Raw genomic sequence first — 144179 nt, 5'->3', positions numbered from 1 at the left:
TAATTTATTGATTTTATTGGTCAAACTGTTCCAGCTTTGGCCATTGGGAATTCTTTCAGCTTGGCTCTTGTTGCCCATAAACACACCCCATCCTTTCGTTCCATTGAGAACTTCCTTTCTTTCTCTCAATACAAAATGCTGTCAGCTCAGCCTATCTGTTTCCTGTCCCAGGCCCAGAATCATCTATTTCTCTAAGGAGCCTTGGTTTCTTTTATTAAGGAATGATATTTGAAAAAAACCAAATCTGGGCACTGAATGAATGTGCCTCATTGCTATGGGGTTATCACTACTTCTAGGCCCTCCCAGGAGAATGAACTAGCAAATACATGTATGTATATTAACCAGTGTATACACACAGGTGTAATTATTTCTCTATTCATTTGTGTGTATGTGTGTGTGTATATATATGTATATATACACACACATATACCTGTATATTATACATACATTATGTACATTATGTATACATAATATACATGTATATCTACTTATATCTACTTTATATGTATATATAGTATATATATAATTGTATATATAATTATTTCTCTATTTGTGTATATATATACATATTATATATACATGTATACCTGTATATTATACATACATTATGTATATTATGTATATATAATATACATGTATATTATGTCTACATATATCTACATATGTATATGTGTAGTATATATATAATTGTATATATATAATTATTTCTCTATCCATTTATATATATAGATACTATATACATATATGCATAATATACATGTAGATTATATCTACATATGTTATATCTACATTATGTGCATGTGTGTGTGTGTGTATATATATGTTGTGTGTATATATATATATATATATATATATATATATTTATATAGCTAAATGTGGATCCATACTCATACTTGAACTCTACTACAGTACTATAGGCTTCCTTCTAGTCTTTCCCTAGCTTATTTTTAACTTTTTTCTCTGGTGAGCAAAGTGACTCCATTGTCTATCATTTATTGACTTCTCTAATTCAGTCATAGTATATACATACAATTTCATTCTTAACCCATATTGCTTGATAAACAAATATACCTGCAAGAGCACACTGCATACATACAGTCTTTTTGTCTTTAGCCTTACATGTTTTCCAGTTGAAACACTATTTTCCAACATTACTCAGCTCTTCTTTTCCCCCGCACTCTTCACTGAGATTGTGTAATTTATGTTACAGGTAGAATAATTTGTCATAATCTGAATTCCATCTGGACATCTGTTGGCATCCTGGTTGATTTTTTTCATTTGCATACTTTAAAATTCAGTCTTCGTGACATGATTAAGGTCTTTTTTTTTTTTTTTAAAGATTTTATTTTTATTTATTTGACAGAGATAGAGACAGCCAGCAAGAGAGGGAACACAGGTAAGGGGAGTGGGAGAGGAAGCAGGCTCATAGCGGAGGAGCCTGATGTGGGGCTCGATCCCATAACGCCGGGACCACGCCCTGAGCCGAAGGTAGACACCTAAACCGCTGTGCCACCCAGGCGCCCCTGATTAAGGTCTTGACACATACACAGAGTCACATATCCCTCGGCTTAGTACCATACAGAATGGTTTGATCACACTAAAAATTGTCGAGCACCTCCTTTGTAGTCAACTATTCCCCCTTTTCTAAATATTTGTGACTGTTGCCCTGTTTTTCTTCCTTTAAAAAAATATTTATTTATTTTGGAGAGAGAGCACGAGTGGGGGGAATGTCAGAGGGAGAGGGAAACAAGCAGAGTCCCCACTGAGCATGGAGCCCAATGTGGGGGCTTGATTTCAAGACCCTGAGATCATGACCTGAGCCAAACCCAAGAGTCGGAACACTTAACCAACTGAGCCACCTGGACGCCCCAATCTGTTTTTCATTTATATAGTTTTACCTTCTCCAGAATGTCCTATAAATGTCATTATATAGTATGTATTCTTTTGGGTCTGGCTTCTTTCTCGATGTCTCATCCATGTCGTTGTGTTAATCAGGCATTCCTTCCTTTTCATCAGTGATTAGTATTCCATTGTATGGATGTACTGCAGATTGCTTATCCATTGTCCTGTGGAAGAACATCTGGTAGCTTGCAGTATTTAGAGATTATGAAAAGTGCTAAAACAATTACAGGTAGGTTTTTGTGTGAACGTCAATTCATTTGGCAGTATCTAGGAGTGCAGTTGAGAGATCATATTGCAAGTGATACTCTGTCTTCCAAAGTGACCGTACTATTTGATTTCCCATCAGCAATGAATAAGAGGGCTTGTTGCTTTCCATTCTTGCCAGCATTTTTATTGTCAGGTTTTTATAGCCATTCTAATAGTTGTATAGGAATGTCATTATTGTAATGGTCATTTCTTTAATAACAAATGACAAATAATGCTTACTTGTCATACTTAAATTTTCTTTGATGAAGTATCTGTTCAAATCTTTGTTTTCATTTAACTGGGTGGTTTGTTTTCTTATGGTTTAATTTTAAGAATTCTTTTTATGTTCTGGATATGTCCTTTATCAGATATGTGAATTCCAAGTATTTTCTCCCAGTCTGTATCTTGCTTAATTTTCTAATTCTCTTGATGGTGTCTTTCAAAAAGTAAAATTTTAATTCAAGTTTCATTTATTAATTTTTTTCTTTCATAGATAATGGTTTTTGGTCTTGCATCTAAGAATTTATTGCCAAACCCAAGGTCACACAGATTTTCTCCTATGTTTTCTTCTAGAAATTTCAGTTTTACATTTTACATTTAGTTCTGTGGTCCAAGATCACACAGATTTTCTCCTGTTTTCTCTTCTAGAAATTTCATAGTTTTACATTTAGTTCTGTGGTCCATTTTGAGTCAAATTTGATCTATAGTATGAGGTATGTGTTTTGGTTTATATTTTTGGATACGGCCATCCAGTTGTTTTAGCAACAGTTTTTGAAAAGTCTGCATTTTCTCAATTGAATTGCCTTTGAAACTTTGTCTAATATACATTGACTGTATTTGTGTGGGCTTATTTCTCGGCTGTTCCATTGATCTCTATGTTTATCGTTTTTTGCCAGTGCCACACTTTGATGATTACTGTAGCTTTATAGTAAGTATATAAATGTTTGAACCATCTTTTTGGTGTCTAAAAATGCTTTCTGTATTTTGATGAAGATTGTGTTGGATTGGTAGTTCAAATTAGGGAGAATTGATATCTTTACAATATTGAGTCTTTCAACTCATGATCTGTGTATTTCTCCACTTACTTAGATTTTCTTTGATTCCTCTCAATTTTTTCTTAGTTTTCAACATACAGATCCTATAGAACATATTTTGCTAGGTTTAAACCTGTATTAGTCGGTGCTTAACCATGAAACAGGATTAGTAGGAGGGATCTATATCTATCTATCTATCTATCTATCTATCTATCTATCTATCTATCTATCTTATCTATCTATCTATCTAGATTTGTTACAGTGAAATGGATCTTCTGGATTTGAGGGCTGTTCCAGAAGAGAAGATCACCTGCGGTATGAAATTCCACATACATGAGTGGAAACTGTTGTTCACAAGTAAAATTTCTTTCTCCTCCTCCTTCCTCTTCCTCTGTATCTCTCAGAAGCCTTAGCCTAGCTCATAAGGCTTTTCTTACTAACTAAACCAGTGTGATGTAGATTATCCCAGATAATCTCCTTTAACTAAAAATCAACTGATTATGGACTTTAAACCTTTAGAAGGGTTTGATAGCAACAACTAGATGGAATCTCTGGGAACTATAGCTTAGGCACGTTGACACATCAGAAAAGGTATTACAATCCTTAAGCATTTCATTTTTTAATATTACAAGTGGTGTGTAATTTTAATTCCAACATTTTATTGCTGTTTTAAAGATACAACTTATTCTTGTATATGGAAACTGGATCCTGCAACCTTGCTCAATTCACTGAGTTAAAGGAGGGTTTATCTTGCAGATTCTTTAGGATTTTCTGTATCGTCAATTGTGCTGTCTGAAATAAAGGCAATTTTAGTTCTTCCTTTCCAATCTGTATGCCTTTTGTTTCCCTTTTTTGTCTTTTTGCAGCAACTGGGACTTCTAGTATTCTGTTGAATAGGAGTAGTGAGAGAGAACTTGCTTGCCTTGTTTCTGATTTTAAGGGTATTGCATTCAGTCTCTGTATAAAGTACGGTGTTAGGTGTCTTTTGTTTTTGTAGATTCACTGTTAGATTAAGGACGTTCCCTTATTTCCCTAATTTTCTACAGTTTTCTAGAGTAGTATTTTGAATTTTCTAGAGTAGTATTATGAATCGATGTTGTATTTTACTGAATGCTTTTTCTACGTGTATTTATATAATCAGAGGTCTTTTCTTTTCTTTTTTTCTTTTTTCCTTTTTTTTTTAATGGAAAATCACTTTTTTTTTTAAAGATTTTATTTATTTATTCGACAGAGATAGAGACAGCCAGCGAGAGAGGGAACACAAGCAGGGGGAGTGGGAGAGGAAGAAGCAGGCTCATAGTGGAGGAGCCTGATGTGGGGCTCGATCCCATAATGCCGGGATCACGCCCTGAGCCGAAGGCAGACGCTTAACCTCTGTGCCACCCAGGCGCCCCCAGGTGTCTTTTCTTATTTATCCTGTTAATGTGGTGAATTACACTGAGTTTCAAATATTGAACCAGCCTTGCATTCCTGTATGAACCACAATTGGTTATGATATATTATCCATTTTATATATTGTTGGGTTTGATTTGGTATTATTATTTTTTTAAAATTTTTATTTTTAAAGTAATCTCTACACCCAGTGTGGGAGTTGAACTCATGACCTTGAGATCAAGAGTTACATGGTCCACCGACTGAGCCAGCCAGAATCACCAATTTGGTATTTTTTTGATGAATATTTTTTCATTCATCATTCATGAGAGACATTGATGTATAGTTTCCCTTTCCTGTAATGTCTTTGTCTGGCTTGGGTATTAGAGTAATGCTGGCCTGTTTTAGATATCGTCTTAATTCAGAAAAAGTTTAAGTGCCAACTGAAAGTGCTTGAGGACGCACTTGTAAAAAATTACTTTGGTGGGCGTATGAAGAAAAACAATTTGAAGGTGATTAGTTTATAGTTTCATCTGTAATCTAACTTGGATTTTTTAAAGATTTTATTTATTTATTAGAATGAGAGAGAGAGTGAGCGAGTGCCCTAGCTGGGGCAGAGGGAGAGGGAGAGGCAGACTCCCCGCTGAGCAGGGAGCCCAATGCGAGGCTCGATCCCAGGACCCTGGGATCATGACCTGAGCCGAAAGCAGACTCTTAACTGACTGAGCCACCCAGGTCTTGGATTATTTTATCAACACCGGAGACAGCAGGTACCAACAGTATCAGCCTTTATCTTCTTTGGGACCTCATATCATATCTTGGCACTCTTCCAGCTTTGGTGTCTAAAATCTTGTGCCCTTAACTCTGCTTCGAGGGCTGCTCTCTCAGGCTAGTAGAGCTGCTTGTCCTGCAGAAGCAGCTAGACGATTCTGAGATTTTACACGCCCTGGTTTCGTCCTCAGTCAGTGGACTGGTATGTACAGAAGTGTGGAAGTCTGTTTTCTTTGCCTTTGTATCAGACAACTCCGAGGAATGACCCATTTTCTAGAACTCTCCTGCAGAGCCTGGCTGAAGCCTTCCTGTGTGGCACCTTGCCTGAACTCAAGCTGCTGTTTGCCTTATTCGCTTTCTCTGCCTTGATCCCACTTCTGCCTTGCTGCCTTTTCCTGGAAGCATGTACTTAATAAATTTCTCGAGCACCAATTCTCCTCTGAGGATTTACTTTCAGGAAACTCAACCTAGGATACCCATCCGTCCTCCTCTCCACGTTGCTCCCACACTTCCCTTTATTTTGTCATCACTCATGTTCTCATGCCAACGTAATTTGACACACTGTGCCGTGTCAACCTTGAATCCTCTCCTCCTTTCAGCATGGTGACAACAAAATTCAATGCCATTTCAATGTTCAAATCTTCTGAAATATCCTCCTAGACATTTCTTACAGCTATTCAGCCTGTCCTTTGGACCCGTAGAGCACTGCATTTTTGTTTGTTTGCTCACACATCTATTTCTTTTGCTAGACTTGAAATTTCCTCTCTCTCCCTTTTTTAAAGATTTTATTTATTTATTTGACAGAGAGAGTGACACAGAGAGAGAGAGAGCACAAACAGGGAGGGGCAGGCACAGGGAGAAGGAAAAGCAGACTCCTTGTTGAGTAGGGCGCCCGATGTGGGGCTGGATCCCAGGACCTTGAGATCATGACCTGAGCCGAAGGCAGAAGCTTAACTGACTGAGCCACTCAGGTGCCCCAAAAATTCTCAATTGTGGGAGAGAAATTTTCTTCATTTTGGTTTCCCTAGCACTCTTGGTATGAAACAAGTGCTTAATAAATATTTGCAGAATAAATTAAATAACTAATTAAATTGACTCCTTTAACACATCTAATCTGTATCTAATCTAATCTACATATCTATGTATGTAATTTGCATATTACTTTGTTTTATTCTCAAACTACTTGATGAACATGCCACCTGAAATCATTAACTCTTTACCTATTGAGGAAATGTGCTCAGGGGGGCCAACATGATCCATCCAAGATCCCTCAGTACTTAAGTGGTGAGATCCCAACTGAAAAGCAGATTTTCAAACTTTACATTGGATATCATCTAAAGTTGAACTTGTAAACAATCTTAATCATACTTTATAGCCTATAACTCATGGTGCTCACAAAAGTGCTGGCAACACAATGCTAACTGGTCTCTGTCCATCAGTGAGCAAACATAGGCTTGACCTTTAGTGATTTCCAACATGGAGAATGCTAAAGAAAATTGATAGAAAATTCGTATCTCAAACATTTCAGGATCCTCTTGTCATCTGTTACCTCCCGTTCCTTTTTGTAGCTATATTTTGAAGCTCAGATTCCTGGTACCAGTTGAATGTATCACAGAGACAGAAAATGTAGCATTGGGGAGACCTGTATCCTGGCTGAGCGGTTCCTTCTTTGTGTATGTAAACTTTATGGGGTATCTTTGCTCTTTTGTGTCCTCTTTGAAAAACCTATTATAGCTTCTACTGTTCTAGTGAGAGCAGGTGAAATTGAGACATTGGATTCCGACAAATTCTTAATAGAAAGCATTCTACGTGGTGTAGACAGAAGGAATTGTAGAGAGGACATTTAATTTCCAGCACACAGGCAGGAGCTGAAGGGGGAAGCCTGTGACTTTCATTACAGAGCCCCCACGCCCACTTATGTGAGCTCATTGAATGTTGACCACAATCTTCTTTGGGTGGGCAGTATTTATTATCTGCATCATGTAGATCTGGGAAACGAAGATTCGGGAGCATTAAATTTTCCACCTGTGTTTTGCAGCTCTGTCAGTCCAACTGGGTACAAGATCAGGGACCACTGTATTAAGAGTGAAGAATGGCTTTATAGGTCCTCCTTCGCTTCTCCCCCACCCCCAGTTGTCCGTCTTTGGTCAGTGATGCCCAGGTTACCTGGTCAAAATGGTCGCATGGGACCGTGTGACTGAGAAGCAGGCTCCAGAGTAAAATTGTGGTGAGAAGCTCTGCTTTGTCTTCCAGAAGTACACATTTTGCTGATCCTTGCTCCAGGAGAAAGCCATTAAAACAATTGATTAAAAAGGGGGGGCAGTCTGAGGGTCTGAAAATGTTAATCTAAGTTATGGTCCAGGAGTATGACCGACATCGTGCTTTGAATCCCCAGATGTTTTCAAAGATGAATGGGGAAAGTGTGACCAAAGTAAAACAGGATCCATAGAAAAGTGTCCCGTGTGAATGACTACAAAACTGAGTAGATTCTGTCAATGAGCAAGGCAATATTTGAGACAACTAGTAGTTAGAGAACATCCGGTGACTTGACCAATGTTACTTTGACATGGAGCATCCATAAGACTACTGATGTCCTTTTCTCTTAGGCCATTGTCTACATCTGTGCCATTTTGCTTTGCACGATGGTGGCTCCCTAAAAGGCTCTAGGATAGAGAAAAGGTGTGTCCACCTAGGAGGGCACCGTTTTCCAGTTTGTTGGGAGGCTCAATTTCCATTTTCTTTTGGTAGTAGTCCCACCTTACTTTTCCTTGGGAAACTGCTCTCTCCCCACCCATGAATCATGGGGCTGGTGGGATTTTATGTGGTGCTGGCTCAAGTGTCCCCACCCAAGGGAAACACTCATGGGCCAAGCTGAGCAAATCAGGCTGTCCTGGGATTTGCCAACTTGAGATCAATGACACAAGGGTGGGAGGTGTGCAGAGCTGAGTTATTATGAAGCTGGAGTTGGGATTACGTTCTTGCTGCTGAGATCCTCAGAGCTCCCTGGCTCTGGTGTTTCCCGAATTCTAAAACTTTACCAATTCCTTTCACCCTTTCAATCAGGAGGATGGTCCTAGAAGGAATCTACAGCTCAAGGCATGATTCCTGTTGATTAACCAATAGAAAGGAGACCAGGATCAGAGCTCTTTGAGGGTTGATGCATCAGAAGTAAAACTAAGCTAGCCATTCATTCAACAATGCCAAATTTTTTTTTAATTTCAACGCACAGTAGGTATTGTTTAACCTTTAAAGTTTGTAAGTCATTTTGTATTGTAAAACCAATGTGTACCTGTAAGGGAATGTTTCTTATTTTTTCTGATGTATCATTAAATGTTTAATATATCTGATGATAAGTAGTATCCGAGGGACCCATTTGGAGGGCCCCCAGTAGCAGGTGCCTTAAATATGGAAACTGAAGATGTTCCTTATGTATTCCCATCACGACAGGCACCTAAGGAGATCTGGTTTAAGGTCAAGCCTCAGCAAGAATCTCTCCCAGCTTATCGGTACTTTTATATTTTACCAACTTCCCTGTCTTCAAGCCAAGAATCCACTTGCATTGTTCTCTGTCATTCTGTTACTCTAGAGATATGGTCAGATCTACTCAGAATTTTTTATTCTCGATCTCTAACAGTGAATGCTAGGAGGTCGGATAGCTCAGGCTCCAAAGTTACATTTTTACTGGGTCCTGGGTTACAAGCCCTGTTATCAGCTACCCTCAGTTCTCGGTCAGAGTTTGTAAAGGCTGCCTCGAGGGCGTTTCTAACTGTGGGTTAGATGTCGTATTTGGCAGATCATGAGCTTTGATCAATAAGCCAGAGGTTTGCTCTCTAGAAAGTCTGACCCCCCCACTTTGAACAATTTCTAAAATCAAGATGCTTCATAGAGAATGTCTCAGAATTGTTAACTACCTTCTAAATACACTCCATTCTTTTACTTGAAAGCTCATTTTACTCTGTACTTAACAAAATTGTTCTTTCTATTTGAGAATGAGGTTTTTTTTTTTTTTAATGAGAGAGAAATTCATGCCATAGTCCCGTTACATGCACTATACCACCGCTGCGTTAAAAACCAGGAGAGTCAGAAAGTTGAAAACGGGGTAGATGTAAAATAAGAGCTCATGGTTTCCTGCGTTGCTTGACTGCTCTGGACCTTGTAGAAAGCCAGGGATAGTGATTGCCCTATCTGCCCCTTGCTGTCATGGAAAGCATTAAAGGAGATGCTTTGGAAACTTCTCTGCTTCACAAATGCAAGCCGTTATTATTACACCTGGTTGTTCAGGCTGAAAGGAATTTGATCTCCGAATAAAAAAATTCCAAGCAGTCAGGCCGACAACACAAAGTAGCACTCCTGCAGCCATTGCTGAAACTGACAGCAAACAGAATACAGAAGCAGGGCCTGCCATGAAAATATCGAGCCCAATCCATTATTAATTGGCGGATATGGATGAAATGTTTGCTTTTGAATTACTGATGGTAGAGCTCAAGGATGTCAGGGCATAAGGCCACCTTACCTCTCCAGGATGGGAAGGTGAGTGGTTGGCCCAAAAAAAACAAAAACAAAAACAAAAAACAAAAAAAGGATGTATGCCCAGGAGCAAAGAACTCAGTAAGACCCCAAGGAAATCAGGCAGAGGTGTTAAACTACATTCTAATGTAGATTCCACCATTCCGCAGTCACAGGTTACCTGCCGAGTTTGTAAAAATGAATGAGGTAAAAATACTTGCCCAGGAAGGACATGTTCATGATCTACTGATTGATCCTCAGAGAAGTAAACACTAGACCACATATGCGGTTTCTTACCACCGTGGGCTTAAACTGCATTTTGAAAGTGACGGTTTATGAGAAAAAGTAGATTCGAGGCCTACCACTCAAAACTTACGGCAATCCTTAACCACAGAACTATCAGAAAAGAAGCATGAGAGTTTAGTAACATACTGGCACAGAGAAATCTGCACTGATGGGCAGACCCAGCACTAGGGCCTTGTCAGTCTTTTGCTCCCCGCAACATTGGCCTTTCTGTTTCCTCCTCCGAGTTAGGTCTCAGAGAATTGTTTCATCGAACGTTCTAGTTTTTCAAAATTAAACCCTTCATCCAGGATGCAGCTTTCTTTCTTTCTGTTTTTTTTTTCAAAGATTTTATTTATTTATTTGACAGAGAGAGAGACAGCCAGGGAGAGAGGGAACATAGGCAGGGGGAGTGGGAGAGGAAGAAGCAGGCTCCCAGCGGAGGAGCCAGATGTGGGGCTCGATCCCAGGACTCTGGGATCATGCCCTGAGCCAATGGTAGACGCTTAACGACTGAGCCACCCAGGCGCCCCTAGGATGCAGCTTTCATCATCGTTTCCTATCAACATCAAGGGAAATAAGTGTCTTTGCAGCATCTGTGCCTGCCTTTGGAACTATTTTGGGTAGTTTCCACTCTTGGACATTCAGAGCAATTCCTGAAGTCCCTAAGCTACCTGCAGTAGTGGAATTTTGTTCTAGAGGATTTTCAGGTTTTTTTCTTAAGGTCTTCACGTGTTGCTAGGTCTTCCCTCTTGTGTGTGAAAACACTTGTTTCCAGTTGCCTCACACCATTAGGTGTGGACAAAAGCGTATATCATCCGTGACTTCCACGTGGGACAGCTACCTGTTTTGTGGATTCTGAAGTTCATACAATTTGGGGGGCTTCCCTTCAAGAAGAATGTCAAATTATACATGAAATCAGGTAACAGGTTGTTTGTGAGGGAAAATGTAAGTGACTCTGGCAGGGAGTCGAGTCTGTAAGACAAAAGGCAGAAGGAACTGTAAATAAATGCTGCTCTGCTTGATGACATGGTTTCCTATGTCAGAAATCATTCCAAAATCATGGTACCTGTATGACCACTGTCAAGAGGCAAAATTCTGTTGGAATGGGAAGTTACAGGTAATCAAGGGGAGGAGGCTAACGATCCATATGGTAAGGGATTTGAGTTGGAGACATCCGTTTGAACTCCTACTTACTTTAATATAGATACAGAGGGCTACATATAGAAATATTATATAAGTATAGCCACATGTGTTTTCTTACTCTGTGTGAAGATTATAGATATAACGACACTCCCACATCAACAAGTACACTTAGAACAGAGATCTTGGGTTTTAAGACCGTTCTCAATAAAAGGAGTCAAGACTCCTCAGGGAAATTGTTCTGGAAATGGAGTAGGATATATATAAGATGAGCCTAGAGCATCTTGTAGTGACAGAGAGGAAGAAAGTGCTCAGAAACAGACACACACACACACACACACATGCACACAGTTATGGGTTTATTGTCAATGGGACTCAGGAACAAGTGAAAGTACTCTCAGTGAACAAAGTTAGAATACTTGGAACCACCAAGTAAGTAAAATAGAATTATGGCTGAGAGCATAAAAGAAATATCCCTGAGTCCATACTGATACAAATACATGATTGTATAAACAAATAAATGGGGGAGAATTGATAAATCTATGCCGAAAAATTCAAATAATGTATTTGGTTACCGTGCCCTCAATGATGTGGATGTAACTCCCCACTCCTTAGGCGTGGGGTGTGCGTAGTCACTTCCTTCCAAAGAATACGGTATGAAAACAGGCAAAATGAGGTAACTTGATAGTGGAGAAACCTGACACACACGACCTCAGCCAGGAGATGAAGGTTACCATCATCAGTGATGCGTCATGTCAATAGTATGGAATCTTGATATGATGTAACGAGAATGGCACTTCATCTCTGTGGTCTTTCTCTCAAAACTTCATAATCCTTGTCTACGCTTGATCTTAGCCAAAAGGCCGAGAAGCTGTCATAACCTCTGGGTAATCATTAGAAAAACATCAGATGCATCTCAATGGAGAGACATTCTATTTGACCAGTACTCCCCCAAACTGTCAAGGTCATCGAAATCAGACTCTGAAGAACTTCATAGTCAAGAGGAGATTAAGGAAACATGTTGAGTTCATGTAATGCAGCTAAGTAAAATTCTCAAAATGAGAAAGTTAGAGAGTTGGAAAACAATCTGGTAGCTGCCAGGGGTTAGGGATGGTGGGGGCAATCTAAGGAGACCCCCACCAGGGAGGTGTTTGAGGTGTTGGGATCCTTCTGTATCTTGATCACGGTCATGGTTGTATGAATCTACACGTGTGCTAAGATGACCTGGAACTATATGTGCCTTTATTTCACTACCCCTTTACTGTATTACCCAGGGTAAGTGGGTACAGTGTGCAGTAGGAATATGCCTGCTAGCCCCTATGCTGTACTGAACGTTCTCCTGGGACTATGGGCATCAACTTGATCAGATTACGCACTGCACCCACATTGTCCACTCTCTGTAAGCTACATAGAGCTCCAGCTCAGTTTCCCCTTGGCTAGGTACCAGAATGGCTGCATCCATTTCAGTGCCTCATGGACTGATGGGCATGTTTTCATCTCTCCTTGCCAGTTCTACAAATAGTCCCATGTGAGCACACTGTTAGGGTTCTTCCTGGGGACTTTGGAAAGGGGCCCATCAACTTCACGGTTAATCTGCTTCTGCTTTCCATGTATGCTGGTATCATTCCCCTATTAACCAATCATGCATGAACTGCCTCCCAATGGGGGGGTGTCACAGTCCAGCAGATAGTACTACTGTAGACAAGAGATGCTGTAGCATTGAAGGAAGAGTGCTAAGGGGTCAGGGGTGTGAAATTCAGACAGAAAAAGCTAGAGTTCAAAACCCTCGCTGATCCCAGGGCTTTGACTTCAGAGAGCCAAAGCAGAATGGGATTGTTCCAAGTCAAGGGGGTCTTTGCTAGTTCTATCACAGCTTTCGTAAAGAGATTTGTGAATCATCCACACAAGGAAATGCGGGGATGGAGCCACATGGCTTCTCCACGTGCGAAATGGGTACTTGCTCACAGAGACTCCCTTATCCTTTGGAAGCTCTGGCTGCCTGGCAACCTGGAGAGCAGCTTGTCTGAAGTTCGGAAAAGGCCAACTCCGTGTTGTTCTTGAGGGAGTCATGGCAGGTACCTCTGCTCCGTTTTACCTCCCTAGTTAAAGAGACGGAACACCCGTCCATCATGAGGCACTCTTATTCAGTGGTGCTCTCCTGGGAGCTGCATGTGAAAAGTTGGACTGGGTAATAATTTAGTTCAATTAAATCAGAGGTTTTACAATTTAGCATTCATTGGAATCACCTAAAATGCTTGTTTAAAAGGAATCGTCTGGGCAACCCCAGGGATTCTAAGGCAGGGGTCCGTGGATTTCATTTTGAAAAACTCTGAGCTGCCGTCCTTCGAGTGGGATTGGCACCGGGGACTGTTTGATTCCTTTTGGTAATAGTTGCCTTCTATCTAGATTGCTGGGGGGAAAAGACTAATGAAAAGCATGGCCCCTACTTGTCTTGCTGCTATAATTGCTCCACAAATGCACAGATAATTTAATGGTCCGATCCCTGGGTGTTTCTGCCTCCCTTTTCCACGGTTACCTGTGACTGAATGCTCCGTGGTCCTGAGACAAGATCTGCAATTTTCTCCTGGGGGGGCAAATATACAGCATCCAGGGCCTGGTACCACAGCTCTCCTCTTTCCTTAACGGTCTCCCCTCCTGCACCTGAACCCCACACGCCAATTAGGAACAGATGCAAACAGCATATGCCCCGAGTGTATAGGCCTTCTGTTCTAAAAAGCACAGTCATCTCTGGTTTCCTAGTGCTTGAACTAGCAGAAATGTTAATTTTAGGTAATTTCTCCTAAAAGTATATGTGCTATCTCGCAAGCTGGGTAGGGTTTGCAGACTCGGCTTCGGGATTCACGGAGCATTCCCACCTAGCAAAGCCTTCTCCTCCAACTGCACAGGGCAATCAGTAAAGCCAATTTCCTGGCTCCGAAGGAAAACTCTACTGCCCTCTAATACTTCCAGGTGACTGTGTGAGCCCTGTCACGGGGTCCCCTCATAGAGGAGTCTGGTTTGCACACAGGGCTGGGCGTTAGTTTGCCAAGCAGCGACGCGATCCCCAGGATTTCAGAACAGACAGGGACAGGGCAGCTGGAATCCGCACTTGGGCATTCTCTGTGGACTCCGAAAGTCACGTTCTCCCACTCAGCTCCTGTCCTGCCTCCTGAGGGACAGCCAAATGAGGATTAAGCTCGGTGTTACTGAGTGCGTCTTGCACACCCGGCCAGCCTCTCCTAGGTGCATTATCTAGTTTAACCTTCCTCACTACTCTGGAAGGCAATGGTAGTTTTATTATGTGGGTTTCCCTTGGAAACAGAGCTTTGGGCGAGGATTAAGTGTTAACTTTCTCATGGAGGGGCCTTCTCAGAGCAGGGAGAGTGAGGGAAAAGGGACGTGGGTAGAACAGGCTAGGAAGCAAAGCCAAGAGATTGATAACTGTACTGGCCACCCATGCACCACAAGCCTTGAAGAGCCACAGCTGACTGGCTCAGGAGGCCCACCCAGGCCCGTGCGTGGGGCGTCTTTGAACAGGCTGGGGAGAGACACCGTGTTTTGGACCATTCCATCGGAGGGAGGACAGGAGAGGAAATTTAGTTGCCTGAATTTTTCCATCCTCCATCTCTCATTGGTTCAGGTTTGCTCTGGGGAGTATTAACTGCCTCATACCTGAACAGCCCTTGTAGTAGCTGTTCCAGAAGCCAGATTCTCCTCCCCAGTGTGGTGTTGCACTGGAGTACAGAATTGGTCGAAGGAGTCAAGAGACCGCAAGCCTGCAGCTTCTCATCTTCAGGCAGCAGAACCACACGAACTTACGTAGAGTTGATCAGCGTATCAGTGGGGTCCTCTGGGAAGCAGAGGCTGCGATGGAAGTAGGCGTGAAGGGGTACATGCCAGCGAAAGATGAGGGAGGAAGAAGCGCTATCAAGCATTGGGAGGCCTCAAGCCTGCTGTCGACCTGACCAGCCCCCCAAGGAGCCAGGGGCTAGCCTGCCATGCTCAGTCATTGGTTGGGGGCTGCCTCAGCTCAAAAGCTGGCATGCTAGTGGACGGCTTCAGCGAACTGTGCTCCTTGTGGCTGATGGCCAAGATCTTTTGTTCTTGTTTGTTTTTAAAGATTTTATTTATGTATTTGGGAGAGAGAACGAGTGAGCACGAGCGGAATGAGAGGCCGAGGGACAAGCAGACTCTCCACTGAGCTCGGAGCCCGATGCGGGCCTCCATCCCAGGACCCTGAGATCACGACCAGAGCCAAAGTCAGACGCTTAACCGACTGAGCCACGCAGGCGCGCCAAGGGCAAGATGTTTTTCGAAGGGAGGGAAGAGCAGTGAACTTTCTTGGCTGCCACAATTGGCCACAAAGGTGGTGGGAATGAAGTCAGTAGTTGAGATGAAGAGAGTAGTGAACAGGAGAAAAGTTGAGGAAGTACAAAAGATACGTCTGATAGGGGATTGCACCTATTGGATGGATAGAAGAGAGACTTGATAGGTTTTATAAGTTATTTAAGTTCATGGTGCTAGTAAGTATAGTTGTCAAGATTTGAGCTCGGTGTTAGCTGAGCTGAAGGCATTTGGTTCTTCAGGCAGCTCTGGTGTCAGACGATGTTGTGGCAGGCAAGGATGCTAGCAAAGTTTCTGCCACGGGCATCCCGTGACGTGATTAGGTTTGTCTCCCAGTTATTACTATTTCTTATTTGTAGCATGAACACCAGTTCCCTGATCTTTCTGGAGATTTTGAACCTTCTCAAGCCTTCATAATATATCTTTTGTCTACCTCAAACAGCTAGAGCCTCTCCAGCTACAGTGCAGGGCCCTTACCAGTGCTGCCCTTTTTAGTAAAGACTTTATGATAAATTTCCAGAACTCCTTGGGAAAAGTTTGTTAAATGAAGATGATGACATGGTTGGCAGGAAAATGAACATGATCCCAACCCACTGTGTCTTTTTCCTTCTGATTTTTAATTTCTTATTATTGTAGAGAACCCTAAATTTCCAGGCATCCCAAAGATCCAATATGGTGCCGTTCAGTTCTCATGGCATTGTTGAGAAGGAGCTAAGGCCTGTGAGAGGAGGTAACCAAGTCACCAGTGTGTCATGGTCCCAGTGTTGTGTCGTTCTCTATTTTGGCTTATGAGAGCTGATTTTTAAATTTTCTGGAATTTTGCAAATGTTGGTAGCTTGGAACAGGTTAGGTAGAGTATTTACACCATGAAAATTGGCAAAACCTACATGTTAGTCCTCCGCTCCCACCCCATTGCCTGCTGGAGAGCCCATTTCTCAGTGTCAGCTAGAACTCACCACTATTGCCTTTGAAAGACATTTTTCCCAGCGTTTTTCTGTGCAGTCTTTAAAATCCACTGTTTTATGGGGTCAGATTTGATGTTGTTAGTATGATATGAGAGGCATAGAGATGTGCTTCCTGCTGTCTCAATTTTCCATCTCCGGATGTTGCTCTTATTTCTGTGTAACAGACCACCCCCAACTGAGCGGTGTGAATAAAATGTGTTATGCTGAGAGGTTCTTTGTGTCAGGTGTTCATACGGGGCATATGGGGATGGTTTGTTTCTGCCGTATCATGCCTGAGGCCTCTGTTGTAATAAAAATGATGAGGAGTGAATTTAATGGCTGAGGCTGGAATCATCTGGAAGCTTCTTTGCTCACATGCCTAGCACTGAGGCTAGCATTACGCAGAGGCTTGGGTCATCTGCAGCTATCAGCTGGCATGGTACACGTGACCTCCCCATGTGGCTGAGCTTCCTCCAGCGTGGTGGCTGGCTCCAAATCCAGTTTCCTAAGAGGGCTGTCCAGAAATGGGGCATTAAAATAGAACCCTCTGGACGCTTCATGGCTCTTTATGAGCCAGGCTTAGAAGTCACATGGCATCACTGCAGCCATATTTTACTGGTTGAGGCATTCATAAGTGTATCCAGATTCCAGGGGAGGACCTCAGCTGGCAATGGGAGAGTTGATAAAGAATTAAAGGTAGTGTTTTTAAACCACTACCATCTCCACCCTATATCCCTAGTACCGATCTTGTCAAACATTTTGAAATATGCTCTTTAGGATTCATTCCTTTGAGCCAAACATTGTTAATGGTCAGAAGACAAGTTGTTTTGGAAATCAGTATTTTATCAGTATGTCATAGATTCTCCATGATGTTTTTCTATGTGATAGCAAGTCTAGAACAGGTCACAGTGGGTTGTAGGTTGCATATAACATTCAGGACCTGGTCCCTGGGACAGGAAGGGGTTATGGGAGGCATGTAGGGATTGACAAATTACTTCTCAAGTCTACCTATGATAGCCCAGCTTGTTGGCTTCATAGGGAAGAGTCCAGAGTGTGGAAAACCTCTCCTTGCCTCAGAAAACCTCAGAGAAAGGAGGGACTCCACCCCCGCCCTCCAACCGCCAGTTCCTTGATTGTTTCCGTCTGTTTCTGTGCCAGACTCTGAGCTGGGTTCTGGGATACACTGAAAATGAGAGAGGACACACTCCCTACTCTCCAGGAGCTTTTTTCTCTAGTAAGGAAACCTGGAGAAGTAAGTGGGCATGCGCAATGTATTAAACATGAGGATAAAAATAAGACCAGAATGCTCCTGGGACCACAGAGGAGAGGCAGCCAACCTAAACTGGGAAATGAGAAATGAGGTGAGGGAGCTGTGTAGATGAGGTGGGGTCTCCCAAGTAAAGGGTTGTCGGGAAGGGCATCTGGACAAAAGAAAGTGTGCTGCCCAGTCACAGGGAAGTGCGTGAGGCTCTTGCTTCTTGCAAAATGGCTAAGCCTTCAGTATAACAAGGAATGGTGGAGAGGACTTGAAGATTGAAAACTGAGTAGGGGTAGAATCCTGAAATGGGTTGAGCTGTTTAAACTCTATCCCGTGGGTTATGGAGAGTCACTTACGCATTGTATGCTGCTGTGTGATACATAAGGATTTACATTTCACAAAGATCACTCTGGCTGAAGTTTGGCATGTGGTTTAGAGTGGGACAGGAATGAAGGTAGAGAGACTAGTTATGAGATTGTTCAGCCTAATGGAGATTATGCATAGTCCTATTACTACAGTAATACAGGTAATGGTGGTGAGTGTGTAGACATGAGGATGGATTAGGTATCTATCCAAGAGGGGCAATTATCTGGTCTTTTTTGTTTTTAAGATTTCATTTATTTATTTGAGAGAGAAAGAGAGAGAGAGCTGCAGAAGGAGCATAGGTTGAGGGACAAGCAAACTCTGCACTGAGCACAGAGGGGGTCGATCCCAGGACCCTGAGATCATGACCTGAGCCGCTTACCTACAGTCACCCGGGAGCCCCAGCAATCATCTGGTCTTAGTGACTGATTAGATTGGAGAACTAAATAAAGGGGGGAAATGTAGGATGGCTGGGGACAGGGGTGATATTGCCTTTCACAGAAACAGGCAATCCGGGGGGTGGAGGGAGGGAGGGAGAGGAGGTAAGGATAGTGAGGAATGAATGCAGGTCTAGACCTTACACTTGAGTCTCCTGTGAGGCAATGAGATGCACAACATGGGGAGAGGTCTGCAGTAACAGATTTCAGAATGATTAGTATATAATCCTGTGGTGAATCAATTCACAGAAATTGATGAATTTGCTAGGAATGGGGAAATTGAATGGAAAGAGCAGTGGTTCAAAGGCAGAACCCCAGAGGGCAGTAATTTTAAGAGATAGACAAAGGAGGAATGGCTGCAGAGACTGAGAGAGAGAGAGAGAGACTGAGAAGGAGCAACCAGAGGACAGGCGAAAAGTCAAGAATAGTCCCAGGAAATTTCCCTTTGGGAAGACCAAAGAGTTGAGAGTAACCCAGGAAATGGTTCACTTCCACTTGAGAAGAAAAGGTGGATCTGTGAAAAACTCTTTAAGAAAGAAGCTGCCCTTGAGGAATTAGCAACTGATGCATTTGTAGAACACTGTAATTGTTGAATATACTATATTTTCAGAGGCAGCGCATGTTATAAACTTACAGATTCAGGGGCACCTGGGAGGCTCAGTCTATTAAGCATCTGCCTTCAGCTCACGTCACGATCCCGGAGTCCTGGGATCAAGTCCTGTATCAGGCTCCCTGTTCAGTGGGTAGTATGCTTCTCCCTCTCCCTCTGCCACTCCCCCTGCTCATGTTCTCTCTCTTTCACTCTTGCTTCCGTACGCTCAAATAAATAAATGAAATCTTAAACAAAAACAAAACAGAAATCTTACAGATTTAAGATTATTATATGGTTCAATTTTCCATTTAATGTTTTTTTCTGTTCTAACTCATGCACCATATGCGAGGCACCATATTGGTGATAATAGTAATAATAATAATAGTAGTAGTAGTTATAAAGGAAATCATCCATAATCTCTTATTTCACAAACTATTTTCAAGTTTTATTTGCATCCATGATTCTGTAAGTAATTTTTTAGTTATAATTTTAACATATATACACTGAATAATGTGCTTGTTTACAAACGTTTAAGCATATTTCCCCGTAGATACGTAGATGTTAGGACTGTACTTTTATTTATTTTGCAAAGATATTATTTATTCATTTATTTTAGAGAGAGAGTGAGTGCAAGTGTATGTGACTGGGGGGAGCAGAGGGGTTAAGGAATCTCAGGCAAACTCCTCACTGTCCGCAAGCCTGATACAGGGCTCCATCTGCTGACCCTGAGGTCATGACCAAAGCCAAAACCAAGAGCTGGGCGCCCAACCCACTGAGCCACCCAGGGGCCCCAGGACCCTGTGCTTTTAAATGTCTACGATAATATTCAATTATATGGTAATACTATAATTTACCATCCATTCTTTTGTTGGTTAATAGTAATATTTAGACTTTTCCTAAGTTTGCTAAATTGAATGTTTATATGCACACTGAGTCTCTCCAGTTACTCCTAGAGCTAAGGAAATTCATGACAAATTTGTATAATTTTGAAATTTCAGTTTGACATTATAGTACAGTGATTTAAAACCTAGCTCAAGATTTAGCTCATTTATGTCTTTGATTGTCATAGTTGCAGTTCTCTGTTATGAGGGCTATGACATAAAATAGACACTTTTGAAGAGGCTTATTGTTAATGACACTAGATGTAAATCCATACTTCAAATAGTCTCATTGTTAATTCTGCAAGTTTGATGTCAACTTCTTGTCAGGTCACATTAACTCATCATTGTTTTTTAATCTCGTTTTTTGTGGAATAAAGAGTTCATACTGGAGTAGCAATTTTAGCTTTGCTTTTTGTTTTTTGTTTTTTTTTTTTTTTTTAAAGATTTTATTTATTTATTTGACAGAGATAGAGACAGCCAGCGAGAGTGGGAACACAAGCAGGGGGAGTGGGAGAGGAAGAAGCAGGCTCATAGTGGAGGAGCCTGATGTGGGGCTCGATCCCACAACGCCGGGATCACGCCCTGAGCCGAAGGCAGACGCTTAACCGCTGTGCCACCCAGGCGCCCCTGCTTTTTGTTTTTTGTTTGCTTGAACTTTTTAGTGCTTTCAGTCATGCATGCTCACACGCATGCGCTCTCTCTCACGCATGCTCTCTCTCTCGCACCTGCTCTCTCTCTCTTCCAACCCCCCTCTGGCTAGAAATCATTTCTAGCTCCTTAAACACATTACGAGGATTCATTTAGTTAAAATCAGATGGCATGACCCATTTGTCTGTGTGGGTGTAAACAGCAATCCACTGCAGTGTGCTGCATTACGTAACCCATTGTGCGAGCCACTGTCTCCATGAGTGCTCCATGACTTTAGAGGTAAGGGTGCCTCATAGTCAATAGTGGTAAAGCTGCTTTTCCTCCTTTGTTATTCATACATAGATATAACTAGAAATTCTAATATTTTTTTCCCTTCCCCTTTTCTAAAGTCCTAGTTCCTATTTCAGGATCCAATCCCACATCCCACATCAGATCATCTCACATCCACCATGAGTGTGAGTACCCCACTTTGGAGACCACTGCTACAAAAGACATGTCTGGTCTTGCACTCTTAGGAATTTTCTTCTGTTGTCCAACAGTTCTGTGGGACTAGTGGGGTAGAGCTAGTTCTTTCCACAGAGCAAACAGAACTTTTGAATAAAAAGAAAGCATTACTATTAAATATAGTTTTTTCCTTGTTCAGAAATTTAAAATAATAGTAATAGGAATCTAATCATTACTGTGCACAAATGCATAAGATTTCTTACAATGCATTGTATCGTGTGGCCTGTTAGGAGTCACTGATATAATTAAGCACCAATATTTTTAAGTTCATGTAGCCCTGTGAACATAGTTGGAGTAGTTACTAGACCTCACCTGAGACCTAGACCATTTTTCTTTGCCTTCCAGTTTTTTTCCTGTGCTTATTCATTGATTCATCCATTCATTCAACAAGATTTTAAAGAGTGCCTTCAATAATAATAAATAAAAGCTAATATTTATTGATCTACATGGTTTGTTCCAGTCCCTGTTCTAAGCATGTTAAATATATGATCTTGTTAACTCTCACAATCATCCTTAGGGAGATTTTCAAAGGCTCCTTTCACGATCCCTAGTTGCCAAAGAAATTTTCAAATAACCTTTATCATGCTGGCTTATAAAAGCCTTGGTAAGAGGGAAGCTACAAACCAACAGCCTGGACCTGCTGCCAAGCCTTTTCTTGCACTCCACATTGGCAGCCTTATGGGTTGGCTGGCAGATGGGTCTGAACAGCATGTCCCAATGTGATAGTTGGTTGCTAAGGTTGAGTAACAAGTTGTCCATGGTCCTACAGCTAGAAGATTGCTTCAGTAAGCTAAGGATCATGCTAAGTCATAGAAAGAGAGAAAAACACATCCTGCTCTAAAGGAGCTCCCAGGGGGCGCCTCGGTGGCTCAGGTGGTTCAGTGTCTGCCTTTGGCTCAGGCCATGATCCCAGAGTCCTGGGATCGAGTCCCGCATCAGGCTCCCTGCTCAGTGGGGAGTCTGCTTCTCCCGCTGCCTCTCACTCTGCCCTTCTCCCCCTGCTCGTGGTCTCTCTCTCTCTCTCTGTCTCTCTGTTTCAAAAAAATAAATAAAATCTTAAAATCAATAAAGGAGCTCTCAGATATGTGCGATAGACAGAGATTATTGCTCTGCAGTGGGGCATGTCTGATGTAAATATGGACAGCCTTGAAATCACATTGGAGACTGACCTTTTTAGATTTCGGAGACAACCAACACCACGTGTCAGCGTGCACAGTCTTGAGGTATCTTTTCTAAAATATTTATTAATTACAAATAGTACTAATAATCTCACAGGAAAAACACTGCAGACATACAACTAAGTGATCAAAGCGACCAGCACCAATAATAACACATGTTGACAACATGTATTCCCTGATCAGATGGACTAAGAAAAGGCACGTCAGTTCTGTGTTTCATGCCCCCAGGCGCAGTACCTCAAGGAAATCATGAGGATACATCGCAGGAACCCATACTGAGGGACAGTCTATACTTTGTACCTTTAGTAGTGTCATCGCTATTCTTTAGGATTCTTCAAAAGTGTCTAGGTCATGAAAGTCAGGGGAAGAAAGACCTGAGGGACTCGCTCAGATTGGAGGAATTGAAAAGGTCATGGAAACTAAATCCAATATGGGATCCTGGAACAGAAATAAGACTTGAGTGAAAAAGTTGGTAAAATTTATTTATTTTTTATATTTTTAAAAGATTTTATTTATTTGAGAGAGAGAGAGCATGAGTGAGGGGAGGGGCAGAGAGAGAGGGAGAAGCACACTCCCTGCTGAGCAGGGAGCCCAACAGCGGGCTGGATCCCAGGACCCTGGGATCGTGACCTGAGCCGAAGGCAGACGCTTAACGGACTGAGCCACCTAGGCACCCAATAAAAGTTGGTAAAATTCAAATGAGCTCTGTAGTTGTGTTAATAGTGTTGTGTCAGTATTAGTTTTCTGGTTTTCATAATTGGACTATGGTTATTTAAGATGGCAACGTTACAGGGAGCTGAGTAAAAGGCACAGAGAGTCTAACAATTTATACCCCCACGAGCAGTGTATGAGAGTGCCTGTTGTTCTCCATCCCTCGCATTCCTTCATATTATCTATTGGTATTTTAAATTTATACTTCCATGATGACTAACGACATCGAGGACATATATATTAATATACTCACACATATTGGCCATTTAGATTTCTTTTTTTAAAAAACTTCCTTTTGAAGTGTTTACCCATATTCTTATTGGGTTGTCAGTCCTTTAAAGGTTTTCAAGCCAGGAGTAGTATGATATGTCTTATATTACAGGAGGGCTATCATTTTTTGTCGTGTTCTTGGTTATGGTATTCTCTTATAATGAATTCCAGGTTTCAAAAACATCCTGAGCCTTCTTTCACTAATATTGATTGAATTACTATTGTTTTCAAACATTTACGTTAAATTTATAATATTTGTTGTATTAATCTTTATAAGGTTCAAGAAGTGAAAAATGGGAACCAAATTCTTGAGTACTTTGTACTGTTAAATATATTATCTAATTTAATATTCAGAAAACCATGCATGATAATTGTTAGTATCCCCAATTTACAATTGTTATAAATGAGGCACAGAAATACTAAGTAAAATTGTTCAAGGCCGCAGATAGAAAATTCTAGATCCCAGCCCCAAAGTCACTGAATGAGTTTATTTTATGAATGCCAGTCCAGAAACTGAAATTTATCTGGTTGTGATCAATGACACAAATTACTTTGATGTATATCATATCTAGATATTTGTTACAAGAATGGGACCATTCCTTCCTCTAGTTCAGATCAATGGTTTCTTAAAATGTTGGGTTTGTGGAACCTTTTGAGGGTCCAGTGTGTATGATGTTAAGGACTTTCACAGGTAGAGACTAAGTCTCCACCCTCCTTGGTTGTTAGATCTTTATTAGAAGGAATGTCAGAACATCAAGCAATGATCCAGATTTCCAGTGTTAGCTGTGACATAGGAAGAGCTTTTAGGTAATCATTCCCATCTTTATTTTTTTAAAGATTTATTTATTTTTTGGAGAGGGAGAGAAGCTGACTTCCTGCTGAGTGTGGAGCCCGACGTGGGGCTCGATCCCAGGACCCTGAGATCATCTCTGAGCTGAAACCAAAAGTTGAATGCTCAACCGACTGATCCACCCAGGTGCCCCTCATCCCCATTTTTAAATTAAGAAAAGAAACTGAGGGGCGCCTGGGTGGCACAGCAGTTAAGCGTCTGCCTTCGGCTCAGGGCGTGATCCCGGCGTTCTGGGATCGAGCCCCACATCAGGCTCCTCTGCTGTGAGCCTGCTTCTTCCTCTCCCACTCCCCCTGCTTGTGTTCCCTCTCTCGCTGGCTGTCTCTGTCAAATAAATAAATAAAATCTTTAAAAAAAAAAAAGAAAAGAAACTGAGCAAAGTGAAAAAAACATCATTGCATTTTCTTGGGCCTGTCCAAGAACTAAGGTGGCAAGACAGATAAATATGGAGAGACAAGTGATTCTAGAGCACAACTGGCAAGATAATCCTTAGAGCAGGAGTTCCTGGAGCCATAAAACAGTAGGGAGACAAATAGGAATTTTGATGAATTACTGGGGAGAGGGAGTATTAGCTGAGAGGGGAAAACACCTGTAGACCACATTTCTTTGGGGGTTCCCACACTTTCCTGGGTTTTATCTCTAGTAACCCGACTAAGTTCTTATGATGAAGAGCAAGAAACATATCCTCTTGGCTCTGCCAAGAGGAGGGGAAAGGAACTGTTGTGGAATTTGCCCAGAGTATTCTTGATAATAAAGGGCTCCTCTCCAGGAGAGAAGATTACCAGCATCTTATCCCACCTGGGGGAAGGTAGTGCTCCTACTCTGGCCCCCTCTAGTTGTCCTGTCTCCCCAAAGAAGGGTAAAAAAGCTATGAAACACTTGTGAAGGTCACAGCCCAGGGATCCTGGCCCACTAAAATACTGAGATTTAAGAATAACAATGTAAAATTCTCCTAAATCTCCACAGTTTACCACCATACCAACAGGGCTCCGGCATAATCACAGGATTTTAGCTGAAAGACTGTCAAAACACAGACTTATTGTAAAGAGGCATATTTAGGGAAGCCCAAACACAACACAGGGGACAAAAACATAAAATGCTCAATTAAAGCTAGGGAAGGCAGAAAAAGAAGGGAGAAAAAACCACAAAGAACAAGAACAATAAGAGAAACAGTTACAAATGTGATGATAACCAACCATATCAATGATGATTGAAATGAAAATGATCTGTATATGCCAATCAAAAGAAATTGTCAGAGTAGCTAAAAAATAAGACCCAACTATATATTGTCCACAAAAACTCCACTTTAAGTATAAAGAATAAGACAGTAGTAAAGGATTGGAGAAAAATATATTATGGTAGCACTAATCAAAACCAGAAAGACAGAATAAGGGTGGGAGGGAAAGAAAGAAAAGGTTTATAGATTTGGAAGGAAGAAATAAAACTATGTATAAATGACTTGATTGTCCAAAGAAAATTAAAAACAATACAAAAAAAAGACTTGTCTATGTAGAATAACCCCTCAACACACTCCCCCCCCCCAATAATCCTGTAACTAAGAAGAGAATATAGTAAGGTCATAGGACATAAAGCTAATATGTTAAAGTCAATTGCTCTTCTGTATACCAGCAAGGAACAATTGGAAATAGGAATTAATGGAATTAATATAATGCCAGTTTTAATAGCACCAAAAAATTAAATATATACATATGTATATATATAATATGTACACACACTCATATACATGCTGATACAATAAATGATTGAATATATAAATAGGAAAATAGACAAATTGGTGCAGGTGAATTCCAGAATTTATGTAATGCTCTGCCCTAAAGTTCATCTTCTTTCAGAGCACAGTGCTGAACGTGAGGAATAAAACAGTAAACTTCTAGTGGAGAAGTTTGACAAACACTTGTGATCAGGGTCCATACCAACAGTGAGAAGTCATGTTGTTAATGTGTCCCTTTGATAAGGTGTGATGAGAATGGCCCTTCCTATTTGTGGCCTTTCTTAAAATACTACAACCCTAGAGTAATCATGAAAAATCTCCAGCAAATGCCAACTGATAGACATTCTATAAAACCCCTCCGGACTGTGAAGGTCATCACAAACAGGGAAAAATCTGAAAAAATGTAACAGCCAAGAGGAACCCAAAGAGACATGATGATGGGCTGAAATGTGGTGTCCCTGGATGGCATAATGGAAAAAAAAAAGGCACACTAGGTAACAAGTAAGGAAATCTGAATAAAAGACAGTCTTCATTTAATAGTAATGCATTGATATTGATTTGTTAATTATCACAAATAGTGTACGATGTTAACAGTAGGAGAAGTTGGGTGCAGGGAAAATGGGAGCTGTGTGGACTATCTTCACATTTCTTTCCTTTAAATCTAAAAATGAACTTTATTTAGAAAAAAATACACCAAAAAGCAACAAGTCAGGGAGCTCCTTTCAATCCAAGAAGCAAAACTAGAAGGGTTGCCAAAATACTGAATGCAAAATTTTTAAATTCCAGTTTAATTAGTATACCCTGTTATATTTGTTTCAGGTGTACCATGTAGTGATTCCGTACTTCCATACATCACCCAGTGCTCATCAGGACATTTGGACAAGTGCACTCCTTAATCCCCATCACCTATTTCACCCATCCCCCCAACCCCCTCCCTTCTGGTAACCATCAGTCGTTCTTTATAGTTAAGAGTCTGTTTCTTCGTTTGTTTCTCTTTTTTCCTTTTTTTTTTTTGGTTTGTTTGTTAAATTCGCATATGAGTGAAATTGTAAGGTATTTGTCTTTCTTTGGCTTTTTTGGCTTAGGATTGTACTGTCTAGATCCATCCATGTTGTTGCAAATGGCAAGATTTCAGTCTTTTATATGTCTGAATAATATTGCATTATATATACATATACACACACCACATGTTCTTTATCCATTCATCCATCAACACACAGTGGGCTGCTTCCATAATTTGTCTATTGTAAGTAATGCTGCAGAAAACATACGGTCACATGAATCTCTCTGAATGAGCATTTTTGTATTTTGTGGGTAAATACCCAGTAGTTTGATTACAGGATTGTAGCATAGTTCTATTTTTAACTTTTTAATGGACACTCCATACTGTTTTCCACAATGCCTGCACCAATTTGCATTCCCACCAACAGCGCATGAGGGTTCCTTTTTCTCCACATCCTCACCAATGCTCGTTGTTTCTTGTGTTTTTGATTTAGCTGTTCTGAGATCGTATCTCATTGCAGTTTTGATTTGCATTCCCTTGATCAGTGATGTTGAGCATCTTTCCATGTGTCTGTTGGCCATCCATGTGTCTTCTTCAGAGAGATGTCTGTACATGTCTTCTGCCCATTTTTTAATTGGATTAGTTGTTTTGGGTGTTGAGTTTGATAAGTTCTTTAAGTATTTTGGATACTAGCCCTTAATTGGATATGTCATTTGCAAATACCTTCTCCCTTTCCACAGGTTCCCTTTACCTTTTGTGTGTTTTTCTTAAAAGATTTCATTTATTTATTTGCCAGAGAGAGAGAGAGAGAGAGAGCACAGAAGCAGGGGGAGCAGCAGGCAGAGGGAGAGGCAGGCTCCCCACCAAGCAAGGAGCCTGATGTGGGACTCGATCCCAGGACCCTGGGATCATGACCTGAGCTGAAGGCAGCTGCTTAACCAACTGAGCCACCAGGCATCCCTGCCTTTCCGTTTTGTTCATTATTTACTTCACTGTGCAGAAGCTTTTTATTTTGATGTTTATTTTAGCTTTGGTTTCCCTTGCCTCAGGAGACATACCCAGAAAGAAGTTGCTATGGCCAATGTCATAGAAATTACTGTCTGGGTTCTCTTCCAAGATTTTTATCATTTCCGGTCTGACATTTAGGTCTTTAAACAACTTTGAGTTGATTTTTGTGTATGGTGTAAGAAAGTGGTCTAGTTTCATTCTTTTGCACATAGTTGACCGGTTTTCCCAACACCATTTGTTGAAGAGACTGTCTATTTCCCATTGGATGTTCTTGCCTCTGTTTGTTGTTCGTGGCAAAGAAATTTTGTAAATACGTCATCATACTATAAAAAGGTGAAGTTTTCACAAGAGCTTACAAAAGAAGAAAGTTTCATCAGGCGCTGTGTGCCCTGAACACCAGTGGTTTTAGTTTTCATCCAGCTGCATGCTGTTGGGTGGTAGCATAACTGCCAATTATCCCATGACCTACTTCTTAATATAACAATAAATGTCAGTGGTTCTGGAGTCAATGATAGTATTTGATGGAGACACTATTTCTGTATTCTTCCGCTGCTGTATGTATCAGTTTGACCCATCCCAGGGCACAGGACTTCATCAGAGTCATACGGAATTGAGTGTGGCATCTTTCTCTTGAAAAGATACATACTCAACCATTAAGCAGCTCAACGTCATCTTCTCTTGCATGTATTGTAGATCTTCTGTTTGCCCCTTCCAATCTGTTCTCTACCCTTCTTTACCCTGCTCTGTGCCAATGGAATCTGATGTATGGGTTTAATTAGAAGGCTCCTTTGTTCTGTGGCTCTCTGTGGGTTTCGCCAGTAGAGGGCACCAGCAGGACAATAAGGAGGAAGGAGAAAGGGGTTGGGGTATTTATTCTTCACATTTCCTTCCTGCTGGGTGCCTCAGTACTGGCTGGATCCTACAGAAAGGTTAGAGTTCCTTCTACAGTCCCCTACAGCGCCTGTTGCCTTACCCTGTTTGGTGGAGGGGTTGTAAAAAAATCCAACAGATTTTAGCCTGGGTTATTTCTTATCTGTATATCTTTATAAATAGTTCCTTTATTATACTTACTTCAAATTAGCCTAATTCTTGTCTGTTTCCTTCTAGAATCCTGTTACCTCAACCTTAACATGTCCCCAACCCATCCACACCCCCTTCTTTTTTTTTTTTTTTAAAGATTTTTTTTATTTGAGAGAGTCTGAGAGGGGGAGAAGCAGACTCCCCGCTGAGCAGGGAACCCAATGTGGGACTTGATCCTGGGACTCCAGGATCATGACCTGAGCCAAAGGCAGTTACTTAACCAACTGAGTCACCCAGGCGTCCTCACACCCCCTTCTGTCAGCTGTTTTCCCCATGTTGGTAAATGACAACTCCATCCTTGCAGTTGCTCAAGCCAGATAGCTTGGTTTGACTTCGACTCTCAAACCTTATGGAAAATCAGCAAATCCTGTTATGTCTATCTTAAAAATATATCCAATATCTGACCACTTATTCATGTTTGTACTATGATCACCTTGGTGCAAGCCAGTATCACCTGCTGTCTTGATTGTCATAGGTTTCTCCTAACTGGTTTTCCTACTTCCGTCCTTGTCCTGTGCAATCTAGTATTATCTTTCCAGTAGACAGAGTGATCCTTTAAAAAGAAAAAAAAAAAAAGCAAAACACAAGTCAGATGGTACCACTCCCTTGGTCAGTACCATCTACCAGCATGATCAGGCTCGCCCGATCACGAACCCACTCAGCCTCGAGTTGCATGGGCTGCGGAGAAAGTGCCTTCAGCCGATCTGTCACCAGCAGTCAGTCAGATGGAACTCCAGAATACTCTTGAGTCCCCTGCTGTTGTGGACAGGCCACAGCCCGTGGAGATGTGCTCGTAAGCAGGTGCTCCTCCCATGGACCATGCAAATCCACCCTCCTTCCAACGTCCGCTCCAATAATATCTCTTGAACCGACCAAGTACTCTCCCGCTTCAGGGATTTTGCTCTTCTTGTTCACTCTCCTCGATCACTTTTCTTCCAAAAATCCATATGGTTTGCTTACTTTATTTATTTGAGAGAGAGAGAGAGAGAGAGAGAGAGACAGAGAGCTGGGGGGAGGGGTGGAGGAAGGGAGAGAATCTTAAGCAGGCTCCATGCCCAGGGTGGAGCCCGATGGGGGGCTCGATGGGGGGGCTTGATCTCATGACCCTGAGATCATGACCTGAGCAGAACTCAAGAGGCAGATGCTCAGCTGACTGAGCCACCCAGGCGCCCTCCTGCTCAGTGGAGACTTAAAGCCTTTTCTTAAGCATTCTCTGTGGAGGTGCTTGGCCACCATCTCTCATCTCTACCTGTCTCTCTCACCTCTTGTGGTTTTCTTTCTTTCTTTTTTCTTTATTTAAGATTTTATTTGTTCATTTGAGAGAGAGAGAGAATGACTGGGGGTGTGCAGAAGGAGAGGGAGAAGCAGACTCCCTGCTGAGCAGGAAGCCCGATGTGGGTCTCGATCTCAGGCCCCTGAGATCATGACTGGAGCTGGAAGGCAGATGCTTAACCGACTGAGCCACCCAGGCGCCCCTCTTGTGGTTTTCTTTACAGCCTTTATCACTAGACATATATTTGCTTGTTCATCTTTCTTCCTAACCTGAATATAAGGCAGGAGTTTTGACTGTTTTGGTCACTGCTGATCTCCAGTTTCTCGGATAGTTTCTAGCACATAGTAGGCGTTGCACAAATATTTACAAAATGAATGAATGTATATGGTAACTGACATGGTAGTGTGTTTTAAGAGAACGCTTTTGCATTGTGGCATATCAGCTTTTGAGTGAAGGTCAAATAGTGTTAAACTCAGCCTTCTAATTAAGTGTGGGATATTTTCAGGAAGGAGTGAAACCATGTGCTCTAGTAGTTCTTTGGCTTTCTGCATTGGTTGTCAAGAACCTCTGTACCAGATCTCTTTGTGCCATCATACTCAATAATCAAGGTTAAAAGAATAAAGGTTGTCCTATTTTTTCTTATAGAAAATTTGCAACTTTAACTTGACCCATTGTATACAAACACAGATGCAACAATTGTAATGGCAAGGTATGTTTTCCTAAATTCCTACCAAGTAGTCTACTCGATGTATTATGAATAGAGTGGAGAGTATATGTTACCTGACTGGGTAAGGTAGCATTTCTTGCTTTCTTCCTCTTTGGAGAATGAGAATGTTTCCATATATAATTTGACATCAAGTCAGTGCTTTTGCCAAGAAAATCTTTGTACCTCATTCATGAACTTATCATCTCCTCCTACCTTCTCTCTCCAACCCAAGCCATCCACATATGTTGGTCAGTGTGTCTGCTCTGGATTTTCTAAATGTTACTTTAGAGTTAGGCCATAAGATGATCAGAACTGGAGATTTGGGTTCCTTTATTTAGTGCCTAATAACCATTCTGTAAAGGAATTGCTTTTACTGAATGATACTTGGGCACTAAGCCATTGACTGAGCCTCAGTGAATTGGCAGAAACCCAATGAAACTCATAGTCACGTTTGACTATAGAGCATGGTCAGTAACTTCACCCACAGGACCCCCAGCAGAAACTGTTCTTAGATTTATAGATCACAAGTCAGCAAGTAGCCTAGGAAAAACTTAGCCTTATTTTTTTTTTTTTAAGATTTTATTTATTTATTTTGCCGAGATAGAGACAGCCAGCAAGAGAGGGAACACAAGCAGGGGAAGTGGGAGAGGAAGAAGCAGGCTCCCAGCGGAGGATCCTGATGTGGGGCTCTATCCCATAACGCCAGGATCACACCCTGAGCCGAAGGCAGACGCCCAACGACTGCGCCATCCAGGCGCCCCTAGCTTATTTATCTTATGGAATCTATGAGTCACGTTCATTATCATGTTTACTTTGTATTTCCCCACCAGAAAGCAAAGCTAAGTTGTCGTAACTATGTAGGACTCTATGCTCTGCAAATCCAGTATTACCTCTGATTTTTTTCCTATCATATCAATCCCCACAAGTGTTCATTTGTATTCTTTTATACACGTCTGTTTGAAAGCAACCTTAAGTCCTTTGTGGGGCAATCTGGGGTATAAATAAATAATTGGGGTGTGTTTTTTTTGTTGTTGTTTTTCATTTTGTTGGTATCCCACTGTGCTGCATCATTAATTGTGTATGAGTCTGGACGGAGCTGGAGGAAGAAATCTGCACATGTCCTACATTGTATTTTGAAACCTGACAGTTTGCAGAATAGTTTCAAAAATGGATAGGCTCAAATCCATTTCCTCCTGTGGATCACTGATGATCATGTCTCTTCAGAAAATCTAAGGGTTGTTAACATTGTCATGATATTGGCTGCATAACGAAAATTATTTTCAAATTTTTAAATGTATATTTCCTTGTTGTTTTCCTCTTATAGCCAAGTTGAATGTTTATGACAGAAGGTGGCAGAATATTAATATTTGGTGAATCTGGATTAAGTACATATATAACTATTCATTGTATTAATCTTTTGACTCTTTGGTAGGTTTCAAATCTTTATTCTAAAAAGTAAAACATAAGCAGATAAAAATGTAATGCTCGCAAAGAATCGTCTGGCCCTACTCCACCTTGAAATATGTTAGGCTGAATAGAATTCAAAGAATCACCAATGTTATGTGAATCTTGAAACAGTTCTTCTATTATGTTAATGGCTGGACATCTGTGCTTCTCTCCTTGGAGATGAGTGATGATTTGTGCTAAACAAAACCAAAAGTGTCTTTGAACATTATTTCAAGTTAAATACTGTTATCTTGTGCCATTGAGTTATATGAGTGGGTCAGAACTTTTTTCAAGCTGTTGTGTCTGATTTTTACTTTGTAGATATTCTCCAGTAAATATTATTCTCTGGAAATGGTTTCCTCATTTTTTAAGAGTTACGTTTCTTTGAGATTCACATATTTGGAAGTGAAGAGTGTGAGTATCACTTAAGTCTCTCCTGGATCTTTTCGCCCGTCATAAGTTTGCTAGCTTCTTTTAACAGTCCTTATCCAGATGGAAATTCTCTATGCCATGTGGCTGCGATTCTGAGTTGCCCCGTGTACTATGAAATACAGTAACTACTTTATTCTCTCTAATGACACCAGCTTGTCCTCCATCACCTGCCTTATTAGAGCTGTCAAATATAACTGAGTCCTTAAACTCGAGGGAGCTTTCCAGATCCATGCATGATGTTTTTCCAAGGGGAGAGAGTAGAGTCGTGTGTCTTACTATTATGAGCTGTTCAACTTAGTATTTATTGAGCACTTACTAGGTGTTCTGACCATGTCCTGGGTGGGATAAAGAAATTAGTTGGTTAAAGGTTAGCTAAATTTTTATAGACACAGATGGAAGAAAGGTGTGCCACATGGGGTGAAAAATAATTTTCAACACATGGAAAAACAAGGGATTCAGAGCATGCAACAGTTTTAGTTTGGCTGGAAAGTTGGGTGGGTAACGGAATATTTGGAAAGGACTTTGAATACCGTGCAAAACAGCTCATCATTCACCTTTTCACCATTTTATATTGACTGAAAAATTTCTGATTGATCTGGCACTATTGTAATGGCTTATGCACAGAGTTATGCAGGTTTGTACCAGTTTTTTAGAAGTGAAAAAGGGAGTCACGAGAGAGATGAAAAGAAATTCACCTAGCCGATGATCCTTAAGAGTGGGGTTACGGAAGAAAGGAAGGATGAGACATAAAAAGTTATTGAGGTTTCAATCCTGGAAGTACTAAAATGCTAGTGAAGGCATTAAAAGAAATACAAAATATGAGTTTTGCATTGGGAAATGTTAACATGTTTCCTGTAAGAAAAACATTATAATGATATACATATGGTGAAATGGACTGATTTTAAGTAGATGATGACTTTCGTGAAATGAGTACACTTGTGTAACCAAGAAGTAGATCTGCACGTGAAATAAAATGTTACCCAGAAACGTCCATGATGCTCTCAGTTAATATTCTGAAGGATCTCAGTACAGAGCAGTTATACTTGTTTGGGGCTAATACACTGATAGGATGGTCAGTATTTAACAACCAGCTCTCAGGGGTAGATGAGGAAGGTGCCCTGATTTGTAACTTTTGACAATTTCTGTGATGTAACTACTCCCACCCCAGGTGAGTGTAAACTACCAAGCAGCTATCAGTGAAGGTGGAGTTGAGAAGAAATGCACTCAAATCAGTTCTCACCAGCTGGTATAAACAGGCTCCATCACACATATGGAATAACATGATATGTGTTCTTTCGTGTTGCCATCTGTTGCTTACAGATGATGCTTGTAAGTTTCATCCACGTTCTATGGAGTAGTGGGTTCATTCTGTTTTATTCCTAGACCCCAAATTATTTACCCAGTCTACAGTGGAGGGATAATTGGGTTGTTTCCATTTTTAGCAATTGCAAATAATGCTGCTAGGATGCCTCTTGTGCGTGGCTTTTGGCAGACATGTGTTCACATTTCTGTTGGGTATATACTTAGGAGTCGAGTTTCTGGTGTGAAAGTGTACAGCCTTAGTAGAGAACTGTCAAACACCTTTCAAGGTCGTGTGCCAGTTCACACTCCCAGTTGCTCTCTACCCTTGCCAAAATTTGATATTGTCAGTCTATTAATTTAGCTGTTCTAGTGATTATGTAGTAGTACCTCATTGTAGCTTTTGTTTGTATTTCCCTCATGAGCCATGAGATTGGGCATTGGCCATTTGGATAGCATCTTTTGTGAAGTGCCTTCCTAGCCTTTTGCCCATTTGTTTTACAGATTTCCAAATAAGAGTTCTGTGTTGAGTAGATAGGTCTCCTGTGGCTTGATTCTTCTCTGTCTTAATGTGGTGTCTTCTGTTGAACAGAAACTCTTAATTTTAATAAAATCCAATGTAGTAGCCCTGTATATGGTTTGTACTGTTTGGTGTCCTATGAAAAACTATTTTCCTACCAGGGGCGCCTGGGTGGCTCAGTTGGTTTAGTGTCCCACTCTTGGTTTCAGCTCAGGTTGTGATCTCATGGGTCAAGGGAACTAGCTCTGTGTTGGGCTTCCTGCCCAGCAGGGAGTCAGCTTGTAGATTCCCTATCTCTGCCCCTTCCCCCTTCTCTTTCTCTCTCAAATAAAGAAATAAATCTTTCAAAAAAATTTTTCCTACCTTACAGGCATTGGAGGTATTCTCATTTCTTTTCTTCTTCTTCTTCTTCTTTTTTAAGATTTTATTTATTTATTCATTCGACAGAGATAGAGACAGCCAGCGAGAGAGGGAACACAAGCAGGGGGAGTGGGAGAGGAAGAAGCAGGCTCACAGTGGAGGAGCCTGATGTGGGGCTCGATCCCACAACGCCGGGATCACGCCCTGAGCCGAAGGCAGACGCTTAACTGCTGTGCCACCCAGGCGTCCCTCATTTCTTTTCTTCTTCTTCTTCTTCTTTTTTTTTTTTTTTACTTTTCACACTTCAGTGTAACATATATACAAAATTAATTTTTGTCTTTGCTGGGAGGTAGGGGACTGAAGTTGTTGACCATATACTGTCAACTGATTCGAGCCATTCCTTCCCTAGTGCACTACTATGGCAAAATCATGTTGCTTGTGCCTACAGACAATTTTGTTTCTTTTCTGTATGTGTGTTTGTGTGGGGAAGTGGTGTGTGTGTTTTGGATATGTGTAATGTGTGTGTGCAGTGTGTATATGGTGATTGTGTGGTGTATGTGTGTGTTGTATTTGTGTTGTGTGTGTGTTTTTTTCAGTTTTTATTTAAATTCCAATTGCTTTTGATTCTTTTTATATTACCCTATGTTTCTTTTTTCTTTAATTTTCCTTATTGCACTAGGGAGAATCTCTTAATCCATGTTAGAATTAGTCTTGGTGGATAACCATGCCTCATTTCTATGTCAGGGGGAAAGCATTTAATAATTCATCATTAATTATGACATTTGATAAGCACTGTTATTTTGTTTGGTTGGTTTTTTGTGATAACCCTATAACAGATTGAGAAAGTCCTTACCAGTTTCTATGGATATTCAGTTTTATCAAATAATTTTTAAGCATCCATCAAGATAGTCCTATAGATTTTTTTACTTTATTTCCTGTTAATTCAGTGGGTTGCACTGATTGATCTTTGGATGTTAAAGGAACTGTACATTCGTAAAATTATTGTGGCATTTTATCTTTTTGCTATGTTGAATGGATATGATTTGAAAATGTTCATTAAGGGGTTAAAAAAAATCTCTGTTCAAAATGGAATTTTACCTATAATTAAGCTTTTAAATAATGTACCTAATATATTTTGTATCAAAGTTATCCCAAACTCACAAAACTTCGTGGAGTTGTCTCCTTTAGTTTCCAGAAGAGTATTTTTCTGTTCTCTTAAAATTACTGTAATTTTTTCCTTAAATATTGGAGATAATTTACTGGACAAGTCAGCTGGGCTATTAGAAGCTTTCCATATTATCAGTTCACTTTCTTTGCAAGAAATCGGGCTATGCTTTTTCATAAGATTACATATGATTAACGTACCATAAATCACCCCTTTTAAGTGATAAAACTCAGTGGTTTCTAGTCTAGTCCCAAAGTTGTACACCTATCACCACTAATTCCAGAATATTTTCATCACCATCAAAGAAATCCTGAACTCAGCCTTATTCCTCCTTCTCCCCATCTCCTGGAAAAGTGTAGTTTACTTTCTATCTCTACGGATTTACCTATTCCGTACGTTCTGTAACAATGGAATTATACAACATGTAGCTTTTGTTTGACTTCTTTCACTTAGAATAATGTTGTCAGGGTTCATTTATGCTTCAGCGTGTATCAGGACTTCATTTCTTTTTATGGTTGGACAATAATGTTTATAATGTTTATCTGTTCATCAACTAATGGACACTTCTGGCTATTATGAGCAATGCTGCTCTGAATACTCACGTACAAGCTTTTGTATGAACATAGTCTTGAATCTCAAAGCAGCTCTACCATGGTACGTTCTGGGTAGCAGAGTATGAGGGTTCAGTTTCTCCACATCCTCAGTGCGTATTATTGTTTATATCATTTTGATTAGAGCCATCGTAGTATGTGTGAAATGGTATCTTCTTAGTGTTTTGATTTGCATTTCTATAACTAAGAATGTCCAACATCCTTTCAGTACTTATGACGATCTGTATATCTTCTTTGGAGGACGGTCTATTCTAATCTTTTGCCAATTTTTAAATTGGATTATTTATCTTCTTATTTTTCAGTTGGACGCATGCTTTATATATTCTGGATACAAGTCTTTACCAGATATTTGATTGGAAAATATTTTCCCTCATTCTGTTGCTCTCATTTTCAGTTTCTTGTTAGAATTACTTAAAACACCAACATTATTTTAATGAATTACAATTGACTTATTTTTGTTGTTGTTGCTTGTGCTTTTCTTGGCATGTATGAGAAACCATTGCGTAATTCGGAGTCATGGACATTTACGCTTTTGGTTTCCTCTAAGGGTATTATGGTATTAGTTCCTATAATGAAGCCTTTATAAATTTTTAGATTACTTTTCCTTATGGTGTAAAGAAAATTGATTCTTTTGCATGTGGATATCTTATTGTCCCTGCAGCATTAATAGAAAAGACTATGTTTTTCCCCACTGAATTTTCTTGATACCATAGTCAAAGATCAGTTGACCATAATTGTGGGAGTTTATTTCTGAATAATTTGTTCTAGTCTATTGATTAATATGTCTTAATTTTTTTTAAAGGTTTTATTTATTTGTCAGAGAGAGACAGAAAGAGCTCAAGCTGGGGGAGGGGCAGAGGAAGAGGGAGAAGAACATTCCCCGCTGAGCAGGGAGCCCAATGCAGTGCTCAGTCTCAGGACCCTGGGATCATTACCTGAACCCAAGGCAGATGCTTAACCGACTGAACCACCCAGGCATCCCGATCTATATGTCTTTCTTTTTGACAGTACCATCCTATGTTGACGCTATGACTTTGTAGTAAACTTTAAAATCAGGAAGCTGGAGTCCTCCAACTTTGCTCTTCTTTTCAAGATTTTTTTTGGCTGTTTAGAATCCCTTGTATTTCCATACACCTTTAGGACAACTTGTCATTTACTGCAAAAAAAGGTCACTGGTATTTTGATAATGCAGTGACTAAATAGACTAATTTTGGGAATATTGTCATCTTAACAATTAATAATTAAGTATTATCATTTTAACAACTACATCTTCTAATCCATGAGCATAGGGTTATTTTCCTTTTTTTAAGGTTTTAATTTTTTCGGATGACATTTTATAGTGTTCAGTGTACAAGACTTGTAATAGTTTTGTTAAATTTATTCCCAAATATTTTATTCTTTTTAACGCTATTATAAATAGAATTGTTTTTTCAATTGTTCAGTGCTAGTATGTACAAATGGTTGATTTTTATTTGTGGGTATTGTTATCCTGTAACCTTGCTGAACTTATTTATTACCTCTAATAGGTTTTTTTTATGGATTCCTTATGGTTCTCTATATACAAGATCATGTCATCTGTGAGTAGATATGTTAACTTCTCCTTTTCCACTCTGGGTACTTCTTATTTCTTTTTCTTGACTAACTGTCCTGGCTAGAATCCCCAGAGCAAGTTGGAATTAAAATGGTAAGAAGGTATATCCTTGTTTTGTTCATGATCTTAAGGAGAAAGTTGTCACCCCTTCACCATTAAATGTGATGTTTACTGGAGATTTTTAGTCGATGCCCTATACTTATATAAATCAATTAAGTTCAGCTTTTGAATTATACTGTTGAAAATGCCTATGACCTTACTGATTTTCGTTTGCTGGCTCTCTCCACTGAAGCAGATGTGTTGAAGTATCCAACTATTGTTTTTATATTATTTATTATTCCTTGTTGGTCTATCAGTGTGTGCTTTATGTATTTTTGGGCTACATGTTAGGCACATACAAATTTTGATTGTGATATCCTGTTGAGCTGACTTTTCCACATTTGAATATTCCTCTTTGTCTTTAGTAGTATTTCAAGATAAATTTTGTCATCCTTTTCAAAAAATAATTTCAATAAACATGTTTTAAGCATGTTTCTTATAAGCAGCGAAGATTTTTTGTGAGTATAAGTGCTTTTTAAATTTAGTCTTACTGGGGCGCCTGGGTGGCTCAGTGGGTTAAGCGTCTGCCTTTGGCTCAGGTCATGATCCCAGGCTGCTGGAATTGAGCCCTGCGTAGGGGCTCCCTGCTCAGTGGGGAGCCTGCTTCTCCCTCTCCCTCTGCCCCTCCTCCCCGCTTGTTCTCTCCCTCTCTTTCAAATGAATAAATAAAATCTTAAAAAAAAATAAATTTAGTCTTAGTCTTTTGCTTAAATTATTTAGTCTATTTTCACTTAATTTAAGTAGTGATATATTTAAATATACTATTTCCAGAAAAAAATAAATATACTGTTGCCTATTTTCCATCTCTCGTCTTTTGTTCCTTGATTTTAACATTTTTTCTTTTTCCTTTTTTTCTCTTGATTAATCAAGTCGTTTGAATATTCCATTTGCACTGTTAATTTGTCATTGTAATTACTCTTAATTTTTGCCCTAGAGATTATGAACACATTGTTGACTTACTTGATTCTAAGCTAAGCCTGATCTTTTACCATTTTCTAAGCAGTACAGGAATCTTACAACATTTTAAGTCCATCTACCCCCATTCTGCTTTTGGCTTATTGTTTTTATGTATTTTAATCCTCTCTATATTGAAAACTCATAGATTAATGGTAATATTGTTTCAAACAGTGAGTTTTTCTCAATATTTATTCTTTCTAGTGGCTCTTTATGCATCTTTGCGTTACTATGATTCCAGTTCAGATAGTTTTCCTTCCTTCCTTCCTATAGTATCTCTTTAATGAATCCAATCAGGTTGTGTGTGTTTGCTTAAAAATCTATCGATTTTCTCTTTATTCTTGAAGTATATGTTCCCTCAATTCTACGTTGGTAATTTTTTTTTAAGATTTTATTTGTTTATGGACAGAGAGATACACAGCGAGAGAGGGAGCACCTTCAAGGGGAGTGGGAGAGGGAGAAGCAGGATGCAGGACTCAATCCCAGGACCCTGGGATCTTGACCTGAGCCAAAGGCAGACACTTAAGGACTGAGCCACCCAGGCACCCAGAGTTGGTAATTCTTGTATTTTAGCATTTCATATAGATCATTCCAGCCTTTTCTGTGTATTGTATGCATTGAAAATTTGAATGTTGGTTACAGTCCTGCTGTTCCTTAGGACGTAATACGTCATTGTGTATGCTTATTTTTCCTCTTTTTTTTTGGTCATAATTTTAATGATTTTATGCCTATATGTGATTTTGTTTGTAATTACATAGTTGGGATTCATGAAGCTTCTTGATAATGTTGTTTGAGAAAATTATAGGCTTGCATCTTTTCAGAGATTGGTTCTACCCCATCTTTCTTTCTAGTCTTCCCAGAAATATAAATTATACATATGATAGACCTTTTCCCACATCCCAGATGTCTCTTACTTCCTTTTCTCAATTTCTTATATTTTCTATCTGTGTTTCATTGTATTTCCCACGAACTTACTATTCACTACTCCATTCTTTTGTTGTGCTAATGTGCCGTTGATTATATTCAGTGTTAAATTTCATGTTATTATGCTTTTCATCCTGGAATTGCTATCTCACTCTTTTTTTTTTTTTATAGATTCCAGTTCTCTAGGGAGAAATTTCTATTTTTTAAAACCTATTTTCTTTAAATGACTTAGTCCTGTTTGTAAAGTTTTAAAGTCCATGTCTGATAATTTCTGAATCCTCTGTCAGTTCAGTTTCCTTTTTTCTTTATTTCTCTTGATTTTTAGCCATTAGGTTCTGTTTCCTGCCACGCTTTTAATTTTTGAGTGAATGTGAGATAGCGTTTATAACGATCTGTAGAGGCGCAGGATATTATGTTCCTTCCGAGAAGATGTAATTGTCTTCCAGTATAAGATGGAGCTAGGGGAATCACCTTGTTCAAGCTGAAAATGCTCTGTTTTCATACTGCGTTTATTTTTAGGGTATAGCCATTCTGTAGTGTCAACTAAAAATCTGCATTGTTTACTGGGGCTCCTTTTCCATGGTGGGCCTTGACCTCTGGATTTCACCCTCTTAGTACTCGCTTTCTTCTTGGCTCCCCAGAATCATGCTTCATGTGTTTTCCAATTGCCTCAGGGGTCGATGGCCATGTCAGGTGCATCTCAATGTATTTCCTTCTCTCTGGCATCCTGGTCCTTTGACTTCTGACTCTCTAATGCCTTCAGACAATTATTTTCCTATTGCAGTAGCTTTTTTACTTTTCTCTCACTGGGAGACTTAGTCTGTGAACAGCTAATCCTTTATGGCTAGAAACTGGAGGAATATTCAGGAGGCGTTATATGACAGTAGTCGGTAAATTGGATTTTAAGATTTAGAAACAAGTAGTAGGTAGCATTGTAGATTTCACTGTCATCAACATGCATAAGATTTTTGAAAGCTTGGAACACCAAGGGAATGAGATTGTTAGAAAGGCTATACAAAAAAAAGGAATGTAAAGCAGTAAGTGAGAAAAAGAAAAGGTCACTAAAATAGGAAGATAACTGGAGATGTACAATTTCACAGAGAAAGATTCAAGGAGAACATAACCCAATCAATCAAATTTGCAGAATCCAAAGAGAAGGAAGAGTCAGAAAGGATCATTGAATTTCATTTCTAGGAGGACACTTTTGACAATTTAGTGAGTAGTTTTAGAGAAGATGGAAGTACTGCTTAGATTGTGAGAGATTAAAGTATAAGAAGGCATTACAGAAGTGGAAGAATTCGATGTTTTGAAAGGAATTTGGCAATAAGAGAAGAAAGAAGTATCAGAAACTTAGTGGCATAGCAAGTTTCAGGAAAAATTTTTAGAGAAATTTTAAGTATAAGTGAGTATGAAGGTAGAAAGTTCTTAAAAATCAAGCAAAGGAGAGATTAACAATGCAAGTGAGGGCAAAGATATCTATGACAAGGATATCGAAGGTGTGGAGTTGTGAGTCCATGTAAATGGGAAACCTATAAAAGTAAGCTGTGGAGGGGCACCTGGGTGGCTCAGTCCTTAAGCGTCTGCCTTCAGCTCAGGGTGTGATCCCAGAATCCTGGGATCGAGCCCTACATCAGGCTCCTCTGCTGGGAGCCTGCTTCTTCCTCTCCCACTCCCCCTGCTTGTGTTCCCTCTCTCGCTGGCTGTCTCTCTCTCTCTGTCAAATTTATTTATTTATTTATAAAATATTAAAAAAATAAGTAAGCTATGGAATACTTCATCTTCTGAGAGAGAAGGAAAGAAAGAAGTGATTCTATTTAATTCTACCTGAAGAGGAGTTGAGGTCATATGCCAAAGGTAGGGATGAGAGTCAGGACTGGAGAAGAATGGAGTTTGAAATGAACTAACTTCTGAGGACTGTTGGAATTGTAGGGCTCAGGGGACAGTGAAGTTAAGGTGTTAAACATTCATTTGGATAATCTTCTTTGCTGATTTTAGTGATAAACTCGTCAGCACGAGAGACCCACAAACTGTAGATACAGATGGGAGGAAGCTAATACGAAACAAGATGTGTTTCAACGGGGAAGGGATTATCATACAAGAGTGGAAGAATATAGAAAGGAATAAGTGTTTTGTTGATAGCTCTTTGCTGTGAGAGATGAGGCTTATCAGGGAGTTCTGTGCTTGGGGGCTGTGATTTTTAGTTAAGGGGTATTAGACAAAAATAGAAGGATGCAGTGGAATTTTATCCAAGGTGGCACAGGTTAAGGGAATGGTAGAGAGTCCTGCAACAGGTGAGTGGAGCTTCGGATGAACAGATGAAGCCGATGGCATAAAAGCAGAAGTGGAGCTGGAGGGGAGGGTGGTAAGGAGCATGGGGTAACTGGGTGACAGGCATTAAGCAGGGCACGTGATGTAATGAGCTCTGGGTGTTCTCTAAGACTAATGAATCACTGACCTCTACCTCTTAAACTAATAATACATGATATGTTAATTAATTGAATTTAAATACATTAAACAAAAAGTAGAGGAGGTCGTAGTACTGGTGGTTCAAAGATGACAAAATGGGGATCTTGCCATTGGGACAACATGGATAGACCTCGTGGGGGATTATGCTAAGTGAAATAAGTCAGACTGAGAAAAACAAATACCATAGGATTTCACTCATGTGGAATTTGAAAAAAACAAATGAATAAACAAACAAAAAGCAGAATCAGACCCATAAATATAGAGACAAACTGTTGCTTGCCAGAATGGGAAGGGGTAACATGGGTGAAGGGGAGTGGGAGGTCCAGGCTTCCAGTTACAGGATGAATCAGTCACTGGGACCAAAGGCACAGCATACGGAATACAGATAATGGTATTGTAACAGCATTGTATGGTGACAGATGGGAGCTACACTTGTGGGGAGCACAGCAGAAGTATAGACTTGTACACTATGTTGTGCACCTGAAATTAACGTTATGTTGCCTGTAAACTGTACTCAAAAAAAAAAAAAGGAAAGAAATGGGAGGCAGGGCCATAGGCCAGAGGAACATGTTAGGAACCAGCCAGTATTGAGGAAGCTGGAATTTTGTAAGTGGGATTTTTCAATGGATCCACATGGTCATATTCACCTTCCAATGGAAGCTTTTTGAGATTTTTACATGCTCTTTGAATTGAGGTGTTGGGTTCTTGGGGACTGATTGTGTCTTGTGAGGTGGTGGGCTATGGCAGTAGAAACTCTTTTCAGTGAGATAACACTGGTAAACTTTAATTTCAACTTCCTTTAATTGTACCCTTTTCATGTTTCTCATGAATGTAGGGGAGGAAGAAACTTTTCTATTTTCTTCCATTCTATTAATGGTCCCTGACAAGTGAAAGTGACAAAATACCGATTTACAGGAGAAGAAAAGGTTATTACATATGTACCTGGAACTTCACAGAAGGGGAGTGGAAGCCCAAGGAGACGGAGACCCAGGATTCATATAACATTTTAACAGAGTGTAGAGAAAGGGGTTTGGGCTTTTGGGGAGGTGGAGGTGATAGGAAGTTGATTAGGAAACACTTGGTAAATATAGGTGGTTTAGGAAGATTTGTTATGCCCATTCACATCCTCTGAAGTGATAAGAATGGTCTTCAGAGTGGTGAGGAGAGGATTACAAATTACAAATGGAAATTTCCTTTACAAAAGGGAAATCCAGGCCATGTTTTTTTTTTTTTTAATGGGTGTTTATTTGTTTATTTATTTATTGAGAGAGAGAGGTGGGACAGAATGAGAGGGAGAGAGAGCATCTTAAGCAGGGTCTAAGCTGAGGACAGAGCCTGACGTGAGCCTCGATCTCACGACCCTGAGATCATGACCTGAGCTGAAATCAAGAGTTGGACGCTTAACCGACTGAGCCTCCCAGGTGCCCCAGTGCCCTGTTTTTGGAGCTTTTCTTGCATCTGCTGTTCCTGGGTTTCCTTCAGCTCAAAATAATCCTTATACCAACGTGGCATACTTTGGGGTGGCATATTCTGGTTCCCTTCAATACAGTTCAGCAACACTCTCCAGTTACATCTTCTACTATACCCTCGAAGTTGATTGTAACTAACATCAATTAACAACTTCTGGATTTAGGTTCCTTAAGAATTTTAGTTCCTGTAGAGGCCATACTAGTTCAGGATTAGCTCTTTTTTAAGGTTTAAGGAATTATGAATTCTGTGCAAGAAATATTTTCAAAGTCCTGCCAGACTGAACTTGGTTTTTGAGTCCAGTCTACCGTCTCGGGACATCAGTTTTGTTCATCATACAATCTGTAGCTCCTTTATGAGTCCTTTTTTAGGGAATAATTTCCAAAGTATTTGTTTCATGTCTCTGCTTCTCATCTGTTCTATTCCTTTTCAAGTAGCTAGGAGGACTCTGGCTGTTTTGCTAAACATATGGTTCAGTGCCTGGTATTCACTGGCTGGATCTTGGACCCAATTTATTAGTTTAATCCCCAATTCCCTGTTTTGTTTCTCAGCTCTTTTTGGTTCCCTTTCTATAAAGTGCAAATACCACTCATGCTGAGACTCTTCTGATTTAGGCTAAAACCCACAGCACAAACATTTGGAAACCTATGGCTGCTTGGGGGTCCATATGGCAATTTAAGAGAGTCCCATTCCTGCTGCCAAATCCCTGACTGTTAAGAAAACACAACTCCATTGTTTCCAAAGCCCCGGGAGGGGGAGAGCTCATTTTTCCTTCTTCTTTTGCAAAACAGCAGGAACTGTAAATAATAATCCTCTAGATAACACAAGTAGGTAAACATTGCCAGGGTTTGTGATCTAAAGTGCTAAAAAGCCTACCTTCTATTGTGCTGTTCCTCCTACTCCTGGAGGTTCAGGATTTCTGCTGCGGGTCCTGGTAGCCTGCCAGAGAAGAAATTATAGGGAGTAAAAAAAATATTATGTTTATACCTTAAGTGATATGGAGGACATCCATTGCCTTTTATCATATTTCCAATCTGGGAAAACATTTCATTCCGGATAGTTCTTCCATCCTGACAAAAGATTTGAAACGCAGCTCTGGTTTATTACCATTCACGATAGGGCAACCATTTCTCATTCTTCCATTATTTTTAAGTTTTCCAGTGAGTTGGCAGTTCTCAGGTTTATGAAACATTGAGGGCAAATCCTGAGTTCTCGGGTTTATGAAACATTGAGGGCAAATCCTGAGTTCTCCTCTCTTTTAGGTATGAAGATCACTGTACCTAATGGGTTTTTTTTTTATTAGAAAGTAATTTTGTGATATTTACCAATGTGAAACGAGTATGATTTGTGTCACTTGGCTGATTATTGTGAATTCATTGCATATTTGGTTACTTTATTTGCGAAATCTATGGAATATTTTTCTCTAACAAATAACACGTAATTGGGTATTTATGCCACCCTGCATTCTGTTCATGGCTGGGAGCCTGGTTAATCAACAGATTCTCAGAATCGGCCATTTTTGTCCTCTCGGAACTTGCTATATTCCAAAGGTCGGCTTGATGCTTAGAGCCTTTCACAGGAATAAAGTACACTGCCTGCTTTTCCCAAACAAATGCTCCATTTATTGGAGCCTGTGTTACATTTAGTTGCATAAGTACTATAATGGATATGTAAATAAGTACGGAGAAGCACTGATAATTGGTTTTGATTTCAGGAAAATCTGGAAAAAACCATAGAAAAGGTGGTAGGATTTCAACAGAGAAAAAGAGCATCCTTGAGTTGAGAGCAGGGATGGAGTTTCAAACAGAGGAAAAAGAGGTCAGAAGATGTCTAAAGTGTCTAAATTGGTATCTGCTTATATAACTTATGTGGACATTTCAAGCTATGCTCCATTGAGTTGGATGTTAGTATAGGTACTTCTAAAACAGCACAACAATTTTATTTTATATCAGTGTCTTTGGGGAGAGACAACCTTAGTTCAAATGTCATTTCTCAGCCAGGTATCGCATGAGATATGTTTCAGTTGTTTAGTATGACAGTACTCAAACGTGTGCATGCTGACAGGTGCATATACATATACAACTATGCCTTTTTCCCTTCACATGCCCATCTGTGTCTCCGACAATGTAAGTCCACTTTTGTAAGCAGAGAAATTAATGAAGCAATTTCCCATTGTATCTTTGGATATAATACCATGGCTAGTCACTTAAACATCTCTCATTGTGTGTATCACATTTATTTTCAGATCACAGAGATGTTGACAATGTTTTCAATGATAGAGTAACTAACTCTAGACTTTACTGGATGCCAGAGGTTTCTTGTTAGCTAATTTTAACATCCCTTCTCATCTTGATGATGTGAGTTCAGAGAAACAACTTTACTATGTACTCAAGATGAGAAGGCACTGGTTGTAACCAGCCTCCAAGATGGCCACCAATAATGTCGGCTTCCTAGTATTCATTCACACCTCTGGGTAGTCCCCTCCTAATACTATAGGAAGTTTATTTGATGTAACCAGTAGAATACAGCAGAAATTGTGTCGCATTACTTCTGAGACTGAGATTCGGTTATAAAAGACTATGGTTTCCATCTTGGGTTCTTCCTCTCTCTCTCGGGTCACTTACTCTCAAGAAAGCCAGTGGCTGGGTTGTGAGGACAAGCCTTCAGCCTGTGGAGAGGCCCATTTGGCAAGGGACTAAGGTCTCTGGCGAATGGCCAGGGAAGAATTGAGTTCTACCAACAACCACGTAAGTGAGCTTGGAAGCAGATTCTCTAGCCTCGGATGATACAGGTATGGCTCACAGCAGCCTCACAAGGGACTCTGAGCTACAGTTACTAACTTAGGGGCGCCCGGGTGACTCAGTCGGTTAAGCACCCAACTCTTGATTTCTGCTCTGGTCACGATTCCAGGGTCCTGGGATTGAGCCCTGCACTGGGCTCCCTGCTCAGCGGGAGTCTGGTTCTCCCCCCCGCCCCCAGCTTGTGTGTGCGTGCACACGTGTGCTCGCGCTCTCTCTCTCTCTCTATCAAATAAATAAATAAAAAATCTTTACAATTATTATGTTAAACCACTCTTGGATTCTTGATCCACCGGAACTGTGAGATAAAAAATATTTAGTAATTTAAGCTGTTAATATTTTGGGAATAATTTGTTATGTGACAATAGATAACTAATACAAGACCCTTTTGCCTGCAGAAACCACAGAGCTTACTCAGCGTTTGTGTTTGAAATTGCTGGGGATGAGGGACAGGTGATCTCCTGTCACCTTAACAAGGCATAGCCTCGGAGCACCACCCTGGGCCTGGGCTCCAGATGATGGAACTACACAGTAGAAAAGAGAAGCTTCAGATGCATTGTCCATTATGGCTGGGGCCACACTTCTGCCTGGAATGGGCAGCATCTCTGTTTTCATATTTGATTTTTTCACTTGAAATCAATAAATCTGTTATTTATCCAGCCGGCAGTTCAGTTACTAAATTTTGATTTCAACAAAACTAAGAAAGCAAAAAGCAGTTCTCATGGTTAGATGTGAGGACACTAATCCTAGGTTAGGACAATATTGATCCCTTAGCAGCTACGTCGCAGTTGTGAGAGGGTGATCGGGCTTGTGAATGGAGACCCTTTGGTGGGAAGCAAATGGACCCAGAAGGTCACAGAATTACTTGGAAACTTGGTATCTTCTTTTGTAAAATTAGGTAAACAACACCTGACAGATTTTGTGATGATTAAATGTGATACTAGTTGGGAAAGTATTTGCCACTATTAAATATCATTTAAAAATATTTTCTAAGGTGCAGTGCATTGGCCTTAGGAGATGTATGCATTCACCAAAGAGGATTCCCGAATCCATTGAGCAGATATTCTGTGAGCACCGACAGACACTGTGCTAGGATTGGGATTACATTAATGAACAAAAGAAACCTAGGGGCGCCTGGGTGGCTCAGTCAGTTAAGTGTTGGACTCTTGGTTTCAGCTCAGGTCTTGATCTCAGGGTCATGGGATGGAGCCCCCTGTCAGGCTCCGCAATGAGCGCAGAGTCTGCTTGGGACTTCCTCTCCCTCTGCCCCTGCCACTAGAGGCTTTTCTGATTTGCTAGGCCTCACAGGCCTCAATATGTAGTCACACTCAAGACTATGATTAATTTTATTATTTTATTGGAATCATTAAAGATGCAAGCTTTGATTATTGGTTTAAGTTCCTTTTCTAATATAGTCATTTAAAGCTGTAAATTTCTATCTAATTACTGCTTGCCAAAATTATGATATATTCTCTTTTTTATTTCAGTTCAAAATAAATTATAGTATCTTTGTAGTTTTTTTTTTTTTAAAGATTTTATTTATTTATTTGACAGAGATAGAGACAGACAGTGAGAGAGGGAACACAAGCAGGGGGAGTGGGAGAGGAAGAAGCAGGCTCATAGCGGAGGAGCCTGATGTGGGGCTCGATCCCATAATGCCGGGATCACGCCCTGAGCCTAAGGCAGACGCTTAACCGCTGTGCCACCCAGGAGCCCCTGTAGTTTTTTTTTTTAACCCATGGATTATTTCGAAATGTGTTATTTAATTGCCCCATATTTGTGGAGCTACCAAATTCCCTTACATTTTTGATTTCCTACTTAATTGTATTGTGATCGAAGGATATATTTTGTATCATTTCAGTCGTTTTAAATTTATACATACTTGTTTTATGGCCTACTATGTAGTCCTTGTGGAGATTGTTCCATGTGTGCTTGAAAATAATTTGCATTGTGCTATTGGGTCTAGTGTCATGTAGATGTTTTTTGGGTCAATTTGGTTGATAGTATTGCTCATCTTGATTTTCTTTCTAATGATGACATCAGTTATTGAGAGTGCACTATTGAGATCTCCAACTGTAATTGTTGAATTGTCCATTTCTTTCTTCGAATCTGTCGGTTTTTGTTTCATGTATTTTGGGGCAGTGTTAGGTGCATATATAGTTATAATTGCTATATCTTCCCGATGAGTAGATCCTTTCTAAAATAAAAATAAAATCTCCCTTTTCGTCTCTAGTAATATTTCATCTTCTTAAAGTCTACCTTTTAAATATTTAAATATTTATTTATTTATTTACTTTAGAGAGAAAGCTGCGAGTGGGGTGGGGGGAGCAGAGGGAGAAGGAGGAGCCAACTGCGCCCAGTGCAGAGCCTGTTGTGGGACTAGATCCCAGGACCCTGAAGTCATGACCTGAGCCAAAATCAGGAGCCTGACGCTTATCTTGACTGAGCCACCCAAGCGCTCCTCTACTTTGTCTGATTTTAACATCCAACTCTCTTTTAGTTATTATCTGCATTCTCTATCTTTTTCCATCTTGTTCTTTTCAACCTATTTGTCTTTAACTGTGTCTCTTGTAGATAGTACATAGTTGGATTCTCTTTTTATGTAGTCTGATAACCTTTTACTTTTGTATGGGCCATTTAACCCATTTATATTTAATGTGATTATTTATATGGTAGTATTTACAAAATTTGCCATTTTGCTTTTTGTTTACTATGAGTCTTATCCTTTGGCTCCTCTCTATTCCTTCATTATTTCTTTATGTTAAATGGATATTTTCTAGCTCTCATTTAAATTTTTTATTAGCGTTTCTTCTGTATTTTCTGTTATTTTCATAGTTGTTGTCCTGGATGTTATAAATAACATCTGAACTTTGAAAACAATTTGAATTAATACCAACTTAATTTCAATAGTATGCAAAAACTTTGCTCTTGCACAGTTCCCTTCTCTTTTCTTCCTTTGTATTCTTTTTTTTTAAAGATTTTATTTTTAAGTAATCTCTATACCAAACATGGGGCTTGAACTCACAGCCCTGAGATCAAGAGTCGCACACTCTACTGACTGAGCCAGCCTGGTGCCCCTCTTCCTTTGTATTCTTATTTACACACAAATTACATTTTAAAATTTTGCATTAACTTTATAAATACAGTTTTGTTATGATTGTTTTATGCAGTTGTCTTTCAAACTAGTTAGGAGAAGAAAGGAGTAAAAAATATGTTTATACAATTAAAAAATTTATCAATTTGTGGCACCTGGGTGGCTCAGCCACTTAAGAGTTGTACTCTTGGTTTTGGCTTAGGTCATGATCTCAGGGTCCTGAGACTGAGTGTGCTTTGGGCTCTGCTCTCAGCACAGAGTCTGCTTGTCCCTCTCCCTCCCATTCTGCTCCTTCCCCTGCTCTCTCTTTCTCTCTCAAATGAATACAATCTTAAAAAATTTTTCCCCTTTTATTTTCATTTTTTTTCCTTTGTGTGGATCCAAATTATTATTTTTTTTATCCCTTCAGCTGGAATTTCTCTCTTTCATATTTCTTATAGGGCAGGTATACTGGTGACAAATTCTCTGTCTTTGTTTCTCTGGGGATATTTTTATTTATTTTTACTTTTGAAGGATACTTTTGCCGAATATATGTCTTGTTTCATAGTCTTATTTTAGCACTTGGAATATGTCATCCAACTATGTTCTGGCCTTCATGGTTTCTGACTGAATCACCCATTAATCTCATTTAGGATTCCTTTTGTGAAGAGTTTTTCTCTCACTGTTTTTAAAATTTTCTCATTGCTTTTGACTTTTAACATTATGAGTGCAGTGTGTGTACTTGTATATTTTTTCATTTTTCCTGCTTTGGAGTTTGATGGGCTCATGGATATGTAAATTAATGTTCTTCATCAAAATTGGGACGTTTTTATTTTTAATTTTTAAATTTAAATTTATTTTTTCAAATGCTTTTTTCCTCCCTGCCTTTTCTTCTTTATTTTCTTACGCTGGGACCCCCATTATGTATATGTTGGCAAGCTTTGGAGAATCATTCAGCTTTCTGAGATTCTGTTCATTTTTCTTCATTCTGTATTTCTTTCTGTTCCTCAGACTGGATAATTTTCATTGACCTCTTTTCAAGTTTGTTTTGTCTATTGCTCCTGTAGTGAATTTTTAATTTCAATTATTATTACAATTTAAATCCCCAGCGTTTTTTTGGTGGTGGTGGTGGTTCTTCTTTTTTGGTTCTACTTTTATTTTGCTCTGTTGATATTCTCTATTTGGTAAGACATGGTTGGCATACTTTTATTCTTGAATCCTAGTTTCCTTTATTTCTTTGAATATATTTAATGTGGCTTATTTAAAGTTTTGTCTAATTTAAAATCTCAGCCCCCAACAGGCATTTTCTGTTGCTTGCTCTTTTCCTGTGTGGGGTCCATAATTTCCTGGTGTGTTGCACATTTCATAATTCTCTTTAAGCTGGACATTTCAATAACATATTGTGGCAGCTTTGGAGTTCGAGCTCCCCATGACACTTTGGATTTGTTGTTGTCTCTGTGGTTAATTTTTCTGGTTCCTGCTTGTTTGCTCAATTCCTTTCCTGGAGTATTTATATAGATTTCATATTCCCTGCTGTGTGTGGTGACTGAGTCCTCTTCTCACTTAAAATTAAAAAAAATTAAGCCTGGCTTCTTATGGATCACCTCTGGAGCAGTACAGTTTAGTGGTCAGACAATGATCGGTCATAGTGTTCCTTAAATATACTGTGAGAAGTACGCCTCTCATCTTTTGTCAGGTGGATCTCTGGTTATAGGTATCCCTTCAAATATCAGGCAGTTTCAAAGTCAGTCTAAACTTTCACTTTCTGTTTGCACAGGGCCTCAAGTTCAACCAAAAGTGAGTGACTTGGGCTCTCTCCTTTCTTGTTTTTTTCCCCTAAGCGTAAGCACCCTCCCGCATGTGCACACAGCCTTCTAGGGCCCCAGAAATATCTTAAAGCTTTTCAAAGTCTCTTATGGTTGCCTACACCCCCAGGTCTATCTTTGATATTTTTGACCAGGCTCTTGTTTTCCCCAACTTGAGTCACAGTCTTGGACAGCTGTGATGTTAATAATTCCAGCTGATTGCTCTTGTTTTCAGTCACACCCCGGGGAGAGGGTTTGTCTCACATAGCTGAGCTCTGAGTTAGCTCAAGTAGCAACAATTCCCAGGAATTGGAGCTTTTACAGAGAGTTGTGGTCAAAATATTGACCGTGCTCTGAGGATAGGCTTTTAACAGAGCTCCAAAGGAGGTCACGTGTCTCTGTTGGCCATAAGACCATCAGCGTTTTATGGCAACCGTGCCAATGAGTTGGGGGGGGCATGGGAGAAGACTCAAATGGAAGTGACATAGACGCCACGGTTCTTACGAAGATACAGTCATTTTTCTTGAAAAACTCTTCTGTGTGTCCTGTGCCTTTGGTTAATTTTCAGAGTTAATAAACGGTTGCTTTGGATTTCTTAGGCAGTGTTTCCTGTATTTTAATGGGGAACTTTTACCGAGGTCCTCACTCTGCCACTTTGGAAGTCGACTCAATTCCTCACACATTTTTAAATAAGTGGAAATTGGTATTACTTTTCCGGAGGGCAGATTATGAATTTTAATATAAATTACATTAAGAAGTTGATGCCTTTTTACCTAGGTGGTTCTTTTTTGAGTAGCTGATCAGAAGGAAATATTCAGAATTCCACAAAATGATTGTGTACAGTATTATTCACAGTAGAGAAAAGATATGCATATATATCCAGCCATATATGTTTGGTTAAGTAAATTTTTATGTGATTTTCAATGACTACATAATATTTCACATGTAAATGTACTGTAAATGAATATACAGCGTGAGGAAGTTTTATAAGTATGCTAATAAATGATTAACGGATGAGCCCAATCTTGTTCTATCATAGATTGCAATTCATTTTATAAATTATATGTGTATTATACACGTGTTACATATATTTTGTAACACACAAACATGCACATGCCACCATACATGTGGATATAATATACACTGTAGTATTAAAAGTGGTTATCTCTGGGGCGCCTGGGTGGCACAGCGGTTAAGCGTCTGCCTTCGGCTCAGGGCGTGATCCCGGCGTTATGGGATCGAGCCCCACATCAGGCTTTTCCGCTATGAGCCTGCTTCTTCCTCTCCCACTCCCTCTGCTTGTGTTCCCTCTCTCTCTGGCTGTCTCTGTCAAATAAATAAATAAAATCTTTAAAAAAAAAAGTGGTTATCTCTGCATGTTGGATAATTTTTATTTTTATTTTTTACCTTTTATGTATTTTAAGCATTTTTGGAATCAACACATTTCTTTTGCAACCTGAGAAAAAAATCAGGCATGTGTTAAGTCTAATTTGATAAATTATTTGTAAGTTGTAGTTACATCTATTGGGATGAGGTGGCCTATTTACATGGGGGTTCTACTTTTGAGGAAATTTAATAGCATTATTCCTGACAAACTAGTCTTTTTAATCTGTTTAACATGGGTAATTATAAAAAGGGCCAAGTTTCCCTTCTAATTTTGACTTCTACAAAGCTTAGAGCCAAATTTGTTGTGTATCCTTAACAAGTGAAAGGATTTTCATGGTAATGCATTTTTTGCCTTTTTCTTAGCACCACGTTATAGCCCTTCTAATTTTCTTTTTTCACTTGTATTTTCAACTTACTGTGTTTTCTTATACCTGGTATGTCATTCTAAAGCATCTTCAATCCCGTTTAGAACAGTAAAACCAGGGGATGCCAGGGTGGCTCAATTGATTAAGTGTCTGCCTTCAGCTCTGGTCATGATCCCGGGGTCCCATGTCCATCTCCCTACGCAGCGGGGAGTCTGCTTCTTCCTCTGCCCCACCCTCTGCTTGTGCTCTCTCTCAAATAAATAAATATAATCTTTAATAAAAAGGAACAGTAAAACCATTGAGGCATGAATATGTCTGTATACGCACACAGATACACACATGTTAAAGGTGAGCACAACATAACTCGTAGTCTTTGAGATTTTGAAATATTTATCAATGAAATCATCCGTTTTTCATGCTGTGCATGTATTCCTTATACGGTGTATTTGTTCTACAATTTGTTGGCAGTTTTAGCACACAAAGCTATTTTTCCTGTCCAGTTTCTCTCTAGGTGCACTTCTTCCTTCCGTTTTGTCTGTCACCACCATTATTTCAATCACTGTCTTACACAGTCCTGCTGTGGTTGGTAACTTAGTGCCCTGGAAAAAGCTCTGGGATTGACAGAATTTTAGAGTTTGTGTCAAGGCTATCACAATTACTGGTCATGTTGCTTCAAGTAAGTCATTGAAACAATCTCAACCACCGCATTTGTGAAATACGGTGATAATACCCTCCATCGTGACTACCTTAATATAGTTTTTAGGATCAGTTGACATCAGGAGTGTGGAATGTTTTTGTCACACCCACATATGGTGTACAAATGGTGGACAAAGGAGTCTACCAACGTCTGAATTTGCCAAGCTGATCGCCTTAGCTTGGGGCTACATCTGCCCAAAGAGTGTGACAGTTTCTTATTTGTACAAGGTCTCCATAGGGACTAGTTGCATTTCTAAAAGATGATCTTCATAAATTGCAAATATACTATCCAAATGTATTTCTCTATATCAAAAATTCTGTAGGGGCGCCTGGGTGGCTCAGTGGGTTAAGCGTCTGCCTTCAGCTCAGGTCATGATCCTAGGGTCCTGGGATCGAGCCCCACATCGGGCTCCCTGCTCAGTGGGGAGTCTACTCTTCTCTCTCCCTTTGCCCTACCCCCCTGCTTGTGCTCTCTCTCTCTCTCACTCTCGCTCACTTTCTGTCTCTCAAATAAATACATAAAATCCTTTAAGAAAAATTTTGTAGACTACATTCCTGAAAATCCTGATGGGTTAGCCTACTTGTTTTTCTTTTTAGGAAGTCACCAGTTCCGAGATAGCGTGCATTCACAAGAGCCAGTTTTCCCCGGAACTATATGATTATTTAGAATAATAGCAATCATTAGCATTGGGAGTTTTGCAAAAAACAATGGTGTAGCGTTTGCATCAAAACGAGTCTACTAGGGAAGGTTTTGCTCTCCTTTGTGCCTCCTTTGCCACTGTGTCTAACACATTCTGTGAGATCAGCATGGAGAGGCTGTACTTCAACACGTGAGGGTCAGCTTATTATTAGCCTGGTGTTCTGGATGCTGAGATGTGCTGTCCAAATTTCCTCTTCAGGTCTGAAGCACTTATTTCCCTGGAGTGTAGGTTGCTGGCAGTTCAGAGCTGAGTCTGTTCCCGGTAATTGCCCTTGGCTGAAATGGCTGTGTCTTCCAAGGTTATACCCCTTTCCAAGGGGCACCCAGCATTCAATAACCAGGTGATGCAGGCTGCAAGGCTGATCCCCTTGCTTCAATTTGGGACATCTCTGGGGGTCACCCCAACTTCCAAGCTCTCCATGAAGCCGACTGGTCTCTTTTGCCATTATATTATTGTTCACTTTCTCCCATTCTCCTTTACACGTGTTGTTCACAAGAGCAGTCCCTCGAAAAGCTGTGCACAAATCTTCATCTCTGAGTCGATTTCCTAGGGAACCCAACCTCTCTACCTACAAAACCTTTAGAAATCCCTGAGATGAGTCTTTAGGTATGGAAGTTAGTTGTCTTGTCAACATTCATATCTCTCCTTCTTTCCCAGAAAGTGAACTTCAGTTTAGCCTGTCGGTGGGCCTAGACTACATTCCAAACTGTATTTCCCAGACTTCTTTGCAGTCAGGAGTGCCATGCGATACAGCCCTGGCCGATGAGCTGTAAGAAGGAGCATGAAGGAGCCACGTAGCTGATATCCATCCTTCTGCCCTTCGCCCTCTCTCTTCTTTTTTTCTGGAAAGTATTTTTTTTTAATTATATTCAGTTAGGCAGCATACAGTACATCATTAGTTTTTGGTGTAATGTTCAACGATTCATTGGTTGCATATAACACCCAGGGCTCATCACAACATGTGCCTTCCTTGAAAAGTATTTTTCATGCTGGCAGGGGACCTGAGGGAAAACCCAACAGATTTTGGAACTGAGCTCTAACATCCTTCAGTTCCTGAGCCCGTGTCAGCCACGACTTAAGTTAGGGCTTCCATAAATCGAGAGAAAGGAAGTGCATCTTGTTCAAGTTCTTGTTGTTTGGATTTTGTTGTATTCAGCCAAACTCAATCCCTGTCTAGTAGAGGTGTGGGGAAAGTCATTTTAGGCTCTGGATTCAGATGAGAGGTGGTTTGGAGTTTAGATTCTAAGTTGGAGTTAGATGATCTTGACCTTGAGTCTTAGTTCACGCACATATTTCAGCCTCGTCTTTTATTTGTAAGCTACGAGAATATTACTTATGACCCTTGCTTCTTAATGAGGATTAGATGAATGAGTAGGTATAAAAGGGTCTAGCTACCATGCCTGGCATAACATAATATTAATATGCTAATTAAATGTTAGTATTAATACAAGTTTGCTTCTTTTACATGGATCCCCAGCGCCTTGTGGCTACCATGTTTATTATCGTAGACGGGAGCATATCAGATGGGTGTGCTGTGTCCAAGGAATCCTGATAGGGCCCTCTCTCAGCTTGTCACCAGCCACCCAGGATAGGGATCCATTCTTTCCTGGCCTAGCATTTCATGAAGCCATGCTACATGGCGTGATACGACAAAGGAGGAAAGGAGAGTGAGGAAGTGTTGCAGGGCGGCTCTCTCGGAAGAACGTGACACAGAATTAAGCACAGACGATGTTTATTCAGGAGGGTCTTTATATTCAGTGCTTGTGGAAGGTGAAGGGAAGGAAGCCAGATTAGGCAGAAGGAGACATCTAGCTGTGGTGCAGGCCCCGTGATCCCTTCTAGTGACCCCACAGACAGTAGTGGAATGAGGAAAGCCCTTCAGAGTTTTTTGCCAGGTTGGGCCCACATGGCCTGGCCTGTTATTTTTTTATTTTTAAAATATTTTATTTATTTATTTGAGAGAGAGAGAGAGGCAGCGAGAGAGGGAACACAAGCAGGGGGAGTGGGAGAGGGAGAAGCAGGCTCCCAGCAGAGTAGGGAGCCGGATGCAGGGCTCGATCCCAAGTCGCTGGGATCATGACCTAGCCAAAGGCAGCTGCTTAACGACGGAGCCACGCAGGTGCCCTGGCCTGGCTTGTTATGCTCTCACATGGTTAAGACATTGGGTGTACACCACTCAGGGGAGGGGTGAGGCCTTGGCCAGGCTGCTCTCCGCGGCTGAGGCAGATCGTGAAGAGGCTGCCAGCTGGAGGCTGTCTCTCTGCGGAGGCCCAACAGCTGGAGCAGCACAGCTTTCGCTGAGGAGGGATCTGCTTAGAGACTCGTCTCGGGGTTGACTGTAGATGGGAAGAAGGAACACAGGAGCAGGAAATCACAGTGCTGGCACTGCAGTATAAACTAAGAAAAACACTTTCTGGTCCTTCAGAGGCCATGGCAACTCTAGCTCCTGGCTAGAGGACGTTTTTGTGCTGTTCTTTGAAAGGAAAGGACTAGAAATTAAGATTACTCTACACCGCTCCTTTTCTCCTCTTGAAAAACTCACAATCTCGGCCTCGTTGCTTCCCCGAACCCCAAGAACTGGATTGTGCCCCTCGCTTTGGAGACGACAGATCTGTGTTACCCTATGTCAACGGTCTCACTGTTTTCAATGAACCGGCGTTTCATTTAAGCCAATTATTTCTTGATTTTATTGGTCTAAAATTAGCCCACGCAGAAGCAAAACACATGGCACTTAATCACTGAAGAAGCAGTTTACATACATGACCTCACATAATCCGTGCAGCCCTTTTTGGAAGGTTGGAGTGTTCAGTTTCTTTTTCCTCCTGACTGCTGGCTCTGTCGAATCCCTGGCTGAATTCATTAGTTGCTTAGAGCAAAAATAAAAGTATACAAGCAAGCTCAGACACATTAAGTAACTTTCCCGAGGTCACTAAGTTGTAGGATAGAGACTGGAACCCAGGCTGTTTCACTGTGAGGGCGCAGTATTTTTTTCCGTCGTGTGACTCATCCCATGATTCCTCCTCCCTATCTCCTTTTCTCCTGTTTTTTGTCTTACTCAGAATTTGTTCTCAGACATTGTGGGCCACATCGCAAGGTCACCTGTACCCTCCTCGGTAGATAAGCTAGCAAATCTAGCCCAGAATTTTAAAATACCTTGGGACACCTGGGTGGCTCAGTCGATGAAGCGTCTGCCTCCGGTTCAGGTCACGATCCCAGTGGGTCCTGGGTTTGAGCCCCACGTTGGGCTCTGTGCTCAGTGGGGCGTCTGCTTCTCCTCTCTGTCTGCCTCTTCCCCCACTCATGCTTTCCCTTTCTCTTGCTCTGTTCTCTTTCCCTCTCAAATAAATAAATACTTTCTTTAAAAGAATTAAAGAAAATATTCTCGTGGGATCAAACAACAACCATCTGCTTCCTCCCTTGCCCGAGGTGTTGGCTCGTGAAGGTAGAGGCCCACATGAGACAAGTGTGGGAACATTCACTGAGATCTTCTCTTACTGAGATCAGGCTTTTGGTCATGGCTGAACATACTGCTTGTTAAAAACATTTCTCTCTCTCTCTGATTCTCATGCACTGTCTCTCTCTCTCTCTCTCTGTGCCTCTATTTCTCGATCTCTTTCTCTCACTGTTTTTGACTCTTCATCCCTGTCTCTGTGTCATTTGGTCTATATCTGGTTTTCACTTTCCTCTTCGCATATGTTTATTTTCTGTCCTGCTCCCCCTTTCCCTTCCCCATCGCTTCTGCGTCTCTCTCTCTCTCCTATATTGAGGTGTCCCTCCATCTCTTGGTCTCTGCCTCAGTCTCTTTTTGAGTGTCTGTCCGTATCTCTTGTCTATCTTCTGTCTCTTGCTTTTTTTTTTCCTAGGAACTCTTTTGCTTCTTGAGAGATCTTTAGGTCTTCTAAATTAAGTCATTTTGTTAAAGGATTTTCTCATAATAACCATAACCAGAAGACAACTGATTAAACAGGAGATGAATATTTAATGATAAATCCCTGAATACTTCCTCTCGTGGAGCCCATTATGTTTTGGGCGCCTTTAAAGCTCATTAGTTCATTCCTGCTGCATCTCTGTCAGATGGGCTCCTGCTTTAATCCTCCCCAGGGAAGTCGGAAGTAAAGCCAAGGCCCCGAAACCTCCACTCTGCAGTCGGGTGACCCCGCCACCTTTATTTACCTCCATGCCTTCAAGCCAAGAGGTCAGCAAACTGCAGCCCTTGGACCAAATCGTGCCCACTGCTCATTTTTACATGAGTGAGGAGCTCCGAATGCTGCCGACATCTTTAAAGGGTTTTAAGAAAAGGAGAAATGTAATATGTGGCAGAGACCGTACGTGTCCTGCAAAGCCTAGAATTCTTAGTCCGCTGCTTTACCCGAGCAGGTTGCTGAGTCCTGCTTGACATAATTTGGCATGAGAGTAGCCATACCCCGGATTTCCTCAGGAGAGTAGAAGCACGCTGCAACTTTCTCCACACACTCTGCGGTAGGTTTTCCAGAAAGCAGAGCCTGAAGCAGGGTTGCTTGTACAAGTAGGTTAGTAAAGGAGAGTGCCCCAGTGAGACCTCTGATGATTAAAGTAGTCAGGAAAGGGCCAGTGAAGCCAGGCGAAGATGTTGGGTTCAGTGCAAATCTGGGCTCAGCTCTGATCTCATGGGGGAACTCTGTAATGTGATGAATGCCATGGAATTGTACCACTTTGGGGCCAGGGTGCTGGGCTTTCATACCCCAATATTAGTAGTCATGTGCCCATGCCCAGAAAAGGGGTCAGTGTAACCTCGTAGGCCTCTTTGCACAAAGCAGTTCCTGGTAACCTAGCCCAATTCTCGAGAGAGAGGTGAGCTAGTACTCCTAGCACAGTAGCCTGATGAAGGGCACTGGGCCCCAGTATTAACTGCCACACAAGTGACAATGGGGTGAGGAGGCTTCTGTAACCTTATACCTCTGATTGACAGGCTGTAGCTTCCCTCATACCCCAAAGAGATCCTTGACTCTGGGATGGGCTCCCATAACCTATCTGCAGATATACAGCCATGCCCAAGAGGCGACATCAGACATAGGACCATGTGCAGAGCCTCATCTGCCTTCTAGATTAAAGGATGAAGGGTGTTTGAATGTCTGAGCTGGACAGGCTTCAAAAGTCATCTGATCTGTGCGCCTGAGTGGCTCAGTCGGTTAAGCATCTGCCTTTGGGTCAGGTCATGAGGATGGAACCCTACATTGGGCCCCTTGCTCACCGGGGAGCCTGCTTCTCCTTCTGCCTCTGCCTACCATTCCCCCTGCTTGTGTGCGTTCTCTCTCTCTGTCAAATAAATAAATAAAATCTTTAAAAAGAAAAAAAGGTAATCAGATCCAGTACCCTCATTTTAAAGGGGCACCTGGATGGGTCAGTCTGTTAAGTGTCCAGCTCTTGATTTTGGCTCAGGTCATGATCTCAGGGTCGTGAGATTGAGCCCCTGTCTCAAGGTCATGTGATTGAGCCCCACATTGGCTCCACGCTCTGCTTGGAGTCAGCTTGAGGTTCTCTCTCTTCCTTTCCCTCTGCCCCTCCCCCTGCTTGTACTCTCTCTCTCTCTCAAATAAACAAATAAAATCTTAAAAAAAATAAAGGGAAGGGTGGATTTTATAAGGCTCCGCAGGTGGCAAGCAATTACATCCCTGTTTTCAAACTTATAGTTTGTTCTCACAATCTACCATCCATCGCTAGGCTTTGTGCCTAACATCATAGCATGCATGGTTAGTGTTTGTATGTTTAAGGAAAGGTGAGAAAAATAATAGGTTAATTTTCTCTCCCATTTAATTCATTAACCACTATCCTTAAAACATATGAAGTTATCCTCTATGTTGCCAAGTAATGTATTTTTAATAAACTTTGTATCTTATTTTAATTATTTTAAAAAATATTTTATTTATTTGAGAGTGTGTGTGTGCAAATGAGGGGGGAGGGGCCGAGGGTGAGGGAGGAGAGAATCTCAAGCAGACTCCCCGCTGAGTGTGGAGCCTGATGGGGTGCTTGATCTCAGGACCCTGAGATCATGACCTGAGCCAGAAAGAGTCAGACACTTAACTGACTGAGCCACCAGATGCCCCCAAACTTTGTATTTTATTTTATTTTATTTTATTTTATAGAGGTTTTAGATTTGCAGAATTACCATGCAGATAGTGTAGAGAGTTCCTATATACACCACATCTTTACCACTGTTACTACCATCTGGCATTAATACAGTTTTAATATCTATATTCTATATGTAAAGATCTGTATCTTTATTAAGCTGAAATTGGTTCATACTGATGTCTCCAACTCTAAACCATTACAACATGACTCATTCTGGCTTCCTTCCCTGTAACCTCCCACTCCAACAGTGAGATCTGACTCCCATTGTCTGCCATCCAGTTAATTAACTGTTCAATTCCAGTATGAATGTATGGTGTTTTCAAAATTGCTAACCTGTACCCCCGCAGGAAACAGTTCTATCAACTGGAGCACAGTGGTTAAATATAGGTTCTTTTGCTTTCACTTTTATAAACTCGACTCATTTTCAAGTTGACTTACATCAGCACCTTTTCATCCACTACCCCAAGTAGGCTGTTCCAATGTTTTCCAATAAGTTAGGATTCTTTCGGCACATTCTGCATTACATCCTGAGATCCCCTGGCTTTCTAAACGTTTTTGTTTGTTTTGGTTTGTTTTTAGTTTGCACACATGAGGCTTAGTCTGTGCTCTTAAGCCCTATGCGTTTTGACAAATGCTTAAGTTATTTTTCTCACCATTACAGGGTCATATATTCTGTAAAAGGCAAAACTATAGAGACAGTAAAAACATTAGTAGTATCCAGGGACTTGGGCAAAGGGATATGAGGGTCGAATAGCTGAAGCATGATGTTTTTTTTTTTTTTTTAGAGTGATGAGGGAAGTGTTCTTTCTATTTCCTGGAAGAAATTGTATAAATGTGCTATCATTTTTTCTAAGTATTTGGTGCATTTCCCCATTGAAATCACCTGGGTCTGGTACTTTCCTCTTTGGAAATTAATTGTTATTTCAAAAATTTCATTAATAGATATAAAGCTATTCAAGTTAACCACTTCTCCTTTCGTGAGTTTTGGCATTTTGTGCCTTTCAAAGAATTTGTCCATCGCTAGTTCTAAAACCTGCGGGCAAAGAAATGTTCTTAGTGCGTGACTAGTGGTGAGGAACCCTCTTTCATTTTTGATATTTGTAATTTGGGTCTTCTTTTTTCATTGGTTAATCTCTATGGGTTTATTAATTTTATTGGTCTTTTGGTTTTGCTGATTTTCTCTATTCTTCCTATTTTCAGTGTCACAGATTTCTATTCTATTTTCATTTTTTCCCCTACCACTTGCTTTAGGCTTAAGTTGCTCTTCTTTGTCTTGTTTCCTAAGGCTTAAACTGAACTTACTGATTTTAGATCTTTCTTTTCTAACATGTATTTAATGCTATAAATTTCCCTCTAAGCTCTGCTTTCCCTGCCTCTCACACATTTTGAGAAGTTGTATTTTCATTTTCATTTAATTCAACATATTTTTGTATTATGTTTTTGAGATTTTTTTCTTTGACCCATCTGTTATTACAAAAATGTTGCTTAATATACAAATATTTTGAAATTTTCTAGATGTCATCTTCTGTTGATTTCTCTTTTATATACCGCTGTGGTCTGAGAATGTACTTTGTATGATTTCTGGTTTTTTTTTTTTTTTTAATTTGTTAAGGTATATCTTATGGTCCAGAATGTGATCTGTCTTGGGGGATGTTCCTTGCAAACTCGACAAGTATCTATATTCCACTGATATTGAAGAGAGTATTCTATTAATGTCAGTTAGATCAAGTTGTTTGCTATGGCTGTTCAAGTCACCTATATCCTATTGATCTCCTACCTCCTTGACCTATTAAGTAGTAACAGGTGTTGAAGTCTCCAACCGTAATACTAGATTTGTCTATTTCTTCTGTCGCTTTTATCAGTTTTGGCCTCCTGCATTTTGGTGCTCTCTTGTTATGTTTATAGGTATTTAGGATTGTTACGTCTTTTGGAGAATGGACTCCTTTGTTATTATGTCTTCCTCTTTTTATGCTTGACAGATTTCCTTGCTCTGAAATCTACTTTGTCTCAAATTAACTAGCTACTCCAGCTTTCTTCGAACAGTGTAAGTATAGTGTATTTTTTTCTCCTTATCTTTAAAGTACCACAGTCTGAATATTTAAGGTAGACTCCTTGTGTAGTTCTGCCCTTCCAAGAAAAGTCATTGATTTTTGGTCTGCTTAGTTTGTTTCTTGTTGTAAGGAGTGGAGTGATAACTTCCAAGCAAATAAATAAAATCTTAAAAAAAGTCAACATAATCTTGCTATCTTCTTTCTCTCCAACCTGTATAAAAATCCTTCTCTTTTTTTTCACAACCTCTTTCAGAGGGCTTCCTCAGCAGAGCTCATTGACCTCCGGAATACTGTTTTGTTCTTTATATCACAGCTATTTGACTCTTAAAATTCACAGAAGGCTGTAGCACCTCACTCACTACCCAGAAATTCTACTAGTTCTCACACCTGGTCCCAACAATGATGTCAGTGTCAAACATACTTTCTTGTAGAGATTCTTTTGGTTTCCATTGGAAGGACTCCAGAGTATCAGTCAAATTGTATGAATCCCAACTGAGAACCTAATGTACATTCCTTCTGGGTGGTCCTGCAGGCAATAAAAGTAAGGGTCTAGAAATTGGGGGTAGATGAGCATCCAGTTTCAATGTTTCTAACAGTCAGGATATGATGCCCTGTGCAGATCACAGTAGATGACTGAGAACAGTATAGATTTTCACATAACCAGAGGTATGGTGGGAGACAGTCCAGAGTTGGGCAAGCTGGGATTGGGCAACACCTTAAGAACACAGCTTAAAAAAATAATTTTCTACTCCGTCAAACCTAGTGTGTTGCTGTTTTGCATCTTCATTTCAAGATGGCTGCCCCATCAGCATCTCTCTCTCTCTTTCTCAGTCTCTCTCTTTTTTAGGTGGTTGACATCTTTATTGCTTTGGAGGTGGGGCACAGGTGCTCAGGAGCTCTTGGGCGGGCGGGCTGCGGCTTCTTTTTTTTTTTTTTTTAAAGATTTTATTTATTTATTCGACAGAGATAGAGACAGCCATCGAGAGAGGGAACACAAGCAGGGGGAGAGGAAGAGGAAGAAGCAGGCTCATAATGGAGGAGCCTGACGTGGGGCTCGATCCCACAGCACCGGGATCACGCCCTGAGCCGAAGGCAGACGCTTAACCGCTGTGCCACCCAGGCGCTCCCCAGGCTGTGGCTTCTCGACCATCGCGGGCTTTTGGCTGCGCAGGATGGCTCTGGCTGTGGGAATGGCGGCCATGCGCCGATCTCGGCGGTACTTGTTCTTGCAGATCACGTGCCTGATGCTGCCGATGGTGGCCCGGCCATTGTGGCTCTTGGGGGTCTGCAAGTAGGAGGTAGTGGGTTTTCACCCACAGGATCTCTGCTTCCTGGTCACCACTACACCTTTGCTGTCGGGTCCCGGCTCCAGGTCGAGTCTAGCAGTGAATCAGCCCGTGTAGTGGAAGGACTTGTTTGTCTTCAGATTATTGGGGTCGGTACTGGACGTCTGCTTGTTCCTCTCCATCAGGGTGCTGGAGCAGTTCCGCAGGGATTATCCACTGCAGGTGGGAGGACATGGTGGCTGCTCCTCTCCTGTCACTATGGCAGCTGGGGACAGAAAGTGCATCTGTCAGGTAACAGGAAGGAAAAAGAAGTGGCTGTATTAAGCTCTTTGTTTATAATCAGTTACATCACATCTTCCTAGTAGAAGAGAGACAGGAAATGAGTGTAGCCTTTCTAGGAAGTGTGCTACAGAAAAGGAGTTGAGGGTGAGTGTGAAGTAATGCATAGTGCCAGCCTCTATCAACTGGCTGACCCAAGTTTCAGAAACAATATACTATGCCATTTGATCCTTATCACAACTCTCTGTCGTAGAAACTGGATGGTCTAAAGTCTGATGTGGATTGAGGGGCAGGTGTTTAGATTTCGATATTATTATTTTTCTTCTTTCTTGTCTTTCAAGACCTATTTCACAATTCTACTCCTCCATGAAACTGGGCCACTCCAGTCTCTTTTCATGAAAAAACTCTTATTTTCTAGGCTAGCATTTTAAAATAACACTATATTGTAAGTTTTGATATCTACTCAAAGAGACTCTTTTTTTCTGTTGATAACTTATTCATGCAGTTCCTGGTGATGTTAATGATAATCATTGTGTATTTTCAAGAAGAGAATACAATTCACCCTAAAAATAACTCTGAAAAATATCTCTGATTCAGTCCTTCAGAAATCCTCCACTGAAAAAATTCAATTGTGCCCCTTATTTCTTGTTTTTGCTCGTTTTGTTATCAAAGATAAATATTGACAAGGCGTAAGTATTTTGACATGAGAAAAAAAGAGATGAAATCTCACAAAAAGGCAAAGGATAGAATAGTCAATTCCCTAAAGAAAGGTATATAAATGGAAAGTGAGGGGTGTCTGGGTGACTCAGTCGGTTAAGCATCCAACTCTTGATTTTGGCTCAGGGTGCAATCTCAGGGTCTTGAGACCGAGCCCCGTGTGGGGCTCCATGCTCAGCACAGAGTCTGCTTGTCCATCTCCCCCTGCTCTTCTGCCCACTCGTTCTCTCTCCCTCTCAAATGAATAAATAAAATGTTTTAAATGGAAAGTGAGCATATGAAAATGTTCAACTTAAGAGATAATAAAGGAAATGCAAATTAAACAATGAAATTGTTTCATCCATAAATTTGCAAATTATAAAATATTAACACCCAGCTTTAACTAAAGTTGAATGAATTAAGTTGCCTCATATAGGCACAATATAATTTAGTATAAGTTGACACAAGTTTACTAGAAGGCAATATGGAAATCTGTGTTGTGATACTTAAAAATATTCAGAGTGCATGAGCCATCAATTTCACTTCTTAAAAATGGATCCGCAGGAAATTAAGACAAATATCCACTGGGATATAGCCAAAGTATAATATTTTTAGTGTTACTGATGGCAAAATGTTTATAGTATGTATGCGTGTGTGTATACGGAGGGAGATTAAATAACACTGAACAGAAATTTGTTTAAACTTATTTATGTAAAAACTATTGTGGTGTATATATGGAATCACACCTAGTTCCCACTGGAAACAGAGATGGTACACTTGAAATAGGATAATTCAAGAAGAGTTTATTTATGTGCAGGAACATAAGGCTAGTAGCAGCCAAGATATTATTATTTTAACCTTGAAAGCATAAGAGAAAAGGGAAAGAATGTTGTGTAGAGTTAGTTGCTCTTTTTTTTTCTTTCTTTTTTTTAAAGAAGTCATTCTTCTTCTTCTTCTTTTTTTTTTTTTTAGAGAGGGAGGGGGAGAGGGACAGAGGGAGAGAGAATGAATCCCAAGCAGGCGCCGTGCCCAGTTCAGAGCCCTTTGTGGGGCTCAGTCTCACAACCCTGAGCTTGTGACCTGAGCAGAAATTAAGAGTCAAGAGCTTAACCAACTGAGCCACACACACACCCCAAAAGTCAGTTGCTCTTTAAAGGAGTAATGAGTGACCTTTGGTTGAGGAAACTAGCCAGCTCCAGGCAACCCTTCAGGGAGAGATCCAAGGGAGTAAATCCCCTGTCTCAGACCTCTCCCTTCCCTACAGTCCACCGCCTGGGCTCCTCATTGGCCAAACCCAAGAGGAACCGTTTGGCATTGTCCATATAGGCCAGCTTATGATAATGAAAGTCTTATGGTGGTGGTGGTGGGGGGTGGTAGGGAATGAGAAAAGGTTACAAAATAGTGGAAAATAGATCTGGAGGGGGTGCCAAACAGAAGTCATCTCCATTGGTCCACCCCTTTTGATTTGCAACATCCACTCTTATATTTCATTGGAATAAAATCTTTTTCCTAACGGAGGAGTATATGATATCCCATTAGTTGTTGTATCATAAATCCCTTGATAGTCTCACCTAACATATAAAACATGAGGTAACACCAGAGTTCACATAATACAGTGTGGTAAAAGGGATTAGTTACACAAAATATGGCTGTGTGTTCAATTGCACTTCTGTAGATGGTTATGCAGGCTAAGTTGATTGTCATAGCTACCTTCTACCACACATTATATGTGCTCTTCTCCTTTGCTGGCATGTCAGCTGGATGGTAATATTTACAGGGGGGTATTCAGTTTTTATCCCGGAAAGATTTGAGTCTTTGATGTCTGGTTTTTAATTGCCATGATGCAATCTTTCATGGATCAGGACTGTTGAGTATGGTCAATTAAAATGTGCCCTAGTGAATGCCCCGGGTTTCAACGTGGATGGTCCTTTTAGCCTTTGTTGTGTAGCAGCAACCAAATTTCCCCCTGGGAATACATCATTTATCTAGAACAGTGACCCTCTTCTGTGGTCGTTGGTTCAGTGGTGCAAGAAGCCCCAAATGGCCAGGTAGTCATCTAAGCTTGCACTACTGGGACTGTATCTCTGTTCTCTGATGCAGGGATTTCTCTTTCGGCCACTAAGATATCCACACCTACTGAACCCAAGTTTGTAGTAATTGGGACCAAAATGATTCCAGTTCTTAGATACGGTAGTTAGAGGGGCCAGCTTGTATTTATACCCACTGTTGGCTGGACTCATGCAAATACGAGGAAGCGAGCACCACATATTGACAGGTGTCAAGGTGTTTCCCCCAGCTGGCGCTGTACCTGAAGCGTTAGCTGTCCACTGCACTCTACCTAAAGCCCGTTGATTTTGGGAGCAGGAGCACCTGGTAGAGCCTGTGAGATCTATGAGCACTGGAAGACATTACTGCACTTTGGAGAGGTCACAAAAGGGGATTGAGTGAAAGGCTGCATAGTGAAGTTGAAACTCCAGTTCTCCCATCACTAGAACGAAGACCACCAGCCTCAGACTCCCCCAACAGCGATTCAAAGATTATTTGCTAAGACTGAACTTCTCTAGAGAGAAGAGCCGCAAATTCCGACATCTGGAAGGTATTTAATGAAACATTTGTTTGGCCGTTTGATGATTTACTTGTGAAGTCCTTTGGCAGACAAGGCCCACCCGTGCCCGGGGCTGAAGAACTTCTGATCAGCTCTCTGTCATCTCAACTTTAAATATGCATGGGCTACTAAGGTTCACCAAATGTTTGGAGGAGGATAGGACATAGCAAAAGAGACCAAAGAGATGGAGATAATGCAGAGAATAGAAGATCTTAATTTATATCATCGTGGATTAAGAATGAGTTCTGGAGAAGTGCCTGGCTGGCCCAGTTGGTAGAGCATGTGACTCTTGATCTCAGGGTTGTGAGTTCAAGTCCCGTGTTGGGCATGGAGCCTGCTTAAAAAAACAAAAATTAAAAAAAAGAATGAGTTCTTGGAAGTTAAAATATGACTAAAAATAAGAAATTTGATTGAAACGTTGGAATATTCAGTCATGGAAATTTCCTAGAAATTGAATCAAAAAAATGAAATGATTTACAATAAAGACAAAAGATTTTTTTTACAAAATAACAAATAGAACAGGCAAATCAGGGCTTCTGAACGTGATCACTTTCTTTCCAGAATTAGTTTTTCCCGTGTTACATAAGAAATCATGTAAGAATGTCCCCCAGAATTGAGTCTCCAAACTGCATGAGCCTCACAAGAGCCCAGCATGACGAATGGAAAAATAAAAGTCTATTTCAAAGTATTTTATTTGGAACCTCAGAAGTCCAGAAATAAAGAGAGGGTCCTAAATCAGAACAGAACAAAAAACCCAATTAGATCACCTACAAAGTATATGAAATAAGGATAACTTTTAACTCCTCTGCAATATTAGAACTTGCATAACAGTGGAATCATATCTAAAACAGAGAAAACAAAAGCTGTATGTATAAAAGATTTTTTTAGAACTACAAATGTTAGCATCAGAATAAATACCTAAAGGGCCTCTGGGGAATAGAATAGAAAAGAGAGTTGGGGATTGCTATGTATGTATGTATGTATGTATGTATGTTAAAGCTTAGTAGGCCTATTTAACTTTTTAAACTATCTGAAGTTACAAATGCAAACTACTTTAAAAAATCAAACGTGTAAGCTGGATTGGGTAAACTTTGAGATTACTGCTACTTTATTTTTCTAGGAGTTTGTTAGCTGTCTTACAACTGACCACAATATAGAATATTTCCTTGCATAGAAGCATGAAAATTTAAGGCCATTAGTATTAAGTATAATTCTCTGAACAGCAAAATGGAATTAAAATAAAAATTTTCTCCATTTATTCATTACTGACTCAATGCCAGGCATTTTACATAATTTGTAAGCGATTATCACAATAACCCTGCTTGTTGGTTGAGACGTAGAAACTGAGATTCAAATTAGTTAGTGGCAGAGAAGGGCTTTGAAATCAATTCATTTTACTACAAAATCCAGAGTGCTTTCTCTAATGTAACGTGCTACTTGATTCTAAAATAGAAACAGATGCCGATCTGTTTAGTGTTTTGCACATTCGAGACATTGAAGGAAAGGTACTTTTAGTGGATACAGTTTCAGACTCCCATATCTTCCCTGTAACACTAAATAATGTTGATAATAATAATAATAATAATAATAATAATAATAGTAGTAAAACACTGTCCTAAGGCAAAATCTAGGCATTAGGTTGAAAATTTGCAGCCTGTAAATAGTGGAAATATCCTTGTCTTCCCTCTTTTTTTTCAGAGTATTAATCCTTGAGCACACCGTCTTTAGTGGGTACCTCACAACATAGCAAGGGATATCTAAAAAATCCTAAAATAAATATAACTCTTCATTTTTGCATCTTAGTTTTACATAATGGAGAATAATAAAAGACATTATTTGCTATTTAAACAAACAGGTCATGGACTTGTTTGCAACATTTCCTCAGGTTTTACAGATAAAAAAACCACAAGGTTTCCATGACACTTGGGACTTGTAGTTGGCTTCTTGAGGCTAAACAGACTGAATTCTTTGGGCTTTCCATTTCCTCCCCAATGACATTGCTGAAGGACTCTTCAGTGGACAGCTCAAATGCTCTGGTGGAGGGGTGAAGGCTGAGTGTAAGGCCAGCCACACCCTAGTTCAAGTCTTGTCTCCTGCTCATACTAGCTGTGTGAACCTGGGCAAATTCCTGAACTCCTCTGAGCTTCTGTTGTAGAAGTAGGGAGAATATTAACCATCTCACAGGGTTGGTGATGGACTACATGGCATAATAAATGGAATGTGCCCAGTGCGTACAAATACTCGATACCTGTTAGACCTTTCCTCTTCTCTCCGTACTTTCCATTCACATTTCTCCTTCAATGTGCTATGAAATGCAGATTCACGTGGATGCCTGCTCTGGTCTCACAGAAATCTCAAGTCAGAACAATTCATCTCATTTTCTAGAACCACCGTTTTAACCCATCCTCTGAAAGGACCTTTGTTCAATTTATACATTCTAAAAGTAATTTTTCAAAAAGCTTTTATACATAGCTCCTCTCTTCTTTATAACAAAAGATATATGTTTACATATGAAAGAAATTATCCTTATTTGAAAGACAAGGAAATCGTGGCTTTGAGAAATAAATGCCTTTCTCAAGGTTTCACAGTAAATATGGAGCCTGGGACTGAGTCTGGAAACAGAAGCCTGGGAACCTTAGCTTTTGCATAAGCCCTGCCAGTTTCCTCCTTACTTTCTTCTTTCTTTATTTTCCTCCTTATCATTTCTAGTATATTCTACCCCTGGTTTACATCTTCATTCTTGATTGGCCAAATCATAGAATCCCCATCACCAAGCCATGAAATAGCTCTTTCCCTGCACAGATGAAATATCCTTTTCCCAACACAGTTGTGGATGGAAGTGTTCCAGTTCCTCCAGGTCAAACCCCAGCGTCTCTCTTCTAGTTTGTTCTCTGGTCTTGAGGCTCTGATAACACAATCACAAAAGAATTCAATTTTGAACATTTCCAAAAATCTGAGTTATTCTCTCATACCATTGGTCACCTTATAATGCTACGAATATTTAAAACCCATAGATAATATGGAAAATTATACTAAAGTTGACAGTATTTTTCTTTTTCTACATATCTTAACCTTCCTAACCTAGTTTGCTAATTCTGCCTAAGTAAAAATTGATTAGAGCTCCATCTTCCTTCATACTCTTTGGAGCTGCTAAGGAATAAGGAAATGTCCCAAGGTTAGAAGGCAGGAAGGTAAAAGAAAAACAAGTGGTCTAGTCAATCTGCTGACTAGTCCGTGAATTCTTGCATAATTTGAAATTAGCTATGTAATTTCCCTTTGAGGAAACGTAATCATGTATTTCTTGGAGCAGAGGTTCGATTTGGAATCCCCTCATTAAATTGCATCTCTGAATTTTGCTAATTTCATGACTCATCAGCATATCTGGCATCCAGAAAGTTTTAGGTGGATTTTGAATTTAAGAAGGAAAAAACCCCCCTCCCCTTCCCCAGACCCATATCTTCTCAATGGCTAAGTAGCAAAGAACATCAATTCTAAAGCAGTCCATAGGACTCAGATACAAAAATGGCCCATTTCTGCTTTGAAGGCATTGAAGGTAAATCAAAGAGGGAATCTTAGCATTTCATCTTTGTTCTTGTTTATTGTCCCAACCTATGCAGTGTGTCTCAATTTGCTGCAACTATTACATTACCTGGGCCATTGAGTTGAAAACAGTAGGGCAACAGCAGTCTTTTCCTTATAGGGAATTGGATATCGGTTATCATCAGAAAATAAAAAGTACAGATCTATCCTCTGAGATTAGCGTTTTACAAAATGTCCTAGTTATTGAACTATTTTAAAATTTAGCTGAATTTAGCATAATTTAGCATAACTTAATCTAGATCTTCAGAACAATATGCAGAAGAAATTACGAGCTTCGAAAAACATTTAAAAATAAGATGCTGTGCCCGGCTGTGTCAAAAGTCCATAATTTCTCACAGAAGAGATGATTAGAAATCAAAATATTCCATTTGGCTTAATTGTCAATGCCCGGGGAACTCTTTTGGGAATGGTAGGGCTCGAAGGGTTAAAAGTGAACTATTACGCTAAACACACCGTGCAGACAGGTTTTCTTCTCATCATATAATCATCTCTGATCCTCAACTCCTGTTTTTTTTCTGAACATGCTGTTTGTTCCCATGACAGTCACTTTTGGTGCTTTAAATAAAGGAACTAATTAGATGCCAATACATGGCTGAGAGCTTCCTGGGTGTTTGTTTTGTTGGGTTTTATTTTTCATTCATTTTGCATATAATCACATTGTATCTAGTACTTCCACTAAGCACCACAGGGGACAAAAAATTGAGTGTGCCACTGACCTGTCCTGCAGAGACTCACACTGACCCACTGGTCATCTTTTAAAAATCATTTGCCACAGTGTTATTTTATTGTCCACAGTGATATCAACATCATATTAGTCACTTGTAGTCTGGATCTTCTTCCCCTCTGACTGTATTAACAAAGCCATTGTGCCATCATCATCTCCTTCCTTCCCTGCAAATGATAGGCCTTTAAAAAACCAAGATTAGATAAATCTTAAAAAAAAAAAGCCAAACAATGGAAACTACTCCTGTGCCTATCAGCAGGGACATGAATACATAGAGACTTATTGATTTGAGAGAGACAGAGTGACAGAGGGAGAACGCGAGCAGGTGGGGGAGCAGAATCATCGCACTTCCCTGAGATCTTGACCTGAGCTGAAGCCAAGAATTGGACACTCAACTGACTGAGCCACCCACGTGCCCCAAGGGAAATGAGTAACTAAATTGTGGTATAGTCACACGATTGAATTGAATCTATGTAGTAATAAGACTGAAAAATTTACAACCTAATGCAATAGCATGGATGAATTGCACAAACAAAATATTATATGAAAGAAACCAGAATGCAAAATATATAACCATATGATTGCATTTATGTAAAATCCCCAGGCTGACACAGCTGATCTTACTATTAGACGTTAACATAATGGTTTCCCTTGGGTGGTGGGGTGACTGGGGAGAGATCATGAGGCAGGGAGCTTCTGGTGTGCTGGTAAATTCTGTTTCTTGATCCTGGTGCGAATTACGTGGGCAGATTAATTAAGGGAAATTCACTGAGCCAGCGTGCTTTTCTATATGCAAGTTGTACTTCAATAAGAAGTTTAAAAGAAGACACTAAAATAATCTTGCAAACCAGTAGGCCATACTGAGATTTCCTGGTTTACTTAGTTTACCTTACTTTTTATTCTTATGTTTCTTTCCATTTACCGTCTAGTTTCATTTCAGGATAAGGTAGGAGTGGTATTTTGTACCGCGTTCATTTTGAGGTTATGAGGCCAATTAGACATTATTGTTTAATTTGCACTGTGTGGTCTTCCTTTCTTTCATCAAGATTTTCCGCTTATTGTTCTAGAATGCCAAGGTTTTTCATAAGCACTCTTATTATCAATCAGTGATGTGCAAAACTGTCAAAGTGAAGCAGAGTTGGTCGTGAGTCTGTAACTTTGACAAATGCCATCGCACACCAGCTCCCTGCTAATCACAGTTATGGATAATGCATCGAGAAATAGTCCTTGAAAATTAATTAAATCCTGTTATAGAGACTAAAATGAATGTAAAGGGCAGGGAGAAAAAGCTAACAAAAAAGGAATGACAAACAGCAGCTTATTGAATTGAAGAGATATCTTGCCGTGTAAACAGAGAGATAATTAAATGCACAGAAGATACTAAATTGGGAGGTGTTGCCTTGACCAGCAAGGACTGAGAAATCATTCTGTTGGACTCGGGGAAGGTTAAAGTCAGGGCAGGAAATAAAATGAAATTCAACTAGAGAAAAATAGAAGCTGCTATGCCCGAGAAAAGTAATCTGAAACACAAATATTCTATGAGAGAGCAGCTGGAAAGGCCAGAATCCTGAGAGAGGTGGAGGAGAGCAAGAGCATAAAGAAGTAGGTAGCTGTACTTAATAGGACTGCAGAGAGCACCAGAGATGGTTCTAGAGTCTTGTTTTCCTCTGAACCACCATGGAGCTTCTTTCAAGGTCAACAGTGGTTTGGTAAAGCCAAAAACAAAAAACAAACCAAAAAACCAAAACCAAAACAAAACAAAAAAACCACCAAAAACCCAAAACCCCCCCAAAAAACTGTAGAAATAAGAAATGTCATATAGAAGTCACATGAAAACAGGCTTGTGTGTGTGTGTGTTTGGGGGGGCAACTGTATCTCTGATTGTTGCCCAGGTACCTAGGAAGAAGACTGAAGCCCTCCTTTAATAAAGTTACACACCCATGTGCGCACTCATAGTGCACTCATGTATGTGTGTGTGTTCCTGGAGTTTCCTGTTTCACCATTATGCTTAAGGCACAATTGATGAATCCTCTTCTAAGGAGCCCAGAAATTGTGATTTGGTCCTACCCGCCCCCCCTTGACTTTATTAAGCTCATCACACATAAAAGCCAATCTCTGATAGTCTGGATTTTACCCTCCTTTTTATACTTCATCTTTTGGTTACTATATTTACTGAAACTGTGGATAATATAAGCTATTTCTGGATGCATGTTGTATATTCTATAAATAATTCATTGGATACATTACATGCTTTATTTTGTGTTAAAACATTTCATTTGCTGATGGAAATTCCAGTACTAGCAAGATGTCAATAAAACAAAGGCATGCAAATTTTTGAGCAAACCACCCAGAATTACTAGGATTCCAGCAAATTGAAAAGTTACTAGAGAGGTGATGACTTTAAAAGTTTTAAGGTATTTATTATAACAATGTTGAATTTATATATATTGTGAAACGATGTTATAAATTATGGAAAAGGAAGAAGTGAGTATTTGGAGGTAGAAAAATACTATCTTGAACCAGTCTGATTAGACTAGGGGAAGCAGAGTAAAGGCAGATGAGTTTAAGAGAAGGTATTCGACCTAAGATGGGAATACAGAATGAAGATAATTTAAGGAGTTAATGGCAATGGGAACCATGAAGGTAAAATCCATTTTCTTGCTTTTGTGAAAGCTCAAGGGCACCATTCCCATTGAGTACAGGGCTGTACTCCAGAGGGCGCCATTCACATCATGGTCTGGGCTACACCAAGAGGTGCCTAAGGAGAGTAAGGGCTTCCAGTTCTGTAGGGCTCCTAACCATGTCCTAAGAATCAGAAGAGAAAGAGAGCTTGGACCTAATCTGAAAGGCAATAAGGAGCCACTAGAGGCTTGGTACTTTCCATTTTACAGAGTTCTCCAGAAAGAAAAGAATATAATGAAAGCAGATGACTCTTGGGCAGAATAATCCCTTTTAAAGTTGTTCCAACTGCTATACTGAGCAAGCTTGAGAGCTGAAGGGTAAATGGGGAATGTTGGGGAAATACGTAAGAAGTAGAATTTACACATCAGTTGCGAGAAGGATAATGATGTGGATATAAAGGAAATGCCAGAAACTTCTAAGTCAAATGGGCTTGGTCAAGGAATACAGAATATTTTTGGGGTTATGGCTTGGACCGAGGAGTGCCTAGTTTTGGACCAGCCGCATTTTAGGTGTCTTGTGAATGTTTATAGCCTTCAAGTGAAGTTCTCTGATAGGAGAATAGAAATGTGGGCCAAAGGAAAAAGGGAGAGTCTTAAGTTGGAGATTGAGATTAAGAGTATTGAAACTTAGTGCTCTTTGACGTATTGGGCTTGGATAAGATCTCCCATTGGAAAAGAGTAGCTGGAATAGCTGATGATGAGGAAACATGAGATGGTTGGTAGAGAAAGTAAATAAAAAATATCAGTCATAACCTTATGACAACTTACAGAAGTAAGGGTTATAGCATCTACTCACCTTTCTTTTCTTGTATAAATTTAAACACTTTAACTACATTCACTTTTATTTACTTAACTTCTCTATGGTAGAGTGTTCATTGCTGGCTAATTTTGGAATTTAATTTATAATTGAATACCAAAACGTGCATATCACTAGAGATCTGGATGAGGAGTTGGAAGCAGGAACTGGAATGAATACATTTTTAGCTGGAAGAGAAACACACACTGTATTTTTTAAGTAGAACTCCATGACCAGTGTGGGGCTCGAACTCACGACCCCGAGATCAAGAGTCGCATGCTCTACTGACTAAGCCAGCCAGGCGCCCCTTAGCGTGTACTGTGGTTAGGTGAGGACCAACGCCCCCCGTGGTGGTAAAAAGAGAAGAAAGGAAAGAAGGAAAGGGTATGTGGGGATGGAGATACTAGACAGCCACAAGTGGGGACTATAGAGGGTCATTGTAATTTTGATGGGCCAGGTTCTGAACTCCTTTCCTGTTTAGGATGAATCCAAATGAGATAGGTGATGGGAACCCAGCTCCCACTATCAAAGCCCAGAAAGGGAAAAGAGTTCCTTCCTTCTCTCCTGGCAGATAGACTCTGGGTCTCATCCAGAAACACAGCCTGTCAACGATTCCCTCCTAAGACTTTGAATCTTGAAGGGTCAACACTGGTGCAAGTCATTTATAATTTATATTGGAGGGTGTAGCAGAAGGAGAGACCCACTACCCAGCTGTAGGGAGTGTGGTCAGCAGACAAGCTCCAGCTGTCAGCGACTTTAGGGTCTATTGTAGTTGCAGAGAGCCACCCTGGTGAAGGTCGAGCTCTTTCCTGGGCGGTCTGCATCTGGTCACCAGTCAGAGGGATTGTATAAAGACGGCCATTTTGGCCCCATGCGGGACCATCTTATGGGCATTATTTGCTCCTGAGCTCCCTCCAGGTTGGTGGAAGCTTTCCTGGCTCTGTATCACAAAGCTTCCTCTGACCAATTCTGCTTTCTTTCTGTTGACAGTTTTTAATTTTTTAAATTATAATAATACTTTTTATTATATCGTGTTTGTCACCATACAGTACATCCCTGGTTTTTGATGTAAAGTTCGATGATTCATTGGTTGCGTATAACACCCAGTGCACCATGCAATACATGCCCTCCTTACTACCCATCACCGCCCTATCCCATTCCCCCACCCCCTCCCGAAGCCCTCAGTTTGTTTCTCAGAGTCCATAGTCTCTCATGCTTCATTCCCCCTTCTGATTACTCCCCCTTTCTTTATCCCTTTTTCTCCTACCGATCTTCCTAGTTCTTATGTTCCATAGATGAGAGAAACCATATGGTAATTGTCTTTCTCTGCTTTACTTATTTCACTTAGCATTATCTCCTCCAGTGCCATCCATGTTGTAGCAAATATTGAGAAATCGTTCTTTTTGGGCTGAGTAATATTCCATTGTATGTATATATGGACCACATCTTCTTCATCCAGTCATCTGTTGAAGGGCATCTCGGCTCCTTCCACGATTTAGCTATTGTGGACAATGCTGCTATGAAGATTTTTTAATTTCTAAGAAACATCTTTTACACCAAACCCCATCTCAGTGAATGCCTCTGGTAAACCCAATCTGTGACATTCCCCTGGTATGGTGACGCGTGTCTAGTTCCACTGACGCCAGTGCTGAAAAGCTAAGTAGAACGTTCCTGTGACACGATCTTGATTTCCTGTGTACTGGCCGAGCCCGGTTCTTCAGCACACTTATCAACTGTTTTGTCTCTTGGTACTCTTCCAGTAAATGTATTTTGCTGCTAATAATGAAAACAAAAAGAGTCCATTTTTATTACTTGTAATGAACAACCCGGCTGGTGGAGTGTGTATTGAAAGTTGAATATTTTCAGTCCTCTTGAAAGAGGATTTGTTTGTGCTATGCCAAAAAATTTTGTTCTTACAAAGGTCTCTTGAGATACATTATCTTAAGAAAGGAAACAAAGTAAATTTGGTCTGACACAGTTTGAGAGGTGTCTTAGTTTGGGTTCCTTTAAAGGGATCCTGAGACAAGGACTTGGGTGCAGGCATTTTATTTGGGAGTTGATCTCTGGAAACACAAAGTAATCGCACACCATCCTTCATTGGTCAATGTTTTGTTTCATTTTTGCCTTAATAATTAGGAATTCTGGCAAGGCACAGGGATATCCATTTGCAAAGGAAAAATCCTGTATGGTGTTGCACGTTGTTAATTTGCTGGAGGCGTTGTGGGGTGCTCATCAAAATGGATCCTCAGGGTTGGAGCTGGAATTGACAGCATAGTCTCATGCCTGGTGGCGAATGTGGTGTTCAAGGGCAGTGGCGATCTCTGTTTCAATATATGGTTGGTCATGGTGGGTATAAGCTGCTGGAGTCTGAGTGGAAGGCTGCGGTGACTGTCAGTGGTTTGGGAACAAGGAGAACAGCATGACAGGGAATCTTGGTGGCGCTCGTAAGGTCAGGCAGAGAGGCTAAGTTGACCATTAAGAAATCGGGAGCCAGAGGTTTCCGTGTTAAGGTTCGAGATTGCCCTGCTTCCAAAGGGGAGACTGCAAGTACAAAGCAGGGTCTCAGGCTCAAGAGAATTTTAGAATTCTAACAAGATTGCTGGAAGAAAACCATTGTTGAATTTTGAAGAAGCCCCATTCTCAGTGGGAGCTCAGGAACCTATTGAACGCTGTGGGGATCCGTCGTTATTGAATTTTGCCTGATGGCGAACTGCATTTGATGTAGGCCTAGAGCAACTGAATCAGTTCCAAACCCGTGTTAGTATTGATCTAAGCCTGCAGGTGGGTGTCAGTTGGTCATACGTGGGGGGTAGGGGCGGGGGGTGCCAAAGCATCGAGTTCCAGCGGAGCCTCAGATTTGTCTGCTAAACAGACTCTTGACATCTTTGAAGGACTGAATTTTATTGGCCATCATATTTTTCCAATTGAGTCACAGGCACATATATTTCTAGAATGCCACTATAAATCTTTAATGCCCATAAACAATGCCCATATATCTGCCAACTTCTACTTACATGATGTGTTAAATTTTCAAAATACTCACTTTTCTCCTTTTATGAGTAAAGTACTGTGCAAAATACGACAGAGAATAAAACAAGAGTTCCTGCCTTCCAGAAGCTCTCGGTACTACTAAATGTACACAATGAACATATTATATGTGTCTCTAGCACCAGGCATACTGTCCGGCCTCCAACAGATCCTTGGGACATGTGTAACTAAATCAAGAGCTTGTTACTAGATCCGTGTTCTTTCAAGTTTAGCAGTGGAGACACAGTCTCCACCTGGAAAGCGAAAGACGTTGTTTTCAGCGCCCACCTTTGCCTCTAACGTTCACCTTCCCACTGGGGTTCCACTAATGCTTTTTGCCAATGTGCTGACAGAAGAAGGTGTTGCCCTCCCAAAAGTGAACTGATGGTTCTCCACCCAACGCTGCAAATCTTGAGGTTAAGATGAAATGTTTTCTAGCTCGCACTTAGAATCGTGCTCGGCACATGGTCTGTATCCGTAGAAGCACTTTAGGTCTGTCAACTCATTGAATCCTCACAGCAACCTGTGAGGTTATAATTATCATGAAACAGAGACACTGAATGGTGGAGGGACTTGGATCAGTTTAGCCAGCTAGGAAGTGCCAAGCCAGGATTCCAGCCCAGACAGTGTGAGTCCAGGGTCTGGCTTTGTGAGGAGTGCCCTGTCCTCCCCCAAGACTTTGATTCAGATCCACAGAGAGCAAGGGGAGGCAGTCTCTGGGAGAAACGCACACAATGGGCAAGTTGCTTCTGCAGTGAGTCTTACTTATCCGAATCTTCGTTTCCCCTTCCATGGGCAAATGACTTCTCGGGTCAGGTGTCATCTTTCTCCTTCTGCTTTACAGTGTCTTCCTAAGGCCCAGAAGAGTCTGAAAAAAGTGCCCACTGGGAGGCGCTTCTCTCTTTCTCAAGCCCCCTGTCTCCCTGGCCCAGCCCCTTCTTCTCAGGACTGGCAGGGGTGAAGTCCGTCCTGTATAGGAGACTACTTGCCAGGCTTCCGTCTGAATAGAGGTGAAAACAAGTGGTAAACTGTAAAGAATGATGAAAAAACAAAACGTGATTATCTTTTCTCAGCAGACGAAATGGCATAGTTAAAATTCGTTGCTCTGATATCCTGTTTTATGAGAAAATGGCAAATATACCGGCAGGAATGTTCCCAGGGTCTGAAACCAGTGATCCGGTCTATTTGGTATTACACACAGAAGCATCCTGAAGAAACGTGGATATGCAGATGAATTCAATAACAGAGAAAAGATTGGACCTGCTTTTGGCATTCCAGGAAGAATGAGTCGTTTTTCTATTTGGATAAGGGCGTGCTGTATTACTGATGAAAATGATTTGAGAGTATAAAAGAGATGAGCACTTTGGCATTTCCTCCTTTCTTTGTCATGTATGCATTACCTAAACGCCAGTGTGAACATCATTTCATACCAATATTGAATTTGGCTTTTGTTTTTCCTCCTGGTATAGAAGACAGCTCATTGATTTTTTTTGTGCGTATTTTGACTAACACATTCCTATAAGTAACGATTTAAAAATACCATTTCTTATTTCTTTTGGGATATATGTATGATTTGTCGGACCTCGGTGTTTGTCGAATAGTAACTCTGCAGTAAATACCGAAAGACTGGTAGTGATATGTTAGTGACTTCATAGATTTTATCTAAAGATGCATCTTTGCACAAAAAGAATCATTATTTTTTTGATCTTTCTAAAGATGAGCAGTCAACACCTGTTCACTTTCAATAGCTAATTACCAATAAGAATATCTGAAAAGTTGTAAATGGAGGGGGTTGTTGTTGTTGTTATTTCTGTTTTCTCCTAGAGCAGATATCTGGTCTTATTCTGTGCTAACTTATTATTCTTTTTTTAAAGTAAAAGATGCTTTTCTCATTGCAAATATAAAATATTTCTCTACCGGATTTATGGAACTAGCAACACGTTCATTTGCATTTTTCAACTCAGACATGACAAACATCCAAGCAATTTAGGACCGTTCTCATAAATCGTGTCCACTCTGGTGGACTAGTTCCTAAATTTCTGGCTCTGCTTCCCACTGGAGAATAAAAATGAATTTTAAAATCTCATTGCATTATATTGAACACAGTGCAAATGTTTATGAATATTCACTGCAAAATTAGAGGTTATTGGAGCCTTAAGATTTGAATTAGCATGGAAATGTAGCTTTTTGTAGTCCCTGGGTACTAAAAAAGCTACTGTTTTAGTGTCTGCTGAGATAATGTCAGGACAATTTCTCTGCCAGGTGGTATAAATTCAGGTTTCTATGGAACTGGCGAAAAATTCAAAAGGTCTGAAAATGCTGTCAGATGGGGCATGGGTGAAGAAAGGGGGCAGGTTTCCCCACGAGGCCTGAGGTCAAGCATGATAATGTTCTTCAAATGTTTCAAGGGCTGGTGTTGAAGACGGAGTATACTTTTCTCTCTGTGTGCTCAGAAAACAAAACCAGGACCAAGAGAATAAAGATACCATATTTCAGCTCTTTCCGATTTTGTTAAACTGAGTCCAGTCTACTAAGGAGATCTTCAGAGTCAGTGTGTTCTCTGTGGCAGGAAGTTTTCAGGTAGAAATGAGATGGCTATTTATTTTAGGGATGAAGTTGATGGTGAACCCCTTCAATGTCCGGGAGGTAAGGTTAGATCACTTATAATCTCTTTTCTACTTTATGTCTTTTTTGTTCATTTATTTATTTTGTTTTGTTTTTTTAGTTCAGACATCATAACCATTCTCATACTGAGGGGCAAAAATGGTAGCTAAATTAATCTTTGTGATCCAATGCAGTAATGCCCCTTCACTGTTTTAAACAGAGTGGTTTTTTAATAGCTGGTAATCATCTTTAGGACCCAATTTCTGTAGACTGTTTCAATACATTAAGTCATTAGTTTCTTGTAGCTCAGACTTCTACTTAACAAAAGATGGTTGCAAAACTGATTACCAAAAATAATGATATTCTTACCTACACACAAAAAATAGAATATATACAAGAATAACACAACAATTGTATTACCCAAGAATAAGCCAAACAAAAAAAAATGTCTAAGACCTGTATAAAGAGAATTTGGAGGGGCACCTGACTGGCTCAGTCAGTGGAACATGCGACTGGTGATCTCAGGATTGGGAGTTTGAGCCCCATGTTGGGTGTAGAGATTACTTAAACATAAAATCTTAAAAAAAAAAAAAAAGAAAATTTGGAAATTCTACAGAAGGACTTACAGAATCATTCGTTCGAATGGAAAGGCACACATCATTCTTGACTGGAAAGAAAATCTATAAATTTAGTACAATGCTAATTATAATTCCAATATTAGTTTTGGGAGAATGACATAAGATGAAATTCTTAATACTCTGGAAATATAAACATGAAATACCAGTCAACAAAATAGGATGAATAGGAGTAACAAGAGGGGATAAAATGCACCAAATGTCAAAACATAGCATAAAGGCACTATAATTAAAGCTCTCAAAAAGAATAGACAACTTTCAAAAGAATAGAATAAGAGCCTGAAAATAGATCTTAATAAATATGACTATCAGCAGCTGAGAATGATGGCCCTTCAACTCTGTGCCGGGGCGGGGGGGGGAGTAGTATTTTATTCAGGAAGTGGTGGTGGTGAATTTGGATATCCATTTCAAAAAGCATAAAATTGGATCCCTACGTCCTTTCTGAGAAAAATATTCATCTCTGATGTATCACATTTTGTATGCCTAAAAATTTTAAAATTAAAGAACACATGAAAGTATAAATGACCTGGGGAAGACCCTTTCTGAGCATGACAACCCTCCCCCCTACATATACACACAAAAGACAAAGTAAAAGATGGATAACCTTGACTACGGAAAAATACTTGGCTTTGGAAATTAAAGTCAAATAAAAATAAAAGCAAATAATTATTGAACCTTTGAGAACCTTTTTTTAGTGGCTTCATGGAATTCTCTATGTGGTTATGCCAGAATTAAAACCCTTACCTGTTGATGGATTTTTAATCCGGTCTTATTTTAAGATTGCCGTCTTTCTGCATGAATCTTTACTAGCATTTCTGATTGTTTTGTTACAATAAATCCTTCATGTGAATAAATAAGATAACCAGGGAGGAGTTGTATATATAACAGATAAAAGACCTACTTCATTAATCCATAAGAAGTTCTAACAATAAGAAAAAGGAACAAAGACTAAAAGGGGGCATTTGATGGCAAAAGAAATGTAAATGACTACTCAACATACGAAAAGATGTTTACTCAAAGAACAAAACAAAACAATTTTTCATTTATCAGGCTGTCATTGCTGGATTTTTCTCAGTCTTTTCAAGTGCCTGGAAATCTTCATTCTTATCGTTGGCTGGTGGAGTATAAATCGGTGGAACTTGTTGTAGGGCACTTGAACGATGTTGATCAACATTTTGAATGCATTTATCCTTTGATTCAACAATTCCAGCCTCTGGTTTATGTTATAGAAAATCTCAGAACTCTCTGGAGCATGACCAGTGGAGCACGAATTCTAAAAGGAAAAGACTGAAAGTAATGTTAATTGACCCAACATGTGCCCGAATACTTGGCAGCGATTAAGAAGCCTGAGTCAGAGGTGTATGTGTTGATATGGAATGATCTCTTAGATGAATTTTCCAGACATTCCCGGGTTCCTTCTAGAAGAGTTTTTTGAAGACCAAATGTGAGCTACCAGTACTCTATGCAAAACACTGGAAGATCCAGTGGTGAAGATGCTGGCCAAGCCCTAACCCTCAAGGCAAGAGGAAGATAAACAGTAAACAGGAACACAAATAAGATCACTTGAGATAGCGGGGCACCTGGGTGGTGCAGTCGGTTAAGCACCTGCCTTTGGCTCTGGTTCTGATCTCAGGGTCCTGGGATCGAGGCCGCGTTGGTCTCCCTGCTCATGCTGTCTTTCTCGTGCTCTGTCTCTCTCAAAGAAATACATAAAATCTTAAAAAAATAATTAAAAAAATATCATTTGAGATAGTATTAAGTTCCTTAACAAGCTTAAAAGATGGGCTGGACATTGATGGGGTAAGTCTTGAGGGGATAAATTTCCAATTTTTACTTTCAGGACATTTGGTATTATTTGAGTTGTTGTGAACTGTAGAAAATTTTCTTTTTAATATGAAAAAGAGCATAAAAAAATCTCTTTTGAATGATGATAGAAGAGGTATTTTTTTTTCCCGTATAGCTGAGAGAAAAATATAAAGTAAAAGTGTATCTAGGTTAAAACGTCTAACTCTGGAAATAAATATGATGTTTTGACTTTTGTTTTCTGTTTCTTTTTGTTTTATAAGAAATTTACCATTAACTCTGGCAGTTTTCAAGTACCTTGTGGGAATCTGAGGAAATGTAGTTGAGAGGATCCTGTAAGTGACTTAAATTATGAGAGTCAGTTTCTAGCTCTCCTGGTAGTGTTTAGAAAAGCTCCTTGAACCTTTATAGCACCCTTGTGACAAAAGAATCCCTTTCATCATTTAAAAATAGTGTACAATATAACAGAGAAAATTGCATAAAACCTAAATATATGGTTTAACGGTTTGCTGTAAAACAAACACTGTGTAACACTCCACAGATCTAGAAACTTGCCAGAAGCTTCCTGCATGCTGCTTCTAGATCATAATCCAGTCGTCCACTCCCCCTGCCACCCCACACACAGGTAGACTAATATCCTGCCTTTGATAGTGTTTCCTAGTCCCTTCCTTCGTAGATTTATCACTTAGACCTGGTTTTCCTTTTTTTAAAAAGGAGATTTATCGTTCAGTTTTGCCTGTTTTTTGAATTTTATCTTAGTAGATTTATATGTATTTTTTCTTTTTTTTTTGATTTTATGTTCCACATTCAAGTTTGCCAGTATCCTCCCTATTGTTGCAGTTAGCCCGTGGTTCAGTGGAGCTGATGCCTACCAGCTAATGAGAGCTGATTGTATGTAACTCTTCTCAGCCCCGCATTCAATGACATTACATTGGTAACTTGAATTTGGCTGAGGTAAGAGCATTTACACCATGAAAAGTAGCAGATATACCAGATAAAGCCCTTTCTTTCAGAGAGCCGGTTGTTAAATATTAACTAGTATACCAGTGTACTTAGCTATAGTGAAATCATTTCAATTGCTATGCATTTTTAATTTTTTATTTCTTAATAGATTTTTATTTTATTTGAGAGACAGCACACAATCGGGGAGGAGGAGCAGAAGGAGGGAGGAGGAGACTCCCCGCTGAGCAGGGAGCCCGACGTTGGGCTCCATCCTGGGACCCTGAGATCATGACCTGAGCCAAAGGCACAGGCTTAACGGACTGAGCCACCCAGGTGCCCGTGATGTACGATTTTTAATTATAGAACTATACCACTGTTTATTTATCTGGTCTTTTGTCAGTGGACAATAAAGTTGTTTCCAGTTTTCTGCCATTATAAACAGTTCACTTCTTCACTTTCATGTATGTGAGTCCCCATGCACACAAGACCCACATCTCCACAGGGTAAGCTCCTAAGAGTGGAATTGTTGGGTCATAGTTCGGTCTGCCGTCAGATTTCTAGTGCTGTCTTAGTTCTTGGCATAGTAATTCCTTATGATCTTGTTAGTACTTTTATGCTTCTTCAATGATATTCATTGTCTGCTTGTATTGGGGACAGAAAGTTTTCCTCTTACTTTCAAGTTTCTTCCAGTTGGTCTAAGAATTAAATTGACCTGAGACAGGTTGACAGGAGAAAATCAAATGCGATTACATTTGTACAGGGACTCCACATAAATGAGAGACTCCGAAGACAGGTAAGATGAAGTATATATGTCATTCTGGACTCGGGAGCAGTGAATAGGGGTCAGGGTCTTTGAAAAGAAGGCAGGCAGTTCACAGGAAGAATAGAAAGAGTAAATGTTTGGTAAACAAATGTTTGCTGGGCCACCCAGAAACAAAGGGACATAGAGAGGACTTGGATCAAACAGGCCTCGCTGGATTCTTCCCTTTCTGCCACCCCTAGTTCATTTTACACTATAGTTATCTGTGGTGAGATCATCTTGCCTGGAGCAGGTCCTTTATCTAAATTCATTTAGGCAGGGGTGTCTGGGTGGCTCAGTTGGTTAAGCGTCTTCCTTTGACTCAGTTCATGATTCCAGAGTCCTGGGATTGAGCCCCACGTCCAGCTCCTTGCTCAGTGGGGAGTCCGCTTCTCCCTCTCCCTGTTCGTACTCTCTCACTCTCTCTCAAATACATAAAATCTTTAAAAAAAAAATCTTTTAGGCAGTTACACAGAAGGTAAAAAGAAAAACTTGGTGAGTGTTAGCTTTCTTTCTTTCTTTCTTTTTTTTTTTTTTAAGGTTTTATTTATTTATTGGACAGAGAGAGACACAGCGAGAGAGGGAACACCAGCAGGGGGAGTGGGAGAGGGAGAGGGAGAAGCAGGCTTCCCGCTGAGCAAGGAGCCCAATGCGGGGCTCTATCTCAGGACCCTGGGATCACGCCCTGAGCCGAAGACAGACGCTTAACAACCGAACCACCCAGGCGCCCCAAGAGTCTTCTGTTTCTTAATACTGTTTCTTAATATAATCAGACTAAAGTTATCCAAATACCAGAGACACATTTTGGGGTGTTGAATGTTGTTCCCCTGCAGTCCCACCTTTGAAATTTTTCCAAGGAGTTTCTCAGTCCAGAAGTTAAATTGGTAGATTGTTTTGTGTCACTGAAGCAGTCCCCTAGTCCTGATGATAGGTCTGTTCCCATAAACTCATTTCAGGAGACCCTGATGCAGTTACGGTCACAAACTTAGGCCTATATTATGCGAGCAATCAAGTATTTAATAAGACATTTTTCTGGACACAAAAGGAAGTCAATGGTTAATGATTGGAGCAAATTATAAACCAGTTTCTGCATCTAGGGGTTAGCCAGTCAAGAGAAGAGAAAATTTTTAAGTGCGTCTTTTGTAGTTTGAATGCCTCTCACGATGTCACCAGGTGTTCACGTAAACATTCTGAGTGGCCCACATAGCAGCAGGCATGATGATTGCCTCTACATGAATTATTGTTGCAATTTCTCTGATGTTTAAATCAAATCATTCATACTCAGTTTGCAGGGCTTTCGGGAAAAGGTCAGTTTCAGCTCTCAATGGTTCTAAGTTGGGAGGGTGGGGGAAGACCTGAAAATGGTCATTTGTAGAGTTGTAGCTAGGCAGTGGAGTGAACTACAAGAATTCAGGATCTAGTCCGATTTATAATAAACAGTATTAGAGTCTAATATTCAAAAATGTGTGCTCTTGAAACGTTATTTTTCTCTCTATAATCAACCTCATTTCTACCAAAGATAGGCAAATTAAGACTAATTTGTTTGAAAAAAATGTTTCAATAAACTTGCGCTGCTTATTTGCATAAGTGCATCAAGAATGGTGATTGATCATATAGGTTCTTTTAAGTCTCCTTTGCTGGAGCATTTCATGAAGATTCTCAGTTTTTACTTTTAAAAGCCTCTTGAGTCCAGAAGCCAAGTCAGATACTTGCCATCAGACTTTGCCTGCCATGCCTATAGATTTGGGTTAATCCCTCTCTTCTCGAAGTCCCCAAAATATCCTAAGGTTCCTGCACCTGCCAGGATGTCACCTTTTGTACTCATCTTGCAATGCTGCTGGGAACCCTATAAGCAAGGTACCAGGCTCGTATTTCCAAGGGATCTTATGGGCTCCATTAGGTCAGCCTTAGCTCCTTAAAGCTGTCTGGTCATATCTGAGTCTATGCATGTCTCTCTCAAATTTGATGTTCCAGTCAACATCTTGGTAGTATGACCTATGTCTCCAATGGTGTCCTGTTACAAGGAGAACAGATACTTACTGATCTCAGGCAAATAACTATCTTGCCATAAAATAAGAATACTTAAAAAGTTTTGAATTACGGAGGGAAGTAGGTAGGGAGAAAAAAGTAAATGTTTCAGTTTTGTATACAAACGCAGAATTTACAAAATTGCTACAGGTCACAGTTAGCTGAAGAAGAAAGGTTTCCTTCTATTTGGGAGACAGAAGGTTAAAGAATCAACAATATTTCAAAGAAAATGTTGTAAAAAATTATAAACATCCTTATCAGTTCTCTTAGTCCCATGTAATTAATTCTTGTTCTGCTTGAATCCAGTTTTTCCACTCGTTCTGGGAATGTTTGCCCAGTTTGGTTTTATGATCTTAAATTTATCAAAAACCTGTATTCTAGAGTCATTTCCATGAATCTCCTTGTAGATGAATCATTTTAATGGGCACATTTTTGTAAAAGCCATCCGAGTAAAAGAATAGCTGTAAATGATCGAAAACTTAAAAATGGCCATGGGTAAAGGTCTGATTGAGTTCACTGCAGTGCATTTAGCAAGAAAATTTGGTATTTGTGTAACATAGAATATTTTCAGATAATAACAAATTATGACCGATTACATTATAGCAAGACATAATCAGAATTTTAGGAATTTCATGCCATTTCTAGAACACTTACATTGATAGTATTTACCCATCCAGTCTGATGGAAGAATTTTTATTACCCTTATTTGACAATGCTTCCCATGTAATTCAACATCAAATAAGCCTAATTAGTTTAATATCTATCTTTTATAAGGAAAGAACAAAACTTTTGCAATTTTTCAGTGACCCTCTGAAAATTCCGTTATTTTGGCATTAAAAAGACTTCATTTAGGATTTGATTTGGGGGAAGTTTGTAAAAAATATCGAAAAGGTTTAAAACACTTGGTTAAACAGGATCATAGGTCACTGAAACAGCACTTTGTTGTACATTTAAGCAACATGACAAAACTTTGCAGGCAAATGTAGAAAGGCAAATGGTTGTAAGAAGCCTTAACGCTTTTTAATATTGAAAATGTTTTTTTTCTTCTAAGTATTCAAAGATTATTTTCTTCTGAGTAATCAGAGCTTACTTAGAAGAAATCAAAGATCTGATAACGGCAAAACATAAAATGTTCGTTTCTCTAGGCGGATTACATTAAAAGTAAAGAAAAACCTTTTCTTTTTTAATAATTTGTTATGAAGAGCAGACCAGTAGTTTAAGAAAACTTTGTCCTCTTAACAGACAGAAAAACCAAATTACAATTTTGCAGCAGTGTTTTTCTGATGTTATAACTCATTTTTAAACAAATTTATTTTATTCCTAGTCACCTTGACAGCACATTAAAATTCCTTTACAAAGATTCTTTTTCCACAAACCTTCTAAACTTTGTTTTTAACATTTAGATGTTGTCCTACCTTTCCTCTCTGTAAATAAATAGGCTCATTTTAGGACAAAATTCCTTTTTTTTTTTTTAAAGTAGGCTCCACACCCAATGTGGGACTTGAACTCATGACCCCAAGACAAAGAGCCACATGTTCTATCGACTGAGCCAGCCAGGCACCCACAAATGCTTTTTTTTTTAAGTTAAAATATCTATAATAAGTTGTTAATTTATTAAGCTTTTAAATTACAGTATAGTAAACTTACTGTGCTATATTAGTTTCAGGTGTGCAATAGAGTGATTCAGCACTTCCATACATCTCCCAGTGTTCATCAGGACCAGTGCACTCCTTAATCCCCATCACCTATTTCATCCATATCCCCCCCACCATCACGTAATCATCAGTTTGTTCTCTAAAGCTAAGAGTCTGTTTCTTGGTTTGTTTCTCTCTTTCTCTTTTTCCCCTTTCCTAACTTGTTTTGTTTCTTAAATCCCACATATGAGTGAAATCATATGGCATTTGCCTTTCTCTGACTTATTTTGCTTAGCATTATCCTCTCTAGTTCCATCCATGTTGTTGCAAATGGCAAGATTTCATTCTTTTTTCATAACTGAATAATATTCATTATATATATATATGTATACACACACACACACACGCACCCACCCCACATCTTTTTTATCAATTCATCAATCAACAGACACTTGGATTATGTCCATAATATGGCTATTGTTAATAATGCTGCTCTAAACATCGGGGTGCATGTATCCCTTTGAATTAATGTTTTTGTATTTCTTGGGGAAATGCCCCGTAGTGCAATTGCTGGATCATAGGGTAGTTCTCTTTAATTTTTTGAGAACTTCCATATTATTTTCCCCAGTTGCTGTGCCAGTTTGCATTCCCACCAACAGTGCAAGAGGGTTTCTTTTTGGATTATCCACATTCTCGCCAACACTTGTTGTTTCTTATGGTTTTGATTTTACCCATTCTGACATGTGTGAGGTAATACCTCATTATGGTTTTGATTTGCATTTCCCTGATGATGAGTGATGTTGAACATCTTTTCATGTGTCTGTTGGCCATCCAATGTCTTCTTTGGACAAATATCTGTTCATGTCTTCTACCCATTGTTTAATTGGATTATTTGGTTTTTTTTTTGAGCGTAGAGTTCTATAAGTTCTTTATATATTTTGGATACTAACCCATTATCAGTTATATCATTTGCAAATATCTTCTCCCATTCCATAGGTTACTTTTAGTTTTCTTGATTGTTTCCTTCTCTGTGCAGAAGGTTTTTATTTTGTTGTAGTCCCAATAGTTTATCTTTGCTTTAATTTCCCTGTCTCAGGAGACGTATCTAGAAAAATGTTGCTATGGCCGATGACATAGAAATTACTGCCTGTGTTCTGTTCTAGGATTTTTACAGTTTCAGGTCTCACATTTAGGGCTTTAATCCTTTTAGAGTTTAAGAGAGTGGTTCAGTTTCATTCTTTCGCATGTTGCTGTCCAGTTTTCCCAATACCATTTGTTGAAGAGACTTTTTCCCATTCTTTCCTGCTTTGTCCAAGATTAATTGACCATATAATTGTGGGTTTATTTCTGGGTTTTCTATTCTGTTCCATTGACCTTTGTGTCTGTTTTAGGACAAAATTACTTTTAACAAAAAATGCATTACCATTCCTCATACCTTCTTTTACCAAAAGCACACATGCTACTTTTCTTGCATTTGGATATGTTTCCCTTATTATTTCTAGTAGCTTTAACCACATATAGTAAGTAAAATTCTCATCCCTTAAGAAACCAATTTCTAGTGAAAACTAAGCAGTAAGTAATTGTGAATTGTCTGTTATACCAGCATTCTTTATTTTTTTTTTAAAGATTTTATTTATTTATTTGACAGAGATAGAGACAGCCAGCGAGAGAGGGAACACAAGCAGGGGGAGTGGGAGAGGAAGAAGCAGGCTCATAGCGGAAGAGCCTGATGTGGGGCTTGATCCCATAACGCCGGGATCACGCCCTGAGCCGAAGGTAGACGCTTAACCACTGTGCCACCCAGGCGCCCCTATACCAGCATTCTTTAAATTGGCAAATTTATGAACACATTTCGTCATTTCTAGAAGCTTCTTCTTCATAGTAAAATCTTTAAATGAAGCACCAAACATGTTTACTAACAGGCCCAAATTTATCTTTAGTTTCTCTTTTATAAGGAAGCCAAAAGTAGATAAACCTATGTTCAGTATTTAATGTGACATTATTTTATCTTACTTGGAAATGATCCAGATAGTCAAGGAATTTCCATCATTTCAATTAACTTAGCAAAATTCTAAAATTACAGGTTACCAAAAAGATTTTGGAAACTATTTTTACGTACTCATACCATAACTGGTAATACTTGCTGAGAAGTTTACATAAAAATTGACATCTTACATACATCTATCTAAATCATTTGCTCCCAACAAAAAGGGTTAGATTAACCCATGAAAACTTCATGAGACATTAGACAAAATCAGCCATTGTTCTGTTATTTTTTTGGTGACAAATGCTACAACAGAGATAACATGAATTTATTTGACTAATAAATGCAGGTAAAATAGAGTTGTGTGTCTGCCTCATATTCAGTGTTGATAAAGCTAAGATGTGTGTATTCATTAAGCCAACAAACTTGGCTTTTGGTAAATAAACCGAAAATTATCTTTGATCACATGATTCATTTCAACTCATTTCTATTTCTCTGATTTAGAAATGCTTAATTTATAAGCATTGAATTTTAATCCAATTCAATAGAGCTCTTTACAAAATAATTTTGGCAATACTGTCCAGATGTAGAAAACGCTACACTGTATAATAGGCAAATATAAGCATATAGATAACTTATTATTTTAGAACTATAGTACTCATTTATAAATAACAGTTGGAATAATTTAAGTCTACTTGCTCAGATTGCTAACTTCTTCTACTATTTATGGAGAAGACTTTTAAGATTTGTATTTCTCCCTGGAAATAATCTTGAGGAGGCTATATGTTCTAGGGTTTGAGCTAGACAGCCCGTTTTCTATTTGGTGTTCTTCTGAGGTGCCTTTCCCCCACCATCCTTAGGTCTTAGATGAGTGTGGGGGCTCTTTACTTATCTCCTGAGGTGTTTACATTTCAAAGACATAGTAAGATTTCTATCTTCAAGGGATAGAGAATGAATTCAAGTTCCTTCAGAAAGGACTGTGGTTTCTTGAAGCCAATAATTTACTAGCCTTTTGTGATAAATAAGGAATGTTTTAGGATTGGTAAAAAAGAAAAAGAATAGATAGACTTTGGATTGCCCCAGAGCCTCATTTTTTAATTTTTCAAAGATTTGTGAGGTAAGGACAGTTACTTTCAATTTTTTTAAGGTGAAGAATATTTGTTTTTCTGTTGTTCTCATTTTTTTTTTACAATATCTGCAAATATCTGAAGGTAAATAGTAAAGGATCTGAGTATACCTTGATTTTTGTTCTAAGTTTAATTTCTTTTTCATTTTATTATCTGAATCCTTGAGGCTAGTTTTTATTTCTAATAAGACAATTGAGAGCTCTCTAAAAAGACTTTTTTCTTTCAAATAAGGCCAATTTAAACGATCCATTGTCTAGCTGTTGACAAGTAGGCTCTATTAATCTCAATAGTTACTCAAACCAATAGCATTTTTATAGCTTAACCATGGACACAAGAGGCATCCCCAAATTAGAGGGCAAAAATGTAGCCCTCTCAGGGATCCAGAAGGTTCACCTCTCAAAGTTAGCCTAAGAAAGCAAAAGCCTTCGTTGTATAGATGATAAGGATTGTGTAGCAAAAACAGTTTTTTCTGGCCTCCCACAAAAATGTAAAATACCTCCAATTACAGACCCGCTAATCTGTGATACTTGGCAGAAACTACTGGCATAAGATTTTCCCAGCAGCAGCAAAGCAGCAAATGTTGAGAAGACCAAGACTCTTTATGGACTGGGACCCCTTGTGGTGAAGTCCTTGGAGAGGTGTGGCATAGCTGGAGAAAGAGTTGCTGAGATGCCAGTTGCAAGCCCAGGTTGTTACCTATTCTGACCAGCTGCCTGACTGGATCCATGCTCTATTCCACTGTCTGCCAGATGTACGCACTCCAGCTGGCAAAGACCAGAGACAATATTCTCACTGGTTATGAAGCCAAGCTCTCAAGACGTACAGTACGATGAATGGGAAGCCCCATCCAGTTTTTCTTACATATGCATTAAGAGCTTTAGCTAAACCTTGGGTCCCTTGGAGCCAAACAATTACCTATGATGGATGGGCTTCAGGGTTGGATATTGTGTTTTGTTTTACAGTGTACCTTGTACAGAAAATCTCATGAGGTTGGCAGGGGCCCTAGTGTCAACTGAAACCATTCCGTGAAGAATTGATCTTAACACAGGTATCTTTGGGTTAGGTGGTGAGCCTTCTAACAGCTCTTAAGTACTTGACCTCTGCCCACCAATTTTGTCCCCTTCACTTCCAAGATGTCCCTTAGCAGTTGCTTTAACTCATGTGCATATTAACCAACAGCAAAGTTTGTCTAAACAGATGCCAACCTGGCGTGAGAAAATAAAACAAATTCCAATCTGATGAGAACTATGAACTTGGCAGTCTTTGAGGCCAGCTCAAACAGCCTATGCCTGTTTTCTTACCCTGTGTTTTTTTCCTTCTTAAGACAAATAACACAACAGACAAAGACAAAAGCAGTCACTATCTCTGGGAGGAAATGGATCAGTAACATCCAGAGTGCTCATTACCAAATTTATCAGAGTCGCTAATCTGAAGGAACTAATTCCGCAAATAGTTTTGCCTACTTATCTAAATTGAGAGAGAGAGGGAAAAGAGACTCTCACCACTTTTATTTCCATTAGACCCTGCAGGCAGAGATCTGGGAGACTAACGTGGTTAGAATTCTTACCTTCTGCCATGTTTTGTGAGATGTCCCAGACTTCCTGAGCGCAGTAGTCCCCCAGCGAGTAGTATTTAGTCAGTTAAGGTTTATCCTGATGAGGATGCCAGCTGTTGGGGGGGAAACATTTCTCTTACCATTCAAGTTTTTCTGGCTGGTCTAAGAATTAAATTGACATGAGGCAGATTAATGAGAGAAAATCAAATGTAATTACGTTCATACGGGAAATACACAGAAACATGAGAGATTCCCAAAACAAGCAAAATGAGGTGTATATGTCATCCTGGAGTAAGGAGAAGGGGTAACGTTCTGGGATTTCAAAGGGAAGGAAGGCAATTCACAAGAAAAATGGAAAGATTAAATGTTTGGTAGACAAGTATTTTCTGGGCTATCTAGAAACAATGTGATAGAGGAGTTGATCAAACAGGTATTACTAGGTTCCTCCCTGCCTATCATATGTAGTTCATAGCATACTAGGGTTATCTATGATGATAGTTCCCTTCCTGGAGCGGGTCCTCTTTTTAATTCTTTTAGGCAATTAAGGGGAGAGGCAAAAAGAAAATCTTGAGTCTTCTGTTTATTAAAAATAATCAGCCGAGGGGTGCTTGGGTGGCTCAGTCGGTTGAGCATCCAACTCTTGATTTCAGTGGAGGTCATGATCTCAGGGTGGTGGGATCGAGCCCCTCGTCAGGCACCGAGCTCTGTGTGGAGCCTCCTTGAGATTCTCTCTTTCTCCCCTTCTGCCCTTGCCCCTATTTGTGCTCTCTCTCTCTCCCTGTCTCTGAATAAATAAATAAACATCTTTAAAAAAATAATCAGCTGAAAACAATTTACATGCCAAAGAGATACATTTTGTAGTTGGAAATATTGCCCCCTTCATATTTACATTTTGTTTAGTTTTTTGTTTTGTTCTCAGTATTTTTCAGTAAGTAGATTGGTCTAATTTATCAAAACATCCATCATGAAAAGCTTTCCTTTTACCATTCCCTCCTAGCCCAGTAACACCTAGCGACTATTCCTGCTTCTACCGCCTTCCCAATTACACCATTAGACAAATAGCTCAAATGCTGAGAAAGGGCTTTTTCACAGACTACATTTAATGGTTATAAAGAATCCTCTGTTCTGTAAGGAAAATTGATAGCAGAAAAGAATAAATGTCTTACAGCTTAGAATAGAGCAGGATCCCTATGTCCTATACATTCCTTGGCTTAGAGCATAATACTCTGTTCAAAGGGAGCGTCAATTCTGTGACGGGGTTCTGATTAACTCCTCTGTGGCCATAAGAATGTTCTGGGGACAAGACTTCAATCAGCACATGTGATTCCTTGCTTTTGTCTTTATTCCAGTTGCTTTTGCGCTTGAAGGAATTCTGGAAAGTTAGGAAAGAACGAGGAGCTGAGGCAGAATGATAAATGACATATTCCATCCCTCCACCTCAAAAAACATTCCATTCTCTTCTGATAACCAGTGTAGTAAGCGCTACACAATGAGTATCCATTTGGCCTCCTTGTACCCTAGATTTCTTCCCACCCCAGTATGTCAATTTTAATAGTCCTAAGGGTCTGTTTACTCAAAGTTACGCTTTCTGCGTGATGAAAACTATCTAATTCTCATCCTATTTGTGTATTTCTCTTCCCAAGATATGTATGAATGTTTTAGTGATCTTTTCATTCCATGTTTTAACATCAGTGATCACTCCCCATGCAAATAGACTTTAGGGGGATATTTTTGGGCAAATAGTGTTTATGATGCACTAGCCTTGTCTTCTTGTTTCATATCATCTTCTAAAGATGCCAGGACACTGCTAAGGATCTAGAAAGCCCCATATTAATATTTCTCCCACTGAAAGACAGAAAACAACGTGCAAAATCATAACTTTTCCTGATCTTATGATATAGATGAACGTCTCAAGGCAACAATGTAAAGTGAATTCCAATGGGTAACAGGCCCTAGCAAGGAAAGAAATACAAGCTGCTTCCCCCCTGGCAGAGCATAAGAAGAGATATCTTACATAAAATCAAGTGAGAAGAAGACAATTCAAATTTTAGAAATTCCTGAAGACCAAGATGGGATAGTGTGACACTGTATACTATCCCAGAGCCCCATTCCTTCCTGAGCTCTCTTCTTTGGTTCTCTCGCCAGGTATTCATGAGAAAGATTAAGAGGAGGGCAGGAGACCTGAGAGCACAGGCAGGAAACACCACCCAATTATTACACCCTTTTCTCTTATGAAGCAAAACACATAAGCCGTTGGTGGAAGGCCAGGAAATCCTTTTTTACTCAGATCTAGGCAAAGATCCCTTGCTTCTGACCACCTGACACCATGGAAATGGTAGACACCCTCCTGTGATCCAGGCAAGGATTCATTGCTTTGGGGGTAGGGGTAGTTGCAACAGCCATGTGTCTCTGGGGAAGAAGTAGGAAGCCTTCCAAGTCACAAACAGGGCGCCTGGGTGGCTCAGTCAATTAAGCAGCTGCCTTCAGCTCAGGTCATGATCCCAGGGTTCTGGGATGGAGTCCCACATCCGGTTCCCTGCTCAGCGGGGTGTCTACTCCTCCCTCTGCCCCTTCCTCCACTTGTGCATGCTCTCTCTATCTTTCTCTCTCTCTCAAAAATGAAAACCAAAACCAAAACAAACAAATAAACAAACAAACCGAGTCACAAGCAAAAGTAAACTGCTATTGTGGGATATAGAGGAAACTTGCTTATAACCACACCATGTGCCTTGCACTAAGTATGGAGAAAGGGTGATCTACCAATTGTGGGAAGTACTGGAAGCCATCTTACCACTGTTCTCAAGACAAATATGCTCCTCTTGAGGGAAGAGTAAAATCAAAAGCCTTCTACCCCTGGCAGAGAGACAGGAAAACCTCTTCTATCCCAGATCCTCTGTAGATATAAGAAAAAGTGCGGTTGGCATAGCAGTAGGAAGGGCAGGAATGCTGGGAAATCCTCACTCCATATTTCCAGGTTATTTGTAGCTCAAGACTGAGCTACTTCACAAATGAGGGTGGCCTGAATGTGGACTTCACAAATGAGGGTGGCTGAACAAGTTTTTCGGCAAAAAGAAAGAAACCTAATGCCAACAGACCTGGTCTGCAATAAGCAAAAGAGTAAATTTTTTATGGGAAAGAAAGTACTAGATGCCAGAGGGACATTTGGCTGTACCTAAAGAAATCGAGTGCTAGAGATAGTAAACATGAAGGTAACTGTAAAATCCTCTTTTTCATATTTTTAGTGTTTTTAAAGAAATCAGGAATGTTAGTGTTTTGTGAGATTTTTAACATATATGGAAGTGACATACATGTAGCAGTGAAGTGTACAGCCGGAGTGGGACACAGGACAGGTGATAGAAACTGGAAGTGTACCGTTTTAGAACTCAGACGTGTAGTGGGTAATATTTCAAGGTATAATGTGATCAATTCAATTTGTGTATTGTAAAGTCTAAAGCAACCACTAAATGAGATTTAACTAATAAATAATATAGGTACAGTAAAAACCAAAACATTCAATTAATGCAAAAGTAAGGATACAAAAAATGAAAAATGGCCTAAGAAAATATGGAAGTAATAGGAAAAAAAGGCTACAATGATAACAGCCATATAAAGAGTTACATAAAATGGAAGTATTCTAAACATTCTATTTAAGACAGAGTGTTTCAAATTTGTTTAAAAAAGTAAAATCCAACTCCATGCCGACTTTCAGAAACCTACCTCAAATATAAAGGCATCAATTGCTTATAAATAAAAGAATAGAAAATCATATACCAGGAGGACAGTGATCAAAAGAAAGCTGGGTTGGTTGTAATAATATCACAAAAAGCAGGTTTCATAATAAAACATATGACTAGTGATAATAGTGATAAAGGGGGATATTATATAAAGGTGAATGGATTGGTTATTTAAGATATGATGGCAATCCCAAATATGTATGCAACTACTACAGGGCATTACATACAGAAAGCAAAAACTAATAGAACTGATGTAAGAAATAGACACAGCACAACTTAGTTTCAGTTTTCAACACTTATCTTTCATTAATTGATGGAACAAATAGGCAAAAAATCAGCACAGTACAGAAGACCTGAACAACACTGTAAACCAACTTGATCTGATTGATGCTTATAGAGCACTTCACCCAACAATAGAATACACATTGTTTTTAAGAGTACATGGACCATTCACCAAGTTAGATGATATTCTGGACCATAAATTAAATCTTACCAATTTAAAGTTATTTAAAGCATTAAAAAATGTTGCTTCCACATGGAATTAAATTGAAAATCAAGAGAAGGGCTTAGAGAATGGTATGTGGAAAATCCTAAAATATTTGGAAATTAAGCAACTCATGCCTGAAGGCAGAAATCCCAAGTAACATGTAGCAACTATTTTTAATTCAAAGAAAATAACATATCAAAATTTCTCATTCATAGCTAAAGCCACGTTTATTTCCAGCTCAACAAATTAGAAGTGGAAGAACGCATTGAGCCCAACGCAAGCAGAAGGAAGGAGATAATGAGAGCAGAAATTAATTAAATAGAAGACAACAAAAAACCCAGAAATCAATGATACCATAAGTTTGTTCTTTGAAAATGTCAATAGAATTGACACATAGATTTATCAAGAAAAACAGTACACAAATTACTAATATCAGGAAAAACGAGAGACATTACTATAGGTCATATAGATATTAAATAAATATTCACTTATTGGAAATATTAATAACTTTATGCCAATAAATTTGATGATGTAGATGAAATTAGCAAGTTACTTGAAAAACATATAATACCAAAGCTCACCTAGGAAGAAATAGATAACCTGATTAGCTCTCTGTATAAAGGAGATTGAATTTGTAGTGGATTACCTCCTCCGGAAAGAGAGAGAGAGAGAGATTGAGAGAATGAATGATTTTTATAAAAAGCCAGACCCGTATGGTTTCAGTTTTGAATTCCATCAAATGTTAAAAGATGAAGTACCAGCTCTATACAAGATTGTACTGAAAATAGATGTGGAGAAAATACTTCTCAGATGATTTTATAAATTTGGCATTACTCTGATACCAAATGTAGACAAAGATATTACAATAAAATCAAACTATAGATGAATGTCCCTCATAAATATGGATGAAAAATTTCTTACAGAAGTATTAGAAAATCAAATCAGTAAAATTTTAAAAGGATAATCACGAGCAACTAGGTCATACCCTAGCAGTACAAATTTGGTAACATTAAAAATCAATATAATTCATCATATTAGTAGTATAAAAAGAAAAATGCATGTGTTCATTTTAATAGATAGAAACGATCGTTTGGCAAAAATTCAACATCCATTCATGGTTAAAAAAAAAATCCTAGCAAACTGAAAGTATAAAGGAATTTCACCCCACCTGATGGAGAGCATCTCTAATACACAGCTAACATAATAATGAATTGTGAGGGACTAATTAGTTTGACACAATGATTAGGAATGAGGCAAGTATGTGAGCTCTCCACTTATCAGTATTGTGCTGAAGAGTTTATTAAAATAGGGCAGGTAAAAGAAATGAAATGTGCACAGGTTGGAATGGAAGAAATAGAGAAATTCTTTTTATTATGTGACATGGCCATCTGCAAAGAAAATGCCAAACTATCTACCAAATTGCACTGGCATTAATAAACGACTTTAGTAAGATTCACTAATACAAGGCCAGTGCCCCAAATCAATTATATTTCCATATGCTGAGAAGAGATGATCATAAAATGTCTTTTTAATATGAAACTATAATAGCATCAAAAATAAATACTTGGGCGTAATCTTGAGAAAAAATATGTTCAAGTATTGCATTATCTCTAGCAAACATTACTGATAAAAGTTTTAAAAAACAAGGAAGTAGAGAGGTACACCATGTTTATAGATCAGAGGAATCACTATAACTAATACATGAATTCTCCATAATATTTTCTTGTATACTAGAGAGATGTCTTGCTCATAGTTGGGAATAACCTGTGTTTAAATCTTGCATCACATGGGCACTTAACATCGTACATGGGATTATGTGGGCCTGTTGAGGCCTTGATCTTCTTCTCTGGAGTGCTTCGAGAAGGCTGAGGCTGATGATTAGGAAACTATTGGCGAACCAAAAAATGGCTAAGAGTTTTGTGAGGGATGTCTGATTTTCAATTCTAACCTATTTCACAAGAAATAAAGAAAGGAAAAGAAGATATCTATATCACTCTAAACATAATAATAAATCTGACACATTGTACTCTGTAACAGTAAGTGAGAAATTCTCAATCAGTGGACAATTAGGAAGAGAATATAACCTGAAAAAAACATTTTTATTCAGGGAAGGGAAATTAACCGTTTTCTTTTCCCTGTACTTCCATCAAAATTTTATTTCTTTTGGTTGATTTCTGTCAAATATTTTAAAATTATTTCTTGGTTAAGTCCCCGAACTGCAAATGTTAGTTTTTGTTGATTATTTTCTTTCCAAAAATTAAGATCTTAATTTGCCTTTATCATTGGAATGTCCTATTCATTTAATTCATATGGTAGTATATGAAGAAGGAATTTTACTTTTCCAGTTTTAGGTAGAGAATGTTTTAAAATATGTACGGCAGCTCTGCCCATGTATTATTTTAACTGCCGTCTCTGACATCTCTAATAGTTCAACATTTCTGTATGTTACAAATGTGTTCTCTAGGTTGAAAGGATATATATAGGGGCGCCTGGGTGGCTCAGTCAGTTAAGCCTCTGCCTTTGGCCCAGGTCATAATCTCAAGGTCCTGCATCAGGCTCCCTGCTCAGTGGGGAGCCTGCTTCTCCCTCTCCCTCTGCCCCTCCCTTTGATCATGCTTTCTCTCTCTCTCTCAAATAAATAAATAAGATCTGTAAAAAAATTTTTAAAAAAAGGATACATCAGAAAGTACTCTAAGGTCCCATGAATTTCTTCCTGGGATCTAAATTTGCATAGAGATTAGTGTTTAATTTAATCGAGGAAGGAAAAAAAAGAGTATATGAAATTTTTTCTAAAGCAATTACCCCTTTCAATACTCAGTTGAAATATACAAGGGTTAAATTTGCCTTATTTATAGTAGAGAGCTATTAGCTCTTTTCAGAAGCGTGAGTGTTTTAAGGAAAAAGAGTATTTTTCTATTGTTCATGATTCATTTTCGAGTATAAAAATCCCAGCTATGGGGCGCCTGGGTGGCACAGCGGTTAAGCGTCTGCCTTCGGCTCAGGGCGTGATCCCGGCGTTCTGGGATCGAGCCCCACATCAGGCTCCTCCGCTATGAGCCTGCTTCTTCCTCTCCCACTCCCCCTGCTTGTGTTCCCTCTCTCGCTGGCTGTCTCTATCTCTGTCAAATAAATAAATAAAATCTTTTAAAAAAAAATCCCAGCTATGCTATTATTGTTAGAAATAAATCTTGGGGCCTCTGGTGTTGCCACTGGCGACACGGAGCCATCCTCCTAGGATAAAGGTTATTAAAAAGTACCAGTGTGAATCAGGTCAGTTTATGAGCAATGTGTGCACCTGTACAGTCTCCTTTAAAGCTTCTGTTGAGAAAGATACAGAGCTGCAGAAGAGCAGTGTATCTGAACTTTACAGGATGTCAATAATGAAAAAGTCCCAAGGCCCTTCATCTATGTAAAGATGATCTTTTCTTTTGATCAGAAATATATTCCAGGAATGTTAGTAGAAGGTTATCGGTATTGTCAGGGTTTGGAAAATATATAAAATCCTAATTTAAGCCTATTGCAGGAACTTGAAAAGCCGAGGCGTCCTGTGTCAAAATACTGCTTGAGAAGAAAAGATCATTCCTTTGTTATCTCTTGTGTGACTCCAGACCACACAGGTTCATCTCATTTTCCAGATACACATCATTTACATCTCTCCATTTCTGCTCTGGCCGTGCCCTTGAGAGCCCCACCGGAAGTTGTCTCCCTTTCTTTTCGCTCATGCATATCACCCATATTCCTTGACTTCTCTACAGCATTAAGCTATTGCTGACTACACATTTATAGTGACTTTTTGCCCTTCTCTGATGTCTTGTGACACTAATCTGGAATATTTCTTTACCTTAAATCACATGTCTCATGTAATGTACATCCGAAATTAAATATCTTCCCAATTAGATTATTCACTTCATCATTTCAAGAATTAAATATATTTTTGGGTCCTCTGAGGCTGTGTTTTTCAATTAGTGGGTTGTGCCCAGTTAGTGGATTACAAAATCAACTTAATGGATCACAAGTAGCAATGTTTTTTTCTTTTTAAGGATTTTATTTATTTCTTTGACAGAGGGACAGAGCACAAGCAGGGGGAGTGGCAGGCAGAGGGAGAGGGAGAAGCAGGCTCCTCAGGGAGCAGGGAGTCCGATATAGGGCTTGATCCCAGGATTCTGGGATCATGACTTGAGCCAAAAGCAGACACTTAACTGACTGAGCCACCCAGGTCCCCCATGTTAAAAACAGTAATGACTCTACCTATTATGGCTATGATACAGAATTTGAGAAGCAAGTAAAAAAAATAATGCACCCCAAATCCCCCAATCAAAAATTTTCATAATTAATATTTGATATGAAATTATCATAATTAATATTAAATTTCATAATAATACTAAATGCTGGGAAGTCATCAAAACCCCTCTGTATAAAGGTGTATCATCAAATAGAGAGGTGGATGAACAGAAATCATTTTACAAAAAGGAGATCATCCCGCAAAGTACTGTTTTTCACTTAAATTGTTTCATATATTTAACTGCCATCTGGTTTATAAATGGTGCTTAACCAGTAGGATGTCTTGACCTCTGTGATCACTTTGGACCTCATTTGATTTAATATTGTTGGAAAAGAAACAACAGGCCCAAATTGGAGTCATTTGCCCTGCACGATAGTAAACCAAGACTTAATTACAATTTTAACGTCTTTTGGGAATGTGATTTTAAGCATTCAATGTGAAATTTCCTGATTCACACTGGTGAGGTAGTCTGCCTGATAAAATCCCTGCAGTTCCCTTCTCGCCAAAAGGTGACCTGGTCTGAAACAATCTTTTCTTTTGATTATTTAGAAAGGATCTACAATGAAAAATTTCAAACCTCCATGAAAGTAGATAGAATAACACAATAAGTCCCTATACTCCGTTTGCTCAGGTTAAACAGTTACTGAGATTTGCCATACTTCATCTTATTTTATTTTATTTTATTTTTTTTTGGTTTTGCTGTTACTGAAGTTGTTCAAAAGAAATCCCAGATATACATCTCTAAAAATCAGGGACATTTTCTTAAATAACCACAATGTCACTATCATACCCCCAAAATGAACAGTATGCACTCCTGCCTCAACCAGGGACATGGTTGCCCCAACCCCAGCTGCCGTACGTGCACTGCCCACGCTGGGTCCTACTATGAAATTTGGATATTTTGTTCATCATGAAATTTTTTGCATTATTTTTGATTTTTAAAAAAATACTTCGTTAAAATATTTATCTTGGTTGATAGATTCTTTTGGCACGTCCTTAAACTTTGTGCCCAAGGTGAGGGCCTCACTTGTCTTATACTGGTCTTGGCTCTGACGTGGACCCCAGAGATGACTTCCGTTGACAACACGGAAGGGCATAGCATCACCCAGCACTCCAGATTGAATGAGTCCACGGTAGCTGCAGCAAAGAAGCTGACAGAACGTCTGTGCTAACTGAGCTGGGGTGGTGACATGGTTGGCGTTGGGGGATGTCTGTGGGAGCAGCCACAGGCAAGAACTATAGACTCCCAATAGGTCTTTCCTAAAATTTAGCTCGTTCTCCAGCATATGTTGGGGAGAAGTTTTCCTATACCCTTCAAGATTCTTTTGGGTGGTCTAAAATGAAATTGCCATGAGACAAATTAACAAGAGAAAATCAAATTTAATTACGTACCTACAAGGGCTTCAGAAGAATTTGAGGCCTGTAAGCAGTGAAGCAATTGAGGTTTATATGTCATCTAAAGCTAAGGAGATGGGAGGGAGGGGTTTGGGCCTTCCAAGGGAAGGAAAACCCTTTACAGGAAAATGAAAAAGAGTATGTTTGTAAACAAATTTTTGCTGGGCCACACACAGAATAATTTTAACAGAATTCGCTACCTGTTCCTCCCTGTCTACCACACTTAGTTCTTGTTATATTGTAGCTATCTGTAGTGATAGGTTGATAGAGCCATAGATTGATCAGTCCCTTCTTTTGGAGCAAGTCCTCTCTCTAAATTCTTTTAGTCAGGGGAAAGGACAGAGTTTCTTTCTGGGCCTTATGTTTCTTAAAAACAATCAGCCTGAAATAATCCAAATGTCAAACAGGCACATTTTGTGGAGCTAAATTTTACTGCCCCCCCCCCCCCCCCGTATAAATGCCCCTCCGATTATAATATGCCTTTGGTCAATTTACAGAGCACTGCCATGATTGTTTTGTCAATTTTGTATAGCTTTGTGGTTCCTGTTTGGGGAGAGGATTTGCTTGTGTCCTCGCTTGGCCACAGTCAGGAGTCCAGCCTCAGTCAGCATTTTTATTATTTTTATGTCAATAATTAAAGGATTTTGAAGAAGTAAAGGAAATTCATTGCTAGTAAAAAGATGTCAGATCTGCAGGCTATTTGTAATATTTTTAAAAGAGCTAACCAAAATAACCTATTCATTTCAATAAAGATGTCCAGAATAATTAAAAAGATGCCTTATCTTGCTTTTGTTGTAATCATACCATTTCAGGGTAGGATCACAGTTACTAACTGCTGTTCAGATGCTGTGCTTGGTAGTTATAGATGTTTCTGATTAATGAAAAACAGAAAAGCAAATTATGACTTAATAAATGAAGTTTATTTTATAGACACTGTCTCTCAGAACACGAGCTCCATGGGGGAAGGAAGTAATAAATAAGTGGTGTTTGGAGGTTGAAAGGTTGAGTCAGTACTTTAAAGAAAATTCAGTGCAGCCATTTCTCTTAAGCCCAGAGAATCTTGAAAGATGGAAGTGATAGAAACATTTGCTTCAAAAGCTTCCTAGGAACAGCCTTGGGATTTGGAATGTGGCTGTCTTTTGGTAAAAAACAAAACAAAACACACCGGTAACAATATTCTCCATACTACTTCTTTGTGAGTGGCAAGAAAATCCAGAATTCCAGCTGTGAAATTGTAATATTTTTGTATGCATGTTCTTTAAACATAAGGCATTCTTGTTCAAAAATGTCTCCCCCAGTGATGTCTTTTAACCGAAACCCAGAGAGTTCTTACATTAAGATGTCACCTATGATGGCAGATAGTTTTTACAAGTGCAAATACTACTGGCTGAGGTCTCAGACTCAGCCACAAAAAGATGCTAGGGAATACGAATTAGAGAGTTCTCTGAGATAGCAAGAAGATAGAAGAACAAGTCACAGCAATGCCTGATCGGCGCTCTAAAGAAGATTGTTCCTTGTCCAAAATGTTCTCAGGTACAAGTGCTAAAAACTATACTATGCTGTTGTAAGGACATTAAGTCTTGTTAACCGTAGCTCCCTTTGTTTCTCTGAGGTCCATGTACTATAGGTCTGAATAGTTAAGAGTTACAAATCGAGCTAACAAATGGGTGAACCTACTATATGCATTGTCAGATGCTATCCTTTTATCTTGACAGACATACCTTCATAATAACAAAATTTAAAACTTTATATGTTTAAAAGCTAAACCACTAAAATTAATTATTATTGTGCATATCTAGTTCTGTTGATGGGTTAATGATATTTAGGTAAGTAATAAAATAAGGGAAATATAACATTAATTATTACACGTTTATTTCACAAAATTCTTTTCATGTCTTCATTTAAGTATAATCCCTAATATAGTCAATATTTTCATATAATTTCTGAACATTTAGTTCCATCGTTTACACTAGTCTAAACCAAAATTAAGAGTAAAAGCCTTATACAAAACGATAATTAATAAATATTTCTTAGTGAAAGGATTTCAAAAAATCATTTTATTTATTTATTTATTTATTTATTTATTTGAGAGAGAGAGAGCAGGGGGAGGAGCAGAGGGAATGGGACAAATAGCCTCGGCCCTGAGTGCAGAGCCTGATGCAGGACTCAATCTCACGACCCTGAGATTATGACCTGAACTGAAATCAAGAGTCAGACGGTAAACCGACTGAGCCACCCAGGCACCCCTTAGTAAAAGGTTTTTAACTAAAGCTGAAAATGTTTTAATTTGTATATAGCTAATCTTACCAAATGTTTTTATCAAAATTAAAGCTAATACTTTTAGCATTCAGTGTTCATTTAGCAATTGAAAGAACTTGTACCATACTGCACATGTTATGTCTGGGTCTGTACATGATTAAATTTAAGAGTTCTGTAAATGGTTTAGTTTTGCATAATTTCCTTCAGATGCCCCACTGCAAACACCATGCTAATTTGTAATGATTTCCAAAGAACAGGGACCCTCGGTTTTATTGGGAAATATTGCAATACTCAGAAATCTCTTGTTTTCCTGATTATCGGACAAGGATTTGAAAAGTGATTCCTTTTCTCTTACTTTAGCAACTCTGCCATTTAAGTCTCTCAGAAATCAAAAGAAGATTCTGTTTCCATTTTTGGCAAGGGCGTACATCACAAAGCTTCTAAGCGCCGAGACATGATTACCTTTAGTTTTGTTGACTTCCTTGCAGGGGGTCTGAAATGGCATCAGGTGTAAAAGCGGATGCTTAGCAGGGTATGTTGTTTTGGGTTAGCACTGAGCACCGGAGCCTGAGTTCAAGGGGTGCCCATATGTTCTTAACTGCATTTTTATGTATGTGTATTTGTGGTATTGGAGTCCTCTAAAACAGGAGCCCCGGGGCAGGTGCTCTCCTCATGGGTCTGAGAATGGTCTTAGCAAAAGTAAGCACTAAGTGTGTGAAATACCAAAGAGAATAACCCCAAATAAAGACTTCAGAAGATAAAAATTTCTTCTATGTATTTTAAGTTTGCTGGGGGATATGTGATGTAAACACCCGAATCTGCCTTCTTTTAAAAATATCTAAGTAACTTCACTTCCTTATGAATAATTCTGCAAATGGATTTTTTATTCCTCCAGTCAATATTGTCTTTGAAAATTTATCCAGGTTGATACATATGGATTAGCCCAAGTTCAGTCATTTTACTGATAAATAGTATTCTGTGGTGTGAATATACTACCATTTATTTACCTATTCTTGTGTTGATGTCCTTTTCCCTTTTTTCCAGTGTTGCCGTATTAGAAGTGAATGCTGCCGAATATTCATGTATGCCTCTTGTTGCAAATGTGTGAGTTTCTCTGAAATATAGCCCAAAAAGGATATTTAGGTAAAAGGGTATGTGTATCATCTACTTTCTAGACATTGACAGATTGCACCAATTGACATTCTACCACCAGCATATGAGAATCCTCATTTCTCTGTGTCCTAGCCAAATTGAGGTAATGTCACAGCAATGATAGGCATAAAACTGTATTTTATGGGGTGCCTGGGTTGTGCGACTGACTGAGCGACTGACTGTTGGTTTCAGCTCAGGTCCTGCGATCAAGCGATCAAGCCCCATGTTAAGCTCCATGTTCAGCATGGAGTATGCTAGAGTTTCTTTTTTTTCTTTGAATGATTTTATTTATTTATTTGAGAGAGAGAGAGAGAGACACCCCCTGTGCACAAGTGGGGGAGGGGCGGGGGGGGGAAGAGACTCCCTGCTGAGCTCCCAGGATCATGACCTGAGCCAAAGGCAGGAGCTTAACTGACTGAACCACCCAGGCGCCCTCTCTGCATGGGATTCTATCTCCCTCTCCCTCTGCATTTGTGCTCTTTTTCTCTCAAATAAACATTTCAAAAAATATAAAACTGTATTATTATTTCAAGTAGTACTTCCATGATTAATAGTGAGAGTGGTTATTTTTTTCAAATGTTTATTGACCTTTCAAGGTTCCCCTTCTATGAAGTCCTTATTTAAATTCTTCATCCATTTTGGAGATACTATGCTTTCATGAAAATGTAGCTTTGATGAATTATTCACAGTTTCTCTTTACCCTTAGGATACTTTGTTTCTCTTTTCAATTTTTAATTTAAAATTTTGACAATATATTTACTTGATTTAAAATTATATGAAAAGTCACACATGAGAAATTTCACCCCAGTTGAGCCCTCTTAACCCTACTGCCATGCACCCTCTCCATTGATAGTCATTTTTCAGTTTCCTCTTTTGGTGTTTTTTACTTCATTCTTTCTTTTTACATTTTATATTCTATATTCTTATTAATGGGTAATTAGAAAATTTTTATTCTTATTGAAGAATAAAATTGACTACCCAGGTTAAGACATGATCATTACCACACCGTTAGAATTCCCTTTTTTGTTCTTCCTAGATTAAGTTCGTCTTCCCCTACATCCCTGGAGATAACCGCTATCATGGCGTTACTTTTCCTTATAGTTTACCTCATCTGTGCTTTATTCTACCTTCACATTTCATTGATAGTTGGATTGAGTATGGGATTCAAGGTTCGAAGTTTTTTTCTGTCAACATTTTGGAAATACCAATTCATTTTCTTCTAGATTTCAGTGTTGCTAATGAACCGGTACTACTAATGAAATACCTGTTGTTAATATTGAGAATTTTTCATGATTCTCCAATGTTATCCACCCCACCCCTGGGAGGTTGTAGAATCTTTCCACTCCCAAGCTTCTTGAATTTCACAATAATGATTCCATACCAAGGTAGAGTTTGGCCTGATGGACACCTGGTGGGCCTTTTCAATTTGGAAATACATTTCCTTCGGATTGATCCCCTTTGTTGAATTCTTTCATGGATGATTTCCTCCCTTCCATTTTTCTCTCTCCTATCTTTCCATGACTCTTACTATTTAGGTATTGTAATTCTACACAGTTTTCCCAATTTTTTTCTTTTTCACGTTGGTTTTCATTTTTTTCCTTCTAATTTCTGGGAGATTACCTCAAGCGACTTGAGTTCTAGACCCAATATTCAAAAGAACTACCTTGGTCTTTTCCTAAATTTCAGTTTCTTCATGTTTAGACAGAATAAGCTAAACCATAAAAGGCTTCATTGGCCTTCTAGCTTTAATTTGCCATGATTTTCAAGTTGAACCATCAGGTAGGCAGGCACATATATCTATTCCCTTTGTGTACAGATGAATGAATGAAGTCTCAGAGTAATATCAGAATTCGAACATATCCTTCTGATTCCTGGTATAGTCTACCTTCCATTAGGCAATGTCACATAACGCAATAATAACAGTCATGAAGGGAAAGTAGTTTCATTAAAATAATAAGTTGCTCTTAAAGTTATCTTTCTGTACTATACACATATGCCAATAATCTCTACCTACTCTAATTTTATCTTTCTCTCTACCTGTATCTCTACCTCTATTCTAAATTTATCTGTGATGGTAATTCTTATTCAATAAGGTAGTCACAGCAGTAGGTATAATAAACTGCTAACAAATGATAATTAGTTTTCACACTAACAGATTAACTTGACACTCTTAACACTCAACTTTCTCCTTGAATAAAATACATTTTAAGCTTTGAGGGAATTGGACTCTTTAAGTTAGTATTGATGCTGTGGTCCTGAATCTAAAGACTGGGTGACTTAAACAAGAGAAGTTTATTCTCTCATACTTCTGCATACCTAGAAGTACAAGATCAAGGTGGCAGCAGGTGTGGTTTCTTCATAGACTTTGCTTCTTGGCTAGCAGATAGTCACTTTCTCACTATATATTCACGTAGCTATCTCTCTGTGCAAACATGTCTGGTGTCTTTCTGTGTGTTAGTATTATAAAGACACCAGTCAAATTGGATTAGGTCCCACCCTAATGATCTCATTTTAATTTAATTACCATTTTAATGGTCCTGTCTCCAAATACAGTCACATTCTGAGGTACTGAGGGTTAGAGTTTCAACATACGAATTTTGAGTGGACACCATTGAGTCCATCCATAACTCTGACTTTTATGTCAGTTATACTTCCTATGGTGTGAAAGTTTGTGTCCTTCCCTAAATGCATTCGTTGAAACTTAATCTCTAAGGTGATTAGAAGTTGGGACCTCTGAGAGATGATTAGAGGGTGGAACCTCTGCGATGTGGATTACTGCCTTTATAGAAGTGGATCAAGAAAGCTTCTGTGACCTCTTCTATTCTACCACGGGAGGGTGCATTGGAAAGGTGGAGGGAGATGTTTGCCAGTGCCATGATTGGGACTTCAGCCCTCTAAAGCTGTGAGAAATAAATTTCTGTTGTTTATAATGCCCCTGTCTCTGGTATTTTGTTACAGCAGCTCAAACAGATGGGCCACTTTGGGCTCCTCATTGCCTTTCAGTCAACGGACAAAGTGTGATCATGACTATCAAGGGGGGGATAACTGGACTACTGTTCTACAGCAGGGGTAAGGAAGAGTATGTCTAAAATATAGGCAATCCCAGGGCGCCTAGGTGGCATGGTCAGTTAAGTGGCCAACTCCTGATTTTGGCTCAGGTCATGATCTCAGGGTCATGGAATCAAGCCCTGAGTCGGGCCCCGCACTCAGCATGGAGTCTGCTTGAGTTTCTCTCTGTCCTTCTCCCTCTGCCGCACCCACTTGTGCTGTCTCTCTCTCTCAAAAATAAATAAACAAACAAACAAACAAACAAACAAATAAATAAATAAATAAAATCTTAAAAAAATACATGCCATCCCTTAGGGCATCTCTTAGCATTACCAGGCCTTGTGATTAAGTGAATGGAAAGCTATAACAACCCAATGCAGGGAGGACTGCTGATGGCCTAGACCCTTCAAGAATGAAGGCTTAGGTTGCTGCACCAGCTAAAGCAGCAAGGTCAGCTCAGGTGCTTGCTGAAGGCAAAAGGAATATGTAATAGGTAGTGGAAGAAGATAGTTATAAATGCCAGCTATGACCACATGATCAGTTACAGAAACAGGGATTATAATTGTTATGTGTATTTCCTCATTTTGTTATGGATCCATATGTATGTGTATATAAAGCAAAAATCTTTGTTTCCTTTATTACCCTATTCCCTTATCATATGACACAATATGTCAGTGTTAAACTGCTGCTAATTTTACATCATAGTATTTAAGTTGCAGGATATTGGGAGAAGCGTAAACATCATTCAAGAAGTTTACTATCTCTTAAGAGGAAGGGGTTAGTGTATTTTTGGTTTCCCTCAGGGTAGTTGTATTGTGTTGACGAGAATTATGACCTGGTTATTGTCCTTATTTGGAGATTAAGCATGGTTTAAAGAGATGTGTATAGATGTTAAATCGATAAGAGATGGAATTGTGATGGTTAATTTATGTGTCCATTTTAGTGGGCTATGGGATGCCCAGATAGCTGGTGAAACATATTTTCTAGGTGTATCTTTAAGCGTATTTCTTTAAGAAATTAGCATTTGAATTGATGAACTGTCAGAACAAAGCAGATGACCCTCCCCAGTGTGAATGGGCATCATGTAATTTGTTAAGGGCCTGAATAGAAGAAAATGCAGAGAAAGGGCGGATTCACTCTCTTCTCTGCTGGAGCTGATACCTTCATCTTCACTTGTCCTTGGACATTGGTACAACTGGTTCTCTCTGATGGGGCTGTGATTGCACCATGAAGCCTTTGGTCTTCGACTGAATTGTGCCACCAGCTTTCCTCATTCTACAACTTGTAGATGAGCAGATTATGGGACACCTCAACTTACATAAGCTTGTGAGCCAGTTCTTGTAATAAATTTCCTCTTATACAGCTATATATATCATATTGTTTCTGTTTCTCTGGAGAATCCCGACTAATACAACGCTCTTGTTTTACTCTCTCTCTATTTATCACATGTCTTAATGTAGGCCGTTATAACAAAATGCCATAAATTGGGGGGCTTATAAACAGCAGGAATTTATTTCTCACAGTCCTGGAGGCTGGAAGTCTGAGATCAGGGTTCCATCATGGTTGGGTTCTGCTAAGAGTTCTCTTGTGGCTTGCACACTGCCAATTTCTTATTGTTCCTTCACATGGTGGAAAGCCAAAGGAAGGGAGCTCTCTTGTGATTCCAACGAAGGCATTAATCCCAGTCATGAGGACTCTACCCTTATGACCTCATCTAATCCCATTTTTCTCCCGAAGGCTCCACTTCCTAATACCATCACATTGAGGGGTAGGGTATCAACATATGAATTTGGGGGGAAACACATTCAGTCTAGAGAACCACCTATGTATATCTACATGAAGACTACTTAGTTTTGCCAGTTCTTGAACTTTCTATCAATGGAACCATGACTGTGTTTCCCTGGGACTTGCTGTTATTATCCCTTTGAGATACATGATTGATTTCCACTGCAGTTTGGGATTTTATTGCATGAATATACCCCAATTTATGTATTTACAATTAATGACATCTAGGTTTTATTGGTATTATGAACATTTCTATTAGGAACCTTCCTGGACGTGCTTTCTGGTGTATATTTGTAAGTTTTTTCCTAAGCTTTTATACAATAGAAGGTAGAACTTCCAGCTTAGGGGATTTGTATACAGTCAATTTTACTCAAGGTGCCTTTGATTTCTAGGTCCATTTTAATTTTTTTCCACTCAGTGACAGATGCTTCCAGTTGTTTCCCAAATGACATTCCCTCTTTCTTCCTTTTGGAGAAACCCCACTTTTTAGCAAGTATATTACCACTAAGAATAGAGAATTTATTCCCAGCCCTCTGGCTAATATGAAAGCATAAATATTGGTTGGGACTTTTTGGAAATGCTGCTTAAAGAATGCAGGTTTCCTGAGGACACCCTGGAAATCCATACCAGCTTTGGATTTCCAAACTGCAGACTTCTTCAACATGAGAGAATAAATCTTGGTGTATTTAAAAGCGCTATCTTGCAGCCTGGGGACTTGCGGCGAAGCACAATTCCTAACTGAACACACTTTCAAATTTAATTTGATAATCTTGTTTCTGATATTTCAGCATGCAAAAAAATATTTTGAATTTTCAATTTGTTATCTCTCAAGTTGCATGATTTCGTGATACCTCTTAGAGAGAAATCTTTATTTCGAAACATCAGTTGTTCCCCCAAGGAATAGGAGATCTTTGATAGGAACACTTGTTAGTGCCTAGGAAAGCATAGCGGTTTTCCATTTAGCAGGAAGCTTCTGCCTTTACCAGCCTTTCTGTGCGAAGGATTACAGAGCACGATATAATTATTACCTAAGAAGTTATGATTAATCTCACTGCACACTTTTCCTATCTCCCTTCATAATTAACCGCTAGCGCTATTTTTTTAATTTTTTATGGTTCTGAAATATGATTCATAAGCAATATATTATTAGATTTACTTATTTTGAGTCCATAAAATGGTAGCTTGTGGTATTTTGTCTTTTGGGATCTGCTTTTTTCTCTCAAAATTAGGTTTCCAAGATTCATCCATGATTTAATGAGTCACTATAGGCATGATTTAAGGTATAATTAGCTGTCATAATAGACAAACCCTGAAATCTCAATATTATAACACAATAGAAGTTCATTTCTCGCCTGCCTAAAGTCTAAAAGCACATGTTTTCATAGTGGATGGCTCTCATCCAAGTGGTGAATCAGGGGCTTAGAATTCCTCCATCTTACCCTGTGCTGTCCTCCACATATGGCTTCCTGGGTCGCCATTCTTATCTTCCCCCATGCTCTTGAGGGAGGAAAAACACGGAGGACGTTTCTGTAGATTATGTCCAGAATTGACACACACCCCTTCCGATCGTGTTCCATTCGTGAAAGCTCTGTCGTATGGTGTGGCAGCCACGGAGATGTGCTCCTCATATCACCCTCCAACACAGAAGCTCCCAGAAGGAGTTCAGTGAGCTGATGTCCTCCAGCTGCAGCACCTTTATTATCTATCCCAACATTTGAGCTAAGCCCGTTTTCCCAGGCAGGTCCCAGCCAGTGACTCAGCACAGTAAGTATACAAGGACCTGGACATTGCTGCCCCGTGCACAGTCTATCTACGGGCAGTCTTTGTGCTAGAACCTCACATTGGGCTGCCCCAAACTTTCTCAAGGCTGCACTGCAGTCTGATGTTCTTCTTACTCACAATCCCGTCTTCCTCTCTCCTTTCTCATTTGTCTGATCTGCATCATGGGTTGAAGGCTCTCCCTGCCTGCTCTTGCTCCGTCTGCCATTTCTTGTTCACAGGGCTCACCATCCTCAATAAACTCTTGTATGCCTAATTCCACCCCTGTGTTGTCTTCCCAGAGGATTCCAGGTGACACACGTGATCACACGTAAACATAAGCGAGGCTGGAAAATGTAGTCGAGCTTCATGCCCGCAAAGAAGAGGAAAGAGGTGCAGGGATCACCTAATCAGTATCTGCTACAATGTAGCTCAGTCATTTTTTTTAAAAGACTTCATTAATTTATTTCAGGGAGAGTGGGGGGAGGGTCAGAGGGAGAAGCAGACTCCCTGCTGAGCAGGGAGCCAGATGTGGGATTCCATCCAGGGACTCCAGGACCATGACCTAAGCTGAAGGCAGTCACTTAACCAACTGAGCCACCCAGGCGCCCCTAGCTCAGTCGTTTTTCTTGGTAGATGATAATCCTATTATAAGTATACCACAGTCTGTTTTATTCATTTTCCTGTAAATGGACAATTGGGTTGTTCTGAGTTTTGGTGTCTTTGTTTTTTTACAATTACAGTTAGTGCTGCCAAGAAGAATCTTATATGTATTCTGGAACATAGTTTTGAGAGTTTCCTTTAGTCATAGGTACTTGCAGGTGGGATTGTTAAAATGTAAGATGTGCGGATGTTCAATTTTGTAAGTTGATGTCCAGTTATTTTCCAAGAAGTTGTGTCAATTTATATGCATGGTAGCAATGTGTAAGAGTTCCCTTTGATCTTCCTTCCCTCCTTCATTCGTTTGTTACACTCTTAATTTTTGTCATTATTCTGAAAGATAAGGTAATATTGGAAATACATAACAGTTTTCCTCTGTCTTCCATACATTCCAGGGTGTAGTAGAGAAGCTTTATAAACATTTGTCCCAGTGGGGCACCTGGGTGAGTCCTTTAGTTAAGTGTCTGACTCTAGAGTTTGGCTCAGGTCATAATCTCAGGGTTGTGAGTTTGAGCCCTGTGTTAGGCTCTGCACTGGGTGTGGAGCCTGCTTAAGATTTTCTCCCTCTCCCTCTACCCCCCCGCCCCACACGTGCGAGATCTCTCTCTCTCTCACAAAAAAATGTCCTAGTATAGCTAACCCCTCTCTCTTAGCTCATTCTTAACATTCATCCCACTCAGGTCTGTCTGTGGTAGTTTTTTTTCTTTTTTCATTGCTACCATTCATCATTTTTTGCTTCCACATCAAGCATTCTTTTCTTTGTCTGTTTTAATACTCCCTAATTCTTTCATTATTAAAAAGAAGATTTTGTCTGACATTTTCTTTTAATTAAGATTAATCTCAGAACTCTCTTACTTAAAGAATATGAAGATCATTACATTTAATAGAGTAAACTGGAGAAAAGGGAACCGCAGAATGAACATAAACCAGCAAAATTCCATGGTTCTCCCATTCTCATACCCAACTTACTGAATCTATACATACATAAATATACACACGTGTGTGTTTATGATTGGGTGAATAGGTTGACATATTTGCATATGTTACACACACAATACTGTAACATTGATAAACATATATGCCTTATCAATATTATGTTTATGTATGCTACATATATATGTGAGATAGATAGATTGATTCCAGGTACCTAACATAATAAAAAGTTATATGCCAACCATGCTGGCATGTTGGACAACCTAGGAGAAACAGATTAATTCCCAGAAACCTACAACCTACTAATACTGATTTATGACGAAATAGAAAATGGATCAGACCAACTACTTGTATCGAGATTAAATCAGAAACCAAAAATCTCACAAGAACATAAAGTCCAGGATACGATGACCCCACTGATGAATTCTACCCACTATTTAAAGAAGAATTAATACCAATTCTTCTCAAACTTTTTCAAAAAATGGAAGAAAAGGGAACAGTCCAAACTCATTTTATGAGGCCAGCATTACTCTGATGCCAAAGACTGACAAGGATACTATCAGAAAAGGAAATTACAGGCCAATAACGCTGGTGAACATAGATGCAAAAATCCTAAACAAAGTATCAGCAATCCAAATTCAACATTACATTTAAAGGATCATACACCATAATCAAGTGTGGTTTATTCCAGGGATACAAGGTTGGTTCAACATACACAAATCTATAAATGTGAGGCGTATCGTTAAAAAAAGGAAGGATTAAAAACCATCTAATTTTTTACTTCATGCAGAAAAAGTATCTGACAAAATTCAACATCTTTTCATGATAAAAACTCTCAATAAGGTGGATTTAGAAGGAAGGTACTTCAACAAATTAAGGCTATATATGAAAAGGCAAGAGCTAACAACATACTCAGTGGTGAAAATCTGAAGGCTTTTTGTCTAAGATCAGGAAGACAAGGATGCCTACTTTTGACACTCTTCCTCAACACGGTACTGGAAGTCCTAGCCAGAGCAATATGCAAGAAAAATAAATTAAAGCAGCCAAAACAGGAAGAAGCAAAATTATCTCTGTTTGCAGACGACATGATGTTTTATATAGAAAACCCTCAAGATTATGCCAAAAATCTGTTGGAGCTAATAAACAAATTCAGTAAAGTTGCAGGATACAAAATCAATCTATAAAAATCAGTTGCCTTATACACTAATAAGAAACTGTTGGAAAAGGAAATTAAGAAAATAATTCCATTTACAATAGCACCATAAAGCATAAAATACTTAGAAATAAATTTAACCAAGGAGGTGAAAATTCTGTACACTGAAAACTAGAAAATAATCATGAAAGAAATTAAAGATGACACAAATAAATGGAAAGATATTCCGTGCTCATGGGTTGGAATAATTAATATTGTTAAAATGTCCATATGGCCCGTAGCAATCTACAGATTCAGTGCAACCCCTATCAAGTTCCATTGCATTTTTCACAGAAATAGAAAAAAATTCCTAAAATTCATATGGAACCAGAAAAAGCCTCTGAGGGACCAGAGCAATCTTGATAAAGAGCAAAGCTAGAGGAGGCATCAACTTCCTGATTTCAGTGTATATCCCATAGCTTGAGTAATCAAAGAAGTATGGTATTGGAGTAGAAATAGGTACAGAGATAAATAGAGCAGAATAGCACTATGCATATATGGTAATTAATTTTTGACAAAGAAAGAATATATAGTAGTTTCTTTAATGAATGATATTAGGAAAACTAATACGGCTACATATGAAAGAATGATACTGGCCCCCTATCAACAGAAAGTGGTTTAAAGACCTGAATGTGAGACCTGAAACCATAAACCTTCTAGAGGAAAGTAGAGGGAGTAAGCTCCTTGATATTGGTATTGTTGATGACTTTTTTCTTATTTTGGTGTTACAGCAAAAGCAAAAAATAAATAAATGGGACTATATCAAAGTAAGAAGCTTCTGCACAGCAAAGGAAGCCACCTTTCCACAATATGAAAAGGCAATATATGGAATGGGACAAAATATATGCAAACCACATATCTGAAAAAGTGTTAATATCCAGAATATGCAAAGAATTCCTACTACTCAATAGCAAAGGAACCCCACAAATAATCCAATGAAAAAATGGGCAAAGGATTGAAATAGATAATTTTCCAGTGAAGACACACAAATGGCTGTCAGGTAAAGGTGCTCAACATCACTAATCATCAGGGAAATGCAAATCAAAATCACAATGAGCTATCACCTCACACCTGTTAGAATGTCTCTTATCAAAAAGGTAAGAGATAATAAGTGTTGGTGAGGATGTGGAGAAAAGGGACCCTTGTACACTGGTGGTGGGAATATAAACTGGTGCAGCCATTCTGGAAAACAATATGGAGGATCTTCAAGAAGTTAAAAATAGAGCTACCAAGGATCCAGCAATCCCACTTCTGGGCGTATATCCCAGAGAAACAAATCATTATCAAAGAGATAGAGGTGTATTCTCCTGTTTACAGTAGCCTTATTCACAACAGCCAAAAGGTGGAGGCAACCCAGTGATGGATGAATGGACAAAGAAAATGTGCTATATATACAATGTCATGTTATTTAGCTTTAAAAAAAGAAGGATATCCTGTCATTTGCAACAACATGGGTGAACGTGGAGGGCATTATCCTAAGCTAAATAAGCCAGATAGGGAAAGATAAACATTGCATGATATCAGTTATATGTGGATCTTAAAAAAGGTCTAACTCATAGAACAGAGTACAATGGTGTTTGTCCAGTAGGATTGCCAAGGGAGAGCGAGTAAAAATATGGGGAGGTTGATAAAAGGATATATAACCTTTCAGTCATAAGATGAATATGGTCTGAAGATCTGGTATATACCAGGTGACTATAGTTTATAATATTGTACTTTATAATTGAAATTTGCCTAAGAGAGTAGAATTTGAGGGTTCTCACCCCAAAAAGGGGGGAAATATGTAAGGTGATAGATGTGTTAAATAGTTTGATGGTGTGGATCCTTTCACAATGTGTACACATATCAAATCTTGACATAATATTATTTTTTTACACACATTGTACATTTTATTATTTTTTGAAGATTTTATTTTTTTATGTGAGAGAAAAAGAGTGAGAGGGAGAGAGCACGGAGGGGGTGAGGGGTTGTGGGAGAAGCCTACTTCCCTGTTGAGCAGGGAGCCTGCTACATGGCTCGATCCCAGGACTCAAAAATCATAACCTGAGCCAAAGGCACATGCTTAACCAGCTGAGCCACCCAGGTGCCCCACAGTCTACATTTTAAATATTACAAGTTTGTGAGTTATAGGTCAATGAATTCGAGAAAATGAAAGTGGAAGAAAATACCTGTTTTATGTTTCTCTCAATGATTTTAGATCCTTCACTAAACACTACAAATATTTGTGTGAGTTTAGGACACTGGTTCTATGCTAACTTCCCAGATTGAGACATTTAAGAGGTGCTTGGGTGGCTCAGTTGGTTAAACGTCTGTCTTTGGCTCAGGTCATGATCCCAGAGTCTTGGGTTCCAGCTCCGCGTCGGGCTCCCTGCTCAGCAGGAGCCTGCTTCTCCCTCTCCCTCTGCTGCTTCCCCTGCTTATGCTCTCTCTCTCTGTCAAATAAATAAATAAATAAAATCTTAAAAAAAGACATTTGATACATCAGTGGATCTTAGTTTCTTCAAACGTAAAATTCATGGGTTCATTCAATCAATACTTGCTTGAGTCCCTTCTTATGCCCAATCATTCTTCTAAGCAAGAGAGGTACATTGTAGTTATTATAAAAGATAACTTTTCTAATATACTCTGATTCTCTTATTACATTCATTCATGTCACCTGTGTAATTGGAAGACAAGCAATTCTGTGAAAGTTATTATCAGAACTCAGGAGCCGTCCCTGACTGTAGGGAGGACAGCTTGAAGGTAAAGATGGGAAGAAATTTCAAAAGTGGTTCTGACAGTGAGTCAAGCCTGTATTTGCTAGATTTAGAAGAGAGAGAGGATGAGGGTGTTTTGTTACTGCCGTGGGACAATGACCCTGTGCCGCATGTGTGTTGAGGCATCAAGAGGGAATTGTGGTGCCATAGGTGCCGTTGGTAGGCTTCCATATGGTGAGTTCAGTCACAATGATCAGATAGGACACAACTGAGACAGAAAGAACCAGGGAAGGTGCTAAGAAGCTGAAGTCCCTCTGGAAGGAGAAATGGTCCTCCAACAACATTTGCGCCACCCAGTTCTAGAAGACTCTGAGTTGGCCAAGTTTAGGAGTCAAAGCTTGCCACTGAGGTCCTTTCTTCAGCTTGTCAGGACTCCCAGTTCCTTTTGTCCCTCCTTAAAGTGGTAGGTAATCTGGGAGTAGTCAGGAAGCACAAAGGACTCACTTTGCCTGAGGAGCTAAGAAATAAACAGGGTTTGTTTGTGTTTTAGAGCAAAATAAAATGGTTTACACTCTGTCATTTGAAGTCATTTTTTGTTTAAAGGAAATGAGAGATGAACATGGGAGGAGAAAAGGACGGTCCTGGTCCCAGGGAAACCTTATAGGAAAATAGTGTTCTGCAGACATCCAGCTGATCTGGAGAATTCTTGTGGAGCCTGGTAAAATATTGGGCCTGTCCTAGCTCAAGCTCAGACCCATGTGTGAAACCATGAAGAGAGGGGAGAGTCCATTCAGATACTTTTAAGAGCATCCAATTTATAAAATTTAGGTCTACGATGTCCCACTGATACTGAGTCAATCAGCAACTGAAGCTCAGGTCTCATGAGGGAAAGCAACACAACTCACCACTTGGGCCTCGAGGTTTACTCCCATGGACAAAATGAGCCCCTTCTAATTAAATGACCTAATACTTACGGATGGAACTTAATTGGCTCAGGCTGCCATAAGAGAATACAATATACTGGGTGGCTTAAACAGAAATTTCTTTTCTTACAGTATTGGAGGCTTGGGAGTTCAAGATCAAGGGGCCAGCATGGTCAGTTTCTAGCGAGTGCTCTTGCTGGCTTGTGGACATCATGTCTCTGTGCTCGCTCAGCCTCTTCTGTGGGCATACACAAGGGAGAATTTGCACGCTCTCTGGTGTCTCTTCTTATAAGGGTGTTCATTGTGTTTTGAGGGCCCTGCTCTTATGGCCCTGTCTGACCCAGATTACCTCCCAAAGGCCCCACCTCCAAATACCATCACACCGGGGTGTGTGTGTGTGTGTGTGTGTGTGTGTGTGTGTAGGGCTTCAACATATGAACGTAGGAGGACACAGTTCAGTTCATAGTAGGATGTACTTGATTCTTCTCAACTTGCCCTTGTTTTGGTCTTTATTAAAGAAGAGATTTCTAGAAAGTCTGGAAATAGCTAATGCCATGTAGAAGCTACTTGGGCTTAGTGTCAGGAACCACCTTAATATTCATTCTCTTATACCTGAGCTCAGTTAAAATTACCGAATTGTTACCAACTTTGCTTTCAGGCCCGACATCCTAATGAGTCACAAGGAAAAAAGTGGCCTGTTCTATCCAGAACTAATTTGACATTCACAGCTAGACCTTAATATTATTTAGGAGCTGGTCTGATGCTGGCCTCTTTTGTTCTCGTCTTGGACACAATCTTACAGAATACCAAGCATCGACAAGATTACTCTGACAGTATAATAACATGAAAGAAAACAAGGTCATTTCGTAGTTTTTTGTAAGCACAGAGAAAATCAGGGTAACTGCGCCTCCCACAAAACCCCCGATCGTAGGATTTTTCCCCCACTTTCTTTCAGCATCCAATTTAAAGTGAACTTTTGTTAGTATGCCCAGGTGGCTCAGTTGGTTAAGTGTCTGACTCCTGATCTTGGCAAAGGTCTTGATCTTAGGTTGGTGTGTACAAGCTGCACATTGGGCTGCACACTGGGCTCCACTCTGGAGACTACTTTAAAAAAAAAAGTGAACCTTGATTCCTCAGTCTCTCCTTGAAATAACCAAAACCCAGATTCTATAATAAGTTCTTTCTTTCATTATCTTACTCTGAGATATCTTATGGTTCCCCATGATGTGTGTTCTCTTTCACCACAAGGAGTAGTAAAATCCAGCTTGTTCAACGACAGATATGTTCCTGGTGTGTTTGTCTGAAGGGCATTATCATGAGGGTACACTTGACTTTCAGCCAACGTGGGTTTGAACTGCACTGGCCCACTTATATGCAGAATTTTTACAGTACAGTACTATGCATGTATTTTCTCTTTGTTTTGTTCTGTGCATGTATTTTTTTTTTGTTTTGATTTTCTTAATAACATTTTCTTTTCTCTAGCTCACATTATTTTGAGAATACAGCAAATAATACATATAATGTACAAAATATGTGTTAATTGACTCTGCTATTGGGAAGGCTTCCAGTAAATAATAAGGTAGTAATAGTTAAGTTTTGGAGGTGTCAAAAGTTATACAGGGATTTTCTTTTTTTAATATATTTTTTAAAGGGCGCCTGGGTGGCTCAGTTGGTTAAGTATCTGACTTCAGCTCAGGTCATGATCTCAGGATCCTGGGATTGAGCCCTCCTATCAGGCTTGCCACTCAGCAGGGAGTTGTCTTCTTCCTCTCTCTCGCCCTCTGCCCCGCCACCCCACTCATGTGCACATACGTATGTCCTTTCTCTCTCTCTCTCTCTCTCAAATAAATAAATTTTTTTACGATTATATATTTTTTAGTAATCTCAACACCCAATCTGGGGCTCGAACACGTGACCCTGAGATTAAGAGTCCCATGCTCTCCCGACTGAGCCAGCCAGCTGCCCCCATACAGGAATTTCCAACTGCGTGTGGGATCATCCTTTCTAACCCGCTGCATTGTTCAAGGGTGAACTGCATTTCTGGTCTCAGATAGAAAGAAGGATAGAAGTCCGACCTTCAATTGACAGCAGTTTATGTACCAAGAAGTGTTATTCTTCCAGTTCTCTTCCTCAGATTATCTCTCTACTACTTGGATCGCTGCTGGTGTGTCAGGTGCTAAGCCCTGGTTCTGTCTAATCATCCTGATCTCTGTTTCATGCACCATGCTGGCCCTGTGCTGTCTTATGTCAGCCGTGCAGAGTTCCTTGCCTGATATACACGCCTCAGGGCTGGTACTTGCTAGGTAGGAACCTGGTCTTGTTCCTTGAAGTCTAGGCAGTGTAGGTGCCTCATTGGGTTATTCAGAGTTAAACTATTTTACTCATGAAAAGAGTGCTTTACCCCATTCTGTTCTCCCTGACATGTGCTAGAGTCATATCAAAAGAGACAGAAATGTATTTGTTCAATTAGTCAAGCAAATTTGAATTAGTTGCCTGGGGTGGGTAGAGTACTGTGTAAGGTTTATTCAGAGCCCCAGCCAAAAAGATGAAACAATTTTTCTCTCCAAGAAGCTGTCTATTGGGAAAGATACACACAGTCACATCAGGAAGCAAAATGAAATGCTATAATATGGAAAAAAGAAAAGTGCAGATAATTTCAGTATAATTTTAAGGAGAATTGGTCCAAATATTTCCTTATTTCATTGGAATTTTATCCTCACAAATAAATGGAAAGTTATATTTAGTTCTGCTTGTTTCTCTGTCTGTTGCAATAAACGGAATATTATGGAAATGTGGGGTAAAATTGATTTCCATAATGTGTAAGAAGCTTCAAAATAGGAATGTGTGATTTCTCAGGATCTCCAATTGTATCTTAATAAGTACTACAACCTAGTGATTCTCTGAAACATACTGACTTCTCAGTATTTTCCTTAACCTCTTATAGTAGTAGACGGTGAAAGAACCTCAAATAAAAAAAAGAAAAACAGAATTGAGGTAACAGTAGTCGATTTCTAAATTTTATTTTTCCTAGCTAGGGTAGTATGATATGATGAGAGAAGATTTCTGGAGCTATACTGGCTGGATTTGAATTCAGACCCCACTCTTTACTAGCAGTCTGACCTTTAGAAATGATTGAATTTACCTCTGTCTTATCTACAAAATAGGGATGATAATAGCATAAGAGTGATGTAAGGATTAAATGAGTTAATTATATAATGTATCTAGACCAGTGATTGGCACCTAGAAAGCACTGTATACCTGTGAGTATAACTATTATTAAAATTTTAAGGGCGCCTGGGTGGCTCAGTCATTACGTGTCTTCCTTCGGCTCATGGCATGATCCTGGGATCAAGCCCCGCATCAGGCTCCCTGCTCAGCGGGAGCCTGCTTCTTCCTCTCCCACTCCCCCTGATTGTGTTCCCTCTCTCGCTGGCTGTCTCTCTCTCTGTCAAATAAATAAATAAAATATTAAAAAAAAAGCTTTAAATAATAGTACATGGTGGTTATCGCCAACATTCTGTTACAAATAAAATGAGGTTAGCACACATAAAATGAAATCTAACAATAAAGAAGGAATCATTACATTTCCCTTTTAATTTAATTTAATTTAATTTTTCAATTCTCTGGGTCCTGATGAATGCCTTATAATGGACCAGCATTCAGGCACTTGAGAGACGTTGACTTGTAAAAATAACAAAGTGTAAAAATAATGCAAAAATTAAAAGTTTAAATATTATATTTCGAATGGGAAAACATGGAAAGATTATCAAGCTAATTATGAGTAGTAAAACCCAAAGCAGAAACCATACTTCCCAATTACCAGGCCACTGGTGTTGGGATTAACTCTCTGTATTACCAATGCAGTACAAGTTGTGATCGTCATTAGTCCTGTTACCAAATACTTCCAGTTCTCCTGGACATGTTGTAGAAGCAAATTTCCCTGACCCTTTGAAATCAGGTGGAGACACATGATTTGCTCTGACCGCTGAAATGTGAGCAGATGGAATGCGTGTGGTCTCCCGGGTGGAAGATTTAAGAGCCAGCCCATGGTTTACCACACTCTGCTCCACCTCAGCCAATGGGCAGGCCTAGAGCTGGAGTCTCCCCCAGGCTGGATTACCGTGAACAACAGTGATCACTAGCCTCTGCTGACCTACAGGGAACACCCAGTGTCAATAATAGCCTTTGTAGTTTTAAGCCATTGAGATTTGAGGGCTGTTTGTTACCAGGGCACAGCATAGCTGCTCCCTTTGATATACATGTGGTTATGTTTATAGCTGCATATATACCTTTCCCCTGTGACACACACACACACACACACACACACACACACACACCAGAAGGAAGTTGACTTTCACCTGAAATGCTTCCTACTTCAACTGAAATAGCATCATCTCCGTGGCGCATCCTTCCTTTACACTTCTATTCCCCTTGGATACCCACGTTACAGGCAGCTCTAATTCAAGCACAGAATTTGCTTGCAAGCGATGATCGTCTTGGAATCATTCCCAATATATTAACTACTGACAAATGTGTTCTTTGTATATGGATAGCTCCCTCGGTGCCCCCAAATGGTCAGGAGAGAGGAAAATGCAAAGATAAGCCTGCTGAAGAACAACCTCTTCTTCCACTTAAAAACCGATCTTGGAAAAGCCAGGCTCTGCATAACGTGCTGGAGTTAAATTAGAGTTGGATGGGGGGGTGCCTGGGTGGCTCAGTCTGTTGATCCCAGGGTCTTGGGATTGACACCCCCCCCCGCCGGGCAGGGAGCCTGCTTTTCCCTCTCCCCCCCTGCTCTTTCTCCCTCTTGCTGTCTCTCTTTCTCCTCTCTCTTTCAAATAAGTAAATAATAGAATGTGAAAAAAAATTAGAGGTGGTTTTTGTGGCCTTGATGATGATGAGATTCAAAGTCACATAGTCACTGTGTCACCATCGCACCCCCTCGCACACAGGGCTGCTCATTCCCATTCACAGTGAGGTTATACACATAGAGAATGAGGAATCTGTATTGTTTTCTCCAGCAGAACCTCATCCTACCATCGTTCATTGGGTTCTGAATAATTTGATCCTATTTATTTTGAGTTGGTCAGGGAAAGTCAGCGGAGAGGGTATCCTCTGTAATAATAGTTGTCAACCCTCATTGCACATTGGAATCACCTTGTTAAGTTTTAAAATTGTAGATGCCTAGGCCCCGCCCTCAGATATTCTGGGTTAATTGGTCTGATGTGTGTTACAGACCTGAGAATTTTGTTTAAGTCTGTTTAGATGATTTTAATGTATAGATGGCTTTGAGAAGATTGTGTGGGCTTCCAAGGAGACAGGCTGTTGGAGATGTGCATGCTGACAGTTGATTTTGGAATACTCTGGAGCTTAGCATTAGTTGGGCAATTATGTAGGTTTGCCAATGGCAAGATTTAATTCCTTTTCATGGCTGAACAATATTCCTGTAGAATTGTGGAATCACTATACTCTATGCCTGAAACTAATATCATGCTGTATGTTAATTATACTGGAAGGTAATTAATTAATTACTTAAGGAAGCAGGTTTGACTGAGGGAGAGGTTGAACCATGATACAGTCACAACAAAGGCCTCAATTGACTCCACGGGAAGCCCCAGAGCTGGGACAGCCCTTTAGAGTTGTCCTGAATTGAGCAACGGGGCTGCAGTTCACTTGTTTTGCTCTAACTTGGTCATTGGTCTGGAAAAGGGGCAGGATGTTGGGCAGTGAACAAGACAGACAAGGTCTGTGCCATCCTGGATTTTACTCCGTAATTGGGGAAGTCAGAAATAAGTATATAAATATAGAAACAATATAATTAACGAGGACTGGTGATATTAATGAAAAAACTTTAAATGATGGTAGTGACTGGGAGAGGCAGCATAATGTCATAGTTATGGACAAGGACTCTGCAGCCTGACTGGTTGAGGTGCAGTCCTGGCACTGCCATTGCTTGCTAAGACCCCAGGCAAATTAAAACCTTTGTGGTTCTTTTTATAGAGTTGCCTCATCTATAAAATCAGAATCACAGTAACTAATTTACAAAGTTGTTCTAAGGACTAAATATGTTAACTTGGGTTGTTTGGGGTGATTCGAGAGTGCTTGGTACATAGTTTCCAGAGAGCGTTAGTAGTTAGGGGTATTGTTTAGGGCAGAGAGCAGGGTGGTTAGCAGGACCTTGTTGAGAAAGTGACATTTGATCACCTTCTAGAGAAACCACTCTGAAATTGTCACAGAATGTCACGATCACAGACAGAAAAGCAAGTAAAAGGCTCTGAGTGGGGAAAGACGTTGGCTTGTTACAGGAACAGAAAGAAGGCCAGTGTGTTCAGAGTGTGTGAGAGAGGGAGGTTTGAAGGCTGAGTTAGGTGTGACATAATAAGAAATGTATATTTGGTTTTTTGTCCCCAGTTCCTGAACCCAGAGCTCTACAACCTTTAGAATTTTCTAAGGCATAATTCACATGTCTTTTGTTATTCTCCAAAGTCCCTCTCAACCATACCTGAGTTTATGCTAATGAGGCTTCCTTGGTGGGCCTGTAGAGAGCTTCGGGAAGGGCAGTGGTTGCCAGAGGAACCAGCCATGTGATTAGAGTGTCTCAACATTCAGGCACACCCCTGGACCTCTGAACAGGGGAGAGGGGCTGGGGGTGCAGTCCATCACCCAAGTCCAATGAGTTAATCAGTCATGGCTATGAAATGAAGCCTCCATAAAACCCCTAAGTGACAGGGTTTGGAGAACACCTCCATGTGCTGGGAGGATGGTACATCCCAACTCCATGGGAATGGGTGTTCCTGTGCTCAGGACCCTTCTGGACCTCACCCTCTGTACTCTATCCTCTTACTGTCCATGCATATCCTTTATAGAAATTCACTTGTATCCTTTATAATACTGGTGATGTCTTTTAACGATTTATTGATTTTTTTTTTGAGAGAGAGAGTGCATGCAGTGGGGAGGGACAGAGGGAGAGGGAGAGGGAATCTTAGGCAGACTCTGCTCTGAGCACAGAGCCCGACACGAGGCTCGATCTCATGACCCTGACCCTCATATCACAATCTGAGCCAAAACCAAGAGTTGGGCGCTTAACTGACTACACCACCCAGGTGCCCCAATAAACTGGTGATATTAAGCAAAGAATCTTCCTGAGTATTGTGAGTCATTCTAGCAAATTATTAGACCTTCAGGGGGGTTGTGGCAACCCTGTCTTTGTAGCCACGTCAGAAAGAGCTGTGGTTACCCTGGGAACACAATACTGCTGACTGGCAACAAAAACGAGGGATGGTTTGTGGGGCTGTGCCCTTAAAACTGTGGAGTGTGACAGTAATTCTGTGTCTGTAGCATCAGAATTTAATTGAAGTGAAGGACACACAGTTTGTGTCTGGAGTTGGAGAACTTGTTGTTGATATGGAAAACCTCCACACATTTGGTGTCAGAAGTGGGAGGAAAACAGCTTGGATGCCCCCTCAGAGCTGAAGTACCCATTCCCCCAGATATTGGGAGCACTTTTGGCATAGAACTCTCAGCTCTCAGCCCTCTTCCCCAAATTGCCGTTGGTGTCAGAGAGGTGCTTCGCCAAAATTATACTTCCCTTCTGGGGAAAGCCTGGATCCAGTGGCTAGTTGATTTCAGGGTACAAAAGCCCAGCCCCCTTGGCCCAACGGGGGACAACTTGATTGGGCCTTTTCAGCTTCAGAGTTCCCTACTAATTGGGCTGAGGCCCTTCTTGTCACTACATCACAGCTGAATGTTGCCCGTTGCCCAATATTGTTTCCTTCTTATCTTTCACAGGTGCTGATCCCAAGATGAGTCGCATAAAGTTACTGATTCTAATCTTCATCTCAGAGCTGCCTCTTTTGGGACCACAACTTGCAGTAAGTACCATGTCTTCCACATCTTACATCCAGTGCTGTGCACATATCCCAGAACATCAACAAATATTTGTCACATTAATAGATGCATAATAGGAAAGGCTAGTAGTGGATATCAGGATGGGTCCGGGAGGTGGTGTTGGTGGTGGGCTGAGTGATGCAAAGAAGAAGAGAGAATAGAATATTCTAAAAAGGAGGCACAAACCCAGAAGAGGAAAGAACGCTTCCAGTCTTCTTTCTGAGAAGTTCAGCACAGGACTTAAGACAGCATATATTTATTTGAGTGCAGCAGAGCTTTGACGGATGAATACAAGCTTGTGTGACCCCCACAATCTCAACCACTTACCTTTTGGGGTTCTTTCATCTGCCTTCCCCTAAGCCAAGAGGGAGAATGTGGTCATTTTATCGGTTATGTGACTTCTTCCTCCTCAGTTCATCTAACACACCCAGAGTCCTGAGATACATAAGTAAGATGGCTGCCAAAGGAGGGGTAGCAGATTTCAACAAGCTTGAAGAGCACGTGGTAATGCAGAATGCTTCCTGATGTGGATAACGGTAGCAGTGATGAAGAGCGGGGACACGGAGTGGCCACAAAAGCATCGTCAGTTCACCAAGGTGGTCAGTCAACTTAGAGCCTTATCTGGCCAGACAGATTAGTCAGACGACGTGAACATGCTCCAGTCCCCACGCTTCAGCTGAAAGTGGAATGTCGGGGCTCCCTAACAGGTGTTTTCACTAGTGACAGTTCACGGGGTAGCATCAGACTGCTATCCACACTCTTGTGCCAGCCCTGGGTGACTGAGTAGAAGAAAACAACATGCTTCCTCTCGTTACTGTGACAGTCACAGTGGATAAAGCCAGATAATACTTGGGATCATACATATTTTCTGGAGTGAGGTTCAGCACAAGTGAAGCATAGTTGGATAGGAGTAACCCTCAGCAAAACCCATGACTAGGGCTCCACTCACCCACCCTGGGTGCCTTCCTAGCCCTTCCCCATCTCCTTCCTCTCAGGAACTGCTTCTGTGTACTTCCACTCCCTACTGTGACTGCCTGCTAGGGAGGGTGTGTGTGTGTGTGTGTGTGTGTGTGTGTGTGTGTGTGTGTATTAAAGTATAACTACATAGTGGGGGCGCCTGGCTTGCTCAGTTGGTGGAGCATGGAACTCTTGCTCAGGGCTGTAAGTTCAAGCCTCATGTTGGGTGGAGAGATTACTTAAAAACAAAATCTTAAAAAAGTATATAAGTACATAAAGTGCATAAATCTTAAATGTACAGCTCAATGAGATTTCACATGTGCATACACCTGTATAACCACTGCCTCATATTAAGATACAGAACATTTCCAGCTTCTCACAGAGCTCTCTTGCGTCCTTTTCCAGCTAATATCCTGCAAAGGTGACCATTATTTTGACTTCTATTATTGTTGATTATCTTGTCAGTTTTTGAAGTTCTTGGAAGCGGAATTATTCAGCATGTACTATTTTATGATAAAGTTCTTTTGTTTAATAATTTGACGGTGAGGGGCTCCTGGGTGGCTCAGTCGGTTAAGTGTCTGCCTTCGGCTCAGGTCATGATCCCAGGGTCCTGGGATCGAGTCCCGCATCGGGCTCCTTGCTCAGTGGGGAGCCTGCTTCTCCCTCTCCCTCTGCCTGCCACTTCCCCTGCTTGTGCTCTCTCTCTGTGTCAAATAAATACATAAAGTCTTCAAAAAATAATTTGACTATGAGATCTGTGTATGTGCTGGTGGCAGAGGTTTCAGCTTTTCCATTGTTGTGAATAGTTACTTTATGTGTCAGTGTGTGTGTGTGTGTGTGTGTGTGTGTGTGTGTGTGTGTATATATATATAAATTTATCGCTCAGTTCTGTTTGATCGACATTTGGGTTTTTTCCTGTTTATGTTTACCTATTACAAATAACCCTGCATTGAACATTCTTGAACATGTCTTTTGGTGAACATAAACATTCATTTCTGTTGGGTATATACTCAGTTGTAGAACTGTTCACGTAAAAGGTATAGGATGTTTTTAGCTTTACTAGAAACTACCAAACAGCTTCCAAAGTGGTTGTATAATTTTACACTCCTGTCGGCAATGTATAAGATTTCTCATTACTCTCCATTCTCACCAAAGTCAGTATTGCCAGTCCTTTTAAGTTTGAACATTCTAGTGGGGGCATCTGGGTAGTATTTTACGATCTAGACTCTTACCTGCCTTTGCAAGTTCAAATTCACCCACCCCAATTTTTTAAACAAAATATGAATTATAGAGAACAAACTGATGGTTTAATATTGTATGTTAGCTAACTGGAATTTAAATAAAGATATAAACAACAACAACAAAACAAAAGTAATAAATGAGTAAAAAAGCAAGAAAGAAATAGTAAAGTAGGATATGCTCACTGACTACATATATGTAACAAGCAGTAGTCAATGATTATCATTCAAAGCTGATAAACAATAGAAGCCTATGAAAAGTAAAATGCGACAGCAATATCAAAGGAAATAGTATTATGAAAGCCAATGAAACAAAAAAATACAAATTCCATAAATATCAAAAGAGTTTGAAAAATAATAAAAAGAAACAGACTGCATAGAGAAACATGGTAAATATGGGATCATACCACAGGAAAAATAAAACTACAGAGTTAAGATCACCTATATTAGTCATATTAATACATGTAAATGAGCTTAAATCACCTTTTAAATGAATGGAATTTTCCAGTTGATGTTCAAAAATTATTTTGTTTGTGCTGTATACACATACATAATAAAGTGATTCATAAAGACTGAATCATGTAAAGTATAGCAAAAATATAAACGCAAACCAAAAAGTGTTTCAATCCTCATACCAGACAATGTATGCAAGGATAAATAGAAGCACAATAATAATAGATAAATTTAACACACTAATCGCAGCCCAAGACAAGTCACATGGAACGAAAAGAAATCAATAAAGATGTGGATGATCCAGGAAACATCAAGTTAGGTCATGTGGACTTACTTTGAATTTTTCACTCAAATGTTCCAGAATATGCCTATTTCAACCACACATGAAAATTCATAAAAATAAACCATAAATTATGTCAAAAAATCCCTCAATATGTTTTATAAAGTAGAAAGAATATCACAGAATTTCCACAGTGCCATAAAAAAGTCAGATAACAAATAGGCCCTTTCACTTGAGAATTTTAAAACTCTATAAATCACCCTATTGTAAAATAAATACAAATCAAAACTGTAGAATTTCTTAAATGTAATCATAAGGAAAACATCTATTAGAATATGTGAGAAACAAACTAGTGATCAGTTCAAAGACTACATTGCCTTAACTCTGAGCAATAAAAATAAAAGAATGCATATAAATGAACTCAAATCTATAAAACCAACAGCATCATAATTCAGAAGAAATCAGACCAAACGAATCAATAGAGATAACAAGAGGTATGAATGAGGCACAAACCAGAAAAACAGCAGGAATAATAAATAAATCAAAATGCTGCCCTGCAAAAGTCAACAATATAGACAAACCACTAACTCTCCTAATTAAGAAAAAAGGGGAAAAACCACAAATAAACACAATAAAACTTGACAGGGAGGGAGGAAACAGAGAGAGAGAAGGATTTTTTACCCATGAGGCTGTCTTTGCTCCTGCCCAACAGATGCAGGAGAGCTGATTGAAGTAGCTACTGCTCTCAGCACCAGAGGTAACTTCTGCACCAGGAGCTCAACTCTCCCGTGCCTGTCTCCCCTGACGCCTATTTGTTTCTGCAAGGATCCCACCTTGGAAAGTGGATTAAGGCTGGAAACTGCTCACCACAATTTTAGCACTAGTATATCTAATTGACATGACTGTGCTCTAGCTGAAAGGAACCAGTGGAGGTGAGTGGCCTGGGTTCTAAGGTAGAGAGATGAGATTCGAATTCTCCAGACATTTCAGAGGTGTCCAGAATGTTCTGGGCAACCATGTCAAGTATTAACTTCAAACGTTCTGCGTCATGCCTGCCTCATGGGGAATTACAAAATTGTTTGTATTCGTAAATAATTAGAAACAACCTAAATACCCGTCTTTGGAGAAATGGTTAATTCAATGACGAAAAATTTACTTTAGTATGCTATGTAAAAATAAAAAGATGGCGAAAGTTCTGTGTGTGTTGTCAAGGAATAGTATCTAGTAAGACTTTATGTAAACAAGTTCCAGATACGGAAGTAGGTGTACCTGTATGCGCATAGATGTGCGTGACCCTTAATAGCATGCTCCTATTCATATTCATAAACACATGCAAATATATGCATATAATTCTATACAAACACATAGAAAGAGGAATGAACAGATACAAATCCGGCGGTTAAGTCTGATTACTTTTTGGTGGCAGAGACTATGTTGAGTGTTACAGGCACAATAAATGGAACATTCATATTTAATTCCCTGTGACCCTCAGTGTATAATTTTTTTTTAAAGATTTTATTTATTTATTTGACAGAGAGAGACAGCCAGCGAGAGAGGGAACACAAGCAGGGGGAGTGGGAGAGGAAGAAGCAGGCTCATAGAGGAGGAGCCTGATGTGGGGCTGGATCCCATAACGCCAGGATCTCGCCCTGAGCCGAAGGCAGACGCTCAATCGCTGTGCCACCCAGGCGCCCCTCAGTGTATAAATTTATTATCGTAAGACTACATTTGTGTTTGGCTAGTGAATTTCTAAAACATTAAATTTATAGGGAGTATAAAGATTTAGAATATAAATAACTAGCCCATATGATCTTCAAATTTGACTCCAAGGTGGTGGTTTTTTTTTTTTTAAGATTTCATTCATTTATTTTAGAGAGTGCATGAAAGTACAAGCAAGGGGGGGGCAGTGTGGGGAGCAGTCGATGGAGAGGCCCGATGCAGGGCTCAATCCCAGGACCCTGGGATCATGACCTGAGCCAAAGGCCGATGCTTAACCAACAGAGCCACCCTGGTCCCCCAACTCCAAGGTTCTTAATGGCCAAAGTAAAAATGGCAACGAGCTCAGTTGCAGAATTCATCTTGTCCACAGAGGGAGAGAAATTACAGCTACCATGGCACATCAACATTTTACCTGGTATGAATGTTTTGTGGTATATTACGTAATAAATGTTTGGTCTTTGTCCCCGTTTCCTGGCACAGAGCTCCTAAAACCCTTGGAATCTTCTGAGTGATCAGAGTGTTTTCTTTATGCTAATGAGCTGGCTAGGGGCTCCTAGAGTGGTTCAGGGGAGATCACCAGAAAGACCAACCCGTGGTTAGAGGGTTAGAACTTCCAGCCTCCTCTATTTCCACCTACAGGTAAGGGAGAGGGCCAGGAGATTGGGTTCAATCACCAATGGCCAATGATTTAATCAATCATGCCTATATAGTGAAACCCCCATTAAAACCCTAAATGACAGGGTCCGGGGTGTTCCAAGTTGGTGAACATATTGATGTGCCCTGAAGGTGGCTCCCCCAGAGAGGACATGGATGCTCCCCGCCCCTTCTCCCCCAGTACCTTGTCCTATCCATTTGGTCATTCTGCGTTGTGTCCTTTATAATAAACCCGTAATGGTAAGTGAGGTACAGTCATGAGTTTTGAGTCATTCTATCATATTCCTGAATCTGAATTTAGCTATCAAATTTATAGCCAGCCAGTCAGAAGTATGGGTGACAATCAGGTACTTGACATTGGCGACCAAAGTAGGGGCAGTCTTGTGGGACTGAGCCCCTCACTTATGAGGTCCGTGCCAACTCTGGGGAGTTACTGTCAGAATTGGGTTGAATCGTCGCATATCCAGTTGGTTTTGGAGCATCGGAGAAATGGTGCTGGAAAAGAGGCCACGTATTTGGTGTCAATTGAAAACAAACTTGTCATGTATGGACAACTTTTTCATATGTGTCTCTAAGTAGGAGTATTGAGCAACAAACGTGACAGTTTTCTGCAGATCACATCTACCGTAGATGCAGTAGTGGAAAAGGTCCAGTCTGAGGAAGCAATCCTGCAAGGACCACCGTTCCTCCACTTAGTACTTTCCTCTTGCTAAACAGCATCAGTGGCCATCAGGGAAAGGAGAAACAGAGGACGGACAGTCCCAGGCATACTGTCAACCTGGATCGAGTTCTAATCACAAATACTGACCCAAATGGAACTTCATTGGTAAGGATAAAACACTGGTCAGGTCACCTCCAGCAACTTCTTCCAACATTATACTAAGAATAACCACCAGCTTCTTTATGGTCAGGTTTAATGATTTGAAATAGTACGTATTTATGTTACCCCCTCTCAGTGTCAACAACTTCTACTAGGCCCTCTCCAGAAAGAGAACTAAGTATGGAGCAGACACTGTTGTTACCCTGTTCCATATTTCTTTGGTCTTCCTGAGTTCACCTGCAACTGCCAATGGAGATCGTTCTTCACACCTGGTAGCTTCCCAGTGTAAGCACCTGCATCTTCCTCGCTGAGGGCTTTCTCCAGCACGGAAGCCTGGTCTGCCACACACACACATTGCATGGAAGTAGGTGGGTGTTCATGCCACCAGAGCCAAACTCAAGCAGTGAGCGATAGGACCTGTGAAGAGACGCTCCATCCTGTCCCTGCCCCCCAACCACAGTCCCTGGGAAGTCTGCTCCACATGGGTTTTCAGAGGTTCCCAGAAAGATCAAGGTCCAGTTCGCCACAGCGGTACTTAGGAACACACAGTTTACTAGCTTTCCTCTCTTCTTTTGTTACTTCCTCACTTCTGTTACTTGTGCTCAGCTCCCAGATAAAGTAATTGCCCCCACATCCTCATCCCCGAGTCTGCTTTTAAGGGGGGCCAAAGTAAGATGAATCATATTTAGCACATATGTTGATTTCCACATTCTTATTTGAAATAAATTAGAATAAGATAAAAGACCTTATGTCAAGTTCGTAGGCAGAAACTAGGAGCTCTCCAAGGGTTGAGAAATTTTTTTAAGGATTTATTCATAAGCTTATAAATCAATATTCGGTATTATAAAGTATACACAAAAATCACATTTCTAGTAACCACTGTTAGAGCTTGACCATGAAAGATTAGTTTTCCCTGTTAACATTTCTCAAATCCAAGTTAAAGATTGAAGCCTTTGGAGATTCTTTTATTGAATGAATAAAGAGTCTGTCTCCATCATTTCCTTCAATCAATCTTCCTTCTGGAAGATGTGGTAATCTTGCAAAAGCAAAAAGCAAAGCAAAGTGATTTATTTAAACTTGCCTACCAGGTGATTGCTGCCTTAGTTGTCTTTTCAGACATGGTAGCAGCCCAGAGGGTTTTCTGTGCTTTAAGCCTGAAATAAGTTCTGGAGAATAAAGAGAACTTTGCTTTCCTGGGTTTTGAGATTTTGAGTACTGTGTGGGTGCACGGCCACTCTCCTAAGCTTGAGAAACTTCTGAGAAAAAGTATATGCTGTTATTATAAAATCTGTGTTTACTGAGGTAAGGGAGGTTCAGGGAAGCAAATAGAATGAAAAATAATGGCCAACATTTGCAATGTTTTGTAGTAAATGTGATAAAATTGTGAAAGCTATCATCTGCCCCTTGTTCTGCAAATCTCTCTTTTTTTTTTGAGAGAGAGAGTGAGTAGGTGAGAGCACAAGGTGGGAGGAGGTGCCAGAGAGACAGGGACATGCAGACTGAGCACTGAGCGCAGAGCCCAACGCGGGGCTCGATCTCACGACCTTGAGATCATGACCTGAGCCGAAACCAAGAGTCCAACGCTTAACTGACTGAGCCACTCAGGCACCCCTGATACCTGATCCTAAATGAGGAACTTATCCCCAAGGGTCAGAAATACTTCATTTCACATAGGGCTATAAGGTTTTACATTATGACTGATTTGTTTTCATCTCTGAAGTTGCTTTTCATTTTGAAAATGTCTTTTACATCAAATGATTTCTAATATGCCCTATTCAACACACAAGTTAGGTGTTGCTGTTTGTGGACAGGATATCTGTTTTGAAGCAAATGCCAAGCTTGATCAAGATCTGTTGCAATTAGTTTCTCATAGCAGTTTTCTGTTTCTTTCTGGGAAGGTAAGATTGCATTCAGAAATCATGCAAACCTTATTTCAAAGATTGTTATCATTTCCTGGTGCTGGCCCTTCCCTAAAACCAACTAGTGTCTTGAAGCTATTGTGGTCATGGGGTAATCAAAGCGTACAAAGATGCTTTATTCTATCAGCATCTTCCATGTCTTATAGACTGGAAATTTGGATGTTGGTATTAGATTCAGATCTGATAATGGTTCATTGTTTTATTAGATATATAATTTCTTATTTGCTCTGTATCTCTTGTCAGAGCCGTAAAAGAGGGATAAAATGTATTTCCCTCTTCAGTTAAATAAAGTCATCCTTATCAGCCATCGAAAGCATTTATTAAGTATTGATTTATGAATGGAGCCAAAATTGGCAGGCAGAGGCAGATCGTAAGTTTCCCCGGAATATGGTTAATTTCCTTCAGTGCACCACCATGATAGATGGAATATATTTATAACACACAGGTAATTGAATAATAAACATGGGAATGAATAAGCATAATGTTCAGGTGTTTGCATTATGTAGAAATAAAGAGTTCCTCAATTTATATGGGAACTTGTTGAGTGGAGAATCGAGGTGTGTTTTATGTTGAGCACTGTAATGGGAAATTGTTTACTCACGCAATTAATCCATGAAGGCTTTCTTGAGTATTTGGGGTTTTAACAACAGTGATGACAGTCGGCAGTGATATGATGAGGTAGAATGGTACTGCACGTGACAGTGACCCTGAGACTTCCTGACCTCAATAAAGTGGTCCTCGGGGACCAATGTGTGGCAGGTACACACAGAACAGGGCAGACTATTCCAGAGATTCTCCTGTTTCAAGGTTGAAGTGGGTTGATATATAGTCTCTATATATTCATTTTGAAATAAATCGTCAGAGCAGGAAGAGCCAAGGATCTAGAAGTATTACCAAGAGCAGAACAATTTGTTGAAAACCACATCAGAAAACATGAGAGACTATGGACTATGAGAAACAAACTGAAGACTTCAGAGGGGAGGGGGTGGGGGAATGGGATAGACTGGTGATGGGTAGTAAGGAGGGCACGTATTGCATGGTGCACTGGGTGTTATACGCAACTAATGAAGCATCAAACTTTACATCGGAATCCGGGGATGTACTGTATGGTGATTAACATAATATAATAAAAAAAATCAAAAAAAATGAATATATAACATCAAACAACCTGTAACAAAGAAATGGCTTGGAAATAAGGAGGAAACCACGACACTGGCGTTTTAATGAAATTAGCTTAAATTGTAGGTAAGAAAAACAAAGGTCTTGTTTTGGGATTCAAACTCTTTAGGAAAGAGAGCTGAGTTTTTTTTCCAGCTGCCTTAAAATATGACTTTAAGTCACTACTTGTGACAATAAGATTTTTCTAATAGTAAAGCTTCTCTCGTTAAAAAAGTTCTGTGAAATTCAAGGGGCATAAAATTTCATGTAAAGAAGACAAACTGCTTATGTGAGGGGGAAGCAAAGAGCAGTGAATGGAAATGTACAATTTTCAGATAAGAAGAAAAAGTCACGAGAAATGGGGCTTGCGCCGTTGTGTAAAAGGAGGATCATATGATTTTGTTTGCATGTCATGTGCAAAGAAAGGAACCAGAATTTTGAAAAGGCAACAGAAACCTCATCTGCAATTTCCCTGTTCTCAAACAGCCTGGACAGACAGAATAGACTTGAGATTAAGACACAGTATATACCTAATAAGTCACTGGGTGTTAAATCTTTCAATAACTACCTTGAGTCATCTAAAGGATTGAGTAAAATTGCTGGAAAGGTTTGTTGATTATCAAGAGTTTCCTATCAATTCCTTTTTGCTCTCTGCTACACTTTTGACATACATTGGTCATAGATTCGTGTATTCACTACCCCAATCAGGATATAGAACATTTCTATTAGCCCCCCAAAATGACCTCATGTTACTTTTTATAGTCATACCCTTCTCTCCCTCCCATCTTCTGGCATCCAGTGATCCTTTTCTGTCTTTCCAGAATGTCTTACAATTACAATCACGCAGTAGTAACCTTTACAGACTTCCTTTGTTCACTTAGCATAATGCCTTTGAAATTCATTAATGTTAATGTTCTATTCATCACTAGTTTGCTCCTTTTTATTGCTGAGTAGTATTCCATCATATGGGTGTGCAAGTTTGTTTATCCATTCGTCATTCGAAGAACACATGGGCTGTTTACAGTTTGGGGCAATTACAAATAGAGCTGTCACATACATTCATATACTGGTTTTGGTATAAGCAAAAGTTTTCACTTCTCTAGGGTAAATATCAAAGAGTAAGAGAGCTGGGTTACATGATGAGTGTATGTTTAACTTCCTAAGAAACTGCCAAGCCATTCTCCAGAGTGACTGTACCATTTTGTATTCCCAGTAGCAATGTATGATGGTTCCAGTTGCTCCACACCTTTGCCCTTTCTCCTTTTTTGTTCCTCTAAAAGCTTTATAGTTTTACATTTAAGGCCACTGTCCATTTTAAGTAAATCATTGCATAAAATGTGAGGTTTAAGGAAAGGTTCATTTTTTTTTTGTTTATGGAGGGCAGATTGCTCCCACATTCCTTTTTTTCCTTTTCCATTTATTTATTTAGATTTATTTATTTTAGAGAGAGTACAAGCGCGTGTGAATGGGAGGAGGGGCAGAAGGAGAGAAACTTCAAGCCAACTCCCTGCTGAGTGCGGAGGCCAGCTAGGGGTTGGATCCCATGACCCATGATATCGTGACTTAAGCTGAAACCAAGAGTCAGATGCTCAACCGAGACACCCAGGTGTTCCTTATTTATTGACTTTTAATTTTTTTCAGGTAAACTCTAAGCCCAATGTGGGCTCCAGCTTATCACCCCTCGATCAAGAGTTGCATGCTTTACTGACTTAACCAGCCCAATGCCCCACTCCCACATTTCTTGAAAAGGCTCTTTTTTCTCTGTTGAACTGCATCTGTATCTTTGTCAAAAATTAGTAGATTGTTTTTGTGTTGGAGCTGTTATCTGTATTCTCTATTATATCCCATTGATCTAGGTAGCTATGTCTCCAACACTACAGGCTATCTTGGTTACTGGAGCCATATAATAAGCCTTAATATTTGCTGGAGTGAGTCTTCCCACTTTGTTCTTTTTTTTTATCAATGCTATTTCAGCTATTCTTGGGAGTCTGCATTTCTGTATGAATTTTAGAATAAGCTTAAAATAAGCTCGTCTATATCTATAAGAAAAACTTGCATGAATTTTGATAGGAATTCTCTTAACCCAGTAGATCAATGAAGAGAGAATTAACATTTTACTCTCTTGAGCCTTCAAATTCATGAATGTGGTATGTCTCTCCATGTATTAGATCTTCTTTGATTCCCTTATCCACATTTAAAAATTTTCAACATATAGATCCTGTACACGTTTTGTTAACTGTATACTTAACTCTTTCATTGCTTTTTAGCAATTTTTCTAATATGGTGTTTTAAAGTTTGTTTTCTGCATGTTTCTCTTAATATATAGATATGTTTTTGTGTGTTCATATTATATCCTGTGGCCTTAAAATGCTCTTATTAGTTCTAGGAGGTTTTTTCTTTAGATTATTTTCTTTTTTTCTGTATGCTTTTTATTTTTTTTTATCTTGCACTATTGAATTGGCTAAAACTTCCGTTCCTATGTTGAGTGATATCAGTAAGGCAGACATCCTTAATTTGTTTCTGATCACATGTGGAAAACATTCATTCTTTCATTATTAAGTATAATGTTAGCCATGGAATTTTTGCAGACACTGTTTATCAAGTTAAGGAAATTGTTCTGTTCTTATTTTACTGTCTGTTTTATAATGCATAGATGTGGAAAATTCATCAAATGTCTTTTCTGCATCAATTGATAAGATCCTGAGGTTTTTCTTCTTTAGCTTATTAATATGGTTGAATACAATGTGTTTTTTTCTGAATATTGAACCAAACTTGCAAACTGGAGTTATCTCCAGTTAGTAATGGTGTTTCATTTTTTCTACACATTGTTACATTTTAATTTGTAATATTTTGTTGAGGATTTTTGAATCAAAGCTCATGAGAGCTATTGATTTATGGTTTTATTTATTTATTTTTTTGGTACATTCTTCGTTTAGTTTTGGCGTCAGAGTCCTAAGTGTTTCATAAGATGAATTGGGAAGTGTTCCCACCTCTTCTATTTTGTGCAAGAGATTGTGTAAAATTAGTGGTAATTCTTTTTTAAGCATCAGGGAGAATGTTGCAGTGAAGCCAGTTGGACATAGATTTTTTAGTTTGAGAGTTTTTTTTTTTAAAGATTTTATTTTTTTATTTGACAGAGATAGAGACAGCCAGCGAGAGAGGGAACAGGGAGAGTGGGAGAGGAAGAAGCAGGCTCACAACAGAGGAGCCCGATGTGGCTCGATCCCATAACGCCGGGATCACGCCCTGAGCCGAAGGCAGACGCTTAACCGCTGTGCCACCCAGGCGCCCCTAGTTTGAGAGTTTTGAAAATTACAAATTCAATTTCCTTTATTAGTTACAGGGCAATTCAAGATGTTATTTATTTATTTTGAACGAGAGAGAGAGAGAAAGAGAGAGAGAGCTCGGGGAGGGGCAGAGGGAGAGGGAAACTATCCCAAGAAGACTCTATGCTGAGTGCAAAGCCTGACATGGGACTCAATCTCAGGACCCTGAGATCATGAACTGAGCCAAAACCAAGAGTCAGTTGCTTAACCGACTGAGCCACCCAGGCACCCGAATAGTTATAGGGCAATTCAAATTAAGTGTTCAATACTAGATGACCTCAGGTAGTTTCCATTTTTCTAAGAATTGATCCATTTCATCTAAATTGTCAAATTTATGTGTGTAGAGTTGTTTCAAGTATGTCATTAACATTTTGATGTCTGCAGTGTCTGTAATGATATTCACTCTTTCATTCCTAATTTGGTTATTTATGTCTTTTCTTATTTTTCCTTTGCCAGGTCTTGCTAGGGGTTTGTCAATTGTATTGATCTTTTCAAAGTACGAGCTCCGTGTTCCATTAATTTTTCTTTATTGTTATTCTGTTTCCAATTTCATTGATTTTTGCTTTGATCTTTCTTATTTCCTTCTTTCTCATTTTGGGTTTATTTTTGTCTACATTTTTTAGGTAGGATCTTTGATTATTGATTGGAGACTTTTCCTCTTTTCTAATGTACACATTTAGTGCTGTAAATTTACCTCCTCTCACTGTTTTTGCTATGTCCCACAAATTTTGATATGTTGTATTTTCATTTTTATTCAGTGCAAAGTATTTTTTAAAATTTCCCTTGAGACTTATTGAAAAATGAATTATTTATAAGGGGAGTTTTAGTTTCTGAATTTTTCTGTTATCTTTGTTATTGATGTATAGTTTGATTTTTGTGGTCAGAGAATACACTGTATGATTTCAGTATTTTTAAATTTTTCATTGGCCTATCTTCTTTTATGTGCCACTGGCATTTGAAAAGAATGTGCATTCTGTTGTTATTGGGTGGGATGTTCAATGTTAATTGGATCTCTTAGTTGATGGTGCTTTTGAGTTTTTCTATACCCTTGCTGATTTTCTGTCTAATTGTTCTAACAGTTGTTGAGGGAAGAATGTTGAAATCTCCAACCTTAATTTGCCAGTGCCTATTACTCCTTTCAGTTCCATCAATTTTTGTCCTTTTATTTTTTGCTGCTGTGTTGTTTGATGCATACTCATTTTACTATATCTTCTTAGTGAGTTGAAATTTTTACAATTACATAATGGCACTTTCTGTTTCTGGTAAGTTGCTTTGTTCTGAAGTTCACGTTATCTAAAATTAATGTAGCCAATCCACTTTCTTCTGATTAATGTTACCATGATATATCAATCTGTTGATACCATATTTGAAGAGGTTTTTGTGGGGAACATATAGGTGGGTCATAGTTTTTAATGTATTCTGCTAATCTTTGTTTTTATTATTTTTAGACTATTTACATTAAATGCAATTACTGACATATTAAGGTTCAAGTCTGCTGTTTTATTTTTTTCTGCTTCTTCTATTTTCTTTTTCCTATCTTCTTGTGGGTTATTTGAACTTATTTTTAAATTTTTTTTAGAGAACAAGAGAAATAGAGCAAGTAGGAGCCGGGGGGAGGGATAGAGAGAGAGAGGGAGAGAGAGAATCTCAAGCAGGCTCCATGCCCAGCATGTAGTCTGCTGTAGGGTTCGATCCCAGGACTTTGAGATCATGACCTGAGCTAAAATCAAGAGTCAGATGTTTAACCACCTGAGCCATCCAAGCGCCCCAGACATTTTACTCGTTTAAGTGTAGAAACCTTACCTCTCTTTATCTTCCCCCCTTTTAAATGTGATCACCTTAAATATTTCTTACATAGACATTTTTTAAAATTTTTTTTAAAGATTTTATTTATTTATTCGACAGAGATAGAGACAGCCAGCGAGAGAGGGAACACAAGCAGGGGGAGTGGGAGAGGAAGAAGCAGGCTCATAGCAGAAGAGCCTGATGTGGGGCTCGATCCCAGAACGCTGGGATCACGCCCTGAGCCGAAGGCAGATGCTTAACCGCTGTGCCACCCAGGCGCCCCTTACATAGACATTTAAAGCCATATCAGGCATTTTTATAATTTTACTTAAGTCATCAAACAAAATCTTGAATGCTCAAGAGAACTAAAGTCAATGCATTTACCTGTATTTTCTGATTCTGTGTTCTTCCTTCCTTCTTGGTGACCAAAGATTCCTTCTTTAATCATTTCCTTTCTCTTTAGACATTTTTTTAGGGTAGGTCTTCTAGTGACAAACACTCTTTAGTTTTTCCTTCTGTCTGCAAATGTCGTCATTTCCTTTTTACTCCTGAAAGATATTTTCACTGGATATAGGATTGCTGCTTTACAGTTTTCTTTTAGCACTGGAGAAATGCTGTACAACCTTCCTCTGGCCTCCGTGTTCTTTTATGAGAAATCCTTTGTCATTTGAACTGTTCTCCCACTATGGGGTAGTTGTTTCTCTATCACTGATTCTCTATCACTTATTTCAAGATTGCTTCTTTATCTTTGGTTTTCAGAAGTTTGACTTGTGCCTTTATGTGGCTTTCTTTGTGGTTCCCTCAGTGTCTTGAATCTGCAGGTTTATGCCTTTTGCCAAATTTGGGAAGTATTCAGCAACTGTTTCATCAAGAGTTTTTTCGGCCCCGCCCTATGTCTCTTCACTTCCTGAGACTTCAATGACATAAATGTTAGACCTTTTTTTCCCTCCTAGAGTCTGTTCCTTTTTTTTCTTTCTCAGTCTGTTTTCTTTCTGTTGTTTAGACTGTATAACTTCTGTTGTTCTGTCTTAACGTTCAGTCATTCTTTCTACTTGCCTTCCATTCTGCTCTTGATCCCATCCATTGAGTTTTTGTATGTATAACTTATAAAGTTTATATTTGCTTCTTCTTTATAGCTTCTATTTCTTTGCTGTGATTTTCAGTTCCTTTGCTGAGGCTTTTTTTTTTTTCATTTCAAGTGTGTTCATGAAAGTGTTTCAAGTGTGTTTGTAATTTCTTATTCGAGCAATTTTGTGATGGCTGCTTTAAAATCTTTGTCAGATGATTCTAACACATCTGTCATTTTTGCAGGGAATTGTATTGGTCATGTTTTTTCATTTAGTTTGAGATCTTCCTGGTTCTTGGTTATAAGTGATTTTTTTTTCCATTGTAACTTGGACATTTTGTTTATTATATGAGACTCTGCATTGTATATAAACCTTTTGTTTTTGCGTGCTTCCTCTGATACTTCAGAGTGTAAGGGAGAGCACTGTCTCATTGCTGCTGGTTGCAGGTGAAGT

The 144179-nt window shown here is 39.6% G+C and overlaps 1 long non-coding RNA gene and 1 pseudogene across 1 annotated transcript; both read right to left on the bottom strand.

The window, feature by feature from the left end:
* Positions 1 to 59378: 59378 nt before the first annotated feature.
* LOC117797375 lies at positions 59379 to 64874 on the bottom strand (annotated as a pseudogene).
* An 18584-nt stretch (positions 64875 to 83458) lies between these two features.
* Positions 83459 to 143468, bottom strand: LOC117797437. Its single transcript, XR_004622407.1, has 3 exons — positions 143044 to 143468; positions 94172 to 94321; positions 83459 to 83574 (listed from the first exon to the last, which is right to left on the bottom strand). It is a non-coding gene; the product is annotated as an uncharacterized LOC117797437 (long non-coding RNA).
* Between the last annotated feature and the right edge of the window lie 711 nt (positions 143469 to 144179).

This window comes from Ailuropoda melanoleuca, chromosome X (assembly GCF_002007445.2).
Source record: "Ailuropoda melanoleuca isolate Jingjing chromosome X, ASM200744v2, whole genome shotgun sequence".
In the NCBI taxonomy this organism is placed as follows: Eukaryota; Metazoa; Chordata; class Mammalia; order Carnivora; family Ursidae; genus Ailuropoda; species Ailuropoda melanoleuca.
The sequence above is the reverse complement of the archived record's forward strand: the minus strand, read 5'-3'. Positions and strand labels throughout refer to the sequence as shown.